This window comes from Kogia breviceps, chromosome 4 (assembly GCF_026419965.1).
Source record: "Kogia breviceps isolate mKogBre1 chromosome 4, mKogBre1 haplotype 1, whole genome shotgun sequence".
Lineage (NCBI taxonomy): Eukaryota > Metazoa > Chordata > Mammalia > Artiodactyla > Physeteridae > Kogia > Kogia breviceps.
In genome coordinates this window covers 143,979,340-144,109,231 of record NC_081313.1, presented here as the reverse complement: position 1 = coordinate 144,109,231, position 129,892 = coordinate 143,979,340, and the positions used below count along the sequence as shown (strand labels likewise).

The 129,892-nt window shown below is 44.7% G+C and overlaps 2 protein-coding genes, 1 long non-coding RNA gene and 1 other non-coding gene across 11 annotated transcripts; 2 read left to right on the top strand and 2 right to left on the bottom strand.

Moving 5' to 3' along the window:
- The first annotated feature begins 17,394 nt into the window (after positions 1-17,394).
- ARHGEF37 (Rho guanine nucleotide exchange factor 37) lies at positions 17,395-75,847 on the top strand. Of its 8 annotated transcripts, none has more exons than XM_059062218.2 (13): positions 17,438-17,686; positions 35,986-36,182; positions 37,547-37,670; positions 47,290-47,437; positions 55,264-55,463; positions 57,196-57,326; positions 57,969-58,073; positions 61,047-61,157; positions 61,829-62,158; positions 65,433-65,561; positions 68,760-68,955; positions 70,476-70,633; positions 73,151-75,847. In XM_059062218.2, the coding sequence occupies exons 2-13, from the start codon at positions 35,997-35,999 to the stop codon at positions 73,358-73,360; spliced, it is 2,028 nt and encodes a 675-aa protein (XP_058918201.1). In that variant the 5' UTR covers positions 17,438-17,686; positions 35,986-35,996; the 3' UTR covers positions 73,361-75,847. The 8 variants fall into 8 exon arrangements, with proteins under 8 accessions (XP_058918202.1, XP_066888203.1, XP_058918201.1 ...); XM_067032100.1 differs by having other exon boundaries at positions 17,518-17,686; positions 61,829-61,963; positions 73,151-74,806; XM_067032097.1 differs by having other exon boundaries at positions 17,563-17,907; positions 73,151-74,806.
- Positions 45,773-45,880, bottom strand: LOC131756480 (U6 spliceosomal RNA). Its single transcript, XR_009335656.1, has one exon. It is a non-coding gene; the product is annotated as a U6 spliceosomal RNA (small nuclear RNA).
- On the bottom strand, positions 56,022-56,550 carry LOC131755601 (large ribosomal subunit protein P1). The gene has a single exon (XM_059062232.2). The coding sequence runs from the start codon at positions 56,420-56,422 to the stop codon at positions 56,078-56,080; it is 345 nt and encodes a 114-aa protein (XP_058918215.1). The 5' UTR covers positions 56,423-56,550; the 3' UTR covers positions 56,022-56,077.
- Positions 75,848-86,453: 10,606 nt separating the features above from the next.
- On the top strand, positions 86,454-108,896 carry LOC136794179 (uncharacterized). Its single transcript, XR_010840562.1, has 3 exons — positions 86,454-88,892; positions 99,280-99,458; positions 108,481-108,896. It is a non-coding gene; the product is annotated as an uncharacterized lncRNA (long non-coding RNA).
- The last annotated feature ends 20,996 nt before the right edge of the window (positions 108,897-129,892 follow it).

Genomic DNA, 129,892 nt, shown 5'->3' with positions numbered 1-129,892 from the left:
TGGGAGTTGGGTATTGACCTTTGCTCTTTGTTTGAGGTGGTTTTTAACCTTTTGATCTTTACGGGGGCTACTCCCCCAACCGGCCCATTCCAGCTCAATTTCTCTTTTGAAAGAGGCTATCGCCTCTAGTGGAGAGAAAGAGAAAAGCAGCCCTGTGCGGGCTGGGTTTATTCAGGGCTCCCTGTTTTAGCAGTCTAGTTGATTAGTCTTAGAATTCTGCGCTTTACGGAGTGTTGGATTCCCTGTTTTTACAGGAGGAGAAAAGAGGGAAAGCAGGAATTAACCCTGCCGCTCTGTGTCTTTGTATTGTTTACCCACTGATGATATTTGATTCCCAAAAGGAAGAAAAAAACCGTATTCGAGTAATATTAATGGCCAATATATGGTGAATAGAAAATAAGATTTAGTTCCGTGAAAAAACTGCCCATATGAAAGTTATCCTCTTCGCTCCCGCCCCCCCGCAAAAGAAACCTTGAAGAATCATATTTTGGTCGTGTTGAAAACTGCAGTGTTGACCCAAAAACATAGGGTAGAAATAACTCTCACAAAATGAAATTGACAATGTTTAAAACTTTACACAGTAAAATTTTTACTAAAAATTAGTCAACGAATCAAATCTTGAGCACATTTTGGTTTACAAAATTTGACCTGGGAAAATTGGGCTTGGTAGTAATGATGATCACAAAAGAAAGCTGCGTGTTGATGCTATCATCTGCACTATGAATCAAACCCTGATGAATGAGTGAATCAAAACCTCAGTTGTGAAAATTTAAGCAAAATCTATCCCAAATAAAATAATTTCATTAAAACTGGAAAAAATATAGACTTAACTGCAAGTTTGAAAGCTGATGAAGTAGTTAGTAATGGGGTTCATCCTGGAAGATAACTGGAATTCCTACATGTTACTGTTTCTGGCTTAAATATTTGTATTCATAAAGCGCTGACCTAAATATCTTGAATTTGGAAACAGAGGGAAAAGACTCAGGGTTCGCATGAAGTTTTGAGGCACTACCAAAACCCAGGCCACCTGACTCCCAAATCAACACTGTTAGGCAGTCTCCTTCGGTGACTCTAAAGCATGTCTGGCCTACTTAAAATTCTCTGCTGTTAGACTTTGGTCTTAAAAAAAATAAAAGTCAAGTTTAAGCATCTTGAAGTTTCCAAGTTTTCAGAGATAGCTACTGTTGTGCTGATTTTCCACCACAGCCATCCAAAATTTAATGGATTCCTCAGCTTAAGGAGTTCCCTATAAGGGGTGGGGTATACATTTAGGCGGATTTTTTGTTGTAGTGAGGATACAGATGCTCAACTTTCGGGGTTGGGGGGTAACGGTGTGCATGGAGTGGACTAGATTAGGGATTCCCAGAGGTCTGTGCGTGGACAGGGGCAAATCAAGTTTTCCATGAGATAACTAGAAAAGAGAAGTATAATGCGTTTTTTCTTTATCTAGTTTCAAATTACACGTTATTATGAGGTTTTATCTTCCTATATATGTGTTGTTGAAGTGCCCTTTTATAATATGGTCCTGATGGTAGATGGTTGTTTTGTTGGTATCCTTGTTTGGCAAAACTAAAAGTTGATACTTCATGTGTGTCCTCCCCACCGTTTTTTTTTTTTTTAACTTTTATAAGCTTTTAAAACGCCACACTATGGGACTCACTAATCTAAATAACTTTTAGAAGCCCTTTCAACTCTGAGAGTCTATGATTTTATGTGTATGTTTTGGTGTGTCTCCTCGCTTGTTTCCTGCCTGCTGTAATCACTATTCCAACATTGACAATATCCAGCAAAATGTACTAAAATGCTATATGAGTGGTAGTAGCCTTTTCAAATGTGATTTCAGTTGAAAATCTTAAGATTTAAATTTATCAGATTAAGAAGGGCAAAAGTTGGGTTTTCTAATGTAGAAAATGGGGATTTTAGGTGTTGGCTACGAATTCAGGCTTCTCCTTAAAATCATGTATTATTCTTGGTAACTTTCAGCCTCAGTAATTGAACCTGTTTTTGGTTACAAATCATTCTGGGTTTTTTGTTTGTTTTGTTTTGGTTTTTGGCCATACCATGCGGCTTGTGGGATCTTAGTTTCCCAACAAGGGCTGGAACCTGCATCCTCTTCAGTGAAAGTACACAGTCCCAACAACTGGACAGCGGGGAATTCCCCATTCTGTTGTTTTGAATCATCAGCAGCTTTACTGTAATGGAGGGAGTCTTCTGCAATGTGCCAAAATGTAATTCCTGACTCCTGGATCAGCTGAATTCACCAAAAATATAATTTAACGTATAGAATAAATATTTTAGACCTTGAATGAAATTGAGATCATCTAGTTCAATAATCATATTTGTAAATGCTTTGCAATCTACACAGTGCTTTCACAAATACCAATTGGGCCCAACTAGGCCAAACTGGTTTGCCCAAGATCATACAGATCTTAGTGTCAAAGAAAGGATTAGAGCCCCAACCTCTAACTAAAATAAAGAGAAAAAGGAAAGGGTAGAAGGTAAATTGGGACAGTCATGCCCCACTGATTACTTGTTTTCAAAGAGAAATCAAGATGAATTGAAAACAATTTTTTTTTTTTTAAACCACAGTGCTTACCCAAGGAAAGGTCACTGGAAAGCAGAGTGTGTTTTAAGTAAAATGATAAGGACAAGCTTAAGAGGTATAGATAGGTGCAGTAAGGAAGAAAATAAAATCACAAAGGTGGCCTGCCCATCTCTGAAGTTGTTTGTTACACATAAGTAGAAAAATGGAATGACAGAGACTATGTCAAATGCTTTTTCACGTGTTGTTTAACTGTTACTGTTAAGCAGCTTTGTGCATGATCAGTATTAGATAAGCCAGTTAATGAAGTGATTGAAAACATGAGAACATCAGAAATGTCCTGTTGTATCAGAGTGATAATCCATTAAGTCTTTTTCTAGTCTTTGACAGTGACAGCTGTTTCTATGTTCCTTTCTTGTCTCAGTTCCTGTTCTCCCCTTCTGAGTTATTCACAAGGTTTTGTGAAAGTGTATTGCTGCATCTACCACAGCAACTTCAAACACTTTTGAGACATTGTGCAAACATTTCTTACCTTTTATGGGGTCATTAACCATAAATTTATTTCGATTAATTTAATTCTTTGAACATATATATCTATACTTTTGAACCATATGCCTTCAAGATTCTAAAGTTGATAAGTTCCACATGTATGCTACCCAATGATCTTTTAATAGTTATTTATACATAAAATGTTGACTGCTCTTTTCCTTATAAAAGTGACAAGTATTCATTTGAAAAATTTAGAAAGTTTGATAAATCAGAAAAAAAGGAAACAAAAATCTCTTAGAGATAATCACAGAATGTTAACAATTTGCTGTATATGTGTCCAGTCTTTTTTTTTCTGTGTATTCTGTGTGTGTTTATCTTGAGTGTATGTATACTTATCAGTACATATGTGTGCACACACATATATTTAATTTTATTTCTTAAAATTTACAACAGGTCGTCATAGTGCACTTTCAGTTTTGAGATCTGTTTTTTCACTTAATGATTTGTTGGAGACATATTTCCGTATAACTAAGTAATCTCCCAAAATATCATTTTTAGTGTCTATATATTAAATATATATCATACTGACAGAACAACATTTAACCAATCCCAATGGAGTATTTTAGTTATTTCCAAACTTTTGCTAGTATAAACAATTTCAGTGACTATTCCTATAGCTAAATCTTTGCCCATATCCAGAATTAATTGGTTAGAATATATTTTTAGAAATGCTAAGGTCTTAAAATCCCTTGTATCATAAACAACAACTGATTCTGTTTTGGTAGTTTGTGATGAATAAACCCATATTCATGGGTTTAAATCTTTATCCTTTCCTTCTGTCCTTCAAAGAGGTTGTTAGATTATCTTTACTGAGCAGCCATTGTTGTAAAACCTAATAAACTCAATTAGAAGAGAGCTTTTTTTGCAACTCCCCTATTCCCTTCCCCACCCATTTCAAAATCTCAAGTATTTTGTAAATCCGTGGTTTACAGGGATGTGCTCATAAGATTAAAAATGGCCCTTTTATGGACACAGCTAACAACTGCTAACATTTGTTGGCAATTGATGAAGCAATTGCATTCTTTAGATATGTAGATTCAGTTGAAGGAAGGCGGGAAATTAGTTTCCTGTAAGAGAGAATGGGGATCAAAGGACCCTCAAAACCAAGAACGTAGTTAACTTAGTATGAAAAACAGAAGACTCTCATACGTGCTCAAATCTCTCGTATTTTGCATGAGCTCAAGTATTCCCATAGATATAAAAGTGTATTCTCACAAAAATAAATGTGTGGGGTCTTAGAGATGGGGAAGAATTCAAACTGTCAACTGTTCCAAAACTGAGATTAACAAACTTTACTGCAGAAATATTTTAAATGCTTGAGTTAGGCTTTTCACTGTACTTTGTTCAATGAGAATGCCTCCTGTGCCACCTATATATAAATAAAACGTTGCCATCTACATTTAGAGTAGCAGAGGACCCGGAAGTTTTACTAACTTAAAGCAAGAGACCCTGGAAACTAAAGTAGTGGACACATTTTATTCTTGAAAAGTAGTTTGGGTGGGAGGGGAGAAACCAGATGGAATATCCCTTTATTTGGGTATTTAAGAGCTAGGTTAAATGGTGTAAGGAAATGTATCCTGACCTAAGTATTCAGAAAAACTGAATTTTATTTGTGACTCTACCTTAAGTATTTTCTGAGGCTTCAATATTGTAATCTTCTAAAAGAGAAGTCAGATTCTAAAGCTCTTTATAGGTTTAAAAATTATTGTACTATATACTAAAGATGACTCCTGTATTTTGAAGTAGAAGGAAGACATTAACATGCTCTTTGCCTTTTATAACTTCTTATAATTCAGATAATATGTAAAATTCTGATGGGCAGATCCTCACCCATTCTCCTTAATACTTGTCAGGAAAATCAGATTATCTTAACAGTGAACCATAGCAATAGATAGATAGAAATTAGAAGACACTCCCAAATTAGAAGAGTTTGGGAAATATCTTCTTTTTAAAATATTTAAGAAAGGCTGTAATTCTCCCTGCAGGTGGGGGAGGGACCTCACTTAAATGACCTCTGGTAGGTCCCTTTCAGTCTAAAAAAATCCTTGCTTAGATTCTCATACAGGGCAAGCACAAAATGATTTTACCACAAAATGATTTTACTGTTCAGCACAGTTGTATTCCTGGCAAGGAATGAGATTCAACAGTGAAAGTCAAGCAAAACTTCTTTCATATCCTCTTCTAATACTGTGTACACTAGCTCCACCGCTCCCTCTCAGAGCTGCTTTGAAATAATGCCTGAGGCTTTAACTCATTTGTCTGCAATGAACATTCTGCAGTGTAGCAGTGTAATAATTAAAAGCCAGAGAGATGTCCTGACAGGGAGGAAATTCAAATCATTGATGTTCCATGTACACATTGAAAACCTTACCAAGGCCGGGCCTTGAAAGGCACTATAAAAGTTGAAATGCCTAGGTTTCCCCTGTGTTCCCCACTTCACCCCCATTATCTTGTTCTGGTCAGTCTGTCTGACCTAGAAATATTTAGATAATCAAATTATATTTTTTAATTTCTATTTTAATAACACAAACTATTAATTCCTGGAAATGCACTGTCATGCATGGCATTTGGGGATATTGGTGTAGGCTTTTATTTATTAATTTATTAATTTTGGGCTGTGTTGGGTCTTTGTTGCTGCGCGCAGGCTTTCTCTAGTTGCGGCAAGCGGGGCCTACTCTTCGTTGTGGTGTGCAGGCTTCTCATTGTGGTGGCTTCTCTTGTTGTGGAGCATGGGCTCTAGGCTCACGGGCTTCAGTAGTTGTGGCATGCAGGCTCAGTAGTTGTGGCTCATGGGATCTAGAGTGCAGGCTCAGTAGTTGTGGCACACGGGCTTCGTTGCTCCACGGCATGTGGGATCTTCCCGGACCAGGGCTCAAACCCGTGTCCCCTGCCTTAACAGGCGGATTCTTAACTACTGCGCCACCAGGGAAGTCCTGGGTAGGCTACTTTTTATTTGGAAGAATTTCATTAGTGTTTTGGAGTTCCTGCAGTTTCTCTGTCCCTTTGTTTTCTCAGCCTCTGTTCTCTTCCCCTGCATTGTTCATTAGCAAGGGCATGAAACTCTGCTCCCAATGACTCATTATTACTCACTTACAGTGATCTACTTTTCTTTGTGAGACTAAATTTTCAAGATGCTTGAGTTGCCATTCCTGAGAACAGGTCCTAAGAAGACATCCTGTTAACTCTCATCTCTCCATGCTAATGCTGGAAAGCACTGATGCTGATCACAGAAAATGGAATAGCTGCTCCATTTGATGCTGGCCAAGCCCAACACTACTGCAAAAAGACTTTCTGCAATGAGCAGAGCCCAGGGCCTGATTGGGGGAAAACACACACACACAAACACACACACACACAAAACACAAAAAAACTCTGGATTGTAGGCTCCTAATCCACAAAGCCAAAGATGTCAAATTATGTTTATAGAGCCCTTTACAGTTCATAAAGTAATTTCTCATTCACTAAATTGTGCTTTTCCTGACCTGTTTTAGAGATAGGTAAAGCATCTCTTATTATATTCATCTTGTGTGTGATGAAGCTGACGCTCTGGAGAGGTGTGGTGACTTCTTGAGAACTCCCTAAGATCCATACCAGTGTTCTATAAAGTATGCCTGTTCTCTCTCACAGTTAGCATGTCCTGTCCAGACCCTGGTGCCTGCTCTAGATCTGGATAGGGAATATATTAGCAGTCACTACCTCAGTTGACGTACGTATGTACGGTTGATTTAAATTGTCCCCCTCCAGCTGGTTGACCCAGCCCACCTGCAGCTCAATTGATCTCTCACTGTCAAAGTTACACAACTTGGTGCTCAAGCATGGTCTAGGTTCTGACTTCCAGCTGTGTCTGAACTTCCACACACTTTTGAGGGCTGACACCCATCTCCTCCATGTCTGAATCTCAAACCTTGTAGTCCCTGGCTCTACAGCTGTTCACAGATCCTGGCTACCTGACCTCAATTATTTACCTCCAGCCATCCCTCCTGGACAATGCTGCTTACTCTTGCCTCACCAGTGTTAATTATTTCTGCCTCTCCCCCTTTCAGATTCTAAAGCCAACTGACCTATTTAAATGTTACTTACCTATCAGACTTTCCAGACCCTCCTTACTTCCTGTTGGACCCTGAATATGACCTGAACTCCTAAGATTGCTTATCTGTGTTCTTCTAGTCTAGGCAAATGATAGCCCCTTCTAAACTGTATGAAACATTTTCTTTTGTTGCTTAGAATTTCAAATTCTGTTGACCCTCTTAGCTTATATTTTCTTGGCCCACACTATGTCATCGATTACCATAGCTTCTGCTTAGTTGAAATAGGATATGTAAAAGCACCGTGTTTAAGCCATAAACCCCATACAAATTGTACCCTGCTGCTGTAATTAGGCAATTCAAGCCAGAGGTGACTTTTTCTAACCTTTCTGGTGGAGGAAGACAGGCTGTCAGCTGAAATAGGAACTTAACAATTATTACCCCAAACCAAAAATAGGTGTATCGACTATTATACTACAACTGATTTCTTTGTGTAGTTGATTCCTTTTGACAAGGTCACCACCATAGGCTTTTAAGATGTGTCATAGGAAACAGAAATAATATATTCTAGGCTATTCTAAAGGCCACAGACCCTTTTTTCTAATCAACCGAAGATATTGAGTTTTCAGAGGGCATCTACTTCTGATCGATTTTCCCATGCAGTGCTGTTCTTACTCACATTACCTATGTCAAAAAGAAAAAAAAAAGATTTTGTGGGGAAAGTAATTTCATTGTTTTAAATTTTTAGATTGGGTGACTGAGGCCCAGAGATCTTAGTTAACTTGCTCAAGTGCCCTAAATAAGTTAGGGGTGCATTTTGTACTTGAACTCAGATTTTTTTCTGACTCTAAAGAATCTGCTTTTTTATTTCTCCAGTCCATGCTTCTCAAAACTGTAAAACATTCTGGGAAGGAAACTGCTCATTTATTTCAAGATTAAGTGAAGATACATATAAAAGTCCACTTAACAAGATCACGTAATATGCCACAGAAAGGTATGTTCAAGAACCCATGCCAGATTATGGTTTTCAATGATTATACAATGCTGCCATCTTGTGGATATGATCATTTGCTGTTGCATTAGCTGGCTTCTGTAGCCAAACATCGTGCTGGGCCAGAATCACCTAGTTGGATCTGAACATTCAAATGTTAAATGCCCAGGAAAGAGTTGGAGCTGGGGAATTTAGAATAACATTTGGGGGGCTAAGCAAGTGTCAGGAGTTTGAGCAAACCTATTGTGCTTTCTGAACAAGATCAAGCATTGCATTATTTCTCGTTAACAATACTTAAATGCTATGATATAAAGTCAGTGCATCTTATGTTTACATGATAAGGGGATAAGAGAGAAAAGAAAACAAAGATATGTCTTTTCCATGTGGATAACCAGTTATTCCTGCGTCACTGGTTGAAAACAATATCCCTTTCTGCCAGTCTTAGTTCGGGATGCTATAACAAAATACCATAGATAGGCTGGGTATCTTAAAGAACAGAAATTTATTTTCTCACAGTTCTGGAGGCTGGAAGTCTGAAATCAGGGTTCCAGCAAGGTCAAGTTCTGGTAAAGGCCCTCTTCTGAGCTGCCAACTTCTCATGACAGAAAGCAGTTACAGTTTACCAAGAAGAGTAAATATCACCCAAGGACTTTGTTTCCTGTCTGGGGAAAGAGTTAGTGTGTTTTCAATTGTGTACAAGATGGTTGTATCATGGTAGGTGGAAGTATGACCTTGTTATTGTCTTTATTTGGAGACCAGGTATGGTTTAAGGAGATGCATATGCGTGCCAAGTTAACAAGGGATGAACTTGTGATAATAAATTTTATGTGTCATCTCAGCTGGGCCATAATGCCCAAATGTTTGGTCAAACATTCTGGATGTTTTTATGAAGGTATTTTTTGGATGAAATTAATATTTAAGTAGATGGACTTTGAGTAAAGCAAAATACTCTCCATAATATGGGTGTGCTTCATCTAGTCATTTGAAGGTCTTAATAAAACAAAGACTGACCTCTCCCAAGCAAGAAGGAATTCTAGCAGACAGCCTTTGGAACTCTTTGCAACTCTTCCCTGGGTCTCAGCTTGCTGGCCTACACTGCAGATTTTGGATTTACCAAGCTTTCACAATCACATGAGCTAATTCCTTAAAATAAATTTCTCTGTCTCTCTGTCTCTCTCTCTCTCTGTGTCTGTCTCTCACACACATACACACACACACATCCTGTTGGTTCTTTTTCTCTGGAAAACTCTAATACACTCATTCACTTTATTCAGGTCACAGCTAAAATGTTCTCTCCTTAGAAACATTTTTCGTGACCAAATTATTTAAAATAGCCCCTTACACACACCTCCTCACCATACTAGTTACTTTTCATCTCTTTACCCTACTATATTTTCCTTCACAGCACTTGCTAGTATCTAAAATTTTATATATATATATATACATATATATATATATATATATATATATATATATACATACATATACATATTACTCTTTTATTGACTTAATTCCTTCACTAGAACATTTGCTTAATGAGACAGGAACTTTCTCTGTCTTATTCATTAATGTATCCCCAGCTCAGTGCCTGCCTCAATAATAGCCGTTGAATGATTGAATGGAATATATGTATATATAATGTCGATTTACATATGTACATATTCAGCATATGGCTCTGAAAACTGCCTTTTTTCAGTTAACAATATATCATATCTATAACATGGACTTTGCCACATGTCCGTACCTTGAGATAAACCTTGTTCTTTTAATTGGTTGTGTAGTATTCCATGGTGTGGACATACTGGAATTTATTTAACTATCCCCTGCTGATAGTTTTTGAGCTGTTTCTATCTCTTCACTTTGATTTTTTAAAAGTCACAAACCACAGCAATATGCATGTATCTTTGAGCACTTGTGTGTGGATTTCTATAGGATAAATTAATAGAAGTGAAATTCCTGAGTCAGAAAGGTTTTGTCAACTCACACTCTTACTAATTGGTTATACCCTTGCCCACCCAATTGCTGATTTTTAAATATGTGGCAGTAAGACCTTGAGGCTGTACTCCAGTGTGGTGAATGCATACTGCAGGAGACGGAGTTTCCTTTTCTCACCAGACTTCTTTCTCATGCAGTTTCCAGGAAAGCATTGCTTTGACCTGACAGAGGTTACCCTCCAACAAAAAACCAATGAATAAAAATCTGATATTCCAATAATTCAAACAATATTTGAAAAGGTACTGGTCAAATATTTCAACTGTAATTTTACTTGGTGGTGTGAAATACACCAGTTGAAAGGAGTTGGTGGTGTGAAACACCAGGTGAAACACAGCAGTTGAAGGAAGTTGTTCATAAGGAAGTTTAATAAAAGTCCGGCTGTCCTCCCAGCTTTATCTGACTGTTCTTTTTCAGACTTTTTTGCTGACTCCCTGTTCTCTGCCTGCCGCTTGGCTGTGTTCACCAGGTCTTTGTCCTTAGGCTTCTTCTTTTTATGTCTTTCCTGTTTTCCCAGGGTGATCTCATTCACTCTTACAGCTCCCTGTACAGTAGATATGGCAGTGATGTCCAAATCTATATTGCCAAGCCAAACTTCTCTCTCCCAGAACCTTACATCCATCTTCCCACTGGACACCTCTACTTGGATAAGCCACAGGGGTCAGCTAGTCCCAAACTGGTTGTATTACTTGTCCCCAAACCTTTCTTTCTCTAGGAGCTTTTTCTTTTTCTTTTTTTTTTAAAAATAAATTTATTTATTTTTGGCTGTGTTGGGTCTTTGTTGCTGCACACGGGCGTTCTCTAGTTGCGGTGAACGGGGGTTACTCTTCGTTGCAGCATGAGTGCTTCTCATTGCAGTGGCTTCTTTTGTTGTCGAGCACAGGCTCTAGGCATGCAGGCTTCAGTAGTTGTGGCTCGTGGGCTCTAGAGCGCAGGCTCAATAGTTGTAGCGCAGGGGCTTAGTTGCTCCGTGGCATGTGGGAATCTTCCCGGACCAGGTCTTGAACCCATGTCCCCTGCATTGGCAGGCAGATTCTTAACCACTGTGCCACCAGGGAAGTCCCCTAGGATGCTTTTTCTTTAATGAAGTCTACCAGCATCCATCTAGTTACCCAAAACATAAATTTCAGAGTCAGCATAGGCCCTCCATCCTCACATCCTGTAGGTGTCCTCAAATTCTATAGATATTTCTTTAGTATTTTACTCTTACCCTCCCGCCCTCTACTTCACTATTACTGCAGCCTTAATCTAAAGCCTATTATCTCTCCCCTGTCTGAAAAGTACAATTTTCTAACTGGTCTCTCACCCTCCAGCCTTACTTCCTTCTGGGATCCATTTTCCATTCTCTGGACAGATGATCTTTCTAAAATTCTAATAATATCATGCTATCCTCATTCCTCAGTGACTCCCCCATCACTTACAGGTAAAGTATAAATTCCTTAGCATGGCATACATGCCTTGCATGATCTGGAGACTGTCTGTCGCTGCACACCCCAATGTATATCATTCAGCCCAGTTACAATGAAGTGATCGCAGTCTCCGAAAAACACAAGGTAGTTGCATATTGTTATGCCTTTGCATGTAGTCCTTTCTACCTGGCGTAACTTTTTATGCCTATCTGCTTGGTAAAAATTCTCTTTAAAGACTCAGTAGGAAGGGTAACCTTATCTTTGGCTCCCCAAGCTCCCTGTAGAATTGCTCTCTCCCTCCTACAGCAGATACTTTTGGCTGCCTACCCAAGAACATTCCCCCTTATTTTTCCTCTTTCCCAATAAGACTCCAATTTTGTCAAGGCTACATGACCATATGCTTCAGAAGGGACCTGGCCCAATGTTGAATGTTCATTCATCTAAGCCAGTCAGTGATTGGTTTAGGTATGGTTAAATATGGACATGCTATTCTAGTCAGTGATATAGAAGAAGTCTGCTGGACAGCTTTTTGGAGGGTTTGATCTCTTGAAGAGACACACAGGCAGAGATGGTCTTTTCTTCTGATAGACATTATAGCTTCTGGATGAGCTGGATTTCTGGCACAAGAACCAAAGGAGTACTGACTAATACAAGGAGTACAGTAAAAGCAAAGTAAGTTCCCCCAAACTTGGCTAACAAATCATGATGGTAATGGGTTAAAACCATTTACTAGAACTAAGGCACTTAATCAGTGATGGAGTTCCAGCAAAGTAGACTTCGAGGGACTCTCCTAAGCTTCATAGCCAAGGCTCCACATATTTCTACAGATTAAGAACAGGACTATTCCAGAGCTCAAGGCCGGGTCTGTGTGGGGAGGTTGTGGTCTTGCCCACGGGATGAAGGAGCCAGAAAACCTGGAAGGGAGAGAGAACAGCTCTGTCCTTATAAGGGTTATTATACCTGCAAAGAGCCAGGAACCCACAGGGAAGCCTCTGGAAGCCAGGGAGGGAGAGAAACAAAAGAGGTATCAATACTAAGTGGTGTTTCTCAATACAAATTAGCAACTGGCCCAGAGGTGGTATGACACACTGGAAGAAATGCAGGCTTCGGAGTCATACTGCTGAGGTTGCAGTCCCAGTTCTGCCACTTCTAGCAGCAAGGCCCCTGGCAAGTTTCTGAATCTCTCTAAATCTCAGGTTTCTCATTTGTAAAAAGAAGATGGTAATACTTTTCTTTTAGGGCTGACTAGCAGAGTATCTGGCTTACAATATGGGCTCAATAAAGCAGACACTCTTGTTATAAAATTTTTTATATGTTGCTAATGAGGTTACTACACTGGCCTGTTATCTGATAAAAGTTTAATTCTGCTAAAGACCCGGCAACCGATAATTTCTTGACTTGTCTTTCTGACAATTTAAAATCTCAGAAGAATGAATAAATGATTTGAGAAACATACATTTGGACTTAGTAGAATTTTTAAAAAATGGTGATGGGAATCTTTGGAGAAAGCAACCATATGAGAGAAAATATGGAGTAGCAGTAGTTGGTTATGCACTTATCACCTGTGAGCTGTGTACTCTTGGACAGGGTACTTCATCTCTCTGAGCTTCAGTTTCCTCATCTGTAAAATGCAAATAATATTTATCATATAGGATGACTGTAACGATTAGAAATAATCTATGAAAAATTTCTGGCATGTATTAGGTACTCAGTAAGTAGCACCTATTTTTAGTATTACTGTAGAAATTAGAGTGGTAAATTTCATAGAATTAAATTAAAAAATAGATATGATCCCAAGACTGAGACTCTAAAAGAGGTAGGCAGTCTTCTTAAAAATTTATCAGAAAAATAAATTGGATTTATTATGCTCATGGCACTGTCCCCACTGTGCTGCTAAGTACACTTTTGACACAGTTTACCCCTTCGCAACCTTTCTTTGCTCAACTCTGCAATTATAAGTGATTCCAATAAGAAATAAAAGGAGAGGCTTGGGAAGAAAATATTGTTACTGTAAAGAAGTTCTTTGACTAGCTAAAATTTTAACAAGTTGAGTAATAAATATGACAGCCACTCTTCTGGTTTTGAGAGTTCAGCTCAGGTGCTGTATTAAGCATTTTACACAGATTATACTCTTTAATTCTTTCAGTTTGGGCCTATAAATTATTAGAAGGCTTTATAGTGGACATTTGTCATATTCCTGGCTGCCCAGCCTCCAGATTGCCTTTATAAGTTTGGGGAACAGGCCACAGTGTGAGGCAGGCCCCTACATCTCACTCATGGAAGCTAAAAGGCCCTGGTATCAGTTTTTCCTGATTGTTGACTGCTTGGGACCCAAGCATGACTGATTAGCCCATCCCTCCAGGATTGTGATTCTGGAGATTGGGGTCAAGAGAAGCAGGCAGGGCTTCCATGGTGGCACAGTGGTTAAGAATCCGCCTGCCAATGCAGGGGACACGGGTCTGAGTCCTGGTCTGGGAAGATCCCACATGCCACAGAGCAACTAAGCCCATGCACCACAACTACTGAGCCTGCGCTCCAGAGCCCACGAGCCACAACTACTGAGCCCACGTGCCACAATTACTGAAGCCTGGGCTCCTACAGCCCATACTCTGCAACAAGAGAAGTCACCGCAATGAGAAGCCCATGCATGGTAACAAAGAGTAGACCCCGCTCACTGCCGCTAGAGAAAGCCCGCACACAGCAACAAAGACCCAACGCAGCCAAAAATAAATACATTAAAAAAAAAGAGAGAGAAGCAGGCAATGTGTAAAATTTACTCTGGAAATGGTGGTATTCAGAATCTGGTAGCAGTGATGGCAGCTGGGTCAGCTATGGCACCCAGTCCCCAGGGCATTGCCAGTGTCCAGCAGCAGCATCCTTCCTATGGCATGGTTTCCTCTGTGGGTCTGGCCACCCAGCCTACATTGGTGCTTCCTGTATTCTTAGCCTGGTTTTCTAGTCTTTGCATTGATTCTTTGAGCTCCCCAATACTCTTTGAATAAATTCCTTTTCTGCTTCAGTTAACTAAAATTGGATTTTGTTGTGTACAACCAAAAGACTGGCTAGTACGTAGTCTTTAGGTAATGGTCAACCCAAAAGAGTCTGATGTTGCTGCTTTTAGTACAGACTCTGGATAAAGTCATGGTCAAATATGCAACTGGTCTGGGAGTTCTGTCTAGGTTTCCTTTAAGCCCATGCACCTCAGGGAAAATATCTGCTGCCCCACCTAAACCAACTATTCTCTATCTCCCACAACTTCTTAATTCACACTCATTCACTTACCCAGTCAATAATCACTTATTAAGCACCTACTATATACAGGGCAATATGCCAGGCACTGAGAGGAGTCCAAAGATGAATAAGCTGTAGCCCTGACAGTATACTTTGGAATTTTGAACCAGGCAAATCTATGTTCTTAAAAAATAAATTAAGGACTTCCCTGCTGGTCCAGTAGTTAAGACTCTGCACTTCCACTGAAGGGGGCACGTGTTTGATCCCTGCCTGGGGAAGATCCCGCATGCTGCACGGTGAGGCCAAAAAAATTTAAAAATTTAAAAAGTAAAAAAATTGATCACTCTGTTGAGGGTAGAAGTGAAGGGGAACTCTTTTTATCTTTGAGTTAGTATCACTGGGGACAAGGTGATATCCATTTCTTTGTAAATGTTCTAGAAATCAATTCCAAAAGGCAATTGGATTCCTTTGTTAGAGGTTTCCAGTCAAAACAAACAAGTAGCTCTCCAGAGCTCTGAGAAAAGAGTGCCTCTTTTGAAGCTGACAACTAGATTTCTGCTTATCAATATATTTGTGACTAGGATGAAAGATGGGGAATTAGTGCCAGTGCATTAGAAATTTAACTCAAGATAACCCATAGTCCTAAAATAGAATCAAAGAAACATCAGTTTCAAATAAAAATATCATCTAGCTTCTCTCCTTTTCCTTAACTTATGAAATAAATTGTACTCCAGGGAAGCAGAGACTCTACTACCTCTTGAACCCCTATATTATAGTAATTTGCCTGGGAGGTTTGACACTTCCATCTGAAAACACAGAATATTCAACACAAGCAAGGAAGAAGGGCATACACATATTAGTAATGGAAAGTAAATAGGTAAAGCAGATGATTCCAGACACCTGGGACAAGTGGTCTCTCTCTCTCTCTGTCCCTCTCTCTGTCTCTCTCTGTCTCTGTCTCTGTCTCTCTCTCTCTCTCACACACACACACACACACACACACACACACACACACACACACAAGGAGCATAAAGTGAGGTGCTGAGCACTCACAAGACCCTCACCCACAAACAGGAAGTCTGATCTAGACTTGTTTTGGGGGTCAGGTCTTCATTCCCTGGGTGACTTTGGACAAGTCACTTAACCACTCTAGGACTCAAATTCTCTTCAGAGTTCCTTCAGAATTAGAAGGAAACTTAGAGATCACCTAAACTTTAACTTTTGCATGACTCTTCTTTGAAGCATCCCCAATAACCAGTAAGCCTGTCTAGTTGAATGCTGACTTTTAGTGACAGGATGCTTACTCTCTCCAGGCAACTGATGTCATTTTTTGTGTGTGTGTGTGTGTGGTACGCGGGCCTCTCACTGCCGTGGCCTCTCCCGTTGCGGAGCACAGGCTCCGGACGCGCAGGCTCAGAGGCCACAGCTCATGGGCCCAGCCGCTCCGCGGCACGCGGGATCCTCCCAGACCGGGGCACGAACCCGCGTCCCCTGCATCGGCAGGCGGGCTCCCAACCACTGCGCCACCAGGGAAGCCCCTGATGTCATTTTTGAAATGCTCTGATTGTTAGATAAATTCTTCCTTACATATTTGCAATTTGTCTCCCTATAGCTTTCCCCATGCTAGTGACCTCTAAGTTCATGTACGTTAAGTCTGATCCATGGACAGCTCTTTAAGAAAGCTCTCAACTTCCTCTGCTTTTCTCCTCTACAGACTAAAACCACCCCCTCCTCTTCTATTGTTCTCATCCATCACATTCAAGATACAACACCATGCTGGTCTTCATATTTTTATGCATGTAGAATAGTGCTTAAGCACCCTGAGGCCTCAGACAGTCTGAATTTGACTATTCGTCCTGTCACTTAGTAGCTGTGTGACAGTGAGCAAGTTACTTTCATTTCTAGCCTCAGTTTTTCTCTCTAAAATGAGGATGATAATAGGTATACCTATCGTTAGAGAAGTTATGAATCTGATTGATGAGGAAATACAAATAAAATGTTTAGTACAGTACCTGGCACTGAGTAAGCAATATTACTAGTGCTATCACTAGTAATAGTAATAACGTTCACATAATGAGAGTAAGAATGAATATTATAGTCAGAGGATTTAGAAAAGTTAATCTAGTCCATTTATGACTCCATAACAAGATTTGGTTGCCCTGATATGAAACTTTCCGTACTTTTCACGTTTTCAAGTGTGTATTCATTGTCAGACATGCCCCAAGGGGGCAGGGACCTTGTCTGTTATGTTGACTGCTGAATACTGGGTGCCTAGAACAGAGTCCCACTCACTACTGTGAGTCATAGAAAAGGAAACTGGGGTGCAGGGAGACTGGCAGATTTATCTAAGATTGCGCAGAGGGCTCCCAAGAGAGCTAGGCTAGGAACCCAGAAATCCTGGGCAGCCAGCACTCAGAATTAAAATCAAGGTCCAGCCCCAAAGTTTGGTGATTCAGGCAGGAGCACAGATATTCAGGGGTCAACATTCCCACCGGATGGCCTAACTGCCGGTCCCTGTTTTGGTGCTGAGTAGCTCGAGGGAGTAGTAGGTGCCTAAATGAGAAGTCGCGGGTGGGTGGGTCACCGGGCACAGCACTGACACCCACTTGCAAGGCTTCGTGCTGGCTGCGGGCCAGCGCACGGCAGTTGCTGCAGTCGCCGAGCCACCCCGGCTGGGACCCGCTCCAGGGAGCGCCCAGTGGAAAACAACTTGCCTCCAGTTGAACAATTAACAAAGGCGAGAGCCGGGGGGGGGGGGGGGCGCCCCCTCTCGGCGCACGCACATACGCAGCGTGGGCAGAGCCGCGCCCGCCCGCTCTCTCCGTCGGAACAGCGCGCGCAGGCCCCAGCGCGGCGTGGGGCCGGGAGCCCGGCGCCTCTCCTTTCCTGGCTGCGCAATCGCCGGGGCGGTCGAGCTCCTTCTGGCCGCTGGCACCTTGCGCGAGCGGTGAGTCCGCCCGGGTGATTGAGGCTGGCAGGATAGGGCCAGGGAGGGTCGCGGGAAAACAGCTGCTGATCAGATCCTGAAAGGGAGGTTGCGGGAGCGACGACGCCGATCCAGGTTGCTCGGTAGCTAGCTTTGTGTCTTGAGCCTAATGGGAATGCAAGCAACCTGATCCAGCTGACCCAAGCGGGTCAGTTTACAGGTGGAAAATGAGTCCCAGAGAGGTAAGCTGGCCTGGCATTGTTTATCCCTCTGCTTCAGTGTAGCATTGGGGGCGACTTTTTAATGACTCCATATACGTTAAAACAATGGAATAATACAATGGTTTAAAAAAAAATCCTTGACAAGGAAAGTATAATTATAAATAGGGAGTCAAGGCCAGGGGAAAAGAGAAAGGAAATCTGTGGTCCATGGGTGAGCTGCCTGGGCCAACAGCCCTCAGAGAAGTAGTGCCAAGACTGGGACTGGAAGCCAGAACTTCTGACCCCTGCCGCACTGCTCCCTGGACAGCGAGCACCAGGAACTTAAAGAATAGGGAAGCTGACAGCGTGCCCAGGTGCTGGCTCTTAACCTTCTTGGGATCACTGACTCCTTAAAAATCTGGGTCCCCTCCTCAGGGTTCACACATAATCTTGCACACAGTTTCGGATTTGGCAGCAGGATGAAGCATTCCTGCTGTAAGGAATGACTGAAGGCTGGCCCTCAGGCTGCGCTGTTTCAGAGCAGTTTATTTGCTCCTGTAAAGGGAGGCAGCTGGTGAAGGAGTGAATTCCTGCTCTGAGTTCAGACTAAGTCCGACGCTCCTAGCTGCCTGATTTTGGACACATTGTTTAACCTCTCCAAGGCCCAGTTTTCTTTGTAAACTTGAGGTAAGATTGCTTCATCTTTCATGTTGTCAGACTACAGATGAACGTTGAGCCCAGTGCCTCGCTTGTAGTAGGTGCTCCATAAAAGGGGTGGTGCACACAACCCAGTGAGTCAAAAACGTGCCAGTTAAGAAAGAGTGATGACCTGCGGGAAGTTGGGCTGTATCCGAAATAAAAGAAAAAAAAAATTAAAAATTTAAAACATGCAAATATAAAGTCAGCCCCATTACGACTTATAAGTGGCTGCACATACCTTGGTGATAGTAACCTAAATAAGAGTGCACCTATTTAGAATAATGCACAACACTCAGTATTTGACCCTAGCTCAAATGCTGAAAGTAGAAACTACCAGACATTCTAATAAGGACAGTTTATTGGGCCTCACATGCCCCTTTTGAATGGAGCCAGCATCTGTATAGTTGTTTTTAAATGAGAGGAAAGAGGACGACATACATGGGAACCTGGGCGCCTCCCTAATCTTGCCCAGAGATGGAGGCTCAGCTGAGTTTCTGCCAGGGTACAGGAGTTACTTGGCAGTTGGCTCATATCCCTCTTGGATCAGCAGCTTGCTGTGGTAAACAGTGCCTTGGTTGATTCTGTTCTAGAACAAATAAATGGCTTTTTATTTAACTGACTGGGGAGGGGTGTTGTTTTGGGTGGTGTAACTGAAGCAAACTGGCATTTGTTGAGCTTGATTGTCCAAAGCCTGTTGCTTATTGACAGGCTTAAGCTCTTTAAAATCGATGGATCCAAAATTATGAGGAGAGGGCCTGGGCAGGCCTACCTAGCTATGAAAGGAACTGCCCTTACCAAATACTGTGTTGTCTCCTTTCTCTACCATTTTAGGCCTTGCCAGTAGAGGCAGGGAGATACGGCTTAGGGCAAATAGCTGTTATTTAATTTGGGTTAAGACACACACTACCTGTCTCGTGGTTACATTCCTCTCTGTGTATTTATAAGGGGCAGTTTTTCCTCAGAGTGAGAAAGAGAGAATGTGTATGTGTATGTCTGGAACGTCTTTTGCCCTCTGTCTTCTCAACCTCAAACAGTCATTTCTCAACCCAGAGAAGTCCTTTTTCTGCAAGCTTGGTGATTTTGGCACATTCCTTCCCTTGCTGGCTCTGTTGCCTGATTTTGTTTTACAGTAGCTCTCTTAGAAAGTTTTTTTTTTTTTTTTTTTGCGGTACGCGGGCCTCTCACTGCTGTGGCCTCTCCCGTTGCGGAGCACAGGCTCCGGACGCGCAGGTTCAGAGGCCATGGCTCACGGGCCCAGCTGCTCCGCGGCATGTGGGATCTTCCCAGACCAGGGCACGAACCCGCGTCCCCTGCATCGGCAGGTGGACTCGCAACCACTGCGCCACTAGGGAAGCCCAGAAAGTTTTTTTTTTTAATTTGATCTTTAGGTTCCAAACTCTTGGTGTTCCATGGGACAACATAGAGCACACACAGTCATTCTCTTAGACAAAGGCTCTCACTTATTTGAAGGCAGTCCGTGTACCCCTTCCGTGCGTTTGCCTCTCCAGACTCAGTGTCTTCATTCCTTCAACTATTCCTTAGGAGGACAATAGTAAGAGCAGACTTTCTCAAGAAATCTATAGACCGCTTGTGTCAGAATTACCTAGGGGCTTGTCAAAATGCCCCACCTGTGACCTACCGAATCAGAATCTTCAAGAGTGGGGGCAAGAATTTGCATGCTTTATAAGTGCTCCTGGTGGTTGTTGTGCACCTCTGGTTGCCTATGTGTGTGTTGGGGGGTAGGAGACTATTAATTATTTATACATTTCTGTATTGTTTGTCTAGTTACGTAATAAGTGAGAGCCTCTTTTGTAATTTTTTTTGGGGGGGGGGCTGTGCCACATGACATGTAGAATCTTATTTCCCCAACCGGCGATTGAACCCATGCCCCTTGCAGTGGAAGGGCAGAGTCTTAACCACTGGACCGCGAGGGAAGTCCTCTTTTGTAATTTAAGCAAACAAACAAAAAACCCATGTTGTCCAAAGAAAATATATTGATGGCAAATAAGCACTTGAAAAGATGTTCAAGATCATTAACCATTGGGGAAATGCACATTAAAACCACAAGCAGATAAAACTTCATACAAAGACTGGCTACATCAAGTGTTGACCAGGTTGCAGTCATACACTGTTGGTGGGAAAGTAAAATGGTACAACCACTATTTAAAAGTATGACATTTTCTTTTTTTTTTTTTAATTATTTTTATTTTTGGCTGTGTTGAGTCTTCGTTGCTGTACACAGGTTTTTCTTTAGTTTTGCGATGAACGGGGGCTACTCTTCGTTGCGGTGCGCGGGCTTGCCATTGCGGTGGCCTCTCCTGTTGCAGAGCACGGGCTCTAGGTGCGCGGGCTTCAGTAGTTGTGGCACACGGGCTCAGTAGTTGTGGCTCACGGGCTCTAGAGCGCAGGGTCAGTAGTTGTGGCACACGGGCCTAAATGCCCCGCGGTATGTGGGATTTTCCCGGACCAGGGCTCGAACCCGTGTCCCCTGCATTGGCAGGCAGACTCCTAACCACTGCGCCACCAGGGAAGTCCCGACATTTTCTTTTAAAAGTATATACCTATCTGTCATCTAAACATTGCATTCCTAAGGAAAAAAAAAAGTAAAAAATAAACATTGCATTCCTAGGTCCAGCTTTTTGTAACTGAGAAACAGGTAGCAACCAATTTTTTTTTATCCAGTGCATAGATAAACTGTGGTATATTTATATAATATAATACTACTCAGCAATAAAAAGTAATGAACTATTGATACATGCTACAACATGGATGAATGTCAAAATAATTTTGCTGAAAGGAAGAAGCCAGACAAAAATGTGTACATTCAAGGGGAGTTCCTGTCTCTTAGCTGACCTCAACTTTATTGTGGCTTCCAAAAGTTGTGTCTAACTCCACTTGTAACAGTGTCATTGGCAATTTGATCACTATTCTGCCAATGTTCATCTGTGCCATTCATTCATTAATTCAATTAATTGAGCACCTACTATGTGCTAGATCTAGAGTAGACACTAGGTGATGCGTTGATGAATATAAGAAACGTGGTCTTTGCCCTGTGGAGCTTCTGCTGTATTGAATGAACCAGTAAAACAAATTGAACAGGAAACAATTATTGGGGGAGAGGAATGGTTCTTTGCAAGGGGGATAACTTTCGGGGAAGACTTGTCTGAGTTTCGACAGAGGAATAAAGCAGTCGATTTTATGTTTTTGAATGACCACTCCACTCTGGTGCTGTGTATGCATCCAGTCAGGAGGCTGTTGTACTGATTCAGGAGAGAAATGGTGGAGGTTTAGGCTCAGGTGGTCTTAGAGATGGGAAGCACCGAAAGAACTAATGGCTATCCTTAATGAAACAGGGCAGATCCCAGAGGTTGACACTGACCAACACTCTTTGAATTTGGTATTTTATCAGTTTTTAGTCCATATTATTGTCCTATTGCTTCCCTATCGCCACATCTTATTCCATTACCTCATCTTATTCCTTATTTGTAAGGATGTCACGGGAGACCAGCAGTACCTTCCTAGTCCAGTTACACTAGCCTGTGGTATTCCTTTGATCTACTGATCTAGTCAACTTTCATTAAGGGAATGAGGATAGTCTGGCATGACCTGTTTGTCTTTTTTCTGTTAACCTATGCTGGCTCTCAGTGATGTCTGTTTCACAGACAGATGGTCTTTCCAAGGGCTGATCATCTGTTTTAATGAAGTGGCAGAAACCCAACTCAGAGTGGTTTAGGCCAAAGTGACCCCACTTTGGGTGGAGAATGAAAATGTGTTAGCTCACATAAAAAAAAATCCAAAGGGAATCAGTCTCCATCATGGCTGGATTAAGTAATGCTATCAGGGCTTAGTCTCATGGTTTCTCCATCTCTCAGCTCCATTTCTTTGTTATTAGCTGCATTGTCAGTTAGGCTCTGCTGTGTAGTTCGTATTACTTATTATTATCATCATGATTAGCTGTTCTCACCATCTGCTTGAATATGATAAGCCAAGTGTCCTTAGACAACTTCATCCCTCTGATCCACGGTCATGCTACTCTTTCCAGTTTAACAGTAATAGTAGCAAAAATAACAGCTACCATTATTGAAAGCTCACCACGTAGCAGAATTATCCCAGGAAAGCCAGCTGATTGATCACAGAATCAGAATTTGAAATCAGGTTTTCTGGCTCCAGGGTCTAGGCTCCTCACCTTCATAGTGACCCCTGCAGTCACTCTTTAGGGCTAGGAAGAGGAAAGCAAAGCCATCAAATAGAGTGCCTATTTTTTACTTTTTCTGAACATGAATGTTAAAATTTAGTTGGCAGTTACAGTAGGGGCAGAGCTGTGGAGGTTATTCTTACAATTTTGTTAATCCCAGATGCTTCTGTGTTTTAGAGTTCTGGAAGCTCTTTGTACAGGACCCGCCACTCTGACTCTTGTATGTATCTTTATGAACGAGGCTCATTAGCCAGGATCCCTATGTGGCCATTCTCATTTCTATAGGTATTTCCTTCCTTTATTCTTCAACAGGGTCTTTTGTTAGCATTATGTTTAACTTCACCTTCATGAACCCTAATCCCTAGAGGTTTTACTTCCTTTTTTTCCCCTTAAATGTTTAAACTGACCTCCCTCTGTAACCTGGGGTGGGAGCCTGAAGGATGTTCATCTTTTTTTGCCATGACATTTTACCTTCTGAAAGAACTTTTAAGATGATGGTTTCACTTTTCTCTGGGGTCTGCTTACTTCCATTCACTTTCTTTCTTTCCTTCTTTCTTTCTTTCTTTCTTTCCTTCTTTCTTTCTTTCTTTCTTTCTTTCTTTCTTTCTTTCTTTCTTTCTTTCTTTTCTTTCGTTGTGCTGGGTCTTAGTTGCTGCAGGCAGGCTCCTTAGTTGCAGCTCAAGTGCTCCTTAGTTGCAGCACTCAGGCTCTTTAGTTGTGGCATGCAAATTCTTAGTTGCAGCATGCATGTGGGATCTAGTTCCCTGACCAGGGATGGAACTCGGGCCCCCTGAATTGGGAGCACAGAGTCTTAACCACTGAGCCACCAGGGAAGTCCCTGTCTCCATTCACTTCTTTTTTTTTTTTTTTAAAGAGTAACCACCTCTTTTTTTAATATAAATTTATTTATTTTATTTATTTATTTTTGGCTGCATTGGGTCTTCGTTGCTGTGCGCGGGCTTTCTATAGTTGCGGTGAGCGGGGGCTACTCTTTGTTGCAGTACATGGGCTTCTCATTGCGGTGGCTTCTTTTGGTGCGGAGCACGGGCTCTAGGCACGCAGGCTCAGTAGTTGTGGCCTATGGGCTCTAGAGCACAGACTTAGCAGTTGTGGCGCACGGGCTCAGTTGCTCCACGTCATGTGGGATCTTCCTGCACCGGCGATCAAACCTGTGTCCCCAGCATTGGCAGGCGGATTCTCAACCACTGCGCCACCAGGGAAGCCCTCCATTCACTTCTGATTGGTCAGAATTAGGTTCAGAGTATCATTTTCCATGTTACTTCTGTCTTAAAAGGGGTGAGATCATCAGGATGTCCATAAAATTTACTTAGTCCCTCTGCTTTTAGTGAAACAAAACTTGGAGCAAATAACCAGATATTTTAAATGCCCTATCCTTACTGGGCATATATTCAGAGAAAACCATAATTCAAAAAGACACATGCACCCCAATGTTCATTTCAGCACTATGTTTTCAAAAATTTGTTTATTTTATTTTTGGCTGCATTGGGGTGGCTTCTCTTGTTGCGGAGCACGGGCTGTAGGTGCACAGGCTCAGTAGTTGTGGCTTGCAGGCGCTAGGGCACAGGCTCAGTAGTTGTGATGCACGGGCTTAGTTGCTCTGTGGCATGTGGGATCTTCCTGGACTAGGGCTCGAACCAGTGTCCCCTGCATTGGCAGGTGGATTCTTAACCACTGCACCACCAGGGAAGCCCTCACTGCAGCACTGTTTACAATAGCTAGGTCATGGAAGCAACCTAAATGCCCATTGACACATGAATGGATAAAGAAGATGTGGTGCATATATACAATGGAATATTACTGAGCCATAAAAAGGAACGAAATTGGGTCATTTGTAGAGACGTGGACATGGATGGACCTAGAGACTGTCATACACAGTGAAGTAAGTCAGAAAGAAAAAAACAAATATCATATATTAATGCATATACGTGGAATCTAGAAAAATGGTATAGATGAGCCGGTTTGTAAGGCAGAAATAAAAACACAGATGTAGAGAACAAACATATGGACAGCAAGGGGGGAAAGTGGTGGGATGAATTGGGAGATTGGGATTGACATATATACACTAATATATATAAAATTGATAACTAATAAGAAACTGCTGTATAAAAAAAAATAAAATTGCAAAAAAAAAGAAAGAACCCCAGGGCCATTTCCAAAATTAAATAAAGCAAAACAACAAGAAACAAAAACAGAAAAATAAATGCCCTACCTTTATTGTAGAGCCCTTTTCTCCCCCCTTTAACTTTGTATCCTCACAGTCCAGAAAAATGCTTGGCATGGAATAGCTACTCCAAATATTTGTTGAATAAATGTGTGAATGCCCAAATTATTCTGTGCGAGTGTGGACAGAGGAGGAGAGAGGACAAGAGAATTAACTGTTTTATCCTATCCTATCCTAGAGTCAGAAGCAGTCCCTGTATAACATTCAAGAAACATTTTTTTTTTTTTTAGTACCCACTATGTGCTAGACTGATTTTAGTTCTTAATTGCTTATCACAGAGCATCAAAGAGATCTCAGGACTGAGCATGGACTGGACTATATTGAAAGACATATTTTCCCAAATATATTCTCCAAGACAAACCTCCTTATCAGACCAGACCAGGAAATGGAACAAAGGCACCCAGCCTGCTCTCCCAGGCTTTTAAGCTGCATTTGTCCTGAGAGTGTTGCAAAGATAGTGGATAACTAAAGCTATCTAATATTTTGTTTGTTTTTAACTTTTTACTTTGAAATAAGTATAGGTCAGCATGAAGTTCCCAGGATAGTACAGAGAGGCTATGTGTATCTTCACCAGGTTCCTCCAGTGGTTATGTCTTATCTCAATAGTACAATATCAAAACCAGGAAATTGGCATTGATATAATCATGTGTTTGATTGTTAGATGTTGTTTTATCACGTGTGTAGATTTCTGTAACCACCATTTCAATTAAGATGCAGATCTATTCTATCACCATGAAGTTCTTCCTGTGCTGTTCCTTTATTGCCACACCCAGGTGCCCACTACCCTCATCCCTAACCAGGTGGCCACTAATCTGTTCTCTGTCTCTATAATTTTAGATGTTTTATAAATGATCACACAGTAAGCTTTTCAGGTTGTTCTTTTTTCAGGCAGCACAACTGGATGGTTCTTGAGGGTATCAATAGTTCATCCCTTTTTATTTCTGAGTATTCTGTGACCTTAGATATACAACTTTTTTTTTTTTTTTAGCCATCCACCTATTAAATTCACTTAATAAAACAACATTTTGGTTGTTTTCAGTTTTTAGCTATTACAAATAAAGCTTTGTTGAACATTCGTAGACAGGTTTTTGTATAGGCATAAGTTTTCTTCTTCTGGAATAGATGCCCTGGGGTGTGACTGCTTGTAAGTGTATGTTTAGTTTTTAAAGAAACTGACAAACTATTTTACAAAGTAACTGTACCATTTTACATTCCCATCAGCAATGTATGAGAGATCCCGTTTCTCCGCATCCTTGCCAACATTTCGTATTATATAATATTTTGGGGGGTAACAGCTTTATTGAGATATAATTCACATCATATAATTCACCCTTTTTTTTGGCCACGCCCCATAGCATGCGGGATCTTAGTTCCTGACCAGGGATCGAACCTGCACCCCCTGCAGTGGAAGTGCAGAGTCTTAACCACTGGACCTCCAGGGAAGTCCCTAATTCACCCATTTAAAGTGTACAAATCAATGGTTTTTAGTATATTCACTGAGTTGTTCAACCATCACCACTAATAAGTTTAGAGCGTTTCACCATCCCCAAAAGAAACCCAGCCACCACACTCCAAATCATTATCCCTTCAGCCCTGCAAACTACTAATCCACTTTCTGTTTCTATAGATTTGCCTATTCTGGACATTTCCTATAAATAGAATCATCAAGTATGTGGTCCTTTGTGGCTAACTTCTTTCATTTAGTGTAATGTTTTCAAGATCCATTTATATGATAGCACACATTAGTAGTTCATTCCTTTTCATTGCCAAATAATATATTATTAAAGAAATAAAAATGTGTTTCTTTCCATTACATGGGCTATAAACTAAGATTATAACAAAATGCTGCTACGGAGAAGTTCTGTCAGGCCGGCTTGGAGGTCTGGATTGCAGTTAACCTAAGTGCTATTTTAAATATTTAGCAGTTCTCTATGAAGTATTATGTATGGTTTTTGTTTATTTAGCAACAGTTCTGAGTAGTGGAACCTGAGTGGCTCTCCTGAAATCCTATTGGGATCTTTCTAGAAAAGCAATGCACTGGGTGATGAATGTCAGTGATTCAGGCCAGGGACAGGTCAGCAGGCCAAAGGCAGCATTCAGGAGCTGGACTAGAGCTGTGCATCAGATATGTTCCAGGATCTTTCTGGGCCTTCTGCCTTCTGAACAATCTTGCTCTCGCCAAGCACCTGTATATAAGCACTGATCCATGGGTCAGTGCTTATGACCCAGGACAGAAACTTCTGCTATTAATACATGAAAAGGACCATTTATATATGCAAATACATATTCATATATGTATCAGCATTGTAAGACAGAGAGGAAGACACAATGAATGGGTGCTCATCTTGTCTCCAAGAGCTTAGTGTCTAACCAGGAAGATGAGGCATAGCCCTAAGTAACCTGAGTACAAGGCTGAATGGGATGCATGTCACTTTAAATATTAGGAAATATTTTAACCTTCCAGGAAAGAACAAAGAACAAAACAACAAATGCCCATGTTCTTACTACCTAGCTTTGTCTAATTTTAACATTTTTGACATACTTGCTTCAGTTTTTAAAAAACCAAATAAAACATCTCAGATACTCAGCAATGAAAAGGAAGGACCTATTGATAACACACAACAGCTTACATGAATCTCCAAGGAATTATGCTGATTGAATAAAGTCAGTCCCAAAAGGTTATGTATTATATGATTCAAATATACATACTGTGTGATTTACATACATTCTTTTTTTATAAGCTTTTATTTAATTAATTAATTTATTTATTTTGGCTGCGTCACGCAGCTTGTGGGATCTCAGTTCTCTGACCAGGGATTAAACCCTGGCCACGGGAGTGAAAGGGCTGAGTCCTAACCACTAGATGACCAGGGAACTACCTACATACATTCTTGAACTGACAAGAGTATAGAAATAGAGAACAGATTCTTATTTGCTGGGGGTTAAATATGGGATGGGGCTGGAGCCAAGTGGGTAAAAAGGCAACATGAAGGATCCTTAAGATGGAACTGTTCTGCATCTTGACTGTATTGGTGTCAACATCCTGGCTGTGAGATTATACTATAGTTTTACCTAATGTTCACTGGGGAAGTTGGGTAAAGGATACACAGAACCTCTGTATTATTTCTTACAACTGCATGTGAATCTCTATCAGAGTTAAAAGGTTAACTTAAAAAGCCCCTCAGATACCATTAAGTCCCCTTTGATACTCTCCCCAATTCTATTCCTCTAGCTCCCTTTCCAGAGGTTACTTTTATCCTCTGTGGATGGAAATGATCAATAAACAAAATATAATAGGAATAAAAAAGACTTTTATTTGGGCTAATCTGAGGACTATAGCCTGGGAGACAGCCTCTCAGATAACTCTAAAGAGCTGCTCCAGAGAAGCATGGTTTTCAGCACAGTTTTACATTATTATGTCAGAACAAAGAACATCAAACAAGTCAGGAATATATTCCTTCAAGGTTTCAAAAAAACAGATCAGCATGTACACAGTGAGTCAGTATGACCTTGGCTCCTGGAAAAGGAGTCTTATCTTCGAAGCAGTACCAGCATTGGTGTTCTAGGAAAGGAGGCATTTAATCTTTATTTTTAACACGGACATTCTTTACTTGTGATCATTGTGCCCTTTTCTTTAATAATTAAAGTGGATATGACAACGTGTGTCAGATAGGCCACAAACAGGCTGTTTTAGTTAGCAGAAAATCAAGTTAAATCATGTGCAAGCTAGAATGACTTCGCTATATCTCAATATGTGAAAATTTCTTTAATCACTGGGATTTATTGCTAACCACTTCCATGACAAATTTAATACCTGTGCTACATGTGTATGTGTCCCTAAACAATATCTAGCATTGTTTCACATATTTTAAACTTTTAAAAACTTTAAAATTTTATTATTATTTTTTTCTTTTCACATTTTAAACTTTTAAAAACAGTGTCATAGTCTGTGTATCCTTCTGGGACTTGTTTATATCTATTTTTTCCTATTTACAGTGTTAGTGAGGATATCCATATTGATACATGAATCTGTAGTTTATTTACTTTCAGTGTTGTTCAGAATTCCATTATATGGCTATACCACAAGTTATTTATCTACTTTCATTGGGGCTTTTAGTTGTTTTCTAATTTTTTGTTATTAATGCTGCAATGAGCATTCATGTCTACATTTCTTGTGTGTATGTGGTAAGTTTCTTGAAGGCGAGGTATACCTAGGAGTAGAACTCCTTGGCCTGACAGTGTGTGAATTTTCAACTTTTCTAAATATTGCCAAGTTGCTCTTTAGGATGGTTGCAACAATTCACATTATCATACCAGTATATGAGATTTCCCATTCATCTGCAGTCCTACCAACATTTAATTTCATTTTCATATTTTGCTGATCTCTTGGGCATGGAATAGTATCTCATTGTGGTTTTGTTTTGTTTTGCTGCACCACACAGCTTGTGGAATCTTAGTTCCCTGACCAGGGATTGAACCTGGGCCCTCGGCTGTGAAATTATGGAGTCCTAACCACTGGATTACCAGGGAATTCCCTTACTATGGTTTTAATTATTCACATTTGCCTAGTTAAGAGTGAATTGAACATCTTTTTATTTGCATATTACCATTTAAATTTCTTCATTTATGAATTAACTTTTCGTGCTGGTATTAGCCAGGATTTAGTTGGAGATAACACAAAACATTCTATTTTAACCAGAAAGGGATTTAAAAGAGGGTCTTGGGACTTCCCTTGTGGTCCAGTGGTTAAGAATCTGCCTGCCAAGGCAGCGGACACGGGTTTGATCCCTGGTCCGGGAAGATCCCACATGCCGCAGAGCAACTCAGCCTGTGCTCCACAACTACCGAGCCCGTGCTGTAGAGCCCACAAACCGCAGCTTCTGAGCCCACATGCTGCAACTACTGAAGCCTGCACACCTAGAGCCCATGTTCCACAACAAGAGAAGCCACTGCAGTGAGAAGCCCGTGCACCTCAACAAAGAGTAGCCCCTGCTTGCCACAACTAGAGAAAGCCCACGCAGAGCAACGAAGACCCGGCGCAGCCAAAAATAAATAAATAAAAATTTAAAAAATAAATAAATAAAAGAGGGTCTTAGGAGCTTACCAAATTGGTGGAAGGCCTGGAGAAGCAGTCCACAGAATGGGCCTTAGGAATGAGTCCCAGGGACTTCGTTGGTGGTCTGGTGGTTAAGACTGTGCACTCCCAATACACGGGGCACGGGTTCAATACCTGGTTGGGGAACTAAGATCCCACATGCTACATGGTGTGGCTCCCCCACCACCAAAAAAAAGTAATAATACAATAATACAGCTCCAAAGCTGCTCCAAAGAAGCCAATACCCTCTGTAACAATCCAGAAACTGAAGAATTGGGAAGCTGCTGCCCCTGCTCCTGGCTTCAAGATTTATGACTTTAGCTACAATCTGTTGCCAGAGCTATTGATTTCAGAACAATGCACTACCTGCCCCATTAAATAGTTACTTCAAGTATCACTTCTCTTCCTATTTATCTAATTTCTATATTCTGGCTCACATGAGATCATCTGATTGGTGGAATCTTAGAATCTTAGCTGCAAGGGAGTCTGGAAAGCTGGGTTTTAGCTCTCCAGTTTCAGCATTACAGCAAGATATCATAGGAGGAGGTTAAAATTGACACTAAATGAACTTAAACACTGTATTTGCAACCATATCCTTTGTCTATTTTTCTCACAGATTACCTTGTTTTAAAGATTCATAGAAGTTCTTATATAGTCTAGGTATTAAACTTTTGTTGGTTGTATTCACTACAAATATCTTCTGATCTAAGGCCCCTCTTTTCCTTTTGATTTTAGAATTGTTTATGAACAGAACATTCCAATATTACTGTAGTCAGATTTATCAATTGTTTCTTTTGGGGTTTGTACATTTTATGTCTTGTTGAAAAAAATACTTCTTATCTAGAGAGTTTAAAAATATTTTCCCATTTTCTTCTAAGAATTTAGAGTTTCACTCTTAACATTTAGGTCTTTAATCCATCTGGAGTTTATTTGGTATGTGCTGTGGGATTGCATTTGTTTATTTATTTTTTATAGGGGAGGCCAGTTATCTCATGGACCATCCTTTTCCCAGTGACTTATAATGACACTTATGTCATATGTTAAGTTTCCATATTTACTGTGGTCTGCTTCTGGGCTCTCTAATCTGTTCTACTGATCTGTTTGCCCCTGTGTTAATATGATACTTTTAAATTATTATGACTTTCAGATGTATCTAGATATCGGGTAGGACAGGTCCCCCCACCTTGTTCTTCAGAATTGCCTTAGTCATTCTGAGCCTTTTCTCCAATATATATTTTAGAATCATTGTATTATGTTCTAAAAAGAACCCCCAACCCCCAAACCCTATCAGGAGTTTTATTGAAATTGTATTGAATCAGTTTGGGTCAATTTTCATCTTTATGATATTAACTTTTCCTATCCATGAACATAGTGTATCTCTACTTGTAACTAGTTCTTGTTTGTGGTTTTGTTTTTATTTTTTCAGGCTGTGACATGTGGCTTGTGGGGTCTTAGTTCCTGACCAGGGATCATACCTGGGCCCCCTGCAGTGGAAGCTCAGAGTCCTAACCACTAGACTGCCAGGGAATTCCCAACTAGTTCTTAAATATATTTCGATAAAGTTTTATAATTTTCTTCATAAAGATCTTGTACATCTTTTTTTTTTTGGATGCGTAGCTTTTGAGACCTCAGTTCCCCAGCTAGGGATTGAACATGGGCCATGGCAGTGAAAGCCTGGAATCCTAACGACTAGGCCACCAGGGAACTCCCCATCTTTTGTTAAATTAAGATATTTAGGAAGGAATAAATATTATGTGTTATTATTAAATCTTTTTATTATTATGCTGCTATTTTTCCTTAAATTGCACTCTTAAGAATTGTTGTTGGTATACACAGGAGTATGATTTATTTTTGAATATTGATCTCCAGCAAAATTGAGTAATTCTCACTTTTTCTTTCATTTAGTTTTTAGTTCACTTCAAAGCTGTAATTTAAATTTTTTTTAAAAATTAATTAATTTATTTATTTTTGGCTGTGTTGGGTCTTCGTTTCTGTGTGAGAGCTTTCTCCAGTTGCGGCAAGCCGGGGCCACTCTTCATCGCAGTGCGCAGGCCTCTCACTGTCGCGGCCTCTCCTGTTGCAGAGCACAAGCTCCAGATGCGCAGACTCAGTAGTTGTGGCTCACGGGCCTAGCCACTCTGCAGCATGTGGGATCTTCCTAGACCAGGGCTCAAACCCATGTCCCCTGCGTTGGCAGGCAGATTCTTAACCACTGCATCACCAGGGAAGCTCAAAACTATAATTTAAAGAGGTAGATAGTTCTACATTTGTGATGAGAAAGAGAGACAGGTGATTCTGCAATGTTTGTTATGAAAAGCAGCCTGTCCTCTTCTCTTTCCTGCTCCAGCCACTACCAGGCAATTCCTTCTGTTGTTTTTAGCTGAATGTTTTAAACACAAATATACTGCTCTTTCCTGAGCTTTCGATTTAGACATTGTTCTTTGATTTCCACTATGGATGATGAGGCTTTAGCTCATTTTTTCTCCCTCTCCATCACCCTGTCCTCTCAGTACATAATATGAATTAGATCACTTGTATTATTATTTGTGTAGATTCTATTTATAATTGAATCGGGTAGTGACACATAATTTTATCTTTTCTGCACAATTTTTTGTTATAAAAATTGTTATAACAATTGTTTTTATTTGTTGGTTTGTTTCTTAGTTTCATATGTCTTATCTGTGTAATTTTTTATAAATATTTATTTATTTATTTAGGCTGTGCTGGGTCTTAGTTGTGGCATGCAGGATCTTTAGTTGCAGCATGTAGGCTTCTTAGTTGCGGCATGCTGACTTCTTAGTTGCAGCATGTGGACTCTCAGTTACAGCATGTATGTGGGATCTAGTTCCCGACCAGGGATCGAACCCGGGCCCCCTGCATTGGGAGTGTGGAGTCTTACCCACTGGACTACCAGGGAAGTCCCCATCTGTGTAATTATGCCTACATAAGGACCGTATTCTCTACTGATTCAATAAATTTGTTCTCAAGGCATTCTAATACTCTAGCCCAGACTGTTTGCTGTCTGTCTGTCACCAACAGTCAAACTTAGAATTTCCTTTCACCTATCCTAGGGATTTCCTCAGCCTCTCTCACATATTAGATCACCAGTTCCCTGTATCTTGTGTCGTGATTTATTTCTTTATTTTGGTGGAACATAGTTTCCTGACTAGGAAACTATAAGGTAAATTCTCCAGGACTTCTAGGTTCTGAAATTTCCTCTCAGAGTGTTTACATTTTATTTATTTATTTATTTATGGCTGTGTTGGGTCTTTGTTTCTGTGCAAGGGCTTTGTCTAGTTGTGGCAAGCGGTGGCCACTCTTCATCGCTGTGCGCGGGCCTCTCACTATCGTGGCCTCTCTTGTTGCGGGGCACAGGCTCCAGACGCTCAGGCTCAGTAATTGTGGCTCACGGGCCCAGTTGCTCCGTGGCGTGTGGGATCTTCCCAGACCAGGGCTTGAACCCATGTCCCCTACATTGGCAGGAGGATTCTCAACCACTGCACCACCAGGGAAGCCTTCTCAGTGTGTTTAGACGTGATTTATTTTAAAAAAACTTATCCTGCTTGGGACTTGTACTTCCTAGACCTAAGAATTCATATCTTTTATAAATTCTGGACAAATTATGAGTCTCATCTCTTCATATATTGCCCCTTCTCACTCTGTTTATTCTTGTCTTCTGGAACACAGATTTGGTACATGATCTCCTTATTTCAATATCCAGATCCCTTAATTCTCTTTCATATTTTCCATGATTTTCTCTTTCTTTTTAACAGTCTGGATAATTTCTTTGGATCTATCTGCCCCTTTACTATTTCTCTTTCCTAAGTGTTTAAACTGTCCATTTAGTTTTTAATGTCAGAGACTAAATTTTTAATTTCTGTAAGTTCTTCTTGGTGCTTTAAAAAATCATACCGGTCTTTACTTTTTGTACATCTTTTCTTTTCCTGCTTATTTTATAGTTTCTATTTGATAGTTTGATTATCTGATGTTCTTGGGGTCTAATCCTGCTCTTTGTTGCCTCTGATGATGCTCACTTACACTGGAGTTCTTGTAATTTTGGATTTTAAGCTCATCTTCAGGACAGGGTTATCTCTTGGAGTACCATGTGGCCTAGGTTAAGGATGTGTCCTCCTGGAGACATTTTATTTTTTCTGTGAGTACTCATAGTAGCACTATTCCAGGACTTGTTTTTTTGTTTATTTATCAGCATTGAGCTCCTTGGACCACATGTATAGTGTACATTTGAACCTACAACCCAGTGAAAGCAGGCCTGTTGTTATGAATTTTCGGAAAGGACTTTTTCTTTTACTCAGGACCCAAGCCAAGATGCAGAAACATCTTTGTCATCTTCTGTGTGGGTAGGGAGACTTTGTTTTCTAATCCACCATTTCACTGGCGTGCTTGAGGGATCCCAGTTCTGGAGAGGAGCTTGCTTTCTGATTCTGCCTGGGCACTGATGCCCAAGTCTCTGGATCACAGAGCTGGGCAGTGCTCTCTTCCCTGCCCATCCTGTCCACTTTGGCTACAGCTGCATCAGCTTAGCTGCTCCTGATCTGGTTTTCAGTTCCCTGTTTGGGGATCCCTGCTGATTTCCTTTACTTCCCTTTTTTAAAAAAAATTTATTTATTTTTGGCTGCGTTGGGTCTTTGTTGCTGTGCACAGGCTTTTTCTGGTTGCGGCGAGCGGGGGTTACTCTTCCTTGCAGTGCGCGGGCTTCTCATTGTGGTGGCTTCTCTTGTTGCAGAGCACAGGCTGTAGGTGTGCGGGCTTCAGTAGTTGTGGCTCGTGGGCTCTAAAGCGCAGGCTCAGTAGTTGTGGCTCACGGGCTTAGTTGCTCCGTGGCATGTGGGATCTTCCCAGACCAGGGCTCGAACCCACGTCCCCTGCATTGGCAGGTGGATTCTTTTTTTTGTTTTTTTTAATTTTTTTTTTTTCTATTTTTGTTGTTGTTGTTGTTGTTTTTGGCAGGCAGATTCTTAACCACTGCGCCACCAGGGAAGTCCTTCCTTAACTTTCTTGCAAGCCTTGCCATGCAGTGAAAAGGAAGTTTGTTATAGCTGATCTAGCATTTCTATGTGTTCTGTAGTAGGGAGATTTTTTTTGTCCACAGTGTTGCCATTTGTACTTTTTAAACTTAGAGGAGAAAAGTACATCTGGCTGGGAGGATCAGGAAAGGCCTTAGAGATGAATGTCAGAGCATAGGGACATGGGAGGGGTCACAGCAGGTGCAAAAGCATGGAGGCAGGAAATGACCATGCAGGTATGGAGAAAAGCACATAACTTTCTTTCACTGGAGTGTGTCAGGGAAGAGGAAAACGAAGTCAGAGGTAGACCACAGAGCAGCAGATAGCTATTACAGTCTCACAGCAGAGAATACCAGGATCACAAGCTTTGTTTCAGGAAGTTTAAACTGGAAGCATATCCAGGATGAATGGATGTGGGTGGCAGCAAGTGGGAGAGGGGTGTGGATTTGAAAAAATGGTACTGGAGGTGGTGGAAATAGTCCAGGTGATAGGTAGTATGGCCTAAATGGGGTAGTAGTGGGTAGAGAAGAGGGAACTGCTGGGAGAAGGAGGGCGAGAGAGACTCAGCTGAACCAGATAAAGAAATCTAGGTCAAGAGCTGGGAGGAAAATAGAAGAAAAGCCAGGCAAGCACATTGTCTGAATCCTGGGAAATGAATTTAAAATGTCAACAATTATCTGAGCTGCATTCTACCTTTTAGGATTGTTCAGATACTGCCCACAAATGCTTATACGCAGTTCATCTTGACTCTGTAGGCAGCTAAAGATGTTTTTAGGCCATCTGATGAATAGTTGTCTTTGGATTAGAGACAGCATGTCCCAATAGAGCTCCCAGAAGTGAGTCTGGATGTGTTTGTCTTTCCCAGAACCTGCTGACATGACTGATCATGGGGATGATGAGCTGTCCTCTAGGACAGGGAGTCCAGACGGGGAAGGTCGGGCCCATGAGGAGAGATCCTTGCTCCATCAGAGTCTGGCAGTCAGGGAACTCATCGACACCGAGGTCTCCTACTTGCACGTGCTCCAGCTTTGTGCCTCGGACATTAGGAGCCACCTGCAGCAGGTACCTGGGTGGGGCCACACTCAGCCTGTCTTTATCGGGGCAAGTGTGAGTCCCAGCTCCTGAAACCTCACGTCTGTTCATGGGGCAGGCTTGATGGAGGGGGAAGTGTGGTGGATGTGAAGTCACCTGGACATAAGCCCCAGTGTTTCCACCTATTGGCCCTGCAACCTTCAGCAAGGCTTTTAACACCTTGGAGCTTTAGTATATTCATCTGCTAAATGGGCAGAGAATAATCACCTCAGAGAATTAAGTGAACTAATGGATAAAATAATCCTTTATTAAGTTTAGAACAGATTCTTTTAAGTGACCTATTTCTAATTGTCTCATTTGGAGGGTGGTAACATGGAAAAGCTATCATTATGATGGGTTTCTATTTTAATGTTAATTTTTTACATCCTTTTTCCCCCTGATTTCAGAAATAACACAGGCTCTCTCTATATATTGTGAAGCATCCCCTAGCATGTAAGGTCCATAAGGGGAAAGGCTGTTTAGTTCAATGTATCCCAGTTCTTGACACGTAAACAGTAGACTTCAACTAGTGTTTATTGAATGAATGAAATAATCAAATAGATAATGTAGAAGGTGAAAGCCCTCTCATATTTCACCCTCTAGAAATTGGGATTTTTCTCTGTAGGCATTAAACAAACAAATATAGATTGTTACTTATTTTATTTTTTGTTTGTTTGTTTTTGGCCACACCAGACGGCTTGTGGGATCTTAGTTCCCTGACCAGCGATCGAACCTGGGTCCACAGCAGTTTCGGGGTTAAGACAGCCCGAGTCTTAACTGCTGGACTGCCAGGGAATTCCCTGTTATTTATTTTAGCAAAAATAAGAGCATACTCTATTTTTCTACAGTTAGCTTCTCCCACGTGATTGTGCATCCAGGACGTCTATCTCTCTATATATCCTATATATGTTCATGCGCATATGTAGATGTCCTGCATCCTTTTTAACAGTGGGATAGCTTAGTTCATAGGGGCTGGAGTTCAGAATATATCTCAAGGTAATGGTGGTAGGTGCTAAGTATATCAGAGCTGGAAAGAAGTCCAACTTCCCACACTTATATGACAGATGGGGAAAATGAGAGAAGAGAAATTATAGTTAGCAGCAGACCTAGGATAATACAGTTCAGCTTTCCTTTCATGTTGAGCACTTCGTCTCTCTCTCTCTCTTCTTGTAGAATAATGAAAATACCTAATTATAAAATTTCAAAGTCCTTGCAAACATTCCACTGGGACAGTCTTCCCAAGAGTGATAGAACCCCAGTGGTGTGACTGTTCTGGACTACTGTCCAAAGCCTACAAAAAAAGTCACTCTACTGAATTCCTAAGCGACCTCCCATGGTGCCTTTGTTCCTTCCAGCTGCCGCAGGGAGATCTGGATGTCCTGTTCTCAAATATCGATGATATCATCAAGGTGAACAGCAAATTGCTTCATGATCTGCAGGAGATAGCCGCCAGGGAAGAGGAACAAGTGCAGCTGATTGGTAAGCAAAATAGCAGGCAGTTAGCAGCCTGAGATTCCTGAGGAAATTGGTCTCGGCATGTGATCATTGCTTATTTTTCTCCAGCATTCCAGGAAAATGCAGCTCAATGAGAGGCTGTTTTGGGGATCCCTGAAATATAGCATGTCAGAGCTGGCAGGACCCTCAAATAATATCCAGTCCAACCCCGTCACTACAGATGAAGAGACTGAGGCCTAGAGACTGGGAGGACAACCTAATGGACACAAAATTGGTTAGTGGAGTGGCTGAGACTTTCTTCTGGAATTCTTTCACATTCATTCATTCAACAGTTATTTACTGAGCTCCTGCAGTGTGCCAGTCACTGTGCTGTGTGCTGGGGTCACAGCATCAACCAGAGGGTCCAATCTTCTATTCTCATGGGTTAACAAGTTAGCGAGAGAGACAGATGACACACAGATAAACAGAATTTTAAGTAGTAATTTGCAATTTAAAAAATGACAATTTTAGTAACGTTTGAGAAAAGAGAAGGCCTCCTGAGGAGAGGACACTTGAAATGAGAGCTGTTAGGGAGGAGCCAGCTATGAGAAGATCTGGGGGGAGAGTAGAGAGAAGAACTATGCAAAGGCCCTGAGGCAGGGATGAGCCTGGGATTTTTGAGGGACAGGCAGGAAGAAGCCTGGTGTGGCTCCAGGGGTATGAGTGAGGAGAGAGTATTAGGAGATAAGATAGCAGAGGCAGAGAAGGACCTTCAGGGCGTTCTAGGTCTTGGTAAGTAGTGTGGATTTTATTCTATGTGTGATGAGAAGTCATTGGACAGTTTTGAGCAGGAAAGTGATATCAGATTTGTTTTTCAAAGATCCCCTTGGTAGCTGTGGACAATGGATTGTGAGAGGGTAGCAAGAGTGGAAGTAGCGAGACCAGCTGGTGGCTTTACCTCCACCTAGGTGAGAGATGAAGGTAGACTCCTGATTCTGAAATGGTTAGGATGACCGGACGTAAAGAAGGAGGGACAAGTGGGTATAAACCTCATCCCTGTCTTCTGCAGTCTCTTCACATCTGCTTGACGAAATTTCTGTGGTCAAGAGTTTTCAAGTGGAGTCAGGGGACAAGGGTGAATGGTGTTAGCAGAAAAGAGGGTGAGGTGGGGGCATCCACCCAAGTCACGCTGGCCTTTACACCCCCAATCTTCTACCCTTTCTTAGACATGAATGATGATGTTGGGGATTAAAAATAACAAATATACACGTTTTGAAAAAGCCAACTTTCTGAGTGTTCATTAAATGACCAGCAGTCTTCTGATGTACATGTATTAACTCATTTAATCCTCACAGCAACCCTGAACGGTAGTTGCTGTCATCTCATTTCCCAGTTGAAGAAACTGAGGCACAGAGAGAGTAAGTAACCTGCTTAAGGTCATCCAGCTAGTGTCAGAGCCAGGAGGATGTGCATTGCGGCAGGTGGCCTCTGGAGCCAGTGCTCTCAACTACTGCACTGAACAGCTTCCATGCAGTAGAGAGTGGGATGGAAGCCTGTGTATAGTGTGTTTACTATTCTCCTAAAATGATGATTCTTCATTAAAACAGCAATGTGAAAGAGTGACTATTTCCTTTAAATAGAGGAATATTTAAATGCAAAATTAAGGAACAAGATTTTTTTTTAAGTATCTGGGTAGATATTCTTACCTTTTATCATTTTATCCTTATTTCTGTTAATAATTGCCACTTATTTGAGTGGAAATTGTTATAACCTCAGGTTGAAGACAATCCAAGGTTCTGGGGACTCTGAGATTAGCATCTTCTGTTGCTGTGGGTTCTAGGGTCCACTAATTCCTTGTTAAGGGTCTTCACTTATCCATCTCTGCCTTCCTGCTTGACCTGCAAAGAGTCAAGGTGCTACTTTGTCTTCTGAGTGTACCTGGTAACATCTCCATTCCCTGCCTTCACTACTTCCCTGGTGGAGTTGCCACATAAAATACAGGATGCCCAATTATATTTGAATTTTACATAAACAGTGAATAATGTTTTAGTATAAGTATATCCTACGGGACATTTGGGACATACTTATAGTAAAATAGTCTTCATTATTTATCTGAAATTCAAATTTAACCGAGCATCTTGTATTCCCGCACCTCCCTAATTCGGCAGACCTATTTCCTGGCCTTTACTGAGTCTACAGAAAATAGCCTCCTCATCCTCTGCCCCTTGTGGTTAGCCAAAAAGAGGCGCAAAGAATCCACATAGCTTTTCTTCTCCTAGGTTCAACTTTGTGCCTAATCAAGGCTGAGCTGGCTCCTACCAGTTCTCTCTATTCCCCTCTCAGCCCCCAGCCCCTGCTATTCAAGGAAGGACCTTTTCCCAATTCCATAGCCACGGCAATTTAAATTTATTTATTTATTTATTTGGCTGCGTTGCGCTTGGGCTTTCTCTAGTTGCAATGAGCGGGGGCTACTCTTCGTTGCAGTGCACGGGCTTCTCATTGCTGTAGCTTGTCTTGCTGTGGAGCACAGGCTCTAGGCATGTGGGCTTCAGTAGTTGTGGCACGTGGGCTCAGTAGTTGTGGCTCACGGGCTCTAGAGTGCAGGCTCAGTAGTTGTGGCACACAGGCTTCGTTGCTCCGCGGCATGTGGGATCTTCCTGGACCAGGGCTCGAACCTGTGTCCCCTGCATTGGCAGGCGGATTCTTAACCACTGTGCCACCATGGAAGTCCCAGCCCCAGCATTTTAAAAGGTTTTTGGACCTTGGGCGTGAACCTCCCAAGTGAGTCGGGTTCCGTGTTCTTACAAATGATTCCAAACACGATGCAGATGTTCACAGGAGTTCCCACACAGGGTCCTGTCATGGGAAGGCATCATGCTGTAGTCCAGTGTTGTCTAAAAGAAATGTAGTGTGAGCCAAATTTAAAGTTTTTGAGTAGCTACATTAAAAAAACTAAAGCAGGTAAAATTAATTTTAATGATATATCTCATTTAACCTAATGTATCCAAAATAATATTTCAACATGTAATCAATATGAAACTTATTCATGATACATTTTACTTTTTTTTGGTACAGTCTTTGCAATCCGGTGTCTTTTACACTGACAGCACATCTCAATTGGGATTCTCCATATTTCAGGTGCCCAGTAGCCATCTGTGGCCGTAGCTTGCAGGTTGAGTGATTTAGAGCAGGGGCTTTGGAGTCTGTCTCGCAAGGTTCTGCCACCCACAGCTCCTTCATGTCTCTGAGCTTCAGTTTCATGCCTTCTGCATGAAAATAGTACCCATTTCTGTGCCAACCATGACAGTGGGTACCTAACATGTAGTAGCCCTTTTTACTCTCATGACACTGTTACTTGTTGACTATTATTATTATTATCCCCATTTTACTAAAGGAAAACCTGAGACTCAGAGAGGTTAATTAACTTTCCTAAGGTCACACAGCTTGACCAAGCTGAGTCATGATTTGAACAGCTCTTTCAGACTACAGCCCCAGCTCTTGGCCTTCCTGCCTCCCTTTCTCATTTCTCCCAGCTAGAGGTAGAGTACCCTTTTGATACTGGGAATAACTCTTTGCTGCTGTGACTTCTTTCCAATCTGTGACTAAGGAAGGACAAGAGGAGAGGAAATAAGTCTTTGGTGCCCCAAGCATTCCTGCCTGTTGGACAGCTCTGCTCTCTGCTCTAGGGGAGTTTGCCTTCCTCCACCCTTCAGTTACTGAAGTGCCCCTGCCTCTGGCCATATACTGATATGGTAAGGTTTCTTTGGCATTAGTTGCATTCCTGCAGAATCACCCTAGTAACGAAGAATGTGGGACCTGCCCTATGTTTCAGGGCTACGCCCAAGCTATCTCTTAGTGGGATCATCTCTGCAGCTGGCTGATCTCCCTATCATAAACATTCTCCCTAGCTGCAGTTTCAGGTAATCTTTCCTGGTCATGTTCTCCCTTGTTCTGGGAGCTTCTCCTGAGGGAGTTCTCTCTGAGGATTGGCTTGACCAGCACTGGGGAGAGGGTTCGGTTCCTGGGGTGGGAGTCTTGCTGTGGGAGTCTTTGCTGAGAGCTGGACGACGCTGGTCTAAGTACCATCTGATGTGTCTCAAGGGGGGACCTGTTGTATTTCACGGGTACAGTGCACAGCATTAGCAAGCAGTAGGGTCACCTGGGCTTCCTGTGGTCCATGGCTTACTTGCCCTTTTGTGACTAATACATTTCTCTTCACCCTCACCACTTTCCCTCAGATGGACAGCCAAATACTCTTGCCTGGGTATTTGTAGTAGCCATCTAATAGCTATTCCTATTTCCATTTTGACTTCTGGTTTAGTCTCAGCATAGTTTAGCTCTAATAGACTTTATTTTTTAGAGCACTTTTAGATTTACACAAAAATTAAGTAGAGGGAATTCCCAGTGGTTAGGACTCTGCTTCCATTGCAGGGGCACAGGTTTGATCCCTGGTTGGGGAGCTAGGATCCCACAAGGCACACGGCACGGCCAAAAAACAAAACAAAACAAAAGCAAAAAAAAAAAAACAAAAAGAAAAAATAAGTAGGGACTTCCTTGGTGATGTAGTGGGTAAGAATCTGCCTGCCAATGCAGGGGACGTGGGTTCGATCCCTGGTCTGGGAAGATCCCACATGCCGCAGAGCAACTAAGCCCATGCATCACAACTACTGAGCCTGTGTGCCACAACTGCTGAAGCCTGTGTGCTTAGAGCCCATGCTCCGCAAGAAGAGAAGCCACTGCAATGAGAAGCCCGTGCACCGTAATGAAGAGTAGCCCCCACTCGCCACAACTAGAGAAAGCCCACATGCAGCAATGAAGACCCAACGCAGCCAAAAATAAATAAAATTAAATCTGTAAAAAAAAGAAAATTAAGTAGAAAGTATGGAAAGCTCCCATGTACCCCTCCCCCGACACAGTTCCCCCTATTATTAACACCTTGCATTAGTGTGGTACATTTATTATAACTGACAAATGAAATGACTAAAGTCCATAGTGTACATTGGGGTTCACTCTGTGTGTTGTTCAGTTCTGTGGGTTTAGAGTAATGTGTAATGTACGACGCCACCAATACAGTTTCATACATAGTTCCCTTCTCTAAAAATCCTCTGTGCTCTGCCTGTTCATCCCTCCCCCAACCCCAATCCCTGGAAACCACTGCTCTTTTTACTGTCTCCATAGTTTTGCCTTTTCCAGAATGTCATATTGCTGGAATCATACAGTATGTAGCCTTTTCAGAGTTGCTTCTTTCATCTAGTAATATGCATTAGAGGTTTCTCTGTGTCTTTTCCTGGCTTGATAATCTCATTTCATTTTTATCACTGAATCATACTCCGTTGTATGGATATAGTGTAGTTTATGTATCCATTCACCTACTGAAGGACAAGTTGGTTGCTTCCAGGCTTTGGCAATTATGAATATAGCAGTTATAACATTAGCATGCAGGGTTTTGGTTTTTTAAAAAATAAATTTATTTATTCATTTATTTATTTTTGGCTGTGTTGGGTCTTCATTGCGGTGCGCGGGCTTTCTCCAGTTGCGGTGAGTGAGAGCTACTCTTCGTTGCGGTGCACAGGCTTCTCATTGCGGTGGCTTCTCTTGTTGTTGAGCACAGGCCCCCCGGCACGTGGGCTTCAGTAGTTGTGGCACACGGGCTCAGTAGTTGTGGCTCATGGGCTCTAGAGCGCCGGCTCAGTAGTTGTGGCGCATGGGCTTCGTTGCTCCGTGGCAAGTGGGGTCTTCCCAGACCAGGGCTCGAACCTGTGTCCCCTGCACTGGCAGGTGGATTCTTAACCATTGCTCTACCAAGAAAGTCCGTGTGCAGTATTTTAAAAAGTCTTTTATTTAAAGTTTTTTTTTGTTGTAGTAAAATATATATAACATATAAAATTTACCATTTTAACCATTTTTAAGTGTATAGTTTAGTGACATTATGTATAGTCACATTGTTGTTCCACCATCACCACTGTTCATGTCTAGAACTTTTTCCTCATCCTAAACTGATGACCAGCCCCTGGTGGCCACTGTTCTACTCTCTGTCTCTCTGAATTTGACTACTCTAGGTACCTCATATAAATGGAATTGTATAGTATATGTATTTTTTTTTTTTTTTTTTTTTTTTTTTTTGTGGTACGCGGGCCTCTCACTGTTGTGGCCTGCTCCCGTTGTGGGGCACAGGCTCCAGACGCGCAGGCTCAGCGGCCATGGCTCAAGGGCCTAGTCGCTCCGAGGCATGTGGGATCTTCCCAGACCGGGGCACGAACCCATATCCCCTGCATCGGCAGGCGGATTCCCAACCACTGCGCCACCAGGGAAGCCCTAGTATATGTATTTTTGTAACTGGTTTATTTCACTTAGCATGATGTCTTCAAGGTTCTTTTTACACTTTTTATCTTGAAATAATTTTAGACTTACAGAAAAGTTACAAAAATAATACAGAGCTCCTATATACCCTTCTTCCAGCTTCCCATAATTTTTACATCTTACATATCCATAGTGCAATTATTAAAATGAGGAAATTAACATTAGGGCAATACTATTAACTCTACAGACCTTATTCAAATTTTGTCAGTTTTTTTTTTTTTTTTTTTTTTTCTATGCTGGGTCTTTGTTGTGGTGCGTGGGCTCTTTGTTGTGGCAGGCTTCTCTCTAGTTGTGGCACACAGGCTCTCTAGTTGTGGCACAGGCTTAGTTGCCCCACAACATGTGGGATCTTAGTTCCCCAACCAAGGATTGAACCCACATCCCCTGCATTGGAAGGTAGATTCTTAACTACTGGACCACCAAGGAAGTCCCACCCATTCATTTCTTTTTTAAAAAAAATAAATTTATTTATTTTATTTATTTATTTTTGGCTGCATTGGGTCTTTGTTGCTGCACACAGGCTTTCTCTAGTTGCAGCGAGTGGGGGCTACTCTTCGTTGCGGTGTGTGTGCTTCTCATCGCGGTGGCTTTCTGTTGTTGCAGAGCACGGGCTCTAGGCGTGTGGGCTTCAGTAGTTGTGGCACGTGGGCTCTAGAGCACAGGCCTCAGTGGTTGCGGTGCACAGGCTTAGTTGCTTCGCGGCATGTGGGATCTTCCCGGACCGGGGCACAAACCCGTGTCCCCTGCATCGTCAGGCAGACTCTCAACCATTGCGCCACCAGGGAAGCCCACCCATTCATTTCTTTATTCAACTATTTATATAAGTATAAACTCATGGATATTTACTTTATTCTATGAGTCAGAATCCAGTACTATTAATATTCATTTTCTTGCTCAAATTTTTACCAGCTTTGGCCATAGGGAACTCTTTCAAGTTGGCACCTGTGTCCTTTCAGTATGTCTCCAACAATTTGTGAGCACTTTCTTACTTTCTGACCCCACAAGATGTTCTAAGCTCATCTTGTATTTTCCCTGCCTCATCCTTGGAATCAGCTTTTTTCCTAAGAGCCCTGGTTCCTACCTTTGGAGAATGGTATTTAGACACCAAGTTCTAAGATCTAGGTGTGCCCATTGCTCCTGGGGTGTCATTGTTTCTAGGCCCTCTTAGCTGACAGAGTTAGGAAATATATGTATATATACCAACACATGCATGTACACATATCTATATTTCTTTCTGTATCTATCCATCTGTATTTATATATTTAAAACCATGAGTTCCTACTGATAACCTCCAATTCCAGTCCGGCACCTCAGGGTTCTTTCTAGTCTTTCGCCTTTTCTTATTTGTAGCATCTTTCTGTGACAGGTAGAAATGGCTGCTATTATCTTCAGTGTATTTACTTATTTGTTTGAAGTTAGTAGACACATAAAATATTTTTTATTATGTTATAATCAGCATTACTAACCTGTGCCTTTGTGAAAAATACTTACGTTAATTTCTTCCTACACCCTTCAGTGTGGTTATGTTATTCATTTGTAATAGAATTAGGTTCATTCCTTATTGTTTGTATTCTATTTGGGGTTCACCCTCCACATCCTGGTTGGTCTTAATTATATATTTATTTTGGGAGTATGTGAAACATTACCATGGTTCCAAGATCTGAGCTATATAGAAAGGTATATTCAGCGAAGCATTGCTCCCCTCTTATCCCTACTACCCTGACCCATTCCCTGTTCTTTCCACCCCATTCTATCTCCCCCTACAAATAATCAATCTCATCTGATTTTAAAATATAGAACACGTCACAAATTTGCATGTCATTCATGTTCAGGGGCCATGCTAATCTGTCCTGTGTTGTTTTGCCTTTAATGTATGTGCTGCTGAAATTGAGCATGGGAATGATCCTTTTCAAACAGAAACCAGATCATGTCACTCCTGCTCAAAACCCTCCATTTGCTTTCTGCCACCATAAGAATAAAATCCAAACACCTTACTACACCTTACTTACTTACTGTAAGGCCCTACATGATCTGGCTTCAGTTTCCTGTTTATTTTCTCTGCTTTGTGCCCTTGCTCATTGTGTTCCAGCCACACCTGCCTTCTTGTGTCACCCACCTGTCAAGCGTTCACTTGCCTTCAGGTCTTTGCATTTGTCCTTCCCTAAACCTGGTGCTGCTCTTCCCCCAGACATTCCTATGGGTGGGTTCTTTTTTTTTTTTTTTAATTTTTGTATTTTATTTTATTTATTTTTTATACAGCAGGTTCTTATTAGTTATCTATTTTATACATATTAGTGTGTATACATCAATCCCAATCTCCCAATTCATCCCACCCCACCCCCCGCCACTTCCCCTCCTTGGTGTCCATACGTTTGTTCTCTACATCTGTGTCTATTTCTGCAGGGCTGGGTTCTTTTGGTCTCTGATAAACATCCACGTCTTTATGGAGGTCTTTCCTAAATAGATCTCCTACCACTCTCTAACTCTTTATCTGGCTTTGTTTAGATTTATGGTACTCATCACTACCTGACATATGTAATATATTTATTTATTGTCTGTCTTCCCCACTAGAATATCAGCTCCATGAGGCAGGGTCATTGTTTTGTCCACAGAACTTAGAAGAGTGCCTGGCACATAGTCAATAAATAAGCAGTTGGTAAATTTTTGGTGAATGAAGTTTGTGTCAGGTGCTTTACATGCATTATTTGATTTAATCCTCTCGATGAACATTTGGAGGTGAGCACTATTTTTATTCCAGTCTATAGGTGAAAATATGGAGGGTTAGAGGGGTCAAATACTCGCCCTAGATTACGCTATTGGGAAAGGGTTGGCTGGAGATCTGGCCTTACTTCTCTCTGACTCCAGAGCCCACGTTTGTGACTATCCATGCTGTGCTGTAGGGATTCTTTATAAACAGAGCATTTGGAGTTGTACTTGCCACACATAGTAATTGTAAAGATATAACATGAGTGTGTTTTGTAAACTATAAAGCACTGTCCAAATATGAGAATTATCAATATTATTGCTATAATTGTAGCTACCATTTATTAAATATAGGCAGCATACCAGTCTGAGCTCTACATCATTCTGTTACTTAATCCTACAGCAGCCTTTTGAAAGTGAGATGAAAAAAATAGAAGCTCAGGAAGATGAGGTGACTTGCCCAAGGCAACAACACTGGTTAAGCCTGGCAGTCTCACTCCAGAGCTGGAATGCTTAGCTGTGTCACTCACCGCCTCTCTGTCCTAAGCAAGAGGGCATGCAGACATGCTTTTGAGAACTCCTTGTTGCTTTTCACTGTCAGGCAACTTATTCCTGGAATTCCAAGAGGAGTTGGAGCAAGTCTATAAAGTGTACTGTGCCAGCTACGAACAGGCCTTGCTGCTGGTGGAGACCTACCGGAAGGAGCCACGGCTGCAGGGGGAGATCCAGAACACCATTGAGGCAGTGCTGTGAGTATAATGACCCTCATGGACCCCGAGGTCAGAGGCTGTTAAAGTCTCACCCCTGCTTGGTGCTGCTCACACTGCTTCAGGAGTGTCCCAGTCAGACTAGGCTAGGCTATGCTGCAGAGACAAACAACTCCCAACTCTTTCAGTGGCTGAGACTAACAAGGTTTCTACCTTCCTTATGCTCCACTGCAGGTTAACTTGGGGCTCTTCATGTTGAGACTCAAGCTGACAGCAGCTGCTGTCTGGAATATTGCCAGTAACTTGGCAAAGGAAAAAAGTGTTCTGAGGTTCTAACACTGGTAACTAAATGCTGTTAGTCCAGAAGTGATGTTCGTTGCTTCTCAAAATTCATGGGCCAGAACTAATCACATGGCTTCATCCAGCTACCAGGAGGCCAGGGCCTGCCATCCAGCCATGTGTTCAGAGGTGGAAAAGCAGAAACATTTGGTGAACAGCACTCATGACTACCACAGGGAGGGCAGTGAGATGGTGGGAACCATGTGGTGTAAGCAGCAGTGGCAGGAAACAGGTTTGTATCACCTGGGGACACCTCTCGACAGATGGCTAGAGTCTTGACCCATGGAAAAGGATTAGAACTGCTCTGGGTGGCCTCACAGCCCAGAGCTGGCACCAGTGAGTGGGAGCTCCAGGTAGAGATATGTAGAAAAAAAAAACTTTTAAATTAAAATTTTGCACGGGTAACAGTTGCATGTTTCAAAAGCTTTAAAACATCTGCATTTACACAGTAAAAAGACCTTTCCAACCCTGTCCTTTTATCCACCCAGTTACTGCTCCTACCCACAAAGTTAAGGTAACCACTTTTAAATTACTTAAGGATCTTAGCAGAGTTCCTGTATGCCTATACAAGGAAATACAACCATATACTCTTATTTTCCTCATCTTTTCAATGAAAGCTTGTAATTTTTTTTCACTTACATTATATCTTGGAGGTCTTTCCATTTCAATACATACATGTATGATCCTTTGAACGACTACGTATTCTTCTACTCTGTGGCTGTTCCGCAGTTTATTTAACTGGTCTCTGTTGATGGACATTGGTTTCTTTCTATTCTTTTCATATTACAGGCAGTGCTACAGTGATTATTCACGAACATATGTTATTTTACTGAGGTGCAAGTATATCTGTAAGTTAAATTTCCAGATGTGGAATTGCTAGGTCAAAGGAAGTATGTATTGATGATTTTGACAATATTGCAAAATTGCCCTCTGTAAAGGTTATACCAATTGATATTCCCATGAGCAGCATATGAGTGTGTTTCTCCACAGCCTTACCAGCAGTGTGTTGTTAAACTTTAGAGTATTTACCACTGATAGGTGAAAAATGGCATCTCAGTAATGTTTCATTGTGCATTTATCTCCGGGAGATGCAAGAGGGAAGAGATATGGGAACATATATATATGTAGAACTGATTCACTTTGTTATAAAGCAGAAACTAACACACCATTGTAAAGCAATTATACTCCAATAAAGATGTTAAAAAAAAAGTTGATCATCCTTTTTTTTAATATTTATTTTTTGGCTGTGTTGGGTCTTAGTTATGGCACGCCGGATCTTTTGTTGCAGTGCATGGGCTCTTCGTCGCCGCACACGCGCTTCTCTCTAGTTGTGGCAGGTGGGCTCCAGAGCGCGTGCGCTCTGTAGTTGTGGTGTGAGGGCTGCAGAGTGCGTGGGCTCTGTAGTTGTGGCACGCAGGCTCTCTCATTGTGGCACTCGGCCTATCTAGTTGTGACGCGCCGGCTTAGTTGCCCCCCAGCGTGTGGGATCCTAGTTCTCTGACCAGGGATTGAATCCACGTTCCCTGCATTGGAAGCACGGAGTCATAACCACTGGACCACCGGGGAAGTCCCTTGATATCTTTCTATATATTTAAGAGGTATTTGTATTTCCTTGCCTGTGAATTGTTCTGCTTCTTTTCTGTTTTGAAAAGGCTTACATCTTCCCAAGGAACAGGCTCACCAAATGAAGATAGATGAAGGTCATCCTCTGGAAAGCAGAGTAGAGTAGGAGGAACAGAAGTTATTATTGTTATTTCATCTTACTTAGACCTTTCCTTTATACCCAAGAGAAGCACAGTGTAGGTTTAGGGCTTTGAAGTTGATATTATCTCATGTGGAGCCTCCTGCTACCTCTCCTCCTTCTCTTATCTTATACTTACCCCTCTACTCCCTGAAGCCTCCTTTTGAAGTACGCATGTCCTAACCCATCCCAGCCTCCAAAAAATCCTACATTCATTTTCTCCTTTGCTTCCTTTGATCCCTTCATGGAACTTACAAACTTAGGCTTTTGCAAGGGTCACTAAATACATTTCTACAGGAGTGAGCAATGAGGAAAGCAGGACGCCAGATGTGGGACAAAAGGGAGTAGTGGAGACTGTGGCAAACCAGAGCCAAGAGACCCTGTATAGAGTGCAGCTGCAGCCCAGCCTTGGCTGATTATTGCTGTATCAAGTAGCTTTTGCTATATAAAAACTGACCCAAATATAGTGGTTTAAAGTATAAATCATCCCCAAAATATGTTTAAAGCAAATATTTATTTAGGTCACACTTATGCATGTTAGTGGCTTAGCTGGGCTCAGTAAATGATTCTTCTAGTCCTGGCTGAACAACCTCATGTGTCTGTGATCAACTGCGGTCAGCTTTGCTCATGTTGGCTGGGCTCTCTTATGTATCTGAGACATACAAGCAGATTCAGCTCTGCCTTTTGAGATCTCGGCTTGGAATTGGCATGCTGTGCCAGGCTCAAGGGGTCAGAAGTATTCCCCATTTCTTTTTTTTTTTTTTTTTTTTTTTTTTTGCAGTATGCCGGCCTCTCACTGTTGTAGCCTCTCCCGTTGCAGAGCACAGGCTCCAGACGCGCAGGCTCAGCGGCCATGGCTCACGGGCCTAGCCGCTCTGCGGCATGTGGGACCTTCCCGGACCGGGGCACAAACCCGTGTCCCCTGCATCGGCAGGCGGACTCTCAACCACTGCGCCACCAGGGAAGCTTCCCCACTTCTTGATGGGAGAAGCTTCAAAGTCATATTCAAAGGGTGTAGATACAGAGAGTGCAATAATTGCAGCCATTTTTTATAAACCATCTCCCTCAGTTGCCATGTAGAGATGTGATTCCACTGTGCCCAGATCCTCTGATCTTTCAAGAGAAACCAGAAATTTTGATGTAAGTCTCCCAAGTGTTAAATATTGGCATCTAGTTCAGACATGTTAGAAACACTATGTGGGGGGCCCTAGTTGGCACAGAGGCTGCTGTTTGTCATGTCTTCTGCACTCAGGTCTTTTTCAGCCAGGCAAGTCCAGGCTTTTCTCATGGGCTTTGACGCCAAGCTGCCTTGCAGCGGATCGGGCTCTGCCCCTTATTCACCTTGGCAGAGCCATTTCGTGTCTCAGAACCTTGTTTCCCTACATGTGGAGTGGGAGTAATAACAACAGCTCATGGGGACATAGACTCACTGCATGCAAGTAACACGCAAAAATTCCCAGCTATTGTGGTTACCTTGGCTAGGCAAGGATTATGCTTCACTGAGACCACACTATGGTTCTCAACTCCGTTGGTCCCAACGCCCCCTTTTTATAACAAACATTAAATAAATTTATTATCCTGAGTTATATTCTGAAAAAAAATTCTCCTGCCTATATACATAACTGAAAAATATCAATATAATGGCTTAACTATAATTAAAGGAGAAATAAAAGGAAAATAATTTCTAAAAAAAGTAATATGTATTTCAGTGTGCAAAAGCTTGGGTAATACTACACTAGAAAATATTATGAAGCAGTCAGATGCTTGTACCTACTTATAATAAATAAGCTTGGATTTAAGCAAAGAAGAGTCAGAAGCCATAGTGTACGAGAAGTACAGAAAAAGAAAAGAGCAGAGAATATGTGTACCCTGCAATAACAGTGAGCAATGATAACAAACTTGACTTCCTTGTGTATGATAAGAGAAAGAAGAAAATAACATAACTGAAGTAGGGATAACATTACATACTGGGAGGCAGAGGAAATGAGGAAGGATTATGTTCCTGCAAATGACCTTGGTCTTATTTATAAAAGGTGTGTCATGGTAATTCCCAGTATAAAGATATGTGACAGGATGGAGTCCAAGTGTCACAAAAATATCTCAGTTCTTGAAATTGCAGCCCATTTCAAGGCATTTATTCAGTCTCTGAATGTTGAAGAGGGGCACATGAAACGTAGAAGGATTCTCCATAATGCAGGACTGTCCTTGCAGGATATCCTGCATCCCTGGGTCCCTGCCAACTAAATGCCTGCAGCACACCAGAGCCTACAAGTTTCAAAAATGCCCTCAACGAAATGCTCTGGTCTAATGTTCCAGCAGGAATGCCATTCTTTCTGTCATCCAAATTTTATTCTGTAGATTTACAGGCAGACAGAAAATAGACTTCCCATGGGAAAGTGTAGACATTGGATGGATGGATGGATAGATAGATAGATAGAGAATGAATTTTTAAGGGGCTCCTGCTATACATGCTGCTCTAGAACTTTTGATCCCTTCCCTCTTGAAACAATAATCCTGCCTTTCTTATGCTGATGATCATGGGACTCTTTCTAGAGTTTGGCGGACTAGAATCACACCAGCCATAAATGGTTCTTTCTCATCCAGGTAGTATAGATGGTACCATCTAATTAGATCTTTGTGATCCTAAAATATATGCCACCTCCCACTTTTTAATTGGATGGGTGAGTGGGTGGGGTGTCTAGTTTATCCTGTCTCTCTTTCCCCCCGCCCCCCACTTTATTTTTGGCCTCACCATGTGGCATACGGAACTTTCCTGACCAGGGATCGAACCCTCACCCCCTGCAGTGGAAGTGTGGAGTCTGCGTGGCTTGTGGGAATCTCAGTTCCCTGACCAGGAATTGAACCTGGGCCATGTCAGTGAAAGCCCAAAATCCTAACCACTAGGCCACCAGGGAACTCCCAGTTTATCCTGTCTTTTAAGGCAGCGCTTCCCACCTGGGGCCCAAGGGAATCAAGGCTTGCCCTTGCAGCCAGCAGGAAGCTCTGCCTTAGGGAGACCATTCTAGTGGCATAGCTTTCAGGGGGAGGAGGCTGCTTACAGAGGTGGATCAGTCCAGCACAAAGCACCTGCAGTTCCACAATAACTGAGGCAGAGTGTTTGGAAAAGGCAAGTGACATGTTTTCCTTTACTGGCATTTTTAATTTGCTTTAAATTTAAAAGTAACATGGTTATTGAAAAAAGAAATTTCAAACAGTGCACAGGTATATAAAGTAAAAAGTCCATTCCCCTTTGGTTTCCCGTTTCCCCATCCCTCCCCCAGTAAACATTTTCCATCCGAACTTTATTCTGTATATTTACAGACAGACAGACAGACAGGAAATAGACTTTCCATGGGAACATCTAGATGTTGAATGGATGGATAGATGGATGGATAGATAGATAGATAGGATGAGTGAATGAATGAATGAATGAATTTTTTAAGGGGCTCCTATTCTACATGCTTTTCTAGGACTTGCTTTTTCACCTAATCACCCTGCGCCACCAGGGAAGTCCTTGAGTTGATATTTCTGGGTAGATTTATATAGTAGGATTGAGGGAACAAAGGGTTTGTGTATATCACAAATTGCCAAACTGCTCTCTAAAAAGATCCCACCAGAGACTCCCCTGGTGGCGCAGTGGTTAAGAATCCACCGGCCAATGCAGGGGACATGGGTTCGAGCCCTGGTCTGGGAATATCCCATGTGCTGCAGAACAACTAAGCCCGTGCGCCATAACTACTGAGCCTGCACTCTAGAGCCTGTGTGCCTAGAGCCTGTGCTCCGCAACAAGAGAAGCCACCGCAATGAGAAGCCTGCGCACCGCAACGAAGAGTAACCCCTACTCGCTGCAACTAGAGAAAGCCCGTGTGCAGCAACGAAGACCCAAAGCAGCCAAAACTGAATAAATAAATAAATTTTAAAAATAAAATAAAATAAAAAGATCCCACCAACTGATACTCTCACCAAGAGAATGTAAGAGGGCTGGTTTCCCAATACTCACCCAACTCTGGGTGAGCCTTTCAATTTTTGTTGCCTATTTGAAAGGCTGCATAAAGAGTTTTCTCCAACTTACCTTAGAAAGGCTGTAAATTAAGAGGCAGCTGTAATTCTGTAGTTACTCCTTGATGGTTGTGAAGAAGAGATGTAATCATCTCTTTGAAGACACCCCTCCCCTCTGTCACCTCTGATTTGTAAGGTGACAGTTGTCCCTTTCCCATGGAAAGTAAGCCCAAAGGACAGAGTTTTGCAAATATCTGGCAACTGTTTCCACCTCTCCTGCCCAGAGTCAGCCAAGCACTAGGCAACCCTTGGTGAGAGCAGATGGTCAGCATAGGCATGTCCGGACAGGTAATCCCACCCCTGCATCCCAACCCCCTGCAACTAATGGAGGGGCCCTCACCTGCTCTGTCTGTTCCTAGCCTCATCGCTGATCTTTCCTGGACATTTGATCTAGAGATTTTTCCATAGGAAGAAGAGCAAGAGGCAAGGGTACCGTGGAGAGGAGGCCAGATAATAGTCATAAGAAACATTTGTGAGTCTTCGTGGAGGAGGCATGCTTAGACATTGTGGTTTGAAAACCTTGTGGGTTTCTCAGAAGGTGGGTCTGAGGGCTACTGGTCATGATCAAGGAAAGACTGTTGGAGCCTTGTCCCAGATGCCGTTGACTTGGGCACTCTTTCTGCAACTTCCAGACATCATCAGGAAGGGGACTAGAAATAATCATCTATGCATCAAATGGTGCATCTGGAAGCGACCTTGACACTATCAGTTCCTGTGTTTTGTTTTATATTTTACTTTTTTAAATGAAAAATTTCAAACCTATAGAAAAATAGAATAATGTAATGAACACTCACATACCTACCACCTGAAATTAACAAGTATTAATGTTTGCTGTATCTAATTTTATGCTATATGCTTTACAGGAAATTACAGATAATTATGACTTTTTACCCTTAAATACATCTCTAAACATTAAGTTCCTATGATTTAAATTTTAAAAAACTTTTTTTGGGGGGTGGGCCATGCTGCACAGTTTGCGGGATCTTAGTTCCCCCACCAGGGATCAAATCTGGGTGTGCCCACGGCAGTGGACTGCCAGGGAATTCCCAAGTTCCTGTGATTTTAAAAGCTCTTCTTTTTTAAAGCAGCAGAACCATTTTATTAAATGAAACATTCTATGCATGTCCAACAGATGGAGTTGTGCTTGAGACATATCCAAGTGGAGATTTCAAGTAGGCAGTTGACCATGTGTGTCTGGAGCTCTGGACAGAAGTAGGAAGTGGAGATATGGGTTTGGGATGTGTTTAAAGCCATAGGACTAAATGAGGTCAGTAAGAGAGTGAGTGGAGAGAGAAGGAGGAGAGGAGGCCCCGGGCACTCCAGCATTGGAGAGAAACCAGCAGAGGAGGCCAAGAGAGTGGCCTGTGGTGTGAGAGAAGCAGGTCAAAGAGTGTCTCTGGGGCCAGAAGAAGAAAGTGTTTCGAGAAAGAGGGAGTGGTCAGCTGTGCCTGCTGTTGAGAGACTGAGTAAGCTGAGGGCAGAGAACTGACCATTAAATTCAGTACAGACGGGGAACCAAGGCCCAGAAAAGGGTAAAGTGAGAACTAGAAGCACCCATGTAACATATAGACCTCACAGACTACAGATGAGGAAACTGAGGACCACAGAAGGAGGGTGACTTACCTGAGATCACACAGTGAGTTAAATGGCAGAGCTGGGACTAGAGCCCAAGCCCCTTGGTGCCCCCAAGGGTGGACTTGACCTACCTAACACCAGCCTTCTCCCTCAGGCCTCAAGCTGGACCCTCAGGCCTCAGCTTCTTGCTGGTAATTCCTTTGCAGAGGATTACCAAATACCCATTGCTGCTGCAGAAAATTCTGGAGAACACACTCCCTGATGCCAGTGCCTACCCTGTCCTTCAGAGGGCTACCTCTGCCCTCCAGGACGTGGTCACCAACATCAATGAGTACAAGAGGCGCAAAGAAGTGGGTAAGAACTGGGGGCATTTAGGCGATACATGAGTGAGAATGCTTCTAGTTACAAAAACTCATCTCAAACTGGCTTCACCAGTAAAGGGAATATAGTAGCTCATGTAACCCACAAGTCCAGAAGTAATGTGGGCTTTAAGTAGAGGGTTTGATCAGGGTGCTGGTATCATTTCCCTGCAATTCTCTTGTCTCTGGCCTTTACTATGTGTCACCTTCCTTTTCAGGCTGGCCTCCCTCATAAGAGTAAAGGGCTATTGCTGTCCTAAGACTCACATCTGCGCACCACATCCTCCAGGATAAGATGGGCCCTTTCTCCCTTTAGCTGTAAAAATTAAATTGGAGTTTCACTCTGATAGGACTCATTTGAGTCATATGCTCACCCTGAACCAGTTGCCATGGTTAGGGGAATGCCATGAACTGATTGGCTTCAGCCTGGGTTATGTGCCCTTCTTTGAACCTATCACTGTGGCAGGGGGTAGGGGGATTGTGTGAATTGGCTTATAACAGTCAGCACCCACCTCTTGAACTAAAGTGGAATCAATCTTTTCTTTTTTTTTTTTTTTTTTTTTTTTTTTAAGGAGCTCAGCTTTTTATTGAACGTGCTACTAAAGAGGTTTAGTCAAAAAGACCAAAGCCCATGTCATCATCAGACTCTTCAGATTCTTCTTTCTTTGCTTCCACTTTCTTCTCCTCAGCTGGGGCAGCAGTGGTGGAGGGGGCAGGACCTCCTGCTGGTGTAGCACCAGCTGCTGGGGCAGGGCCACCTGCCCCCACATTGCAGATGAGGCTCCCGATGTTGACATTGGCCAAAGCCTTTGCAAACAAGCCTGGCCAGAAAGGTTCAACATTTACACCGGCTGCTTTAATGAGAGCATTGATCTTATCCTCCGTGACCGTCACCTCATCGTCGTGCAGGATGAGGGCCGAGTAGATGCAGGCGAGCTCCGAGACGGAGGCCATGGTGCGGGCGAGGGCTAGGCAGGGTCTGCCGGGCGCGGTGCTAGTCGCCGGATGAAGTGAGGGCCTCACCCCAACGCGGCCTTAGCTTCCTGGGAAGGACCGAGCACCTTAGCGGAAGCTGAGGAAAAGGAAATCAATCTTTTCTAAACCACATGTCTGCTATACTAAGCAGAAATGAATACTGGGGAGGCAAAGAGCTGTGTATTTATCAGGGGTGAGGGTAAGAGGAGAAAGTGGGGAGGTTGCTGCCTCTGAAGTTGTTAAAACAGAAAGGTCTGGAAAGTGAAGCAGTGTCCCAAGTAGATGAAAAACTCAATTGCACAACTAAGGCCGTATAGTAATGATAATTTAGCTAATGTTTACTAAAGGCTAACTATGACATGTTTTTTTCATTCATTGTTTGATCCTTACGATAGCCCTGAGGTTGGCAATGTTAGCCCCATTTCACAGTTGGGTAAAATGAGAGCTTAAGTCATTTGCTCCAGACATATCATCTTATGTGATCTCCTAGCAATCCTGTGAAGTGGCTCATTTACAGATGAGGAAACTGAGGCCTAAGAGTCAAGCAGGCAGGAAGCTCTTCAGTCAGGGTGCTCACATCAGAGTGAGGGCTCTGAGCCCTGTGCTTTTCCTCCGAGATTCACCATTCTAATGGGTATGACTCTGACATTTGAGAAGAGGGCCCAAGAGATGCCTTGCCAGGTATGTCAGGGGCTCTTGCTTTCCCGAGTCAGCTCTGGTTCCTGTGCCCTCCTTCTCCTCTGTTGGTGCAGCCTCCAAGTACACCAAGGTGGAGCATCTGAGCCTCCGGGAGCGACTGGCCCGCATCAATATGCACACCCTTTCCAAGAAGACCACCCGGCTGAGCCAGCTGCTGAAGCAGGAGGCGGGGCTCGTACCCAGGGTAAGCACGGGCCGGAGGAAGGGTGGTATCCCAGCCATCCCAAGGGGCAAGACTGTGCAGTGCGGGGTCTTAGACTCCTTTTGGAGATGAGGAAACTGAGGCTGAGGGAGTGAACTTCCAGCATGCATAGCCAGGACGAGGCAGAGTAGGCACCGCCACTTGATTCTGGAGACCCAGGGTGGGGCTTTCTCCTCTGCATCTTGTGCTGTTCTTTCTCTGGGGCTCTTGATACAGATAGGCGATGTCTGGGTCTGGGCAAGGAACCAGCCTTGAATAGGTACTAGTAGCAGCTCAGGTGGATTGAGTACTTACTCTGAACACAATGAAGTAAGTTCATACTATTCCCATATTGCAGATGAGGAAACAGGCTCAAAGAGAGTAAAATACTTGGCTAAGTTCACGCAACCAGGAAGCAAGTGAACCAGGACTCACAGGCTCTTGTGTCTGATTCCATGGTCTGAATACAGAACCACCAAGCTGCACTTACTGCCTCTAATCGTCCCACTCAGTTTGGGGGCTGGAGGAACTGGCTCTGATGGGTGGGTCTGTGGAAAGGTGGTCCCTGGTAAGGACTTGGGAAAGGGGTGTACACTGGCCCCATGTGGATGTTCTTAGTCCTCATAAGCATAACTTTACTCTCAGACAGAAGACAAGGAATTTGATGACTTAGAAGAGAGCTTCCACTGGGTGTCGCTGTGTGTGACCGAGCTGAAGAGCAATGTGGCTGCTTACTTGGATAATTTGGAGGTGAGGATCCTGTGGTTAATAGTAGGTGGGGTGGGGCAGGGCTGAGATCCCCGGGCAGGAGTCATGAACAAGCTGACAAAGACACCAACTTCAGGAACCAAATGGAAAAGATCATACAGTTGCTGGCTGGAGGCCAGAAGAGCGGCCGTTCGCAAGCACTCCTCAGCCCACAGGTCATCTGACTGGGGCAGCTTCTGAGTTCATTGAGTTCTCAGGGGGGCCGTGTTCCCACTGGGTAGGGTCAGAATTCACTGGAATCAGAGCCCTCTGGAGGGATCCTGCCAGACCAGCACCCAGAGCAGGGGTGACAAACACAGGTGCTCAAAGGGACCAGGCAGGTAATATTGTTGACTGAAGTGTGCAGGTGTATAAGGCCTATTGTCTACTTATGAGACTTTTTTGGTAGAGTTCAGTATGTAGTAATAGTTGGAGTGTGAATGACCAAATAAATGAATGAATGAATAAAATGAAAAGGGTGAGTGAGGTATTCCTTGGCTCACAGGAGTTGTTACTGTGCAGGAATGTGGACCCAGTGCTGCCAGTTCTTCTGATTTTAAGGAAGAAAAAAACTGGAAATTCAGACCTTTAGGTGAAATCTCACCGTGTGTTCATGTGAGCAGCTAATTAAATAAGAATTTAAATGTTATGTGGGCCCAAGAAAATATACTTCTGCAAACCACATTCAGCCCACAGGGACACCAGTTTGCATTCCCATCCAGCACATCACTTTCCTTTTACCAAAATTCCCCCTTCATTCTTGTCATGGATGCTGACTCATTCCATCCACTCTGTCCCTTTTGCATGGTTTTGTTCTCAATCACGTCCATTTGCACAAACCAGCTCAGTCAGATGATAACAGGCTCTTTGGATAATAGGACTTGGGGTGGCATTATTGGAAGTATGTAGAAAGAGGGAGGTCGTAGTTCTACACTCTTCACTGTGGGGCACATCCCCTGATTGTTCCTGTTCCATCTTGGGCCCCCCAGAGGAAAGATCTGGACGGCACAGTGAGGCAGAAGAGGAAGGCCCTCAGAGAAAGAATGGAGGGGCCCTGAAAGAGAGAAACCAGAGGCCCATGAGAGACACATCTGGCTTTGCAGAGTAGAACAGATATTTAGAAGCATTAAGGCTGTATTTCCGTAAATGCAGGACTTACACGACGGATACAGTGTTGACATGAAATCCCACAGTGAGAAAACGACTCTCTCTTTTAATCCTCAGAGTCCAGGAAAAGCCTCTTTTTCTGACATGTCTTAAATAAACAGGCAGAACAAATCTCCGGCTGGAAACCTTCATCAGGCCATCATGCCCAGACAGAACTTAATAGCATTGTTTTTATAGCATTTATTCTTATATGCTTATTTATGGCAATTATTACTGGCTTTCACTTTATGGGAGTATCATAAGGTGGTGTTTTTTTTGGCCGTGCCATGCAGCTTGCAGGATCTTAATTTTCTGACCAGGGATTGAACCCAGGCCCTCTGCAGTGAAAGCACGAAGTCCTAACCACTGAACCACCGGGGAATTCCCCATAAGGTGTTTTTCTGTTTGTTTTTTTTTGCGGTACGCAGGCCTCTCACTGTTGTGGCCTCTCCCATTGCGGAGCACAGGCTCCAGACGCGCAGGCTCAGTGGCCATGGCTCGTGGGCCTAGCCGCTCCGTGACATGTGGGGTCTTCCCGGACCGGGGCACGAACCCATGTCCCCTGCATCGGCAGGCAGACTCTCAACCACTGTGCCACCAGGGAAGCCCAAGGTGGTTTTTTTTTTAATGCATTGATTTAAATAGGGATGCTACATATATACAATAGAATATTACTCAGCCATAAAAAGAAATGAAACTGAGTTATTTGTAATGAGGTGGATAGACCTGGAGTCTGTCATACAGAGTGAAGTAAGTCAGAAGGATAAAAACAAATACCATATGCTAACACATATATATGGAATCTAAAAAAAAAAAATGTCATGAAGAGATTAGTGGTAGGATGGGAATAAAAGACAGACCTACTAGAGCATGGACTTGAGGATATATGGGGAGGGGGAAGGGTAAGCTGTGACGATGTGAGAGAATGGCAGGGACATATACACACTACCAAATGTAAATTAGATAGCTAGTGGGAAGCTGCAGCATAGCACAGGGAGTTCACCTCTGTGCTTTGTGACCACCTAGAGGGGTGGGATAGGGAGGGTGGGAGGGAGGGTGACACAAGAGGGAAGAGAAATGGGAACATATGTATATGTATAACTGATTCACTTTGTTGTAAAGGAGAAACTAACACACTATTGTAAAACAGTTATACTCAAATAAAGATGTTAAAAAAAAATAGGGATGCTAGGTTGATTTAAGGAAAAATACCTTTTTTGAATTTTATTTTATTTTTTTATACAGCAGGTTCTTATTAGTTATCTATTTTACACATATTAGTGTATACATGTCAATACCAATCTCCCAATTCATCACACCACCACCCCCACCACTTTCCCCCCTTGGTGTCCATACATTTGTTCTCTACATCTGTGTCTCTATTTCTGCCCTGCAAACCAGTTCATCTGTACCATTTTTCTAGGTTCCACATATATGTTAATATACGATATTTGTTTTTCTCTTTCTGACTTACTTCACTCTGTATGACAGTCTCTAGATCCATCCACGTCTCTACAAATGACCCAATTTCGTTTAAGGAAAAATATTAATAGAACTCGAGGAACATGGAGATGGCAAAAAAAAATCACAAAAGAGATATGTAAATGTGTGAAGTTGAGGCAGCACTGAATAAGGAGAAAGATGTTGGCTCAGTCTAAGGAGGAACTTTCTAATCACCCAAGTTGTGCAAGGATAGAATAGGATGTGTGCAGGTACAGGGCGGGTGTGCAGACAGCCTGGGCAACCTCTTCCGGTCTGTGATGGAGGGGGATTCAGCTGTGAGATGGCGACGACGGGCCATGATTGGTTCTCTCATTTGACCCCATCTAGGCTTTCCTCCGCTTCCGGCCCCAGGAATACGATCTCGACATCCCTGGGGGGCCTGTGGTGCAGTACTGTTACCTGGCAAGAGACCTGCAGCTCCAGGCCTTCCCTGATTTTGTGAGCGGAACTTCTCTTTTCTTTTTTTAGGCAGGTAGCAGAGCCTATAAGAATAATATTTAGAAGCCAGGCCTTTTCCACAACTGTCACATCCATAACAGTCCTGGATAGTCAGCAGGGCAGAGATTATTATTAGTGCATTTTCCTGATAAAAATAGCCCCAGCTAACGTTTACTGAGCCTTGTTATCTGCCAAGCACTGTGCTAAACTCTACATTCTTTCCCTCATTTAATCCTCACAACATAGCTTACAGGGTAGATACTATTAATAGCTCCATTCTGCAGATGAGAGCTTGAGGCTCAGAGAGGGTGACCTCCCAGGTTATTCAGATGGTCAGTGGCAAGGATCTGTGCCCCAAGGACTATGCTTTTGACCACCATTCCATACAAAATTTTTTTCAACATCTGTGCACAGTAACCGTATTAAGAAGTGACATATATATTGAATACTTATTCTGTGCTAGGCACTCTGCTAAGCTTGTTACATACATTGTCCCCATTTTTCACATGGGCACATTGAGGCCCAGAAAGGTTAGATGTCATGCTAGAGGTCGCAGCTGGTCGGTGAGGGTGGGATTGGAGCCCAGTCCTGCCCACATCCAAAGCCCCTTATCCCTGTACCCCACCCTCTGCCACCTCCTTCCTCAACTCCCAAGTTTACCTCTCCCACAGAAGCAGCGGCTGGAAGCCCTGGTGTGGCAGCCATTGTGCAGCCTGGCCAAAGCCTTGGCCGGCCCTCAGAATCTGATCAAGAAGCGTCTGGACAAACTACTGGACTTTGAGAGGGTGGAAGAGAAGCTGTTGGAGGTGGGCAGCATGACCTATGAGGAAGAGGCGGCCTGGCACATGTACGAGGCACTCAACTCCCTGCTAGTGGCTGAGCTCCCACAGTTTAAGCAGCTGGCCGTGCGGTGGCTGGGCCAGATTCTGTGCACATTTGTGACCCTCCAGAGGGACCTTGCAAAGCAAGTGCTGCAGAGGGCAGAGGGCAGCTTGGCCCAGGTAAGGCCTCTGGGACTGGGGTGCCCCTGGGGAATAGCCAGGCAGGGCCTGGTCGCCCCTTCAGCCAGCTGTTTGCAGGGACTGGGCTGTGCCTTCCAACAGGTGCTTAGGAGGAGGTTGTGGGGACCTTCTGGATCTCTCTTATGCCTGTTCTCCCTCCATTAATAGAGTCAGACCATGAAAGCAAGGGTGGAACTGGGACTCCAGGCCACTCTCAGGCTCTCGGACTCAGAAGCACAGGAGGCTCTGCTGGAAAAATACAGGCCTTGGGGCCATTCCCTGGAGTGTATTAGAAGTAGGTAATAGATGGGACTTCCCTGATGGTGCAATTGTTAAGAATCTGCCTGCCAATGCAGGGGACACGGGTTCAAGCCCTGGTCCGGGAGGATCCCACATGCCACGGAGCAACTAAGCCCGTGTTTCACAGCTACTGAGCCTGCGCTCTAGAGCCTGCGAACCACAACTGCTGAGCCTGCCTGCCACAACTACTGAAGCCTGTGCGCTTGGAGCCCATGCTCCACAAGAGAAGCCACCACAATGAGAAGCCTGCACACCACAACAAAGAGTAGCCCCCACTCACCGTAACTAGAGAAAGCCCGCGCACAGCAACGGAGACCCAATGCAGCCAAAAAAAAAAAAAAAAAAGTAGGTAACAGAGACAGGGTCCTTTCTCCACAGTCAGGAGTAGATGTCTCAAGCTGCATTCCTGCCACTTTACTACTTCTAGCAGCTGCCTCCTTGTGAGCACTTACAGTGCATCTGTTTGGAACGCTTTCCATATATTGTCTCACTTAATCCTCACAATAACCCTACAGAGTAGGTATTATTATTATTCTCGTTTCAAAAGGAAGCCAGGGCACAGAGGTTAAGCAGCTTGCCCAAAGCCACACAGCTAATAGCTCAATTTGAATCCTGGCAGTTCAACTCCAGAGCCTGGGCTCTGAACCATAGCGCCCGACAGCCTCTAAAAGGAGCTGTCTGCTGAAAGCATAAATAGGTCACAAAGAGCTTTAGACATATCTCCAAGTGCAAACTTTGATTTTAGAATTTTGAAGACTGGGTTGGTATAGGAAAGAACTCTTAAATCTCTCTCTGATATCAACATCAGAGCTTAATGGCCTGTGGATCTAAGCTCTGGAGAAATTTCGGTATTGCTCATACCGCATGCTGTCTCCTGTGCTTCATGTGCCCCAGCTCAGCTTTCCCCATCCAATCTGTTGCATAAAAATTCCTCTAAAATTTGCCACCCACCCCCATCACTACCTTTCCAGCCCATAGTCCCACTGTGCATCTGCAGCCTCCACTTCCAGTGTACCACTTCTGAGTGTGACCACGGTCCCTTTGCACAGACTCCTTCTTCAGCCTGGAATGTCCCTCCCCATTGTCCCCATGCCTTTCGCAGTGCCTGGCCTATGGTGGGACCTGCCCAAATATGTGACAAATGAATGAAGCTCTCAGAATCCCCTTCCTCCAGGTGGGAGAACCCACCTCCCCATCCTCTGTACCCCAGCAGCCCTTAGGATGTGCTTCTGCTAAGCACTTATCAGAGCCTGCCTCCTGCTGGCCTGATGGATGAAGCCGGTTCCCCTCATCGAGCTTTTCTTCTTTTTGGCCCTCACAGCATTTAGTACAGAGTTCTGTCTCAGACATTCTTTTTGAATTAAGCCTGAACCATCTTCAAAAAGAAGCATTTCTCTTTCCTGAAGGCAGAGGGTAAATTTGATTAGATGATCTTTTCATTCTTCTCTCATCCTCTAGTTTTCTGTGCAGGGCGGCCAGCTCCCCTTGTATTTAGACAGGGATGTGCAGGGCTGGGGAGTGTTCTAGGATACAGTAATGGGGAAAGTCAACTTCATAAGAGCAGAAAGAGGGCATTTCTTTTTTTCTTTTTCTTTCTTTTGGGGGAGTGGGACTGCGCTGTGTAGCATGCGGGGTCTTAGTTCCCCGACCAGGGATTGAACCCATGCCCCCTGTATTGGGAGAACTGAGTCTTAAACTCTGGACCGCCAGGGAAGTCCCAGAAAGAGGATATTTCTTGGTTGATCCTGTAATACAGGATCTTAGGGCCTGTCAATGATTGATGCCAGCTTGCTGTGTGTGTCCCATGGCCCATTCACCTGGACAGTCCTGTGGAGCCTGGGAACGGCCCACATGGTAGAACCTCAATCTGTCTTCATCCTGGGGGTAGGGGAAAGGCTCTGAACTAGAATGAAGTGTGGTGATTTGGGTGACCAGCAGAGAGGACATGTCTCTGTTAGCTGTGGGGCCCTGGTCACTGCTAGGCTGTCTGATGAGAATGCAGGAGATGACCAACAGGGCCAAGGTCCCGGGATGCACCATCGTTCAGAACTCCTCGGGTTCCAAACCAGCTCAGGCATAAAGACCTATATAACTGGGAGGCCGAGGAGGGGATCAAGCCTCGGGCCCAGCTGCAGTCAGTGTTGCCCAGCCTCTGACTTTCACTCCATCTCCTGGCTATTTCCCTCTCTGGGTTGGCTTTATTGTCAAGCAGGCCTTTTCTGCAAAGTTGGAGAGAGTGGCTCCCAACAGCTCTAAGCATTTACCTTTACATCTCAGAATCTAAGAGTCACGCTCTCATTCTCAGCCTTCATGTAGTAAATCTGATGGGAGTGGGAGTTTGAGATTGACGTGTACACACTGCTTGCTTTATTTATTTATCTATCTATCTATCTATCTATTTATTTATTTTTTGTGGTACGCGGGCCTCTCACCGCTGTGGCCTCTTCTGTTGTGGAGCACAGGCTCCAGATGCGCAGGCTCAGCGGCCGTGGCTCACGGGCCCAACCGCTCCACCGCATGTGGGATCTTCCCAGACCGGGGCACAAACCCGCGTCCCGTGCATCGGCAGGCGGACTCTCAACCACTGCGCCACCAGGGAAGCCCAACACACTGCTATATTTAAAATAGATAACCAACAAGGACCTACTGTAAAAAAAAATTAAAAGTAAAAAGTAAAAAATAAATTAAAAAATTTTTAAAAAATCTGATGGGTGGTTTCCGATTGGCCTTGCTCTGCTCCACTGTCTACTCCCTGACCAATCACAGTGCTTAGGAAAAGGGATGCCATGACGGCCAGTCCCGTGGCCAGGCAGTACCGCTGGACCCCCATAGAGGGACGCTTCCTTAAAGGAAGGTGGGGCAGTAGCCAGGCCAAAACAACAGCTGACCAAGACATAAGGGGCCATCCTAACACATCTGGGGCTGGAGTGTGGCTGTCAGGGTCTCCCTGATGACAGTGTCTGTCCCCACCTAGCTTCCCCACCACCACATCTCTGATCCAGCCTTCAGGAAGGTGGTGGAGGATGCACTGGACCAGACCGGTCATCAGCTTCACTCCATTCAAGAGAACTTCGAGAAAGTGCTGCCACCTCCCACCACACAAGTAAGTGTCCCTCCTTCCCCTGCAAAGACTATCCAGTCCTTCACCTGCCAGTGGAGTGAGGTCAATCCCCTATTTCCTTTCCCTTTTCTTTTCCCAGTGTTCCTCCCCATCTCCTTTCTCTGTGAGATGGGGGTGGGGGTCAGGTGGGAATCTCACACACACACACACACACACACACACACACACACACACACACACACGCTCTTTATGGCCAGTAAGCATAAGAGCACACGCACACACACACACACACACACACACACACACACGCTCTTCATGGCCAGTAAGCATAAGAGCGCGTGCACACACACACACACACACACACACACACACGTGCTTCATGGCCAGTAAGCATAAGAGCGTGCACACACACACACACACACACACACACACACACACACAAACACACGCTCTTCATGGCCAGTAAGCATAAGAGCAGGTCAGGAAGAGGAAAAGGCAAACATTTTACTCTTAGGTGAAATTAGACATCATAATGGCTAAGTGGCATTTATAGCCTGAAACCTGGAACTTCTTCAAATTTTTCATCAAAATTTACCGTTTCCTCACCACCTTCTCATGGAACCTGCTTAAAATACCGGCATTCAGGATGAATAAAAAATTTGAATAAGAAGTCATTTAAAATTTCTTTTTGCTGTGGAATTTTTAATTGCAAAGAACAGTATCTCAGCTGCATTGTGGTTTACAAAACTTTGGCCAGCCAAAGTCTTTTTTTTTTTTTAGTAAAGCATTTTCTCTAAAATATAACAAAAGGGTATCTTGCAGTCCACTTGAAGAATTCTTCAAGAATATATAAAATAGGGGCTTCCCTGGTGGCGCAGTGGTTGAGAATCCGCCTGCCGATGCAGGGGAAACGGATTCGTGTCCCGGTCCGGGAAGATCCCATATGCCGCGGAGCAGCTGGGCCTGTGAGCCATGGCCGCTGAGCCTGTGCTCCGCAACGGGAGAGGCCACAACAGTGAGAGGCCCGCATACCACACACACACACACACACACACACACACACACACACACACACACACACACACACAAAGAATATATAAAATATTGTGTAGTTACTTTTACTATATTTGAAAAGTAACTGAAGTAGCTGAAGGGAGCAGGGGCTCCCAGAGCATCATGAAACCTGGTTTGAGAAAACAAACTGTATTCAGTCACATGTGAGATGTGAAGTGAAGGGTCAGGAGACAGCTCCAAGATTCCCCAGAAGGGAGAATGGGGCCCTAGGGACACAGGGGGGCAGTAAAGGAGCCCAGCAGAGCTGGACAGATACAGGTGGCCTTTGCACCTGGCCAGAGCACAGAGGACATCAAAGACCATCAGAGGTGTATGTGCACTTCAAGTGGGGCTGACTCCTCCTGGGGCCACAGCTGTCCCCACTTCCTCGCCCACCCTGAGATGCCCCAGCAGAGGACTCATCAGGGCTGCTGCATGGGCTCTGCAGCTTGGGGAGAGGAAGGGTACAGAAAATCAAGAAGAGAGCAGCCACTCAGATGAGTCATGGAAACTTCTATCTATTCCTACTTAAGACAAAATAACATATTTCTTATTGGAAAAGCAATCCATGCTGATTGCAGGAAAAAAAAAAAAAGAGAAGGGCTTCCCTGGTGGCGCAGTGGTTGAGAGTCTGCCTGCCGATGCAGGAGACACGGGTTCGTGCCCCGGTCCGGGAGGATCCCACGTGCCGCGGAGCGGCTGGGCCCGTGAGCCATGGCCGCTGAGCCTGTGCGTCCGGAGCCTGTGCTCCGCAGCGGGAGAGGCCGCAGCAGTGAGAGGCCCGCATACCGCAAAAAAAAAAAAAAAAAAAAAAGAGAAGATACAGAAAAAATAAAAAACAAATGGGAACATCATAGTCCTGGTGTGTTGGTAGGAAGAGAGGAGACCACCCCCAGCCCCACCCTCCCTCACCCACCCCTGCAACATGCACACACCCTCCTATAAATTCTTGACTTATTTGGCTACGGGTACAGAACCCAGAGGAGTGAGGTGGCCACCCAGGACAGGAGAGTCCCAGTGAGATCTTTACAGGCCTCCCCAGTCCCTCCAGGGAGCACTGCTGTTCTCTGCACAGATAGGGGCAGAGACTTGAGAAAGAAGGCAAAGGTTTGCTACCCCATACTTCTGTTAGAATCCCCATTCTGAAAAAGAGCTACCCTGTCTCTACACTTCCATTTGAGGGCCTGTTTAGAAACCTGGAGTTCTCCTGGTTCTTGATCCTGATTCAGGAACCCATTGGAGGTAGGGGTAATGGCAGAGTCCCTGCCCAAATGTCCCTGAAGGGCACTTCTGCCTACACCCAGCACCTCTCCACCTGAAAATAATCATATAGAATATGATGAATATATATCCATCCATATATATCTAATGAGAGAGAATATATAATAAATCTATATCCAACATTCTAAATTTCTTCTTTGTTTTACAAAAAAGGGACAATCGCCTGAGTCCCTTTCTTGTTGATACTTTTGCTGGAAGCAGTGAATGAAAAAACAAAGGCAGTGCCAGGAGATTTTTGGATGCTCTGAAAATGCACTGAATCATTCTCGTCAACTAGATGGCAATTTCTATCAGGGAAAAACTGTTTCTACTATGCCATTCACAAGGCTTACCATGCCTTGTACATGGTAGGGGGCTCAATAAATACTTGTGGACTCAAAGCGCATGGAATAAAAAACCACATCCTCTTTGTTCACACGTGTGTCTACATGTGCTGGCCCTGTGCTGGCTGTTTAAGATGCTAGGCGAGTAAGTCCTGGTGCCCACATGAAGCTCATAGTTTTGCTCATTGGGGTTAAAAGACGTGTGTAAGGCATTTTCCTGTGGGACAGCTTAGCTTGATGCTATGGGCAGAATTGAGGCCCCAGTCCTGGAGTTCTGTAATGGAGAGATTCAGAAACTGCCTTAGGAGTTTAGAAAACCCAAGAAATTTAGACCAGAGAAGGATTTTAGAAGTTAAGTTAGAAGTTTCTTCTGAAATGCCTTTGTATGCTAAGAGCATGTGTTTCTCATCTGATCCAGCCATCTATTAGTGAGGAGACGGTTGCCCCAACTGGGATGGGCCGATGGGCAGCAGAGGTAGGCTTGGCCCAGGACTCCTAGCTGTCAGCACATGGGCCAACATTGGCGCCAGCTTTAACACTCCAGCTCCAACACCTGTGTCTGTCTCTGTCCTTTCTCTCCCAGCCACTCCTTCCAGGGGCTGAACACCAGGTGCAGGCTCTCCTGAGCAGGTATGGCCCGGGAAAGCTGTACCAGGTGACAAGCAACATCAGCGGGGCTGGGACTCTGGACCTGACTTTGCCTCGGGGCCACGTCGTAGCCCTCCTTCAAGACAAGGACACCAAAGGCAACAGCAGCCGATGGCTGGTGGACACTGGAGGTACGTGGGACTTCATGGGCACTTCCCCGCCCTTTGGGAAAACTGTCCAACAGGAGCCAGTGGGGAGACATGGGCACTCTTGTGGGCAGGGGTCCAAATCCAAGATGGGAATGAACACAGGTGAACATGGAGGGCGTGGGGTACAGCCGGCTTAGTGTGGTGCATGAAATGCCAAAAAGAGAAATTCAGTCTTACATTGCAATATCTGTTATCAAGCACCTACTGTGTGCTGGGTGCTGTGTAAGGAAGACAAAGATCTGCCTTGGGGACCTCATAGATCATTTGTGTAGACAGAGTCTTGTGGAGAGAACTCAGTATCACCTTGAAAGATGGAGAAGGGATGGACATAGGCAGAGAAGGGACGTTTGGATCCTTACTGTGTGGACAGAAGTCTGAGATCCAGAACAAGGGAGGTGTTATCCTGTTCCCTCTGCACTGGTCATGTCCCTGGGTGTGCTGCTCAGCTGTAGGGGCCCCGGGAGGGAGCAGGGCAGGAGGCAAGGAGCACCATGAACCCAGGAGGAAAAGGCCCAGCAGAATGTCTTCCACAGAGGGGCACGTGACCCACAAGATGAGGGTTACACAGGATTATTGGGAGGGGATCTGCCGACAGTTTTTCCCCCTTCAGATATTTTATTTTAATTCAGTATTTTAATGTGTATTAGAAAAAATATAACTAGTACAGAAACCCATGATTTTATTCATTATTATATAGTACAACACTAAGTTTTAAAAAGTGAGTTTATTAAAAAAATTAAAAAGATGGTACAAATCTGGCAAGAATCATGAAAGGGTAAAATCCAAACTCAAGTTGAAAAACAGCTGAATGGGGATTAAAACAAGGTCCCTGGGGTCAAGAGGACCAGGTTTGGACCCCAAGTCTGCACTGTACTAACTGCATGATCCCGGAGGAGTTATGGAGCCTCTCTGAGCTTGGTTGGCTCAGCCATACAATGGAGATAACAATACGGACCTTGAGAGTTGATGGAAAGACTAGGTGATCAGATGCCGGTTCTGGCACCAAGCAAGCTCTCAGGAAGTGATGGCCATTCACAGTGACAGCAACCAGAGCACCACTGGAGTAGCTGTTACACAAGAAAGAATGGGGGGCACTTGGAGAAAAGAAAGGCAATTTCTGCCTCCTGGGAAAGTCAGTCCTGCAGTGAGGAAGTGGCCTCGCTTGGAAAGGAGACCAGTGGTGCCAGCACCAGGAAAATAGTTTTCATACCAGTCCGAGGAAGAACTTTTTATCTCTGCCAGAGCTCTTCCAAATGGAGTGGGCTGCCTCTGTAGGGAATGAGCTCCCTGTCACTGGGGTGAACAAGCAGAAGCTAGAAAGAATGAGTGCAGGGTGCGGGGGGGCAGTTTGTGAGGTTCCAAGATAACCTTTTGAGGTCTATTTTAGTGTGAAGAAGCTGTATTGGAGATATTCCCATCCATGAATGGTGGTGACTTCCTCTACCTCTGAAAGGGATAGGCAGTGTGATCCACAGCCAGATAATGTTCTGTGTGTCCTGCAGGACATCGAGGGTACGTGCCAGCGGGGAAACTGGAGCTGTACCACGTGGTCCCCCGTGAGGAGGAGCTCAGAGGGCAGGCGAAGCCTCACAGGGACTCCCCACGTCAGACACCAGAGCCCAGCTTGGCCCCTGTCCCTTCTGTCCCAGCAGTGACCCAGGTGAGCCTGGAAGAGGGGTGGGGGTTCACATCCCCATGGCCATATGGAGTGGGGCTTTGATTTTCCTCCTGTCCAGAGGGGCTACCACCCTGTGAGGCCAGGGCCTTGGTCAGTGGCCACACCAGTGTCCTGGCCAGAGTGGGACCTGGAGAAAGGGGCCTCTCCTCCTTGCCACATCAAGAGCAGGGAGTTAATCCCTTGCTCCCCATTAGCAGAGCACGTGGGATTATTTTGTTCATTCTTTTGTTCATGTATTTGTTCATTTATTCAGTATTCACCAGGCACTGTGCTAGATAAGAGATGCAGTGATGAGCAGAAGTCAACTTTGTTCCTTGCCTTCCTCAAATTTATAATCTGGGAGGTGGGGAAAACAGCGATTAATAAAATAATCATATAAATAATCATAGTTCTATTAGTGCTAAGTGCCAGAGCCTTAGGTGTGGGAGAGGTTCAGGGAAGGTCTTTCTGAGAAGAATCATGCTTTTGCTCTGATTTGAAGGGTGGTTAGGAAGTAATTGGATAAACGGTTGTGGATGGGAAGAGCTTCCCAGAAAGCATGCCCAGCGAATGCAGAGGCCCAGGGCCGGGGAGGACAGGGTGAGTGAGGAACTGAGTGGAGCCAGTGGGGCTGGGACGGTGAGGGTGGTGGGCTGGAGAGGTGGGTGGGGCTAGCCAGCAGGGCCTGTGGCCTTGGTGAGGTTGTTGGCTTTCTCTTAAAAGCCATGGGAAACTTGTACATGCATGTTCGTCACAGCATTATTCATAACAGCCCCAAAGTGGAAACAACCCACGTCCATCAACTGATGAAGGAATAAACAAAATGTGGCACATCCACACAATCAGATATCATTCAGCCATAAGAAAGAATGAAGTGCCGACACATGCTACCACGTGTAGCTCGGTAGGGAAGGCCATGTAATGTATGATTCTCTATACAAAATGTCCTGTATAGACAATTGCATAGAGACAGAAAGTAGATCAGTGGTTGGCAGAGGCTGGGGGCAGGGGGAATGGGAAGTGACTGCTAAGTGGTCTAGGGTCTCTTTTTGAGATGATGAAGATGTTCTGGAATTAGATAATGGTGATGGTGGCATAACCTTGGGAACATGTTAAAAACTACTTTATTGTACACTTTGAAAGGGTGAATGTATGCATGTGAATTATATCTCAAAACAAAAAGTGTTGGGAAGGCTTTTCGGGGCAGAAGCTTAGTGGGGTCACTGTGAGGGCTGATTGAGGTAGTTAGCTGGCTGGCACATGTGAGCCTCAGTAAATGGAGGCTGCACTCACAGTTATAAAGGAGGAGCTTCACAGGTGATGGATGAACCACAGAAAGGACCCAGGCTGAGGGATGGGAGCCCAGAGGCTTGCAGTGAATAGCCAGGGGATGCCGCAGGCCAGGGTGGCTGGGGGAGCCTGGAATGGGCTGCAGGAGGGCTGCATAGAAGCCTGCAGAAGCTGTGATGTACAGCTGTGGCACATGCTGGGAAGGCTGTCAGGCCAGTGCCGGGAGCCTTAGCTAGAAGTGGTACACCAGGGCTGCCTCCTGCTGGACATACCCACCTATCAGCAAAGAACCCACAGGGATCCCACCAGAGAGCCTGGCCACCCAACTCAGTCCCACTGGCCGCCAGTGTGGGTAGTGTCCCGGAACACCCACCCAGGGGCTCATGTGGTGAGCTCAGCCGTCCATCTGCTCAGACACAGTAGCCGCTTCCTCTTTGGCTGTGGGGCTGCTCAGTGGGATTCACATAGGGTCTTCCCAGTTCCCCCTTTTGCCCCTGATTGTTCCTGAGCCTTGGCACACAGTAGTAAAAGTCATGGTAAAAATAGCGAAAGCAGCCTGCATTTGTTGAGCCCTTACTATGTACCAGGCACAGGCATCCATTCATTAAATTCCCACAATTACCTGGAGGGAAGGATATCATTACTTCCATTTCACAGATGATGAGAATGAGGCCCAGGGAGGTGAAATATCAGCCTAACAAATGTCCTCTCCTCCAATTTTTTTTTTTTTTTTTTTTGCCTTTCAACAAAGTCACCTAACCTCCTTCCTGTCTCTGCTCCAAGCTGGGAAACTGGCCTGGGCAGATGACACCCTTTGATATGAGGAGGGTGGTGGGAAGGGATGCTGAGTCCCCTGCTCAGTGAGGTGGCAGCAGTGGACTGAGAGCATCCCTTCTGAGGTCAGACAGGCCAGCTTCACTGCTCTGTGATTTTGAATAAGTTCCTTGACTTCTCTGAGTCTCAATTTCCTTATCTGAAAAATGAGGCAAACAGAATTGTAGAATTGTGAAAATCAAAACCAGGCAAAGAGCCTGCCACATAGTAGCTATTAGCAGTGGGAGTAGCGGAAGTAGCCGATGGCTTTGCACAAAGGATGTATTTGGGAGGCAATGACTGCTCAGCGACGGGAACTGAGTCGGGTGGGAGGAAAGAGGATAAACAGCTTCTCTAGGTCAGGTTTGTCTGTCTTCCCACCCTGACCACTTCTGTGTCACTCCCCGTGTGTTTCAGGTGGTGGCAGTGTACCCCTTTGTGGCCAGAAGCAGCCATGAAGTGAGTCTGCAGGCAGGCCAGCAGGTGACTGTCCTGGAGGCCCAGGACAAGAAGGGGAACCCAGAATGGAGCCTTGTGGAAGTGAACGGACAGAGGGGCTATGTGCCTTCCAGCTTCCTGGCCAGGGCCCCAGGTCCAGCTCTGTGGGGCTGGAGTCTGCCCTCTTAGGGTACCTTCCTTGGAGCCCATGTTCCAAGAGGCTTAGAGGCTGTGACCCTGGGAGGGAAAAGAAGCAAAGAGAAGGTGGGGGTGGATGGGGAAATCAGGCCAGGTGGGGTGAAGGGCACCCAGAGGCAGCCAGAAGAGGTAGGTGGGCCTTGCAGAGTGCCTGGCGTGGGTGGACATGAAAGGCTCCAACCAGGACGGCTCATTATGTCTGCATGAAGAGGGCGTTCCAACCTGAGTCACAACACCTGGGATGGCAGGTCACAGCTGATTGGCCAGGACTTGCTTATGGCCAGTCTTACCTGTGCCCCGTCCGGGCCTGCCCATGGGAGTGGGTCACCCAGGTGAGCATTACCTGTGTGCTGTGTGGTTGCATGGAGGCACACTGGAGAGTCCAGAACCGCCTGGCCTGGCAGTTCACTTCCTTCCTGTGGTATAAAGAGACAACGGCTGACCAGTCAGCTTTTATTTCTCCATGCTGGGAGCTGAGTTATCTTGGGCAATGAACCCCTGGGAGCCCTCTCTAGCAGGGGAATGAGGGCTTGTTGGGGCAGTGGAGAGTTTCCCAGGAGACTTTTGGCTGGGCCAGGGAGTAGGTGTGAGCAAGTCACGATTCTGGGATGTGTTAAGGCAAATGCAGAGGCTGCTCCAGGGAAGAGGGGATTTTTGAGGGTGTGCTAGGTGGGGTGTGTGAGGCTGTTAGCAGCAGTTGTACACTGCAGCTGTGTTCTCTGGATTAGGAGACAGAGGGGGTATGCAAGTCATAGAGGAAACTCTGTGAAGCAGGTAACTAAAGGCCTGGTGGGTGGGTAATGACTTGGTTTCCTGTTTCTGGAAGAAGGGGAGCCAGTGGAACCCCCAGTGGTTTCAGGAGGCTGCTGAGGGCTTGGAGGCAACAGTGGAGGTGATGTCAGTTGGCTGTGGCCCCTCAGACATAGGACACAACCTCAGTTTTCCCATCTATAAAGACCTAACTCATAGGCTTGTAGTGAGAATGACATGATGCTAAGGATATGGAAGCTTCTTGCAAGTTGTGAAGTGTGATATAAATGTAAATTGCAGGATGTCTAGGAAGTGGTCTCAGGATGGCCCCAGCCATCGGCTGGCCGCTCGCCATGCCCATGGCCATGACGGACATTATTAATCACTGTGGCATCCTTTCCCATAAACCCAGGATCCCTCCCAACGCTGCAATCTAGGTAACCAAACTCTTGAGCTTGGTGAGATCAAACTTATTGTCATCGCTTTCTAGAATTTAGAAATTGAAGCCCCTCAAAACAGTTCTGTTCAAGGAAGACTGACCGCTGGGGCGAATTTGGGTGCAGCCGCTATTGGATCATCATCTCTAGGTTGTAACTTGGGGCTCACATAAATTGCAAGATTCACAGGAGAGGGAAAAGATGATCCATTGTAACTTTTAAAATAAATTACAGATCATTTAAAAATATATTACAGAGAGGGCAGAGTCAAGATGGTGTACTAGGAGGACGCAGAATTCGCGTCTCTTCACAACTAGGGCGCCTACTGGGCACCAGTGGGCGACCACGGACACCTAAGGGGACGGGAGGAACCTACAATGACTGGGTAGGACGTGGGGCATGGGGGGAGTGAAGGAGGAGGAGAAGTGGAGGTGGGAGGGGACTGTCACCCCTAAGGGGCGGCTGGGGGAGGGGAAGGGATCCCATGCCCAAAGAGGGAAGTTGGGGAACCATTGGGAAGGCAGAGGATCAAAAGAGAGCGTGGCCAGGTTTCCCATACCCACTTAGGCCCCCAGGAACCTGCTGAGATTCTGGGCCTGGTCCTCTGCACACCAGGGAGCCCTCCAGCCGCATGGGTCCTGAGGGAGTGGGAGAGAGGGAAGGGGGAGAAAAAGTCCGGACCTCTGGGACCAGCACCCCTGAGGGGTGGCTGAAGGAGGGGAGGAGTTCCTACACCCAGCGTGACCCACCCATGGCTAGGGGTCCAGCGGTGATGGGGAGACCCTGGGGGAGATGGTGTGGTAGGGGCGCAAAAGAACGGAAGGGAATGCAGTCATTTGGAGCCCTCTTGGGCTCCTGGGCCTAATCCTCTGCCCTCAGAGCCTCCCTCCTGCCGTGCAAAGCCCGAGTCCTGGCCCTACAACCCCACCCAGGGCCCTACCTCTACACACAGAGACCCCTTCCAATATGCTGGGCCTAAACCGTACCCACACACCCTCAATCAGGGCCCTACCCCCAAACTCCAGAGCTCCACACTCCAGAGGCCCCCCCTTAACACGTGCTGCCTCTCCCCTCTGCGCAGGTCCTAAGCAGAGGCCCCGCCCCACGCTTGAACGTCGCCCCCTACCTGCCTAGGTCCCGCCCCACCCTAAACCCTGCCCCTGCCTAAGTTCCACCCCCGCCTAAACTCCGCCCCCATAGCCAAGGCTTTTTTTCTCTTTTAAATTGGGGTTCTGTTTTACCTTGTTGATTCATTATTTTTCCTAATATATTTTTTATCTTTCTAATTTTATTTTGTTTTTTATTCTTTGATATTGTATTGCTCCTTTTTTTCTTTCTTCTTTTTTTTTTTTTTTTTACCACACCATGAAGCTTGTGGAATCTTGGTTCCCAGGCCAGAAGTCGGGCCTGAGCTCCTGTGTTGGGAGCTCTGAGTCCAAACCGCTGGACTAACAGAGAACCTCAGACCCCAGGGAATATCAATTGGACTGAGGCCTCCTAGAGGACCTCATCTCAGCACCAAGACCTAGCTCTATCCAACTGCCTGCAAACTCCAGTGCTGGACGTCTCAGGCCAAACAACCAATAAGACAGGAACAGAGCACCACCCATTAAAAAAAAAAAAAACGACAAGAAAATATGTTACAGATGAAGGAAGGTAAAAACCTACAAGACCAAATAAATGGGGACGAAATAGGCAACCTACCTGAAAACGAATTAAGAGTAATGATAATAAAGATGATCCAAAATCTCAGAAAAAGAATGCAGAAAATACAAGAAACATTTAACAAGGATCAAGAAGAACTAAAGAGCAAATAAACAGTGATGAACAACACAATTACTGAAATTAAAAATACTCTAGAAGGAATCAATAGCAGAATAACTGAGGCAGAAGAACGGATAAGTGAGCTGGAAGATAAAATGGTGGAAATAACTGCCAGGGAGAAGAATAAAGAAAAAAGAATGGAAAGAATTGAGGACAGTCTCAGAGACCTTTGGGACAACATTAAGTGCGTGAACATTCGAATTATAGGGGTCTTAGAAGGAGAAGAGGAAAAAGAAAGGGTCTGAGAAAATATTTGAAGAGATTATAGTTGAAAACTTTCCTAACATGGGAAAGGAAATAGTCAATCAAGTCCAGGAAGCACAGAGCATCCCATACAGGATAAACCCAAAGAGAAACACGCCGAAACACATATTAATCAAACTATCAAAAATTAAATACAAAGAGAAAATATTAAAAGCAGCAAGAACAACAGAAAAACAACAAATAACATACAAGGGAATCCCCATAATGTTAACAGCTGATTTTTCAGCAGAAACTCTGCAAGCCAGAAGGGAGTGGCAGGACATATTTAAAGTGATGGAAAGGAAAAACCTACAACCAAGATTACCGAGCAAGGATCTCATTCAGATTTGATGGAGAAATTAAAACCTTTACAGATAAGCAAAAGTTAAGAGAATTCAGCATCACCAAACCAGCTTTACAACAAATGCTAAAGGAACTTCTCTAGTCAGGAAACACAAGACAAGGAAAAGACCTACAAAAACAAACCCAGAACAATTAAGAAAATGGTAACAGGAACATACATATCGATAATTACCTTAAATGTAACTAGATTAAATGCTCCAACCAAAAGACATAGATTGGATGAATGGATACAAAAGCAAGATCTGTACATATGCTGTCTACAAGAGACCCATTTCAGAACTAGGGACACATACAGACTGAAAGTGAGGGGATGGAAAAAGATATTCCATGCAAATGGAAATCAAAGGAAAGCTGGAGAAGCAATTCTCATATCAGACAATATAAACTTTAAAGACTATTACAAGAGACAAAGAAGGACACTACATAATGATCAAGGGATCAATCCAAGAAGATATAACAATTGTAAATATTTATGCTCCCAACATAGGAGCACCTCAATACATAAGGCAATACATAAGGCAAATGCTAACAGCCATAAAAGGGGAAATTGACAGTAACACAATCATAGTAGGGGACTTTCTAACACCCCACTTTCACCAATGGACAGATCATCCAAAATGAAAATAAATAAGGAAACACAAGCTTTAAATGACACATTAAACAAGATGGACTTAATTGATATTTATAGGACATTATATCCAAAAAACAACAGAATACAGTTTCTTCTCAAGTGCTCATGGAACATTCTCCAGGATAGATCATATCTTGGGTCACAAATCAAGCCTTGGTAAATTTAAGAGAATTGAAATCATATCAAGTATCTTTTCCAACCACAACACTATGAGACTACATACCAATTACAAGAAAAAAACTACAAAATACAAACACATGGAGGCTAAACAATACACTACTAAATAACCAAGAGATCACCGAAGAAATCAAAGAGGAAATCAAAAAGTACCTAGAAAAAATGACAATGAAAACACGATGACCCAAAACCTGTGGGATGCAGCAAAAGCAGTTCTAAGAGGGAAGTTTATAGCAATACAATCCTACCTCAAGAAACAAGAAAAATCTCAAACAACCTAACCTTACACCTAAAGCAATTAGAGAAGAAGAATGAAAAAACCCCAAAGTTAACAGAAGGAAAGAAATCATAAATATCAGATCAGAAATAAATGAAAAAGAAATGAAGGAAACAATAGCAAAGATCAATAAAACTAAAAGGTGGTTCTTTGAGAAGATAAACAAAATTGATAAACCATTAGCCAGATTCATCAAGAAAAAAAGGGAGAAGACTCAAATCAACAGAATTAGAAATGAAAAAGGAGGGCTTCCCTGGCGGCGCAGTGGTTGAGAATCCGCCTGCCGATGCAGGGGATACGGGTTCGTGCCCCGGTCCGGGAAGATCCCACATGCCGCAGAGTGGCTGGGCCTGTGAGCCATGGCCACTGAGCCTGCGCGTCCAGAGCCTGCGCTCCGCAACGGGAGAGGCCACAACAGTGAGAGTCCCGCGTACCACAAAAAATAAATAAATAAATAAATAAATGAAAAAGGAGAAGTAATAACTGACACTGAAGAAATACAAAGGATCAGGAGAGATTACTACAAGCAACTATATGCCAATAAAGTGGACAACCTGGAAGAAATGGACAAATTCTTAGGAAAGCACAACCTTTCAAGACTGAACCAGGAAGAAAGAGAAAATATAAACAGACCAATCACAAGCAATGAAATTGAAACTGTGATTTAAAATCTTCCAACAAACAAAAGTCCAGGACCAGATGGCTTCACAGGCGAATTCTATCAAACATTTAGAGAAGAGCTAACACCTATCCTTCTCAAACTCTTCTAAAATATAGAAGATGGAAGAACACTCCCAAACTCATTCTACATGGCCACCATCACCCTGATACCAAAACCAGAGAAAGATGTCACAAAAAAAGAAGACTGCAGGCCAACATCTCTGATGAACATAGATGCAAAAATCCTCAACAAAATACTAGCAAACAGAATCCAACAGCACATGAAAAGGATCATACACCATGATTAAGTGGGGTTTATCCCAGGAATGCAAGGATTCTTCAATATACGCGAATCAATCAATGTGATACACCATATTAACATATTGTAGGAGAAAAACCATATGATCATCTCAATAGACGCAGAAAAAGCTTTCGGCAAAATTCAACACCGATTTATGTTAAAAACTCTCCAGAAAGTAGGTATAGAGGGAACCCACCTCAAGATAATAAAGGCCACATATGACAAACCCAAAGCCAACATCATTCTCAATGGTGAAAAACTGAAACCATTTCCTCTAAGATCAGCAACAAGACAAGGTTGCCCACTGTCACCACTGTTATTCAACATAGTTTTGGAAGTTTTAGCTACAGCAATCAGAGAAGAAAAAAATAAAAGGAATCCAAATCGGAAAAGAAGTAAAACTATCACTGTTCGCAAGTGACATGATACTATACATAGAGAATCCTAAAGATGCTACCAGAAAACTACTAGAGCTAATCAATGAATTTTGTAGAGTAGCAGGATACAAAATTAATGTACAGAAATCTCTTGCATTCCTATACACTAATGATGAAAAATCTGAAAGAGAAATTAAGGAAACACTCCCATTTGCCACTGCAACAAAAAGAATAAAATACCTAGGAATAAACCTACCTAAGGAGACAAAAGACCTGTATGTAGAAAACTATAAGACACTGATGAAGGAAATTAAAGATGATACCAACAGATGGAGAGATATACCATATTCTTGGATTGGAAGAATCAACATTGTGAAAATGACTATACTAACCAAAGCAATCTACAGATTCAGTACAATCCCTATCAAACTACCAATGGCATTTTTCTCAGAACTAGAACAAAAAATTTCACAATTTGTATGGAAACACAAAAGACCTTGAATAGCCAAAAATCTTGAGAAAGAAAAACGGAGCTGGAGGAATGAGGCTCCCAGACTTCAGACTATATTACAAAGATACAGTAATCAAGACACTATGGTACTGGCACAAAAACAGAAATCTAGATCAATGGAACAGGATAAAAAGCCCAGAGATAAACCCACGTACATATTGTCACCTTATCTTTGATAAAGGAGGCAGGAATATACCATGGAGAAAAGACAGCCTCTTCAATAAGTGGTGCTGGGAAAACTGGACAGCTACATGTAAAAGAATGAAATTAGAACACTTCCTAACACCACACACAAAAATAAACTCAAAATGGGTTAAAGACCTAAGTGTAAGGCCAGACACTATCAAACTCTTAGAGGAAAACATAGGCAGAACACTATGACATAAATCACAGCAAGATCCTTTTTGACCCACCTCCTAGAATAATGGAAATAAAACCAAAAATAAACAAATGGGACCTACTGAAACTTAAAAGCTTTTGCACAGCAAAGGAAACCATAAACAAAACGAAAAGACAACCCTCAGAATGGGAGAAAATACTTGCAAATGAAGCAACTGACAAAGGATTAATCTCCAAAATATACAAGCAGTGCATGCAGCTCAATATATATATATATATATATATATGAATCCAAAAATAGGCAGAAGACCTAAATAGACATTTCTCCAAAGATATACAGATTGTCAACAAACACGTGAAAAGATGCTCAACATCACTAATCATTAGAGAAATGCAAATCAAAACTACAATGAGGTATCACCTCACACCGGTCAGAATGGCCATCATCAAAAATCTATAAACAATAAATGCTGGAGAGGGTGTGGAGAAAAGGGAACCCTCTTGCACTGTTGGTGGGAATGTAAATTGATACAGCCACTATGGAGAACAGTATGGAGGTTCCTTAAACTAAAAATAGAACTACCATATGACCTACTACTGGGCATATACCCTGAGAAAACCATAATTCAAAAAGAGTCATGTACCACAATGCTCATTGCAGCACTATTTACAATAGCCAGGACATGGAAGGAACCTAAGCGTCCATCGACAGATGAATGGGTAAAGAAGATGTGGCACATATATACAATGGAATATTAGCCATAAAGAGAAACAAAATTGAGTTATTTGTAGTTAGGTGGATGGACCTAGAGTCTGTCATGCAGAGTGAAGTAAGTCAGAAAGGGAAAAACAAATACCGTATGCTAACACATGTATATGGAATCTAAAAGAAAGATCCTGATGAACCTAGGGGCAGGACAGGAATAAAGACACAGACTTAGAGAATAGACCTGAGGACACGGGGAGGGGGAAGGGTAAGCTGGGACGAAGTAAGAGAGTAACATTGACATATATACACTACCAAATGTAAAATAGATAGCTAGTGGGAAGCAGGTGCATAGCACAGGGAGATCAGCTCCACGCTTTGCGACCACCTAGAGGGGTGAGATAGGGAGGGTGGGAGGGAGACACAAGAGGGAAGGGATATGGGGATATATGTATACATATAGCTGATTCACCTTGTTATACAGCAGAAACTAACAACATTGTAAAGCAATTATACGCAAAGATGTTTCAAAAATATCATATATATATATATATATATATATATATATATATATATATATATTACAACCATGACCATTAGCCAAGTAGCTACAAATAAAACTTTTTTTTTTTTTTTGTGGTACTTGGGCCTCTCACTGTTGTGGCCTTTCCCGTTGCGGAGCACAGGCTCCGGACGCGCAAGCTCAGCGGCCATGGCTCACGGGCCTAGCCGCTCCACGGCACGTGGTATCCTCCCGGACCGGAGCACGAACCCGTGTCCCCTGCATCGGCTGGCGGATTCTCAACCACTGCGCCACCAGGGAAGCCCAATAAAACATTTTTGGAAAAAAAAATTTTTTTTTTAGTACCAACCCACCTTAGAGAGTGTGTAAAAATATGTTGCAGGAACATACTCAGTGGCTGTTAATTCCAGGAACATCTCTGTATTATAACTGTAGTGCCTAAAACTGTTAGCTCTAGTTTTTGGAGAGCCTTTAAAAGTCTATACATGTCTTTGTCAGTCTGTAACTTACCTCCTCTGGGCTTGTGAAAGTGTGAAGGCTGCATACATAATGCAAAACTCAGTCCCTTCAATCCCTCTCCCAGCACCAAATTCACTCTCCAAGATGCTCATGACTCATTTTCCTTTCTCTTCCCTGCTCAGTTCTGATACACACAGGAAGCACAGGGGAACAGATAATAAAATAGGAAATCCAACTGTGGTTCCACAATACTTATGAGAGCCTACAGTGTACTAGAAACCTAGCTCAGGGCTTCTAAACGTGGCTACCCACTGCTTGCACCGGGGCAGCTTTAACTATGACTGAAGCCAGGATCCCACTCAGAGATGCTGATGTAATTGGTGTGGGGTGTGGCCCAGCCTCAGGAATTCAGAGAGCTCCTCAAGTATTTCTAGTGTGTGGCCAGGTTGGGGGACCTCTGCCCTAGACACACAGTGGTGGATGAGATAGACCCGGGGTTGGAAATGGTCACAAGCTGTTAGCTAGGACATGCCCCATCCAAACTTTGTACTTGCTCAGATGTTTCAGACAGGCAGCTTCGCAGCCAAAATAATTTTAAAAGTTATTTTAAAAAAGGGACTTCCCTGTTGGGCCAGTGGTTAAGAATCCGCCTGCCAATGCAGGGGACACGGGTTCGAACCCTGATCTGGGAAGATCCCACGTGCCGCAACAACTGAGCCCGCGCACCTAGAGCCCGTGCTCTGCAACAAGAGAAGCCACTGCAATGAGAAGCCCGCGCACCGCAACGAAGAGTAGCTCCCACTTGCCACAGCTAGAGAAAGCCTGTGCACAGCAGCAAAGACGAAACGCAGTCGAAAATAATTATTTTTTTTTTAAGTTATAAAAAAAAAAAACCAGGCAGCTTGAGAGGAGGTTTGAAATAGGACAGCCTGTTCTGACAAGTCCCAGAATGTATATTAAGTGCCATTAAAAGGGACCTGAATGAAACTGGATATTCTTGTAGGCATAAGGGAGAATACTGAAATATTCTTGGAACCAAATCTATCTCATGAGGAAAAATAACAATGTATTCAGTAGCACATGGGTAATGGTTTCTCCTAGACCAGGGGATGAGATTAAAAGTCACTGAAGGGTGAGAAAATGCATAATTGAGAAGATGGAGAATGGCCTGAATTTTCTTCAGGGGACTCTGTGTAATGTGCCTTTCCCCCTCCAAATACCTAGAACCATTGCCCTGTGTCTTATGTATTTCAATGCTGGACTGTCACATATTAGACTTACAAAGGTATTTGTGAATTGAACAAGACTTCCAGGAGTTGAAGACTGATTCACAAGGGTGCCCCTTGCTCCCTGCAAGAGTGAGACCTCTTTAATCTCTTGGGCTGCAACCTAGTTTTAGACATGAGGACAAGATTACAATATCAAAGCAAAGACAAGTGATAGCTTGGTGAATAACTGATGTCAACTATTGGGAATAAAGGACTTGAAGATGAAATGCTGCTGAAATTTGTGTGACTCTAACCATTGGATGGTCAGATGCCCCAGTGTGACATTTGTTCACTAGATACTTGCTGTATATAAAAATGGCACCTCCTTTATTCATGTGTTCATTTAGTGAGTGTCTACTGCACATCTTTGGTGCCTCCAGGATTTGGCCTTAGCTGCTGGGGATGCAGTGAGAAGTCAGAGAGACCAGGGCCCTGCCCTCCCAAAGCCCACAGTTTGATGAGGGAGGCAGACAAGGCAACAGTTAAACACAGTGTTAATTGTTAGGATAGGGTGATAACAGGTGCCACCAGAGCCCAGGGGAGAGGCCAGCCCCTGACTCAGACTTGGTGGCTAAGGAGGGCTTCCTGGAAGAAGTGATATCCAAGCTGATGGGTAACAGGTTAGATGAAGGTGGGAGGGAGGGCACATGCAAAGGCCCAGAGTTAAGAGCAAGCACAACTCATCGGGGAACTAAAGTGCTATAGAGCTGGAACACAGGGTGTGTGTAAGGGTGGTGGGTACAGTGCAAGATGGCTTAGTGAGGTCTGCATGGTAGGGAGCTTTGGGGTTTATTCTGAGGGCAGTGGTGGGGGACACTAAAGGGTTTCAAACAGAGGAGTGACGCGCCCAGAGTTGTGTTTTAGGATGCAAGTTCTGGTTCATCCTGGAATCTCCCTAAGCATGCCTCAATTAATAGATGTTCAATACACGTTGCTCAGATAAACAGCCCAGATGGGATGGGAACACTGAAACTTACCTCCAAGGAATCTCCCTTCCAGCTGTAAAAGACAGACAAGCATCAGGCAGTTACCTGGCACCACAAGGCAGGATGCCATCAGCCCCAGAAGGGTGCTATGGACCAGGCTCATAGGTGCTCAGACAAGGAGCAGCTTTGGGGTCGCTGAGGTGGTCAGGGAGGCTTCCTGGAGGAAGTGGGGCAGGTGCTGGCTTTGTGGGATTAGTAGGGTTGGGGGAAACAAAAGGGAAGGGGAGGTTTTCTCAGGCCCAGGGAGGCAGTGTAGTGGTATGAGAAGTGCCCAGCACTTGACCTTAAAACCCCTGAGTTCAAGGCCCGCTTGGCCATAGGCAAGTAGCAAACTCATTTATTATGGTTTCTGCATGTGGAGAAGTTTGGTGAGGGCCCCCAGCCTGCATTGTTCTCCCTACTCAGCCCCCAAAATACTCACTGTAGAGTTCTGGCTTTTCTCAAGGAGTTGCTGGCTTCCTCCACCAGGACCTACCTTCCAGCGTGGAAAAGTCATTTTAGGATCTGTTGTGGTAGGGCAGAGACTCAAATACTTGGACTAGGGGGTAAGGAAAGAGCTGGATTCCACTCCTGGCAACATCCCGAGGAGCTGGGTTCCTTAACAATCCACTCACTTAACCTTGCTCTTCTGTTTTCTTATCAGTAATTTTTGAACTTATGTTTTCTGTTTTTCTCATCTGTAAAATGGCTACAATTCCTGTTCTGACAGGGTGAGTGAGAAGATTAAATGAAACACTTGTGAATGGTGGTGGATCCCAACAGGAGCATCACGGCTGTGCAGGGAGGGCATATGTGAACTCTGACCACTAGGTGGCAGCAGGGCTCTACGAATCACCTGAGATTGGGCTGGGAGGCGCCACCTCAGCAAAGCCACCTCAGCAAATTGAAACGCCCAGGGTGCTGGGCAGGTGGTGCAAATGAGAGGAAGGGCCAGGTGAAAGACATTAGGGAGTGGCAGGGACTGTGATGGACCAGAGTGTACATATTCCATCTAAGGGGCTTGCAGCTTCTTGGCTTCAACCAGCGTTGCCACATCAGAATGAGGGCCCAGTGGTGCCAGAGATTCTGATTTTTCAAGAGAAGCCAGAAACCAGGGTTTTGTTTTGATTTTTGATGTGAAGTCTGTATGGAGATTGTATGGGTCACAACAGGTCCCCCTTTTTGCATCTTCTGCCACAGAGTGTGGGTTGGCTGCCCTGGTAGAGAATCTCCTCTAAAGAATTAGCTTCATATCTGTTTTCTGTGAAATGCCGTCATGTGTCTCCACTTCACTCACTACTTCATTAGACGTTAATTTTCCTTCCTTGGATCTCTGGGGAGCACCGTTTCATTTTTTGCTATTGATACTATTGTTGTCATCGAACATTTATTCGATTGTGGGCCATATTTTCTGACCACCCATGAGGATCTCCATAGTACCTATTTCACAAGGTTCTTATGAGGAATAAATGAGGTACTGATATAATATTGCTTAGCCCAGCACCTGGCTCATTAGCACTCAATAAATCTTATTATGGGGACTTTAGAAAAGGTGGCATGACATTTGGAGGAAGGTTTGCAGGGCCTGTCTTTCTCTCTATACATGGGATGGACAAGGCCTGGCTACTCCCTTATGTAGATGAAGCCCCCTGGTTCCGGCTCCTGAGGGCCTGGTAGAGGTTGGATACAGCCCTTCCCTCAGAGGCTGCTGTCACACCCCAAAAGCATTCCTGGGACTTTCCCTTGTCGGGTTCCCTGGTGCTGCATCTGGGTCAGGGTGGGCAGACTTCCCCATCCAGGGCAATCCCAATCTTGGGCAGGAGTGGCCCAGATTCTCCTGCCTCTCCCCAGCAAGAGGGCTTTCTGCAGTCCATTGCACCCGGACAAGTCAGGCAGGTACTCAGGCAATAATCAGGCATGCAGATGTGCTGGAGCAGCAACTCTGGTCAGAAGCTCGGGGCCCCTTGCATCCTGGAGCATCTTCTCAGGGTGTTCCAAGGGGACCCAGCAGCTTTGGGGACAAAGGCTTCTTGCTGGAGGGTCCACTGGCAGATTCAGGAACAAAGAGAGGGTGAGATCAGATTTGTCCTTGAGGGCTCTGACTTATGCTGGGCTCAGGAGCACCAGCTAATGCTGTTCAGTTAGGTCTCAGGCCACCACCATGCTTCCAGGATACCTCAGGGTGGTTCTGGGTTCCCTGTTTGGGACCCATTTACCTTTACCTGTCATCAGGGGTCTGGGCATCCTTGAGGCCTGTGAGTAGAAAGAGAGCTCAGTGGCTGCAGGTTTGGGACAGCCCTGAGCCTTAGGAGGATTGGGCCAGAGTGGGCATAGGACTTGCATCCACCCCTTCTGAGCAGCTCACATCTTAGAGGTTGGTTATTTGCTTTCTCTCATATTTATTCCCTGCCCAGCTCAACTCTGTACTTCAGGGAACTACACTGTCCAGGCTCCTTTGTTCTCTGGTTTTCTGGTGGGTTTGTCCAATGGGAGACACTGGCAGGGGGAAGGAGGGGAGAACCCAAGGTATTTCTCCCTCTGTCTGCTTCAGGCAGCATCTCTGCCTTGGCTGGTCTTCTCTGTGGTTCCCGCTTCCACTGGATGGTCCTTCCCTCTTGGTCTAGCTTCCATTGGACAGGCCTGGCTATACTTCCAGTTTCTGTCAGATAGCTTCAGATACTGGGCACTAATAACACTGCCTCTTCCCTGTGTTCCTCCAACCTAAAGACTAGAGTGTCCTTTTGCTGTTGTTAATCCCTGTGGTGCTTCTAGGATCTTCTTTCACCTGTGTAACTTCCTCCCCAAGTCCCTCTGTTCACAAGGCATGGAGTGGTCCTCTCTCTGACTGGACAGTGACTCTTGTGCAGCTCAGCAGCTAGGGATACAGAGAGGGAGTGGGTAGTAGAGCTGGGGGGCTCCTAGGTACCTCTGCCCCTCAGGCTGCCGAGCTCTCAGAGAAGATTGGGACCATCACCAGGTCTGCTGTACCTTCCCTGGGTCAGGGAACAGTCCGGCCCTCCCCACCCAGATCTCTTGGAAGTGTCTTCAGCTATAGACAGCAGCTGAGTGTGTCATGCTCCAGCGTCAGTGGCTGTGAGAATCTGCCGAGCAGCCCTTGTTTGGGCCAACTGAAGCTGTTCTGCATGGCCCAGAGAAGAAAGACACAGAGGAGACCCAAGGGCCATTGTGTGAGAGCAGAGACAGGCTGTGGGCAGTGCCTCGAGTCTGGCCCTGGCTCAGGCAGGACAGTGAGCCCCCAGTCAGTGAGACAGGAAGTGCGAGATGAGGCTTCTGGCCAGGAAAAAGCCTGCTTGTCTTGATTCTGGGGTCTCAGTGATTCCAGGCACATCATCAGAGCCTTTGGTCTGGGGAAGGGCTAGTGCACTACTAGCAATCACCACAGCTTCTGTTCACTTCTCACAGGGCTTTTTGAGGCTTCCGTGAGGGAATCCACTTTACGTGATGAATCCAGTGCTGGCACATAGGAAGCTCTCAAGACCTGAGAACTAAAGAAACACAAAAACAAACAAGAAAACAGAAATCGCAACAGCAACCAGGCACTGTGGACCTTATTCTGTAGGATAAGCTGGTGTCTAGTTGGTACTGAGCCCCAGGCCTCTCCCCTGGAGCAGAGCTGGAGCTGGCAACACAGTTCCAGCTGCCAGGGCTAGGAAGAAGGTCGCGTCAGGTGAAGGAGTTGTGAGGTTGGGAGGTCACAGTGATCTCAGGGCACACTCCCCAGAGACGGGATGAGCAGTCGGTGTCCAGAACCATAATGGGGCACTTGAGGACAGCTGTCACCTTGTGTCCAGGCAGGACAGAGATCAAGGCTAGGTCAGAAAGCAGGCAGTAGGATCCCAGTCTTTGGGTTGAGGTTCAAGTACTAGGCCCTGGGGACTTAAGGATCAGGTCCACTAAAAATACAAAGATCCTGGCAGGAGACAGGATTGAGAGCTGGACACAAGGGACTTCATTTTGAGCCCTGGGGGCCAGAGCTGCTGGAAACCCTCCCATCTGATGACAGGATTGAACCCAGGGAGCAAGATGGGTTGGACGTGGGAGAGGGTCTGGGATGAAGAGGCTGTGGTAGTCAGGAGCCCAGACTTCACATTGCAAAACGTCCAAATTCAAATCCTGACTCCACACTCACCAGCTGTGTGACCTCGTTGAACAAGTTACTTAATCTCTCTAAAACCTCACTTTCCTCTTTGTGGGTAAACCAGGAAATAGTCATAGCTCAGAGGGCTGTTGGAATGTCGAAATGGGATCACACATGGAGGTTTTGGCAGTCTAGGACATATGAGTGCTGCTTAAATGATTGATTCTCAAAGACACAGCCATTTTTGCTGGCTCCCACCTCCTCCAAAGTATTCCTCCTAAGCTTTGCCAGCAGTGACCCCAGCCCGAGTCTTCTCTGGGCCAACACTCCTTGTACTTTCAACCTTTGCTCTAACGTCTGTGTTCCTGACCCTTCACCACCTCAGGCTCTGAAAAAATACCTCCTCACTGCCTGAGCTCTTTCCAAACTGAAAGCAAGTGGATGTCTTAAGAGGCCAAAGGTTGTTCCCCTGGGAATGTAATGTGACCACGTCCTCCGATACTCCCTGGTGATTAGAGCTCGCCATCTTGAATTACTTCATCTTCATCCTCCCAGGAAGCTTCCTCACAGCCCCAGGCCAAGCAGTGGGAGACAGCCTTGCTGACATGCCATTGTGAGTATACCTCCCCACTACTTGCTTTCCCCCCACATTTCTAAACCTTTTTTCTCAAATTCTTTCTCACCCTTCCCCCACTCCTCACCAAAAGCTGAGGCAGAACATAAAAAAGAAAAATACAGTGACACGCACACAATTGGAAAAATCTCAACATCTATCTTCTTCCCCTTCACACCACCCCACTGGCCACATCCCAGGCCAGAGATTCCAAGGCATGGCACTCCCCTTAGGAGTCAGGTGTCCCCATCCCCACCTGGAGGGGACAGATACCAGCCAAAAGCACCTGGTCCAGATTTACTTTTTGCAGTTTGTATTGTGACTATAACGTAGTTTTTGTTTTCCTTAATGTATTACAATATGCACGTAATACATTTTTTAAATGTTATTTTATTTACCTATTTATTTATTTACTTATTTTTGTCTGCATTGGGTCTTTGTTGCTGTGCATGGGCTTTTCTCTAGTTGCGGCGAACGGGGGCTACTCTTCGTTGCGGTGCGCAGGCTTCTCATTGCGGTGGCTTCTCTTGTTGCAGAGCACGGGCTCTAGGAGCGTGGGCTTCAGTAGTTGTGGCGCACGGGCTCAGTAGTTGTGCCTCGTGGGCTCTAGAGCGCAGGCTCAGTAGTTGTGGCACACGGGCTTAGTTGCTCCGTGACATGTGGGATCTTCCCAGACCAGGGCTCAAACCCGTGTCCCCTGAATTGGCAGGCGGATTCTTAACCACTGCGCCACCAGGGAAGTCCCTACGTTATTTTTAATAAAACTAAATATGGAATTTGAATTGTATCACTGCCTGTCATGCTTCCTTAGGCTCCTGTAAGGGTAATGCCAGCAAAGCTGGGATTCACTCCGCTTCCTCTCTTCCTTGCAGCCCTCCATGTTCAGTCCTTCAGCAAGGGCTGTCAACTTTACCTCCAAAACCTTCCTGAAAGTTGTCCACTTTCCCCCTCTCCAGCACCTCCACTCCTCTTCTCACCCCTGTGCTTCTGCAGGAGCCTCTGGATGGTCTCTCAGTTCCCAACCCTGTGCTTCCCCCTCACCCACGCTCCATAGAACAGTCAAAGTGATCCTTCGAAAAAGGTAAATTAGAGAATGTCATGCCTCTTAAAACTGAACAAAACCCAAATTCCTTACTCAGACCTAACCGGGCCTGTGTGATGGGCCCTGCTTCCCTCCCACCGAATCATGTACCACCTTCCACCTTGATCACTGTGATACGACCAACACTTGCTTTTCTCTTTCTGTTCCCCAATTACCCTAAGCTCCTTCCTGACTCAGGGACTCTGCACTGGCCCTTCCCTTCCCTGGGATACTCTTCCCCCAGATCTGCCCTTGGCTGGCTTCTTGCCACACAGGTCAGCTCCTCAGCGATGCCTTCGCTGACCACTCCATCTGGGCAGTGTCCAACTCTTCTCACCCTGACCCCAGCACTCACTATTTATCACCCTGTCTTACTGCCATTAGAGACTGTACCACTCCCTCCTATTTTCTAGTTTATCTGTTTGTTGTTCCCTCATTAGAAAGTAAGATGGATAAGGATTTTATCCATCTTATTCAATCCTCAATCCAAATAACCTTTAGTATGTCCCAAATGGAACTTGCTTGTACTAAAAAATGATTCCTAGTTTATCTGAAATTCACATTTAACTAGGTGCCCTGTATTTTAACTGGCAATCATACTTGAGGCCCATGGTCCCACATCATGGGAACATGATCCTAAGAGAATGAAGCCGGTATGGGAAGAGAAGAGAGAAAATGAGGGAGGGAGGACAGGTGGGTGGGAGAGAGAACAGGACAACAACAGAGGATGAGTGAAGAGAGAGACAGACAGACAGAGTCACGGGTAGACCAATAGACACCCTCTGATAGTGTTCAAGTCCCACAGTTCAGTGACCCAAAGTCAGTGCCACCCCATCCTTTCTGTAGTTTGTTTATGAGCACCAGTAAATTCCCCTTTTGCTTCAAAATAATAGCCAACATTCTTGAGCACTTGTGTGTGCCAGGCACTGGGCCAAGCCCTTGGATGCACTATCTCATTTAGGCTGTCACCTCATACATTCTATGAGGGTATTACTGTCACTCGGTCTACAGAGGAACAGAGAAGTTAAATAACGTGCTCTTGTTCACACAGACTCTAAGCAGCAGAGCTGGGCTTCAAACCCAGGCAGTCAGATGCCAGAGTGCTTGACCACTATGTGGAGTAGCTGTCACTCATAATCAAGGAGGTCCCGAGCGGCTCACTGGACTGCTGACCCTTGAGAGGCTGGGTGGCATCATGTGTGGACTCAGGAACCGGATTAAGCAGGATCAAATCCAACTTCCCTCACCCATGGTGTGACTTTGGGAAAGTTGTCCACTTACTTTGAGCGTCAGCTTCCTCTTCTGTAAAATGGAGTCGACAACAATAGTAGGTACAGCATAGGATTGATATGAGGATTTAATTAATTAACATCTATGTACACAGGCATAAAAAGCCATTAGATCAGGTAAGCATTTAATAAACATTTACAGACATTTTTATTATTTTCAGTTCATCTCTGATACCCAGCACAGGATCTGGCACAAAGGAAGTGCTCATGTTTCCTGTGTGAGTGATGATAAGAATGGAGAATATTAATGAGAATCCTGACTGTTTATTCAGCACCTACTATGTACCAAGCATTGTGCTAAGCACCTTACACACATCTTCTCAGTCCATCCCCACAACAGCCCTACCAAGTTGGTATTGTCATCCCCATTTTACAGATGAGGAAACTGAGGCTTCAAGAAGTCAAGTGACCAGAAAAGCCACAGACAGAGGTCCAGAGCTAGGATCTCAACCCTGGTTATATGGAAAAAACATTGGATCTATGATTGCTTTAAAGAAGGCAGGAAGCAGACGAAATTGCATTGAGATGTTTTCCTATGGACTGAGTTTTGAGTTCTTCCCATTGTCTTCGCAAGCTCTTTCATGTCCCTTATAGAAACCCTGCATGCATGACTTTCCATGCACTATTATCTCAATAGATGAGCATAGAGTCCCATTTTATGAAGGAGGCACAGAGAGGTACAGGTATTGATACTTGCTGAAGGTCACATAGGTATTAAGAACAGAGCAGGTTCTGAACCCAGCTTCATCTGACTCCCAGTACAGTCTTTGTCTCCAGTACTCAACCTCTGACCTACAGAGAACAACCCCCACAAGAGCATGCCATCACTCAGATCTCACAAAGACACCTACTTTTCACCATCCCCACTGCCAGCGAACCCCCAGGCTTCCATCCTTCACAGGGCCACCACCAAGGTCAGCTTTCAGAAACAAAGATCTGAATCCAGGGCTCTTGGAGGTCCTTCCAGGGTTCTTGACCACGGCTTCATGGTCTGGCTCCTGTTTATCCCTTCCTGTCCTTGAACTCTGTGCTCTGGCTGAGCTGAATCTGCACGGCTCTCTCTGGCCCCCTTCACACTCACTCCTTCACCTGGGTGGTACACCCTTTCCCACCCCCCCGTCCCCTGTCCAAGTCATCCTTCAAGTCTCAGTGGCATATCACTTCTTCCAGGAAGCGTTCCTTTCTTGGTTCTGGTGCTCTTCCTGTGTGTGCCTCTACTCAGGTCCTTATCCCTCTCTATTGAAATTGCCTTCTTACTTGAGGGTCTCTCCCTTACTCCAAGAGGGCAATGGCTGTGTCTACCTATTCACACAGCATCCCCAGAGCTTGGCATGGTGTCAGGTACCTGGTAGGTGCTCAGTGAAAAGCTGGGGGATGAATGAGGGTTCCCTGAGGACATTATGCTTTATTACACTGAGCACCGGGCACATGGTAAGCTCTCAATATATGTCTGTTGAATCGGTAAGGGATGAATGTATGAATAAATAAACAGCATGGTTCAACACCACTTCCCCCTCCTCGCCACACACACACACACACACACACACACACACACACACACACACACACGTCAGATATGTTCAACCCTCAGCTTTGGTCTCCTGCAGAATAAAAGGGATCCCAACTCCTTGTTTGAATGCTATGGGGTTTTGAGTAGAAAAAAATACTGCTTCTTCAACAAGAAGAGTTTCAGGTGATAAAGGCCTTTCTTGCTGGTGAAGGGAGGAGGCAGAGTCGGGGCTTCAGCCCAGTTTTAGGATGGCCTCAACTGGCCCCAGACTGACTAATAAAGTGTGAAATTGACTTCATCCTCCGCCACGTCTCCCCAGCCAGTGTGTCCCTGTAGCATCTCCCTCTGCTACCACTAATGCAGTCCTTCCGCCATCCCCTCTGTCACTGGCAGACAGGCGGGTCATCAATGCCCACGCAGCCCCAGGGCCCAGTGCTCTGCAGAGCCCATGCAGCCATTTGGCCTCGGGCCAGGATGGGCTTTCAAAGCTGGAAGCATCCGATGTGGCATGTCTGACGCACCTTCTAAGTCAGCCACTGGCCCTTCCTGTCCCTATTTACTCCTCTGGCACTGGCTGCTGAGGCGTGGGCGAGGGCTGGAAGCGGGGACAGCATTAGGTGAGCTCTTTGAGACTCCCCTCCCACCCCACCCAGTCCACTGCACCAAATACAGGGTTGAAGAATCAGAGCAAAAAAGAACAGCAAAATCAGGGAGCTCAAGGGGGCTCTTGGCGGGGGGGGCTTTAGGGGCTGCTTGGGGGATGATAGAAGGCCCCCAAACCCCTCCTTCCACTAGGACAGGGCCATTTTGGGATATCTATTTTGTTTATTTTCTCCTGTTTAAGATTTTCTAGGAGGAGAGGGATTTCATGGGTCTAGTGAGTCCTAAAACCAGTGATCTGTCCAGCAGTCATTCCCAAACTTGCCTGTGCATCAGAATCAACCAGGTGACTGGGTAAAAAATAGATTCTGAGACCTGTAGCGTGTTCGTCTGCTCAGCACTCATTTCCTCTTCCTCTGAGAAGAGCCCCTAGGTTACCTTAGAGAGCTGTCACTGCCTCACATGGCCCATGTAGTTTGGGTGGTCTCCAGGGGCAAGCCTGTTCCCCAGGCCGGGCCAATCACAGACGGATCAGCCCAGGGGTCAAAGCTAGCCTGGAGCAGGCAGCCCCAGGATTTTGGCAGAGCTGTAGGGGAAGAGATGCTTTCTTTTTTCGAAGGCTCTAGGCTGGTAGCCATCAGCCTGGGACTGCTGGCTAAGAATGAAACCAATACAGAGGCAAATCATGACAAGGGATGAGAGAAGAGGGAGAGAAAGAGAGAGCAAGCTCATGACATGTTATAAGCACCTAGATCCAGCAATGTCTGAAGTTTATTCCTCAGGGCTATTCAAATGTATGAGCCAATAAATTACTATTTTCTTTTCTTTTTCTTTCTTTCTTTCTTGCTTTCTTTTTTTTCTTTTGCTTCAGCCAGTTTGAGTTGGGTTTTTGCAACTTGCAACTGAAAGAGTCCAGACTATCACCCCCACCGTCACCCTGCCACTTTCCCCGCTTGGTGTCCATATGAGAAAACTGGCATCTTGATGGTTTCAAAGTGTTCCTAGTTTCTGGTATCCTCAGATGTTCCTTGGTTGGTAGATGCTATTCTCCTTGTGTCTTCACATGGTCGTCCCTCTCTAGGCATCTGTCTCTGTGTGTAAATTTCCCCTTTTTATAAGGACTCTATCATATTAGATTAGGGTATACCCTAAGGACCTCATCTTAACTTCATCATCTGCAAAAACCCTATTTCCAAATAAGATCACACTCACAAGTACTGAGGTTTAGCATGCAACATCTTTAAAGGTACATAATTCTTCAACCCATCTATCCAAGAGGATAGAGCAAAGAAGAAGAAGGAGGAGGAGGAAGAAGAGAAGGAGAAGGGGGAAGTTGAATACAGGGATAATAGATATCACACTGGGAGCTTTGTTTTTCTCCCCCAAAAATCATGGTATCCCGAAACTGCTGTGAATTTAATTTTCTGGGAGTGGTGCTGATACTCTAAAAATAAAGGGGTTGGAATGTTTTTTAAAAAAGAAAGGAAGAAAGGGTCCAGACTAATACACAGATCCCACCTCAGATCTACTGAATCATGATCCCCATGGATGGAGTACAGGAATCCGGATTTTTTAAGAAGCTGCTGAGGAGGTTCTGATAAAGTATCATCACTTTATCAGTTATTGTTTGTTTGGACATCATTGAGATCCTGGTCCTGTGATGTACAGACAAAAGCGATCCTTCCATATTTGACCACTATAATTGTATGTCAGAATTCTGTACACATTTTCGATCCTTACAACAACTCGATGAAGTACAGGTTATTCTTCCCATTTTACAGATGAAAACACTGAGGCCTAGAGAGGTGAATGAATGTGTTCAAGGGCACACAGCTAATAAGTGACGGATCTAGGCATATGAATCTCTAAAGCACATCCTCTTTCCACCACCCTGCATTTCCTAGAGTAGCTGTGCGGCTTGCCTAGAGCCTTAACACCCAGTGTTGGAAATGTCCTCTCTCTTCAGGTACTCTTTCAATGAAGAAAAGCCTATGTGAGTCACTTAGTGTGCTGTGGCTACAGTAAGAGAGGACTCCAATGTGATTGGCCTAAGCAATAAGGATAACTTATTACACGGCACTCTAAGAAGTCCAAAGTAGGATGGTTCCAGGATTGGTTAATTCAGTGGCTCAGTGTCATAAGCAAAGGCTCAGGTTCTTCCCATTTTTCTTCTCTGTCCTCTTCAGGCATCACATGGCCTTCAGGCTGGCTCTCTTCTTGGCTACAAGATAGCTGCTGCACTTCCAGATATGACAGTGTCCAGCATAGGGGGATGGTCTGTGTCTTCCTATGTGTTTCTTTTTGTCAGTATAGAAAATGGTTCTGAAAAGAACCCAGCATATCATTGGTCAGAATTACATCACACATTCATACCTAGAAGAAGAAGGGTGGGGCATCATGATAGGCTTGGAGCAATCATGATTCACCCTGAGGCTGGGCTGAGTGGACACCTGAACAGTATAGGTCTCTTCAGAGAAGGATGGAGGGGAAAGAAGGACGTTGGATAGTGTATGCTGCACAATTCCTCCCCAGCTTCCTGGGTTTCCCTCCCTGATTCTGGGCCCAGGCTCCAGAGGCATCTCTCTTTTCATTAGTCATGATCTTTGCAGGAAGATCAACTTTCAAATTTCAAAATCTTCCCCATGGCTCCTTCATCCTCTCTTCCAGTCCCCTCCCAGAGCCAGCAAGTTGCCCTAAAAAAAATGCAGGACTTTCCCTCCAACATCCAGAGGTGCTCTTCCTGGCTTTACTTCCCTCGCTCTCTGTCAGACTGATACCAGATCACTAGGTTGCCAGGAGGAATGGTACGGCATGTGTGATGATGCGCATGTGCTATTGCCTGCCCATCACCTGTTTCCACTGCTTCTAATCACAGAATGCAGTGTCCTTTAAGAACCACTCTTTCCCACTCTCAAGTCATGGGTATAAGAAACACAGACCCTAATTGTACCCCCAACTCTTAATGGGGTCTCTTCCCCTGCATCCTGGGGCATGTGACTTGGGCCTATTCAATTGTTGTGTTCAATCCCTCTTGCCACAGGACTTGATTTGGGATAACCCCAGTCTGTTCCCTGAGAGTCATCTCCTGAGCCTTGGGTTCAAACTCTTAGGGGAGTGAAATTCTATTTCTACTAGGGTTATTGAGCTCCAGATTTGAGTCTGGAGCTTTCAGCAACCATTTTACAACTTTCTAGGGGAAAGTTGGTCTGTGAATGAAGCTAACACTGAGCCTAGTGACTGAGATAGAGAGATTCTAAGGTGCTGGATACAACTGGGCCTGATGCCAGACAGCACTGTACATCTCAGTCACATGAGCCAATAAACTTTCCTTTCTTGGTGAACCCCATCTGAGTTGGCATTCTGCCCCTTGCAACCAAACAACGACTAAGATAGCACGTGCTTTTGAGAAAGCCGAACTGTGCTCTCCTTTGGCTGAGTCATACAAGTGTAAAGGGGAGTAGTGGAAGATAAGGTTGGGAAATCAGGCTGTAGGCACATGGCAGGGGTCCTTGAAGACTGAGATGGGCCACCCAGTCTCTGAGACCACTGGGGCCTAAGCAGGCTCTCCTAAGGCCAGGAGATTCTAGGAGTTGCCGATCAAGCTAAACTTTGCACCCAGGGATCAGGTTAATGTCTTTGTAGCTGCTGATAAAGTAGAAATTTTGATCTGAAGCAGGACTCATCCTCCAGGCCTGTTTCACCAGGGAAGAGTGAGTGAGTTCTGCGTAATTGAGAATGATTGGAAGACAGGAGCTACTGGCATTTATCAACTGTTCCTATGGGCCAGGGATGATGAGGGTGGGGCAGAACCCAGTGCAACTGATGAGAAGGTATGGGGATACCACCAAATGTGTCCATATCCCTCTTAAATTGCCCAGGATAGGACATGCTCTGGCCAGAGTAGATGGAAGGACATCACCTCCCTCTTTCTACAAGACATACTTCTATTGATATTAATGTGGCCTGAGATTGTACTCACTTTGGTTTAGCACGTTATGCTTTGTATTAAAATGGATGTCATACATGCTGCTACTATGTCATGTCTCCTCGCTCACCTCAAGTCTTCCAAACCCTCTTCCACCTTGGGAGAAATGCCTCCACTTTCAACTTCTTTTCAAGACTCCATGAATGCAAAATCTTGTCCTCTTGGAGAGGTGAGGTGGTCAAGGAGGAGATAATAAACCAGCTCTCGTTCTTTTTAATGTTCAATAGCAGCAGAACAAACCAAAACCAAAACCCCCAAAAGACAAAACACACATTAATATCTCTGTACAGTAACCGGCTGCATGTAGGCTTAGCCCTCCAAATTGTCACCTGTATAGTCAGGGCATTTGTTCCTGACAAGGTCTCTAGGAATCCAATTCCATCCTCTCGCAATCATTCCCATCCACATCTTTCATGCCTTCCACTGTCTTACCTCAGATGTCTTCATTCAAGTGTCTGACCAAAAAAATGTTGCCCAGGACAGTATCAGGGATAAAGCCACCATTCCTTCTGATTTTGCTTCCAACCAAATCCATAACACAGGATCATTGCTTAATTCCTCATATACATGATCTTCTTTATTTACATAATACTGCATGTAGACATTGGTCCTGGTGCTTTACAAATATTAACTCATTTAATCCTTAAAACAACACCTAATCACAATTGTTATTCCCATTTTACAGAAGAAGAAATTTTGGCACATATGGATTAAATGGCCTTCCCAGTGTCACAAAATTAGTAAGTGACAGAACAGAGATTTGAACCCAGATAGTCTGTACTCTTAAACCCCAACCCAGGGTAGGCACACTTTTTCTGTAAAGGGCTAGAAAGTATTTTAGGCATTGAGCGCCACATACAGTCTCTGTCCCAACTACTCAGTTCTGTCACCCTAGACAATACATAAATGAATGGGCGTGGCTGTGTGCCAATAAAACTTTATTTAGAGACACTGAAATTTGAATTTCATATCATGGTCAATGTCAGGAAATATTACCCTTTTTTGATTTTTCCCCCCCAACCATTTAGAAATATTCCATTCTTAGCTTGCAGGTTATACAAAACTAGGGAGTGAGCCAGGTTTGGTCTACAACCTATAATTTGCTGGCTCCCACTCTATGCTATGCTATTATTCAACCTGATCCTTACAATTTACTTCTTATCGTCTTCATTTTCCAGACAAAGAAATCCAGTTAGAAGAGGTTAATGATTTGCCCAGGGTTACACAGTGATCAGATGGGGGAGTCAGGATTTGTACCCAGGTTTGTCTTGACCCCAGAGGCTCTAGAGAGGCAGAAAGCTGGCAGAGGCCAGCAGGTGGGCAGGAAGCAGGGCTGAGATGGTGGCATCAGTGCCGGCTACCTTGGCCTGAAGCCGTCAGTCACCAAGTGCTGGCAATCCCTTCCCCCTCCTCTCCCTCCACCCCATTCCCTAGGAGCCTAGTACAGCAGCCTGAGACTTCTCTGCCCTGATCTGCCACTAAGGTCCTGTTTAACTGGGACTTGCAAGAAGCTGAAATGCTCTACCTTTCAAGCCTGGAGCCAGAGAAACCCAGAAGCTGTCTTGACTTGGCTTCATCTTGCCTAGCACAACCATTAGGGGAGGGCAGACCTGGTTTAAAAGGGCCCTGAACTGTCACTTGTGAAGAAACATCAGTCCTGGCCTAAGACTGGGAAAAGGTAAGGGAAGAGTGGGGGAAGGGGGGAGATAGAGACCCAGAGGGACACGCAGAGAGAAACATGAGTCAGAGAGAGATTCAGACACAAGTACACATACACAGAAAGATCCCTTAACAGCTGTTTTTTGGAACCAGAACCCTATTTCCTAGTTCCTTAGCTCTGCGGATGCAGAAAAGCCAATACTGCAGCAGAAAATCTCCCCACATTACTTGTTGTTAATAATTACTTATTTTGTGTTTTCTAGGTTTCTGTAACATTAACTTCATTCAAACCAATGAGCAGCCCTGAGGTGTGCATTGTGGAGGTTATTTGCCTGAGGAGGGTTGTGGGGCTCAGAGAGCTCCAGCAACTTGCTCAAGATCACACAGCAAGTTAATGGCCAAGCTGGAAGCAAGGATCAAGACTCTGAACTTCCAGTGCACTGTGAGTTTCTTACAAACCACCCCCAGAAATAAAGGGGACACTGAAGGTCAGGGATTTAGTTCCTTCGCTTCCCTTCAATAAGTGAGCCACTCAATTCCCTCTTTGACAAGGAAATGATAGAGACATAGTATGTCTAAACTTGAGCAAGGCAGTGGACAAGCAAAGGCATGCTATCCTCATGGTTATATATGATGGAAAACTGTGAGACAGATTCAAGGACAGCTGGATGGATTTTAGCCAGAAGGAGATCAGTACCCAAAGGATCTTGGTGAATAGTGTTTACGTAGAAGGATGCTATGTCATGTGATTTTTTTAAAAATACTTTTTAAAAAAAATTTATTTTTGGCTTCATTAGATCTTTGTTGCTGCATGCGGGCTTTCTTTAGTTGCGTTGTGTGAGGGCTACTCTTCGTTGAGGTGCATGGGCTTCTCTTGTTGTGGAGCACGGGCTCTAGGCAAGCAGGCTTCAGTAGTTGTGGCACACAGGCTCAGTAGTTGTGGCGCACAGGCTTAGTTGCTCCGCAGCATGTGGCATCTTCCCGAACCAGGGCTTGAACCCGTGTCCCTTTCATTGGCAGGCGGATTCTTAACCACTGCACCACCAGGGAAGCCCCATGTCACATGATTTTTATTACTAAAATTGAATGACTTGAGTTCCCATCCCACCTCTTCTGAGAATGACTCTCCTCCCAACCTGTGGCCCTCTCTTCCAGGATAACTCTCAGAGCAGATACTTAGTCCTAAGGGGCAGTTTAGTTGCCATCTCCCGAAGGAGAACAGAGAAGTCTGACCACTAGGTATCCTGCAGTTGCTGAGACAGCCATAGGAGGGCACTGTTGAAAAGGGGCAACTTGGTTGCCTAAAGGCCGTGTTCCTCCACCGCCTGGAGACACGTGGTGGACAACACCCAGCCCCAGGTACAGCCCCTACCCTCTAAAGAAACCACTTCATTGATCAAGGCAACTTCCATCTGGCTGGTCCTGCAGGTGCTTCCCAGGGGGATGTGGGAAAGGGGACAGCTCTGTACTTCCACGTACGCTCAAACATGGTTGCTTTCGTTCAGAGGTACACCAACAGTGTGCTAGGGTAGTAGATTGGGACTGGTTTGCAGGCTCAGTGATAAACTGGCCCTAGAGGCAGCAGCCTCCATGCTCTTGCCCTCTCCAGGCTCACTAGTGGGTAGCTCTTAGTTTGGGGCTCTACACCACCCATCCCCCTCCCCAAAGCACCCCACTTTCATTAAGGGAAATTGCCCCTCTCTGACTGTCTTGGGGAAGGGGTACTTCTTGGCTCCTTCCTTCCCCTGCTGGCCTCCTCCAGTTGAAGTCAAAGAGGTCAGCTCCCTCCTCGACTCACCTGGGTGAATCAGTGGGGAACATGTGTGCTAAAATGCTCTTTTCCCAGGACTTTACCTCTGGCAAGGACAAGGAAGTGGTTTCTGGCCGTTCTCTTTGTGGCAATAGCAGTTGTGGGTCATTGATAGCATCCTTACCTATGTCCCTATTAAAGGAAATGACTGATTTTCCTACTTATGCTTTTTGACCCTCAGTTTCCTTAAGTCCTGTTGACCCAAGCCTGCTCTTCTAGCCTTTCATCAATTGTGTAAGCTTCCGTTGGCCTTCCAAAAAAATCCCCTGTTCTCTAATTTCTGGTGCTCACACGAAGAACCCTGTCTGATACAACCCCCAAGAATGGAAGAAATCTTTTCCTTTTTCACTTCCAAGGTTCACCCCAACTCGTTTCTGAGAAGGATAGTTTGGGTCCCCCAGAGCAAATCTCCACCTTACCTGATGTAAATCTTCATAGATAAAGCAAACAAACACAAAGGAATATGCTCCCTAAATGTCAATGTTAGCACAGGTAGTGAGATTACTGGGGGCTTCATTTTCCTCTTTTTGCTCATATTTATCCCCTGAAAAAACTTTTTTCCCATTTCCATAAACTCCATTTGGTTGATTAAGAACAACAGCATTGGGACTTCCCTGGTGGTGCAATGGTTAAGGATCCGCCTGCCAATGCAGGGGACACGGGTTCGAGCCCTGGTCCGGGAAGATCCCACATGCCGCGGAGCAACTAAGCCCATGTGCCACAACTACTGAGCCTGCGCTCTAGAGCCCGTGAGCCACAACTACTGAGCCTGGGCGCCTAGAGCCCTTGCTCGGCAACAACAGAAGCCACCGCAGTGAGAAGCCCGCGCCTCACAACGAAGAGTAGCCCCTGCTCGCCCCAACTGGAGAAAACTCGCGCACAGCAATGAAGACCCAACACATGCAACAACAACAAAAAAGAACAACAGCATTTATCTGTGTGTTTGTTCCGTTGCAATTAGAGAAACTAAGACACAGTAATGCTCTTTTTCATGCTGAAGGAGGGAGCCCCTGTTCCTGTATGGGTGTCCTTGAGAAGGAAACTTGTCAGTGTTTTGGCACTGCACTGCTGGCTGTTATCACCCACTGGTTTGGGTGTATTTACTGACAGAGCTAAGGGCTGATATCCTTTGGCTTTGTTGTATGCATGACTCAGGATGTGTCCTCACCCTTCCTTGTCCCCCCCGGTCTCCCCACATAAACAAGGCGGAGAGTGGCACTAAATGACCTCTAGGAGTTCCTCTGCTCCATTATGGGGCCTTTGTGAAGATTATTGCCTGATGGGAGTGGCATCCAGGAGAGAACCTGGAATCCCACCCTTTGGGTGGAAAGGCATTGTAGATGTCCCATGTACTCAGCACTTTTTTTGGTTTGTTTTTTTGGCCGTACCATGGCTTATGGTGGGATCTTAGTTCCCCAACCAGGGATCGAACCTGGGCCCTTGACAGTGAAAGGACGGAGTCTTAATCATTGGACCGCCAGGGAATTCCCAGCGCTTTTTGAATTGCACATGATAAAACCCACCCCAAACTGGCTTACGCAAAACAGAGAATTTATTTATTTATTGAAATACAGTTGATTTACAATGTTATAATAGTTTCAGGTGTACAACATAGTGATTCAATATTTTTATATATTATACTCCATTTAAAGTTATTACAAAATATTGGTTATATTCCCTGTGATATATCAAAAGGGAATTTACTGACTCATATAACTGAAATATTTAGGTCTAAATTCAGGCTTGGCTGGATCCAGGGGATAAGAAGGTGTCATCGGGACTTGATTTCTCTCAGTCTCTTCTTCTGCTCTCCTTTGGCTGCTTCATCCTCAGGCAGGTTCTTCCCTAGCAGCCCCAGGTTTACAACTTACCAGCTTAGCACTTCTTCCCAAGGGTTCCAGCAAACATCCCAGAGCTGACTCTTACTGGACTGTTAAGTGACATGCCCGTTGCTGAACCAATCACCCCCTGGAGCCAGGGTGTAGATTCTGTTGATTGGCCAGACTTTGTCATGTTCTTGCTCCTGACGTTGGGAGGTAGGGTGAGTATTGCTTACACCTAAGATATGAGGCCTAAGATATGAGGAGGGGTAGTTCACTAAAGGCAAGTTATGAGATGTTACCGGAGGGGGAAATGATGCTGGCAAGGAAAAAACCCAAAGGTCCTCTCAGGTTCATCTAGATCAGCGTTTATCAAAGAATGTTCCCCAAATCGACAGCATCCACGTCACGTGGAAACTTGTAAGAAACACAAATTCACAGGCCCCACTCCAGACCTACTGAATGGAAGGGGCCCAGCTCTATAGGTGATTCAGATGCATGTTAAACTCTACTCACGTAGACCAGTGGATCGCCAGCCTGCCTTCAATTAGAATCACCGGGAGAGCTTTTAAGCCACCTGGACCCCACTCCCAACCAATCTGATCAGGATAAGGGATAAAGGAAGGGATGGGGTGCAGTCTTTGGTGCTTTTGAAATGTTCCTCCAATGATTCTAATGGCAGCCAAGGTTGACTGAGGTCAAAGGAACTCTTGTTCTCAGCTCCTTCTAATTTATGCAATGCAAATAAACGAGGATGCGGACAGTTCCTCTGCTGTGAATGGTGGTTTAATAAAGGAGTGACTTAGGAGGTGGCAACTCAAGCCTAGCTGAGTGAAGTAACAAAGTGGGAGAAACAGGATCCTCCCAACTGCATGCAGTCCGAACCAGGAATTCCCTACACTCTGGTAAATTAAACTTTACACCCTCACAGACAAATCACTCCAGAGAGGAGGAGATTAGAGGGGAAAAATAAAAGGCAGTTTAATGAGTGCTTACTGAATTTTGCTCATTTAAATCTGACATAATCCTGTGAGGTAAATAATACTAACTACAGTTATAATCTTGTGATGTATGTGATATTAACCGTCAAGGAAGAAGACACCAAGAGTCAAAGAGTAAAGTTACTAGACCTTGGTGGCTGCACTGGTTTTTTGTTTGTTTGTTTGTTTTTAATTACCTTTATTCAAGTCAATTTCTGTGTGTGTGTGTGTGTGTGTGTGTGTGTGTGTGTGTGTGTGTGTGTGTGTGTGTGTGTGTGGTACGCGGGCCTCTCACTGTTGTGGCCTCTCCTGTTGCGGAGCACAGGCTCAGCGGCCATGGCTCACAGGCCCAGCTGCTCCGCGGCATGTGGGATCTTCCCGGACCGGGGTACGAACCCGTGTCCCCTGCATTGGCAGGCGGATTCTCAACCACTGCGCCACCAGGGAAGCCCTGCACTGGGTTTTGAATTTAGAGCTGTCTGGTTCAAAAACCAGGACCCTTAATCCCCATTCTATGCTGCTTCTGAGAAAGGTCAAGTTCTCCAGTTAGGAGCAGAGGAGTTTGGGGAGGAGTTTGGAGGTGAATTCTCTGACTCCACATGTTTTGAGGAAAGAGCACTGACCTGGAATCAGAACCTGGACTGTGCTCACAGCTCTGTTCTTGACTAGTTATGTGACCTAGAGCAAGTCACTTCTCTAGCTGGGGCCTCCATCTCCTGATTTGCACAATAGGATAGCTTTAAATGACCCCTAAGGTTTTTTTCCATTCTGTTTGGATGATGGTATCAGCAAGTTTCCAACAGAAGAGATTTCCTGCTTCCCAGGATCCTAGGACCTGTGTTGAAAGACTCGCATGTTCCAGCCTGACCAGGTATTCAAGTTGTTTTGCTGTTTACTAAAAAATTGCTCCCTAGACCAGGAATCAAGGATTTCTGATTTCTCCAAGGCTTAGAAGTCAGCACAGCTCAGATAGGAGCTCTAACATCTGCAATTAAATCTTGGAGAACTAAGACACTGTAGAATTTTGTAGGGTCTCAGAACATATCTTTGTCACGTAGGACTGCAAAAATCACAGTGCCTGACTCCAACATTTATCCATAGCTGCTGCACTCAGCTTTGGGCTGGGCAGTATGAAAGACACAGAGATGAAGGGGCAGCACCCTGATGCCAAAGAGGAGGAGAGCCCCAAGTTGGGATACGGCTCTGATTTCAACCTCACGTTGATGAGGGAAATGCAAATGAAAACAAGATGCTTGTTGGCATCAATGAAAGGGGTAATATCCAAGGCTGGCATGGATGTGGTGAAATGAGCACTCATACACTGTTGGTGGAATGTTAATTGGTAGAGTTTTTCCAGAGGGTAGTCTGTAATATTTCAAAAAATGTAAATGTGCATACACCTTCATCCAGCAATTCTACTTCAAAGACTGTCCTCAAGAAATGCTTACTCTATGCACAAGGAGGTAAAACAAGAATGTGCATTGCTGTGCTGTTTGTACTGATAAAAAGCTGGAATCAGTCTAGATAGCCATCAAGAGGGAATGGCTGAACTGGGCTACAGTTTTGCTCTGGCATACCACCTACCATTTAACAATCACAAAGAAGATCTACATATATATAGATAGATAGATAGATATAGATAGATATATGAAAAAAGCCTAAGATATAGAAATAAGTTAAGACAGATAATGGCAAAGATTGGCAAGGCTGTGGAGAAATTGGAGTCCTCATACATTGCTGGTGGGGGTATAAAATGGTGCAGCTACCTTGTAAAACATTCTGACGTTTCCTCAAATGATTAAACATACAGTTACCATCTGACCCAGCAATTCCACTCCTAGATATATAACCAGGAGAAATGGAAAGATATATTCACACAAAAACGTATACACAAATGTTCATAGCAGCATTATTCATAATAGCCCCAAAGTGGAAACAATTGAAATGTCCATAAGCTGATGAATAGATAAATAAAATGTGGTATAGCCATACAATAGAATATTGTAGAATATTGTATGAAGTACTAATAACATGCTAAAGCATGGATTAACCTTGAAAACCTTATACTAAGTCTCAAAAGATCAATATTTTATGCTTCCATATAAATATCCAAAATAGGCAAATCCAGAGAGACAGAAAGTAGTTAAGTGGTTGCCTAGGACTTCGAGGGGATGACAGCTAAAGAGTAAGGGGTTTATTTTGGGGTAATGGCAATGTTCTAAACTTGAATGTATTGCTGTGTGAACAGCTCTGTAAATATACTAAAAGCCAATTAATTGTACATTTAAGATGGATGAGTTGTAAGGTATGTGGATTATATCTCAATAAAGCTCAAAATGCACACACATACAAATAAATACAATTTTTCAGTGAAACTTTGTTTATAATAGCAAAAGAAAATAACCTAAAAACACATCAATAAGTGGTGGACTAAGGAAATTATGGTAAATTATGGTACATGTGTTATCATGGAATAAAATGTAATACTATGTATGCCAATGGCAAAAATGAAGAAGTTCTATATGAACTGATGTGGCACGATCTTTAAGATATATCACAAAGTGAGAAAATCAATGTTCAGAACAATGTGTATAGCATGCTCCCCTTATGTAAAAAAAGAGGGGAAAGAATATTCACGGGTACTTGCTTTTTCGTGCATAGACCAGGATCAGCAAACTACAGTCCACAGGCCAAATCCAGCCTGCTGCCTGCCTTGGTACAGCCAGCTATCTAAGAATGATGTTTAGATTTTTTTAGTAGTTGAAACACAATCAAAAGAAGAATATTATCTCATTATATATAAAAATGATATGATATTCAAATTTCCATGTCCATAAACAAAGTTTTATTAATGAGCCATGCTCATTAATTAGTATATTGTCTATGGTTGCTTTCTCAATACAATGGCAGAGTTGAGTAGTTGTGACAGAGACCAATAAGTTCACAAAGCCTAAAATATTTATCATCTGGCCCTTTCCAGACAAGGTTTGCTGACTTCTGGCCTAGCTTATCTGGAAAGATGCACTGGAAACCGGTGACCCTGACTTGCTGCTCCGAGAGGGGATTGCACGTCCCCAGCTGGGGGATGGGGTTGGAGGGAGACTTTTCATGGTGTACCCTTTTGGACCTATTTTTTAACTGTCACCAAAACAAAAGCTATATGCTTCTGCAAGTGAACATGTTAGGATGTACATATGTAGAAAATTGTTTCAACAGATAAATCTCAAATGTATAACTGAGGTTTCTTGGAGGGAGTAACTGGCTGGGGAGAGTGGAGTCAAGTGGCCTGGCGCAGTGGTTGAGAATCTGCCTGCCAATGCAGGGGACACGGATTAGAGCCCTGGTCTGGGAAGATCCCACATGCCGCAGAAAAACTGGGCCCGTGAGCTACAACTACTGAGCCTGTGTGTCTGGAGCCTGTGCTCCGCAACAAGAGAGGCCGCGATAGTGAGAGGCCCACGCACCGGGATGAAGAGTGGCCCCCTCTTGCCACAACTAGAGAAAGCCCTTGCACAGAAATGAAGACCCAACACAGCCAAAAATAAATAAGTTAATTAATTAATTTTAAAAAAAGAGGTGGTTTGTTAGGACTAATAACCTGCTACAATTTATGACAGAGAGAGGTTAAAAAAAAAAAAAGTAAAGAATGCACACTTTCTAGAGCTGTGTGTTCCGAGAGGTTGTGGGCTATGCCGAGGGACCCACTGCAGTTCCTGGCACAGGACGTGCCCCACAGCAGGCACTAATCTAGTGACTGAATGAATACAAGGGCCCAAGAGACTTGTGTCAGGAGTGAAGGGGTTCATTCACAGGGCTGCATAGTTCAGAGGGTGCTGGGGTGAGGGTGGAGGATGGACTAGGAAGAGGGGAGGGAGAAAGGCAAGAGTGTCTGAGCAAGAACACCATCCCTAATGCCCTCCCAACCCAAGGCTGCCAGCCCCCCATGGGCTTCAGGTATTGTTTCTGAGGAGTCCTAGCCTTCTGAAGAGCTAGAGGCATTTTAGCATCTCCCTACTCCCCTCCCCCAATAAGGTCCCCTATTTTTTGTCCTTTACAGACTCTCTTGAAGGACACTAGGGGGATCTGGCTGGGGGCTTGTACAAACCAGCTGTGCCTAATTCTCCCCAGAACTGCTTTTTCAGCAAGCGCCATCTGTAGTGTCGTAGCTCTCTGTGGGGAGAGACTCCTCCCACCTGCTGTCCAGTGCTGCTGGAATCCTCTGTCCAAGGACCAAGCCTGTGGTGGCTGCAGCAGAACTGGATGGATGCTATAGGACTGAGTACTTGGCTCCAGGGACCTCTGGCCTCAGGGGTGTCTCACACATGGACAAAATGAGGTCACCTCTTGTCCTCATTCCTCTATGAAATATGACATGAGTGGAGCCATATGAAATAGAGCCGTAGCAGCCATTCCAGAGGAACTGCCTTGCAAGTCCTGTTTTCTGTACCTCTGAACTGGACAAAACCACCAACATTCCAACTCAGCAGAGAAACCAGAATGTCCTGTTGAAAGGACTATCAATGAACTTTTACCTAGTGACCACTTCACCTGACCAGTGAAGTACAAATCTAGCTTTACCTCATCTTTTATCAATGAACACTTCACCTGATCAATTACGTGGTCTTACACCAATGAACTCTTCTTAAAAAAACAGCTTACCTCAAACAAACAAAAAAACAGCTTACTTCATCTCTCTCTTTTTTTCCCATAAAAATCCTGAGACCCTTTCCTGTAATCAGGACACTATTTGGTTTTCTACCGAATTCTGTGTACCGCAAATTGCAGTTCTTTGGTCCCAAATAAACACCTTGCCTCTGAACTGGACTCTCATGGTTTTGTTTTTGTTTTTTTTAGGTTGACATCTGCCAGAATCAAGGCCGCTATTTTATTCAGGGAATTATTTATGCTCAGTCCATGTAGTTTGGATTCCAGATTGAACGTATGATTCATGCCTGGCCAATCAGAACATTCCATTTCCCTGGTCATGGTGATTGGTTCAGAGATGGGCATATGACCCAGGTCAAGCTAATGAATGTCAGCCTCAGGATTTTTGCTGGAGCTATGGCAGAAGAGGGGCTGTCTCCCTGCTGGGGTTGCTACATGCAGAGCTACATTTGGAGCTGCTGGTTGACTTTTCGCCATGACAAAAAGCAAGCCTGCCTGACAACAAAGCTAAGACAGAAGGAAGTAGAGCTGAGAACTGGAGACTGGTTGATTACCTTGTTTAAACTGGATTCAGCTACCTTTGGCTCTTTTAATTAAATAAAGCCCCGCCCAAATTTTCTTTTTTTTTTGCTTAGGCTGGTTGGTAGTGGCAAGAATTCTGACTGCTGCCCAGAGTTGGCAGAACCAAGACTCCTATCAGATTCTCTGAACATTTCATGGAGATTTCATTTCCATTCCATTTGCTGTGCACTTGGGACCCTGTGTTAGGCCTTTCCCAGGTGCCCTAAGGCAGACTGCTTGTCTAGCCTGCTGGCTCTCACCCTCCTCTCAGAGTAATATGTCTGATGCACCTAGGCCCCCTCTTCCCCCTCAGTACCAGCCTACTCCTCTGGGTATGTTTAATCCTAGATTTCAGTTTCAGATTATCCAGGCCTGCTGCCTTAAGCCCTGTGCCCACTTATGACTGAAATGGGGTCCAAGACATGACCTTCCTTGTTCTTTAATCTTTACTGAGCCCTTCCTGTATGCCAGACTTTGTGCCAAGTGCATTACATGCATAACCTCATCTTCTCCTCTCAATAATCCTATCAGGTAGGTTTTATGATTTTTATTCTCCTTTTCAAGAAGAGGAAGCAGTGCTTAGGGAAATAAAGTCATTGGCCTAAGGTCAAACAGATGAGCCACTTACAGGTCGAGGCAGAGCTGAGACTGAACCATGGAGGGAACTGACCCCAGAGCTGGTGCTCTTGGCCACAGCACCTGTGCTTCCTACCTGAGTGAGTAGCAGGGTCAGCTGGGGCACTGGTGCCTATTCCATGGCCGGCCACCTCTGAGTGAGGACTGAGCAGGCCTGGGATGGGATCTGGGAAGCTACCTCTTTAACAAATGGCCAGGGGCTTCCCTGGTGGCACAGTGGTTGAGAGTCCGCCTGCCGATGCAGGGGACACGGGTTCGTGCCGTTCGTGCCCCGGTCCGGGAAGATCCTACATGCCGTGGAGCGGCTAGGCCCGAGAGCCATGGCCGCTGAGCCTGTGCGTCTGGAGCCTGTGCTCCACAACAGGAGAGGCCACAACAGTGAGAGGCCCGCGTATCGAAAAAAAAAAAAAAAAAAAAAAACAACCAAACAAAAAAAACACAAATGGCCAGAGGATGCAGAGGCACAGGTTCCCAGGACCTTCCCCTCAGAGTAGCCATTATTCCCCCATTAAGGACTTTGGCCTTAGAAAGGAGTTTGGCATTCCCTGACCTATTTGTGCAGGACCTGAATTTCTGCCCGGGCTTAGGAATGATTACAATGCAAAACAAACTTCTTTGCTGACAGAAGGAAAAGAGAGATCAAGGGCATGTGGGATGAGCACCTCATGCCTGGGAAGAAAACAAACAAACAAAAAGAATAACATCATGCCACTCTTTGCGGGTGGGACCGGGGGCTGAGGATATGAACTCTAAGAGGAAGAGGTGTAAGCCAGGGCCTGGGGGAAATTCAAATTCTATAGGCTTTCTTCATTTTTCCCTAAAAAGAAATGGCTCTTACTGTGCCCAAGGATGAAATTCAAAGTTCTTAACGGAGCTCAAAGCCCAGCCTGTGCTGGTTGTGTACTCTTGATACCTGGCTTTTAAGCATGTTGTTCCCTCTACCTGAAAGGCTCTTCCCTTCCGTTCCTTCACTTAATGAATTCCTAGTGAATGACTTCCTAATGAATGAGATTCTTCAGGTCCCAGCATTGATGGTACTTCCTCTGGGAAGGCTTGTCTGACCACCAAATCTGGCTTAGGTGCCCTTTCCTCAGTTTTCTGTTAGCTCCCTATAATATATTACGACCTTACCCTCATATTTTATTTTCTGTGTCTGATCCCCCCAGTAGACTATGAGGTTCCTGAAGGAAAGCCCATGTCTATATTCTCTGTTATAGTCTCAGCATCAGGTGCAAAATAACAATCCATTAAATAAATAAACAAACAAATAAATAAATAAAGGTGTGATGAAATTGAAACAGGAAGCCCAAGGCAGTTATTTGCAGTGATCATTTCAACTACTAGATGACACGGCATCATGACATCCCACTTGGGATGGGCTGGGAGTGGGGGTAAATTTGAAGGATGAGCAAGTTGATGGTGAGGCAAGACTTCCCAGTGGCCTCCAGTCTTCTCCAGACTAAGAGCTGGAATCCTTTGTGTGCCCCAAATTTGTATGTATGGAAAAATCTGCTCAGGTAATTGCCTTCCTCCAGAACCCCATCTCCATCAAGGGTTACATCTTCATGCTACACATCAAATGCTTTTTTTGACTTCTCTAAAGTTTCTTCTTTTGCTTATTGAAGAGTTGTTTTTGTTACTGTTATTGTTGTTGCCACTGATTGCTTGAAATGGTTTTATAAATTGCTTTTTTAAAATTACTGTTTAGAGAAAAAGATGAACCTGTCACTTTTAGGATTTGAGCCTCCACTGGGTTCAATCTCCTACTCTGCAGTTCATCTAAAACTTCTATTTTCTGGCTTAAGAAACAACAGGAATTTATACTTCTTATACTATTCCCTTCCATCACCAAGACAAGTTGGCTTGTTTTTCAAGAACTATATTTTATAGAAAGTAAAAAAAATTTTTTTTTAATATAACCTCCTGAGAATTCCAGGGTATATGATATGTGACAACAACAAAGCAATGTTGAAATGTAGCCTCTGGGCAAGAGGCTGGCCTTACTTACTGTTAATATTTCCAGTCCACCAGCCTCCCAGCGCTCTGATTTAAATTTGGGCACAACAAAATGACACATCAGTGCATGCCATGAGCATTCTAGTTCATTCACAAATAATTAAAACTAAAAATTTAAATTGAGCAATGTCAAGAATTCAGAGTACCAAGCTGATGGCTAGCAAAAGCCCCCAACAGTCCCACACTGTTATTATAACGGTGGCATCATTTGGAGAATGTTTTTCCCTAGAAAGTAATGAGAACCTCAGTTTGGCAGAAATTCAGTCCCTTGGAGCCTTTAAGAAGTCTGGAATTAGTATTGGCCTAATGGGGTTAATTCTTGACTAACCTACTGATGTTCACATGACTGTGTTAACCTTTCTGAGTCTTTGCTTTCTTATCTCTCCAATGGAGGCAGCAAGACGGCCAGGGCTGGGCTGAGAGGAGGGGTTTGAGCGTCCTCTTTGTACACATATTTGACTTGGAGCTCGTTCCCCACCAGTACAGCCACAGAAGCAATTACAAAGGCCTCTGGCAATCTTGCTTTGCTTGGCTCCCCAGCCCATGCCAGACCCTGGCCATTATAACCTTCATATCTGAACAGTTTGGGAATTACTTAGAAACGGCCTTATTTGTCCTTCTTACAATCCAGCCAGTGCAGTAGCCATAAACTTTGCTTTGTCCTTGAGTTGTTGATTAGAGGGTGTGGGAAACAAGAGCTGAGTTAGTCAAGGGATTTGCCCCAAGATTGCCCAAAGTGGCACATTGGTAGTGGGGGACAGGCTAGGGCCCAGAGCTCCTGGCAGCCTAGCAGTGCCTTCATCCTCCCCTGGGCTGTTTCCAGGTGCAGTGCGTGTGTGTTTGGAGGGGGGTGATATGAATCTCAGTCACCGTCCTCTCTCAATGAGAATGTCACAGGTGGCCACCAAAATGGATTCAGTGCTGGGCTCACTGTTATTGGCTGAGGAAGTCGGGTGTGGAACAAGAGGAAATGAGACCCAGTCCCTGGCCTTAGAGACCCTATAGTCTAGTCAGGAATACAGAGTGTCAATAAACGAAAAAGATAATAATATAAAGCAAGGCTGCTTGTAACTCCAATGTTAGCGAAGGTCATGTGTCCTTTGAGATTAAATACCATTGGCTGGAGGCCTATTCCTCCACAGTGGGAAGCCCTCCCAAGGTTTCAAGTCCCCAGAGCCACTGTCCTCCCTGTGTCCCCAGACTCTGGGTTCCTGCTGTCTCTGAGGCTGTTTGATTCCAGGGTGACTGGAGCCAACTTTGCTTGTTTGCCCCCCAAACTGTCCTTCCAGGGATTTGAGGGCTGATGGCCTGGTGTGGCTGATAAGGCAAGCAAGGGCAACTTAACTGCTGGCTGGCCCTTGGCCTGGAGGCCCTTAGGCCACCTGCCCGGAGACCTCCTTCCCGGCCATCCACCTGCACAGACCCTGGAACAATATCTGCGTGCTTGGTCCCTTGCCCTAAGAGTCCACTTTTCCCCCCTGTGGGGACGCCCCTAGGAATGCAGTCTCCCCCACTGTATCATTAGGAACAATGGATTCTCTACTCCACTTACACCTATCTCCCCACACATTCAAATTCATTAATGTGGCGTGCTAAGGAAGTCTGCCTTTTGAATTTTGTACCATGTGCAAACTGTTATCTATTTCCAAAAAACCACGTCACTTTTTGAAAGAGGACTTCTTCTTAGGGTCTCACCTTTACTTCAAAGAAAAACCAAAAAAGTCTTGTGATTTTGGCCTCTTGTCTCTCTTTTTTCCACCAGCCTCTCCAAGGAAGTCGTTTAGAGATTTATTTTTCCACTGATAGGAATTATGCCTTCCCTCTTAAAAAACAGAGGTTGTTACCATGAGTTTGAGTTTTTTTTTTTCTCTCACTGTTGTGGCCTCTCCCGTTGCGGAGCACAGGCTTCGGACGCACAGGCTCAGCGGCCATGGCTCACGGGCCCAGCCGCTCCATGGCATGTGGGATCTTCCCGGACCGGGGCACGAACCCGTGTCCCCTGCATCGGCAGGCGGATTCTCAACCACTGCGCCACCAGGGAAGCCCCATGAGTTTGAGTTTTAAATGACATCGTTTTCTCACTCTGCTCCATTTAGAATATGTCCTAGGGACTTCTCTGGTGGTCCAGTGGTTAGGACTTCGTGCTTTCACTGCCGAGGGCCAGGGTTCTATCCCTGGTTGGGGAACTAGGATCCCACAAGCCAGGAGGCGCGGCCAAATAAAAATAGAATATGTCCCATTCATTATTTCATTCAGCAAAGAAAGAGATGCTCTAGGGGTTCTACAGAAGGTGAATTCTGTCTGGGCTAGAGCAATCAGGGGTGGCTTCATGGGAGAGGTGGGAATTGACCTGGACCACCAAGGCTGGGAGAGGGAGAATTTAGTTAAATGAAGACAAAGGGCAGGGCAGGAAGAAAGTGGGATTGGGGACCCATAGGTGCAGGGAATTAATAATAACCCTCCATTCAATTAACAAGCATTTCTGTGGCTCCATACAGTTCAGGCCCTCTGCTAGGCTCTGGGCTAGAGCAGCAAACAGACACAGGTGATTCCAATAGAGTGTGAGCCACGGGAGAAACACGTGTCATCAAAGGGGAGGGGTCTGCCTGGAGGGAGACCAGGAGTGGCTGCCGGGAGAGAGTGATGTAGAAGCTGAGACGGGCAGAACCAGAGGGTGTGGGTGAAGGCAGAAGCGTTCCCTTCAAGCAGAGGTAATGTTGTTTATGAAATTCCCAAGTTAAAGAAGAGACTGGTAAGGAAGTGAAGAAGTCCAACATGGCAAGATCATAGAGCTGGGGAAGGGAAGTGGGGAGGAGTGAGGCTGGGGACTCGTGTGGGCAGGACAGGGCAGGCAGGGCCTCATAGGCTCACGAGGGAGAGAGGAAGGACGTGATCCTGAGGGCGGTGGGAGACACCAAGTGGTTTTTATCAGGGAAGCCGCAGGATCAATCTGGGCTTTAGAAAGGCACCTGGGCTGGGCGTGGCGGGCAGATTGAAGGAGGAGGAATGGGAAAAACAGCGAGTGTTTCAAAAGGGTTGCGGCAATCCCGCCAAGCTCTGCCCCCGGTCCAGGCGAGGGCCTGGGTGAAAAAAGAGACCTTGTGCTGGGACACGAGTGGGCAGGGATGGAGCCTGGGCAACCTCACAGTGGGGAGGCAGAGATAAGAGGACTTGCAAAGGACGGCCTCCAAGACAGGAGAGGGTGACTTCGGGAGTGGTGCTTGGGGGAACCAACCTGAGAGGTGCCATGGCAAGGGAGCCGCCTCTCTTCTCCAAGAAGGGGTGCAGCACCACAGGTTTTTCCAGGGGCAAGACAAGTGCTTCTGGTGGATGGTGTCGGAGATAGTCGTTTGCTCACATAGAGAGAAAGTTCACTGCTTTCTCAATTCTCCCTCAGTCCTTCGAGGAGAAAGCCTCAGTTGGGAGCTAGCCTGTCTTTAACACCTCTGACACTTGCTCCCCTCCCATTTTTTTTTTTTTACAAAGAGAGAGCAGGCCTCAGGCTCAGAGCCATCAGGAGTCCTCAGTGTCTAGCTGGAATTTGCTACATTTCCTTACATTTATATTTATGGTTGCCTTCCATTTACAGTAAGTGAAACCAGGTTTCCAATTAGAGCAGTGATAGCACGTTTTGTTTTTAAACAAAGGCATTTAAGCTAAGAGGAAAAAGCAGGCAGCTTTCAAAAACATGTATTAATCATGGTACAACTGTTACAGGGATTTGGCAAAAGTCAGAGGGAGGACTTGAGTGACAGAGGTTGGGAGACACTGTGATAGTAAAAAGAGCACTGGGTTTAGAATCATGAAATCATGTGTAAGTACCACTCAGCAAATGACCTGCTCTGCTCCTGAAAGTGGGGATGAGAACCTCTGCTTTCCTTCTTCCAGTTGTCATGTGGACTGGTTGACATCACAGAGAGGAAAAGTGTTGCAGGACTCTGTGGTGCTGGCCGGTAAGGGATGGCTCTTGGGACAGTCCTTGTGTCAGGCTCAGTAAAAGGTGGCAGGGGCTTCCCTGGTGGCGCAGTGGTTAAGAATCCGCCTGCCAATGCAGGGGACACGGGTTCGAGCCCTGGTCCGGGAAGATCCCACATGCTACGGAGCAACTAAGCCCGTGCGCCACAACTACTGAGCCTGTGCTCTAGAGCCTGTGCTCTGCAACAAGAGAAGCCACTGCAATGAGAAGCCCGCGCACCCCAACGAAGAGTAACCCCCACTCGTCGCAACCAGAGAAAAGCCCACGCGCAGCAACAAAGACCCAACGCAGCCAAAAATAAATTAATTAATTAATTTAAAAAAAAAGAAAAATGTGGCAATCTCCATCCTGATCCACCCACTGGCTGTCTTCTGTAAAGGTAGGAGTTAGAGGTGTGGGGTGTGATCAGTGTCATTTTATTCCAAGGACTTTTTGGCTCCTCAAAGACATTAAACCTGAAAAACAAATCTCCCCCAAATAAAACACTTAAGATAAGTTGTCCAAACACTACCAGGTAGACTTTGCTCTCCTGAAGGGATGCCTAAAACTCAAGCCACAGGGAAGTTTTGAGGCAAAGCTGTGGCTGGTGTGGTCTCAGTGCAGTTCCTGGGCACCAGGGGCAGGGTGACCCGAGCGTGGGTCAACAAGGGGAAACGGCCCCTCTGGGACCCAGAAATTGCTGTTGGTGCAAGATAGGGATCTCCATGCGCCCTCGCTTGGGACTTCCTCTTATAAACTTCCAGTCTCAGTGGTGGGCGTGCTCCTGCCTACTCCCCAGGCCCTGATGGGGGCCGTGAGCTTGACTGGGCACTGACATTGCCAGACCGAAAAACGGGCGATTTCCTTCAGAGCACAGACACAGTCACTGTATTTCAGTCTCTCTCTTCGTGCCTTGTTTACTGTCAGTTGTTACCCACTAGAAGGTTCACCGACTGAGGGCAGAGCCCTCCATGTTCTTCCCCGAGTTCCTAACGCCTTCGATAGGGTCTGGGGCTCCATGAGTAAGTTTTAAAGGAACAAGGGAATGGGAAGGGCCAGAAATGTGATCCTACTCTCTGCTTGCTCACAAGGTTCCAGACAAATTAGTGAGAGCATGACAGAGATATGGAACTGGGAGAGAATTAGAAATCAGTTTTTTCTCGTCCCTGTGACCTCATCATCTATAAAAGGGATTAAAGAAAGAATCCTTTTAAGATGAAGGTTTAAAGCGTTAAAAATTGCTCTGAGTTCAAAAAACTAAAGCAATATTGAAAGAGCATTGGTGTGTTTTCAACTTCTCCAAAGTCACGAATGTGTTCCTGTTGGGGCAGGATTTGGGGAGAAAAGTGTTCCATGTGGATCCATGGGATGATGAGGCTAGAGGTGGGTAGTTTGCCTCAGTTCACTCTGAGGAGGTGACTTGATTAAATGAAGAGGGCTGGGACTTCCCTGGTGGTCCAGTGGTTAAGACCTCACCTTCCAATGCAGGGGGTGTGGGTTTGATCCCTGATCGGGGATCTAAGATCCCACATGCCTCCCAGCCAAAAGACCAAAACATAAAACAGAAGCAATATTGTAACAGATTCAATAAAGACTTTAAAAATGGTCCACATCAAAAATAATCTTTAAAAAATCTTTAAAGAAAATGAAGAGGGGCCTAATTTTCATGCCGAACCATTTGCCACTTTGTTCTCAACCTGGGTTCAAATCTTGGTTCTGCTATTTGGTAGCCATGGGACCTTAGGCAATCACTTTGCCTCCTTGAACTTTTTTTCACATGTGTAAAATGGGGATAATAATAGTAACTCTGTCATGGGGCTGTGATAAGGATGAAATGGATGAATGCATGGAAAGTCCTCACAAAAATGTCTACCACATAGTAGATGCTTAATAAATGTCAGCTTTATTTTATTTTATTATTATTTTTAAAATTTTTATTTATTTATTTTTGCCTGTGTTGGGTCTTCGTTGCTGCGCGCGGGCTTTCTCTAGTTGTGTCGACGGGCTTCTTACTGCGGTGACTTCTCGTTGTGGAGCATGGACTCTAAGCACACAGGCTTCAGCAGTTGTGGTGTGTGGGATCAGTAGCTGTGGCTCACGGGCTCTAGAGCACAGGCTCAGTAGTTGTGGCGCACAGACTTAGCTGCTCCGCGACATGTGGGATCTTCCCGGACCAGGGCTCGAACCCATGTCCCCTGAATTGACAGGCAGATTCTTAACCACTGCGCCACCAGGGAAGCCCTCAGCTTTATTTTAGATTCTAAGAATCTAAAAGCATTGTAAAGTATTCTGAGGGAAAAAAATGTGATTTAGAGTCACTAGAAAAGAAAATGTACACACAGTGGTGAGTTCAGTTCCAAGAGACATGTGTTGTCATCATTGAGTTGAGTTTTTCCCTCCTACCCAGTCTTGGTAACTTTCTTAAAGTTGTGTGGTCTCTCCTTATAAACCATAAGCTCTCACACATTAGAGGCTTTCTTTTTTTTTTTTTTTTTTTTTGCGGTACGCGGGCCTCTCATTGCCGTGGCCTCTCCCGTAGCGGAGCACAGGCTCTGGACGCGCAAGCTTAGCGGCCATGGCTCAGGGGCCCAGCAGCTCCGTGGCATGTGGGATCTTCCCGGACCGGGGCACGAACCCATGTCCCCTGCATCGGCAGGCGGATTCTCAACCACTGAGCCACCAGGGAAGCCCTAGAGGCTTTACTGAAGTCACGTGTGGGTGACTTCTCCTTAATGGGAAAACGGAAGAGACTCCCTAAAATTTAACATCTATAGCTCCATTTATTTCTTTTGAAATTCAATAAATTAAAAGTAAGCCACAGATTTATAATTATTGCCTGACAACAGAGATTATACTTTGAAATGTAATTTACTGATGGTGATCATTTGCAGTAAAAATCAACTTACATATAATACATTTTTATGTCCTGAAATGAGTAAAATGATTTTTGACCTAAAAGGGGATTGCACATATGTAAATTTTCTCTGATGTTTTCATCCACCTCACCCCATCTCTTCCAAATGCGACAGCATCTTTTCCCCACGGTGTTAATCTTAGAGGACATTTTAATTTCCACTCCAGAGAACCTTTCCCACTGCCTCTGGGATTTGCTTCCCGTAACTGCATGCACATAGGCCCATCTCCTTTCTAAAATTTAGCTTCCAGCTGGAGAAACCAGGAGAAACCAAAGTCCCAGGATATAAGGACGTTGGGAATCTGGTCTGACCCTCTCCCAGGAATGAGCTATAACCATCTACTTGTTTGAGGCACTTACCAATTATTCTCCTGAAACTAAAAAAATGGGTCTCGCCTCTAGGAGAAGGGGAAAGGGCTTGCTACACATACCTCGCTGCCTTCTGTCTGTTAAAAAGACCAAGCCTTGCTATGGAGCTGAATCCTAGAATTTGAATTTCCTGTGTGTATCCTATAGCATTGATCCCCATCTTACAGGTGAGGAAAGGGTAAATGGCATATAGGGTTACATCCTATAGGCCGTTCCTTCAAAAGGATTTTGCTTTGCTTTGTTTTGTTTTGAGCACCCACTCTGTGCGAGGCCCTGCATCAGACGCGATGGTGAGTGAGACCCATCTACATTTTTCTGGAACATGAGTGGCTTTATCTGTATAATGGGAATAATAATCATGGAATAAAGACTTGGCCCTTTTCAGGGGTTTGTGTGGGGCTCAGATGAGCTAATGTATGTGAAAGTGCCTTATAAAATATTAAAGCACTCTATAAAATGTGAAGAATGATCAGTTATAGCGGGAAAGAAGCAAATGTTGAAGAAGGCTTGGTTTACTGTACCATTTATTTAATGATAATACAACAGCAGCAAGCATTTATTAAGCACCAACTACACGCCAGCCGTTTTACACACGCTCTCGCGAGTCCTCACAACAATCCCACAAGAGTGCTTTACAATGTCATGCAGGGGGCAGGGTGTCTTGCCCTGGGTCACAGAGCAAGTTTGTGCCAGGACTGAGGCCAGCTCATCAGACAGTTCCCCTTTTGTCAGTGAAGGCTGAAGTTAGAACTGAAGAGGAAGAAGGGGTAGATGCATTTCCTTCTAGATTACAAAGACAAAGACGAGGCCTAGGAGCTCCAGGGAACTTCTCAGAAAGGAGAAAGGAACTAGCAACCGGAGACAATGACTAAAGGGTTTTGTAAGTTTCTAAACCCCTATAACTTCCCCTTATTGGTTCTTCCATTATTCAGGCCTTTGCCGTTATGGAAGAGCCTTGAAGTCTATCTTTCAGCCCACCGGTATTTATTAAGCACCTACTCTGGCAGGCCCAAGGAGATGGACCTGGGATGTCTCTTCAGAGGCAGGAGGAAGGGAGGTATTGAGGAGTCCTGTTCCACACCCACTGTGGTTGAGTATGAGAACATCAAAGGACCAAGGGCAGCGGCAGGCAGGTGGCTATAAAGATGAACGGAAAGCACACAGTCTCTAGGGCCTTCAAGGAAGAGGGAAAGCGGGACACGGGGAGATGAGTCCAACCTAATTCTGAGCTGGGGTGGACCAAGAAGGGCGAGGACTGTAGGTCACAGAGCTGAGCTAAGGGCTTGGACTGGGCTGTGTCCTCCGTGGCCCCTCCACACCCTGAACTTCCTCTTCCTCCTCCTTCCTCCCTCCCCCTGCTCCAAGGGGCCCACCCACATTCTCAGAGAATCAGAGGCTAAAAATAAACAGTTGCCACCAGACTCTGGGCCCAGGGGAATCGGTTCAACAGAAGTCCTGTGGGTAGTGGTCGGTGCTGGGCCAGGGGATGGAAGGGATGACAACTCAAGGTCCTAGGACCCCCCAACTGGTGATGCAAATAATTCCCCACCCCCAATCTAGCTATTTGAGAGCCAGGACTTCTAGCCGTCAGCTCCGTGACCTTCTACGGCTGAGAATATCTGGTTCCCAAGCACTGTCACTCTGCCTGCCGGAGAGATAGAGCATGTGGCAAAAAATAGCTTCAGGGCTTCCCTGGTGGTGCAGTGGTTGAGAATCCGCCTGCCAATGCAGGGGACGCTGGTTCGTGCCCGCGTTTGGGAGGATCCCACATGCCACGGAATGGCTGGGCCTGTGAGCCATGGCCGCTGAGCCTGTGTGTCCGGAGCCTGTGCTCCGCAACGGGAGAGGCCACAACAGTGAGAGGCCCGCGTACTGAAAAAAAAAAATAGCTTCAGCTCCTTGCAATATTCTTACCCATAATTGGACCCCGTGAGTCTCTATCAGCCCAAAGGCGTGCTACCGCTGGAGCAAAGGTGCTTTTCTGGGAAGGCAGAACTAGTGACCCTTCAGCTCAGAGAGGACATCTTGGGGCTCTCGTTACCAACAGCATTGTTGGAATCCTTTGGATGGGAGTCCAGCCTTCAGGGCAGGAGGAGGAGTTGGGGGTGGGCTGATGTCCACTGACTGCATGCATTTGTCATCTAAGGAAACTTTCCGGGTCTTAGCTGTCCTCTACTCTCTAGCTTGTGTCACTGACAAATGTGAGTCTACTCCCAAAACATACTTGATGGATTCACAAATGTCATCCCAAAGGGGTCGTACCTTGGACTTTGGTTCTACAGGAATCCAGAGGCTGGGAGCCCCTCCCTGGCTCTGTGTTAACTCCATATTTGACTATATAGAGACTGCGCCTCCAGGGTCATGGTGCCTCTGATAATAGGAATAACAATAGCACTAGCCACCAGGAACCGAGCACTGCTGAAGTACCAAGCCCTGTGATCATGACTTGATATGACTTTATGTGGGTTATCTAATTAAATCCTCCCAAGTTACAACATCATACCTATTTTACAGGTGGAAGCTGTTGCCTCTTTGTACACACATAGGGAGTGATGGAGCCTAGGTCTGATTCCAGATCCCATACCCTGAGCCCTACAGGGACCATTCTGTTTCCCTTTTAAGGGAAAGGGCAAGGGAGGCCACAAAGTCAGTGACAAAAGTCCCCCAAACATTTCCCCAGAGAGCTATCATTATGCCCTGTCTACTTCTGTGACTTCAGCACCTGCTGGTCCCCGCAGTGCGTGGGAGCCACCCTGACTTCTCGGTATAGCACGTGCAATTCCCTCAGCCTTGAATCTCCTCCCCTCTGCTCTAAACCTAGCCAACTCCCGCTCTTCCTGCAGGTCTCAGCTTAACCGCCCGCCTTTCCTCAGGGAAGACTGGCCTGGCCAGGATTGTTATTGCCATGCCAAGTACTTGCATTTTCCAGGTGTTAGCACAGTTCTTATTGAGATACGTGTTAGAATCGTTTTGTGGTTAGGCACTGTCTCTCTGACTGGAATGGAGGCTCCAGTAGGGCCGGAACCATGTGGATCTTGTTCACCAAGGTATTCCAACGACTCAGCACAGGGCCCGGCACAAAAAAGGTGCTCAGTAAGTATCTTTGAACGAAGGAAGGAAGGAACAGATAATGAATGATTTGCTGAACGTTGACTGAATGATCCAAACAGTGATTGCAGACGGAGCTGGCTGAGAGGGAAGAGGCAGCCAGCGCACAGAGGGAGAGCTCGGGTGTGGGCAAGAGGCTGCCGTGAGATAGGGAGTCTTGTGGGGATGGGGGTGGAGAGGGACTGGAAGGGACTGGGTGACCTTTAATGAACTAGATCACCCTAAGACTCCATCCAGCTGTGAAATGCTTTGACTTGATATGAGGCCGGGCTGGCGTCCCGGATGTTAACCTTTCAAGGTCATGCACCCCAGGGCCCTCCATGTTTCCCTGAACAGTCAATCAGATGAAATCCCACCATATGGGTTTTGAACCTTGTGAGGAAGCAACTGTATAACATCGCTTTGAATGGGTTCTGGTGGAAGCTTCTCCCAGCCGTTAATTCTGGTGGGTGGGATTCCTGAGGGCTTTTGCTTTCTAGGTTACACGTTTCTGTAGATTGAATTCTTCCTTTCTCCCTCCCTCTCTCCCTTCCTTCCTTCTTTTCCTTCCAAGAAAAATGTATTACCTTTGTATGCAGAGCAACAAAGCCAAGTTACAAAGGATGTCTTCAGATATTTAGGGAGTGGAAGTATCTCTTCTTTAAGAAGTTTCTGGCTGTGGAGAATGAGGAGAAAGGAGGCAGGAAGGATTGGAAGTGAGTGGCTGAGTTAGAATGACAGGATCATTCATCACTTTTTATTTTTCTTGTTTTTAAAAATTAACATGCAATGAAATTGACTTTTTGGTGTATCTATGTATGAATTTTGATGTACGTGTGGATTTGTGTAACCACTACCACAGTCAGGATACAAATCAGTTCCATCAGCCCAAAAACCGTCTGGAGTTGCCCCTCTGCAGTCACACCCTTCCCCAAACTTACCCCGGCAGCCACTGATCTGCTCTCCATTGCTCTAGCTTTGTCTTTTCAAGAACGTCATATAAAAGGGATCACGTAGTACGTAACCCTTTGAGACTGGCTTCTTTCCCGTTCATTTGGCTGTTGCATGTAGCGGGAGTTTGTACCTTTTTTCTGGCCGAGTAGCTTTAGGGTAGAGTATGGACTTGGCACAGTATGTTTATCTGTTCATCCCTTAAAGGACACTTGGGTTGCTTCTAGTTTTTGATGATTATGAATAGAGCTGCTGTTTGTGTATAGGTCTTTATAGGAACGTAAGTTTTCATTTCTCTGGGGTAAGCACCTAGGAATGGGATTGCTGAGCATATGTTAAGTGTAGGCTTAACTTTATAAAAACCTGCCAAACTGTTTTCCAGAGTGGCTGTACCACTTTGCACTCCCACCAGCAATGCATGAGGGTGGCAGTTTCTCTGTATCTTGTCAGCACGTGGTGTTGTCAGATTCTTTTTAAGCCATTCTAATAGGTGTGTAGTGGTATCTCATCATGGTTTTATTTTGCATTTTCATAATGGCTAATGCTGTTGAATATCTTTTTATGTGCTTATTTGCCATCATGTATCCTCTTTGGTGAAGTATCTGGTCAAGTCTTTGGTCCATTTCATAATCAGGTTGTTTGTTTTCTTACTGAGTTTTGAGAGTTCTTTGTATATTCTGGATATAATCCTTTTGTCCAATATGCGATTTGCAAATATTTTCTCCCAGATTGTAACTTGTCTGTTCAGCCTCTTAACAATGTCTTTCACAGAGCAAACATTTCTAATTTTGATAAAAGCTTTTATTACTTTTTTATAGATCATACTTTTGACTTTTCATCTAAGAACTCTGCCTAACACTATACTTTTTAAAAACTTGATCATTTTTTGATCACTTTCTTTGTGCCACCCTGGGCAGCCCACGTTGCTTAACACACTTAATTTTTACTGTGATCCTATTAAGTTGGTACTATTTTTATATAACCTCATATTAAAGGTGAGGAAACTGCCCAAGGCTCCCCTGGCTTTTGGCGGCAGAGCTGGGGTTGAAATGAACATCTCCAGGTGTTCAGAGCCCACCCTCTTCACCGCTCAGCTCAGGTTGAAACTCTGCCCTTAGACTCTCTCATTGGAAAGTCATCAGAGCAAGGAAACCAGTAACATTTGCTCCTTCTTGTCTTTCAGTTCTTGGCTTAAATGTCACCACCTGAAGGAGATATTCCCTAGCCATCCATCTAAAATAGGCCCTCTCTCCTGCTCCCCTCTCCTTTTCACCTCTCCTCCTTCCCTCACTCTCTTAACAGAGAATGAGTCTCTCCAAGACACATCCCATTGTCTGAAATGTGTTAGTTTTCTTCTATTATTTGTTTTCTTCTACATAATTTGTTACTTCCCCAGAAGGCCACCTGGGTGAGAACAAGGACCTTATCTTTTCACCACCTTATCTCCAGCTTCTAGCTAGTACCTGGCACAGAGTGACTGCTCACCAAATACTTGTTAGCGGGTGTTATTGAATGAATGGATGGATGGACAGATAGACTGATGGATGGCTGGATGGCTGGATAAACTGCTACTGCTGGGAAAATTTGACTTCTCAAGCAGAAAAGAAGTGCAACCTTGGAACTAATCAGGTTCTGGCTGGAAGAAATCAAAAGGTGTTTCCCTTATGAATGTATTCTTGTATATAGACATTATGTACAGCATTTGTGTTCTAAAAAAATAGACTATATACATGCATATGCTAGTATATGCATAGAATCTCTCTAAGAGGATACACAAGAAAATGGTGTAGAACTGGGTGGTTGAGGTACTAGGGAGAGAGAGAGACTTACTTTTCACTATATACTCTTTTGTTCATTTTGGGTTTTTTAATTGTTGTTTTTTGTTTGTTTTTTAATTAATTAATTTATTTATCTATTTTTGGCTGCGTTGGGTCTTCGTTGCTGTGCGTGGGCTTTCTCTAGTTGTGGCGAGCAGGGGCTACTCTTCGTTGCAGTACATGGGCTTCTCATTGTGGTGGCTTCTCTTGTTGTGGAGCACGTGCTTTAGTAGTTGTGGCATGCAGGGTCAGTAGTTGTGGCTCATGGGCTCCGGAGTGCAGTAGTAGTGGTGCACGGGCTTAGCTGCTCTGCAGTACGTGGGAGCTTCCCGGACCAGGGGTCGAACCCGTGACCCCTGCATTGACAGGCAGATTATTAACCACTGTACCACCAGGGAAGTCCCTCTTTTGTTCATTTTTTTTTTTTTTTTTTTTTTTTTTTTTGCGGTACGCGGGCCTCTCACTGCCGTGGCCTCTCCCGCTGCGGAGCACAGGCTCCGGACGCTCAGGCTCAGCGGCCATGGCTCACGGGCCCAGCCGCTGCACGGCACGTGGGACCTTCCCGGACCGGGGCACGAACCCGCGTTCCCTGCATTGGCAGGTGGACTCTCAACCACTGCACCACCAGGGAAGCCCTTTTGTTCATTTTGAATTTGCTACTACATGCATGTACTGCATGTTCAGAACATATATTTCTTTTTAGAATAATAATATCAGGTTTCTTTTCCCTGAAAGGCTGGGCAGCAGAGCAAGCCAAGAGGTTAATCAGAGGAAGTTGTTCAGAAGACAATTAACACCTTCTCTCCAACCAGCAGCAATTAGAAATATGATTTTCCTACTTTTTTCTCTGCTTAAAGAGGTGTTCAAGGTGATTTGGTTATGCTTATTTTTGTTTTCTGTGAAAATAAGACCAAACCATAGACATTAGTCCTTGGCATTCTTTTTTACTTCATGCGTTTTACACATAATTTTAAGTTGGCATGTATGGATCTACCTCATTTAATAACTATGTAATATACAACTGTATTGATACAGTCAAGGTGTTTCTAGGTTGTGTTGTTACAAAAATGTTGCAATGACTGGTCTTGTATCTGTCTGTCTGTCTACCTATCTATTTATATCACCATCTATTATTGCTTTAATTTCTGAAAGTTGTCACACATTATTTTTGTCATAATGTTTTAGAAAATGTTTCCTAAAAGGCTCTAATTTTTTTTACAGCTCAATGATGGGTATTTTAATGTTGGTTTTCTTATGCCTTCATCAGCCATGAATGTTACCAATGTTTTTCGTTTTTGCCAAGATAAGGAGAGATGCAGGAGCTCATTATTTAATTTTCATTTCCCTGCTTACACATTGTTTGCTACCCATTGTCATTTCCTCTTCTGTTCACATTCTTTGCCTATTTTTTCCATTGGGTCGTTTGTATTTTTCCAGTTTATTTGGAGGAGCGTGTTCATCCCAGGCAGAGTAAAGCCTTTGTTATTTGAAGTTTAAATATTTCCTCCCACACTCTCATTTATCTTTAGACGTCACTTGTGATGTCTTTTGTCATATAGAAGTTTGAAATTTTTCTGTAATCAGATCTTTCTATTTTTTCTTTCATAACTATTAGTAACCATGGATGTTTGTGTAACCCAGTGGGTTTCATGCTGCACTCCTAACCTTTGGGTTTCATGGGGATGAATGCATGTAAAAGGGGTGGGAGTGAGTGGGGTTGGCTATTCAGAGCTCACCACTGCCCCTTCCTCTGTTTTTATTATCTTTCACATGCTACCAGCAACACTGTCATGGAGGAGGGCCTAGGACCTGGAGCCAGAATTATCAGACAAAGTATTTAACCTCCCTGGGCCTTAGTTTCTTAATTTCCTCATCTATGAGATGGGGATTTAGAATAGTTCCTGCCTGTGGGATTGTGGTGAGGCTTCCAAGGGCTGGTGCACAGAAAGCCACTGCTTAATTAGCACTTACCACATGGCAAACACTGTGATGTACGCACATACATTCTCAGGCCACAGGATTATCCCTCTTTTACAGAGGAGGAAACTGAGTTCCAGGGAACTTAGGTAACTTGCCTAACGGCACAAGAGTAGTGAGTAATGGAGCCAAGATTTGCACTCTGGTCCCTGGTGGACTTGCAGGCCTCAGTCTTCCTCTTATCTACTCCGCAGATAAGAGTATTGTTATTTATTGAGCACCTACTATGTTCCTGCCTGGTGCTAGGTGTTGGGGATCCAGCAGTGAACATGACAGTCCCAGGCCCTTGTTGCTTACAGTCTACTGGGAGAAGCAGTCATTAACGACGAGACAATTTCACATTCAGTTCAGCGCAATTATGAGCTGGACAATGAGAGACAATAATGGTGATTCTTCTTTTATATTAGGGGATCAGGAGAGGCCTTTCTGCGAATATTCTATCTGACCAGCAACATAAAGAATGAGTAAGAACTGGCCGGCTGGAAACTGCAGCACATCAAACAGGTGGGCTCCTTGGCAGAGGAAAAAGCTTGGCAGGCCCCAAGAATGGAATAGAAGGTCAGTCTGGTGGGAAAGCAGCCTGTGCAAGAGCAGGATTTGTGGTGGGGAGGGAGAGGTCAGGGGTGCCAGAACATGCAAGGCCCATGTGAGTTAAGATTAAAAGTTGGGACTTTATTCTAAAGCCAATGGGAAGTCATGGAGGGTTTAAGCGAGGGAATGCTGCAACCTACTTGTGCTTTAAAGATATCACTCTGGGGCTTCCCTGGTGGCGCAGTGGTTGAGAGTCCGCTTGCCGATGCAGGGGACACGGGTTCGTGCCCTGGTCTGGGAAGATCCCACATGCTGCGGAGCGAATAGGCCCGTGAGCCATGGCCACTGAGCCTGTGCATCCAGAGCTTGTGCTCCGCAACAGGAGAGGCCACAACAGTGAGAGGCCCGCATACTGCAAAAAAAAAAAAGATATCACTCTGTGAACATACACATACCCTATGATGAAGCAATTCTACACCTAGGTAGATACCCAATACAAATACCTATTTACATGGGCCAAAGACAAAAATCCTGACAACTTCTCTTTGTGAAAGCCCCAAACCATAAACCACTCCGATGTCTCTCAGTGCTTGACTGAATAAATAATGATATATTCAGACAATGGAATACTATACAGCAATGAAGGTGAACAAATTGTAACTATACAGAACAATGTGGATGGATCTCTCAAACACAATGGTATAAAATAATACACATTGTATTAATTCTTGTATATAAAGTTCAAAAAGGGGCAAAACTAATCTATGGCATTAGAAATAAGGATGGTAGTTGTCCTGGGGGAGTAATGGGTATGACTAGGAGGGGACATATAGGGACTTCTGGGATGCTGGTGATATTCTGCTTCTTGACATGGGTGTTGGTTACACAGGTGTGTGCAGTTTAGACAAACTCATCAAGCTTAACTGTTATGATTTGTGCATGACTCTCTAGGTATGTTCCACTCAGCCAGTATGTGAGCATTGAACTGGAAAGCCAGCAGGTTCAGTCTGAGGGAGCTGAGGTAGGGCTGTTACAGAATCCAGGCAAGTGGTGGTTGGCCCAGAGTGGCCGTGGTGGTGATGAGAAGCTCAGAATGGGTTGGAGAGACTCGTTGGAGAATCGCCCACAGGACAGGAGATGGTGGGGGGACTGACAGCTTGTGAGTGTGGAGGCGGGGAGGAGGGGGCATCAGGTTTGCCCCCGCCCAGCTTCCAGCATGAGCACACGTGTGCAAAGAGGTATCAGAACCAAGATGAGAAGGTATGGGAGGAGCAGATTTGAAGAGGATGGTAGAGGGAATTCCCTGGAAGTTCAGTGGTTAGGACTTGGTGCTTTCACTGCCGAGGGCCTGAGTTCATTCAGTCCCTGGTTGGGGACGTAAGATCCCACAAGCCATGTGGCAAAAAAAAATCATGAGCAAGACGGTGGTGGAATCCAAGGCCTTAGTTTTGGGCATGTGAAGTTTGAGATGTTTCCCAAAGGCCACATCATGGGGGCAGATGGATAAATGGATGTAGAGTAGGATTTTATTTGAAAAAGACTTCTGCTACTTGAAAGAACAAAAACAACAAAAAACCCCTGAAAGCCCCCGTTCTAGCCCTTTTTCCTTTTACAAAGCGCTTTCATTTCCGTTATCTCATTTCATTTAATTTCATGACGAAGATTCTTGTCTGTATGGGAGGCAAGGCGGGGGTGGGGGTGGGGAATGTTGTTTCTTTATGTAGGAAGTGGAGTTGTGTTCACATGTATGCTGTTCTGTGAACGGGCTGTATTTACCCACTCAAAGAGGGGGCTCTGGGATAGGAGCCTGGGCTGACACACAACGGCATCAGCCAGGACGAGAGAGCTGGCTGAGGCCCTGGGTTTGGCTCTCACTGCAGGGGGGCGAGCTCAGAGAGGTCTGAGATCCACATGTAAGGGGCAGAGAAGGTTCCCACCAGCCTGGGCCCCTGGGACAGGCCGTACATGGCAGAAACACACTCTGTTACTTCTTGATTCAGTCTGTCCCTGCTTCCCCCTGAGGAAAATGGATTGCATCTTTCCCCTGCTGTCCCCTCCAAAGCTCGCATTGCCCTCAGGGAAGAGTCTGCAGCACAGGCCACTAGGCCTGGCCTTGTCCCCTGTAACCTGGCTCTTGAGCCCAGTACTCAGCACAGGGACTATTGCTGTCCCACGACCTCCAGACTGAGGACTGTGCCCTGCTTCGTGGTGTTCGGTGCCAGACATGTCCTTCCCTTGCCTTCTGGAATCAACCCTCAGAACCCAACCAATGAGCTTGAAGCTGGACATTCTTTTGTCCACACCCCAGGTATCCACTGTACCCTCAGGGACTAGTCCTTGTCTTTACAAAATCCTCTGAAAATGCTCCAGACCTTGACTGACCCCATACCTATTTTTTCAACAAAATACTTGGACATGGTTTATAGGCAAATTGGAGTCAAAACTTGGACACCCCCCCCCCACCCCGGCCCCGCAATGAGCAAATGAAGGGCAAACTCACGGGGACCAACTCAGTCCAAAATAATGTAATCCCACGAAGGTGTCCAGTGACAGTGTGAGCAGTGCCACTGGAAGAGGCAGTAGTCACAAAGCGTCAAGAGAGTCAAAAGTTGTGTCACAAAGCCTTAAAAAATATGAATACCTTTTGTTATATCAATTCCACCTCGAGGAGTTCATTTAGATAAAATAATACATGGAAGCAAGATGAATTTATGAGGATGTTTACTGTAGCATTGCTTATCACAGCGAAAAAAATGAAAATAATCTAGATATCCAACAACAGGAGAC

Coding starts and splice junctions, on each gene's coding strand:
- ARHGEF37 (XM_059062218.2), top strand. CDS start 35,997: ATGACTGATCATGGGGATGATGAGCTGTCCTCTAGGACAGGGAGTCCA. Junction 62,159..65,432: donor CAGAGGGCAGCTTGGCCCAG/GTAAGGCCTCTG, acceptor GTCCCCACCTAG/CTTCCCCACCACCACATCTC. Junction 65,562..68,759: donor TGCCACCTCCCACCACACAA/GTAAGTGTCCCT, acceptor TTTCTCTCCCAG/CCACTCCTTCCAGGGGCTGA.
- LOC131755601 (XM_059062232.2), bottom strand. CDS start 56,422: ATGGCCTCCGTCTCGGAGCTCGCCTGCATCTACTCGGCCCTCATCCTG.